The 121,896-nt window shown below is 45.7% G+C and overlaps 2 protein-coding genes across 4 annotated transcripts in view; both read left to right on the top strand.

Annotated features, from left to right (window-relative positions):
- Window positions 1-1,942: 1,942 nt before the first annotated feature.
- LOC311244433 (differentially expressed in FDCP 6 homolog) lies at window positions 1,943-47,208 on the top strand. Of its 2 annotated transcripts, none has more exons than XM_084333933.1 (11): window positions 1,943-2,106; window positions 6,572-6,712; window positions 7,278-7,463; window positions 9,760-9,990; window positions 10,085-10,231; window positions 11,074-11,182; window positions 12,228-12,526; window positions 12,861-13,027; window positions 22,788-22,986; window positions 32,529-32,619; window positions 44,752-47,208. In XM_084333933.1, exons 1-11 carry the CDS (start codon window positions 2,011-2,013, stop codon window positions 44,940-44,942), a joined length of 1,857 nt encoding a protein of 618 aa, XP_084190059.1. In that variant the 5' UTR covers window positions 1,943-2,010; the 3' UTR covers window positions 44,943-47,208. The 2 variants fall into 2 exon arrangements, with proteins under 2 accessions (XP_084190059.1, XP_084190058.1); XM_084333932.1 differs by having other exon boundaries at window positions 11,059-11,182.
- Window positions 47,209-100,974: 53,766 nt separating this feature from the next.
- Window positions 100,975-121,896, top strand: part of fam113 (family with sequence similarity 113) — a 51,411-nt gene continuing 30,489 nt past the window's right edge. For both annotated transcript variants that reach the window (XM_084332639.1, XM_084332638.1), the window contains exons 1-7: window positions 100,975-101,513; window positions 101,730-101,811; window positions 103,894-103,973; window positions 104,824-105,056; window positions 105,543-105,693; window positions 109,927-110,173; window positions 110,608-110,658. In XM_084332639.1, coding sequence (XP_084188765.1) covers window positions 101,511-101,513; window positions 101,730-101,811; window positions 103,894-103,973; window positions 104,824-105,056; window positions 105,543-105,693; window positions 109,927-110,173; window positions 110,608-110,658 — 847 coding nt within the window. In that variant the 5' untranslated portion in view covers window positions 100,975-101,510. The remainder of the gene's footprint in view (window positions 101,514-101,729; window positions 101,812-103,893; window positions 103,974-104,823; window positions 105,057-105,542; window positions 105,694-109,926; window positions 110,174-110,607; window positions 110,659-121,896) is intronic.

Below are 121,896 nucleotides of genomic sequence, written 5' to 3'. Positions count from 1 at the left end.
GGGAAGAAGCTGAGCCGAAGTCTCTCTGTCCTAGTTGCTGGTGTTCGCAGGTGTTTGCCTGACCACAGCAGCTTGAACAGGCTGTTGTTGGGGTGGTGAGGATCTTTCATTATTCTGCAGGCTCTGGATTTGCACCTCTTGTTATATAACACCTGCAGGGGTGGTAGTGCAATACCCGTAGTACGCTCAGCTGAGCGCACCACTCTCTGTATAGGCCTTCTTGTCCTGTGCCGTGCTGTTTCCATACCAGGCAGTGATGTTTCCAGTCAAGATGCTCTCTACAGCTCCGGAGTAGAAGGACTGGAGTATCTTCCCTGATACTCGGAACTTCCTTAACTGTCTCAGGTGGTAGAGGCGCTGCTTCGCCTTCTTTACGACTGAGTCTATGTGTGTTGTCCATGTCAGGTCCTCTGACAACACAACACTATAAGGTTTCTTATTTTAATCACCCCACAAGGAAGCATCTCCTTTGTGCCAAAGGCCTGAGATGGCCACAGACAAACCGAACACAGTGGGTTCCTTGACCAGTGGTACTGCCTGACCATGTTTTCACAATAGAGGATCGTGTTAGCTTATTTTGTGCAGAATTAGTAACACCCCATTCACACAAGGGAAGACAAATGTATTGAATCCATGTTGAAAGCGATTGGAAATTGGAAATGTTGAGAGGCAGAAATGTTATACAATTCTGGGCTAAAATGTTTACCAGAGCCCGACTCTGGTTGCTACCTACTGTACAAGTGCATTGGTTTAGTGCACTTCCTACTTCCGGTTGCTGCTGAACAAGTATACAAGTGCATTGGTTTAGTGCACTTCCTACTTCCGGTTGCTACTGAACGGACGTGTTTGTGCGGACCTGTTCTCCTTAACTGATCACTGTGACTTTATTGCTTTTATCGTTATATATGCCTATGTTTGTGTACAGCACTTTGAGCTACATGACATGTATGAAAGGTGCTTTATAAATACTTACTTACTTACTTACTTACTTACTTACTTACTTACTTACTTACTTACTTACTTACTTACTTACTTACTTACTTACTTACTTACTTACTTACTTACTTACAATGGGAGAAAAACACATTTTTAAATTGTTTTATTTATTCTGTAATGTATTTAGTATTTTCACGTTTTTAGGTGACTGCATATTTTATTTTATTTTTAAATACATTTTAAGCTCTAATGATGAAGTTTCTTTCCTTCTGATCACTTCTTCTGTGATAGTTTTACTAATGTTACAGGCTCATCTCAGTCATGCTTTCTTCAGCTCAGAACCACTCCTGTCCTGGGTCTGTTTGCTGAGTGGTTCTACTGTAGGCCCATGCTTCATCATGTGTAAAGCACTTTTGAAAGGTGCTATACACATAACGTTTATTATTATCACAGAACAGCTATGTGATCTGATAGGTCTATATCTCTTGGTCAGGAAGATTACCCAAGCTGACTGGTTTGGTTAGACCCAGACAGGGCTAAAAATCTGTTCTGTTATTGGTGAACGACAATATCATAACAAGCAGGGTATGTCGATATAAACAGAAGCAGTAATAGAATATGATAGTGGGTGTCAGCGTTTTTCAAATCAAGGTCCCCCACAAGGCTAAATATAGTACACAATTGTCTTTATATAAATTGTATTGGTATATTGCTGTCGACAAGTAAAGTGATAATAGTGGAGAATAGTCTTGCCCATCTACTAAATATTCCAAATTTTGCTGGGGTCTTTGTCTGGCCTTTTCAATGACCCCTGGCCTGGGGGTCCCAGAACCTCAGTCTGAGAACTTCTCATGTTTTCTGCTGTCATTCTGTCACCTTAAACCTGCATTGCCCTACCAGTAGATGGCGCTGAAACTAGGCAAACCAAACACAGGGTCCCTTTCTGACAGCAGCATACAGGGTGTGGGTGGTGGCAGCTGCCTGTCACACAAGAGACACGTATCAAGAGGAGAGAGGGGACAAAGAAAAACACACGTTGAAGGGAGAGAAGCAGAAAGGTATGCTGCTGTAGACATGGACCTGCGAGCAGAACTACTCAAGTCCATTTGGTACGGGTTCACAGCCTTGGACCTGGAGAAGAGTGGGAAGGTGTCCAAGTCTCAGCTCAAGGTGAGTGGAGGATATTCTGACTGGAGGAGGAGACCTGTGGAACTAATTTGGATTTCTTTATCCCATTAACCAAACACTACTACCACACTGACACAGCCTCATTTCCAAACCCAGTGGCGTGATGTGGAGGTCAAACTGTACAAAGTGCACAACAAGGAAATGTTACTGAGGAAAAGAGTTGGTTAGTTTGCATCCATTACATTTTATATTATCTTTCAGGAAATTGTAGATGTCCTGAGTGTGATATAATTTATTATCTTATCTAATATGTATTTCTTCTGTGACAGGAAATTCTTTTTTTATAACGCATTCTCTTTAAGGAGGAATTTGCTGACGGCCACAGTATTTCAGGTTTTGTCGTAGTGTATTTCCTATGTGGACTAATGCTCTCGATACTGACAGAGGGCACACACAATAAGCACCTCTGTCTGGCAGCAAGAGTAACAGTTTGCCCTCAGTCTGTATTATGAATGGAAGCCCTCGCCTCCCAGCTGTGCCTAGACTGGGCCGTGATGTAACAACTTGCAGTGCAATGGGTACTCAGGCACTGGACCCTGACCGAAGAAGAGGAGTATGTCCACCACATGAGGTCATGTAGATCTCAACAGCATTGTGACAGAAAAGGCCTGTACAAAAGAAACATGTTGTTGATTGTTGGACGTCTATGGTCCTCGCATACGCTCTTGTCAGTACTGGCATGAATAAAACCACTATACCCGTACAAAAAACAAAACATGGTAACGTTAGTTTGAATCTGATTTCAGTTTTACCATTGAAGCGCCTATTTTATAAACAATTTGCCATGGTACTGCCATGGGTAAAAGTCATGTATCGCCATGATACCAGTTTTGTTCTGTACTTGAATAATACAATGGTATAATCCAATTTAAACTGTGATACCGATGGTATTTCCATATTTTCATTGGTCACTACAATGATGGTTGGGACCAAAAAATCATAGAAATACCATCATACTGTTGGGGAAAATGTGTATACGAGGGTGGAGGTAGGAAAGGGGTTAGTCTTGACTAGTTTAATATAGGTCAACTAGCAGGGCTCAAAGACACTAGGGCGACAGTCTGGCTGATCTTAAATCTTCAATCTTCAATCTTAAAACAGCCTCAAGATAGCAGATGGACATTTCAGTACATCATATCGTGTGTTCTAATCTTGTGTCTTTTCTCTCTTACAGACATACACAGCACACACACAGACACAGCACACACACACAGACACACACAGTCGCACAGACATACACACCGACACACACACACATTCCCTGTGTCACAATACACACATACAATACACACACGTCTGTACACAGACGCACACACACACAGACACACACACACATACACACACACACACACAAACACACATATCTCACTCTCTCTTCATGTTCTTAATGTTTTACATCATATCGTGTGTGGATATCATATCTTGCTTATCTCTCCTCATGTTCTCTCTCTCTCCAATGTTAAATCTACGTATCATCTTAATGTACGTCATGTCAGATCTGACATGACGTACATTAAGATGATACGTAGATTTAACATTGGAGAGAGAGAGAACATGAGGAGAGATAAGCAAGATATGATATCCACACACGATATGATGTAAAACATTAAGAACATGAAGAGAGAGTGAGATATGTGTGTTTGTGTGTGTGTGTGTGTATGTGTGTGTGTGTCTGTGTGTGTGTGCGTCTGTGTACAGACGTGTGTGTATTGTATGTGTGTATTGTGACACAGGGAATGTGTGTGTGTGTCGGTGTGTATGTCTGTGCGACTGTGTGTGTCTGTGTGTGTGTGCTGTGTCTGTGTGTGTGCTGTGTATGTCTGTAAGAGAGAAAAGACACAAGATTAGAACACACGATATGATGTACTGAAATGTCCATCTGCTATCTTGAGGCTGTTTTAAGATTGAAGATTGAAGATTTAAGATCAGCCAGACTGTCGCCCTAGTGTCTTTGAGCCCTGCTAGTTGACCTATATTAAACTAGTCAAGACTAACCCCTTTCCTACCTCCACCCTCGTATACACATTTTCCCCAACAATACCTTTTTGGAAACACCATAATACTTTTTCATATTTTTGTTGTTGATTTCACCATTACGTCACCTTATATGGGTCTGGTTCAGATGCCATGCCAGCCTCTTCCAAATCCCAGCCATGCAGTGCCGCTGGCTGACAACAGAACCTCATGACTGGGCTGATAACCCCCTCACACAGGCAGGCTGTGGAACACTGGCTAGCCCAGACACCATGCTGTCTTCTCACACACAATCCAAAGTGGCACGCACGTTTCATGCAGTAGCATTGAGGTTGTAAGACGTTGCAGAGTACAGGAGACACATGACAGGATGTGGTCATGTTTCAAAACATGGAGGGTGACTGACGGATATAATGTGTTAGATAACGGTAGGGTGTCTGTTTTCGGTAAAAAAAAAAGAAATTGGTAGTAGTGGAAGTAAAGAGGGCAAAGCAGGTTATTATTGAATAAAATCTTTGATGGATACAGTATATTAGTCTATATACAGTCAGTATCTTGCTGGATATATTATTCAATCTTTATACTCGATAAATACACTGAGTAGTTAAACTCATTTACAGTGTCGTCGAGATGTTACATTCACAAGTCATAGTGTGTTCATAAATATAAAGACATCAGACAATCAGAATAATTAAGAGCACATTTTAAAATACATTAAAAAAATTATAAATAAATGTAAATGGTAAAAAATAAAAACAGAGGTAATAATTTAAAAACAATTACATATTGTGATGACCTGATTGGTCATTAAGGTTCTAAACCAACCCATAGACAATAGAGTATCTACTTTTAGAGTTTACTGCAGGGTATTCCATGAGCAGAGAAGCCAAAAGCAGATCTACCAAGTTCAGTACAAACTCTAGGCACTCTAAGTGTAAGCCAAAAACTGGATCATGTATGACAGGGTCCACTGGTCCATTCCAATAAAGAAGTAATATAATTTGGACAGTCTCTAATTATGGTTTTATAAAGAAAAACATTCCAATGCAACTTACATCTCTCTGTCCGAGAGGCCCACCCAACCTTATTATATAGAATACAATGGTGAGTACCATAACCGTTGATACATCTAATGGCTGAATGGTAAACAGAGTCTAAGGGCTTAAGAGTGGAAGCTGCTGCATGTCTATAAATCACATCTCCGTAATCCAAAACAGATATGAACACTGGTTCAACAAATTTACTGGCGAGAACGCCCACATTATATTTAAATCAATCCGAATATACCAAGGTATTTATATTATGAAACTCTCTATATCAGAACCGTTCAGAGTAGATATATGTAAGTCACTATAAACAATATTCTTGGCTTTGGAAAACAACATGAATTTAGTTTTACTGGCATTAAGCACCAATTTTAGACTAATAAGTGCAGGAGAGTTGTAAATATTTAGAGGCCAGTTGCACAGAATCAGCATTATAGAGAACCATGTCATTCATCCGTGTAAAGGTGGCTTTGACAGCTGCTCAGAGATGAGACAATATTATTCATGTAAATGGTAAATAAGACAGGGCCCAGGATTGATCCCTGTGTGGAACACCTTTTGTGATGGGTAGAAGCTCTGATTGGGCATTTCCCATTTTCACACACTGAAATCTTTCAGATAAATAGTTTTGAAACCAACTGCAAGCACCTGTATCAAAGCCAACACTCTGTAATCTTTGTATTAGTATAAAACGCCTTCGACAAATCTACAAACAGGGCCTCAATGCTTTCCTATGTGTTTTTCTCTAAAACCAGATTGGTGTGGGCTTAATATAGAGTGCTTTGTGATCAATTATTTAAATTGGTTGTTTACTAATGACTCCAGGAATTTTGGAGGACAGGATAGCTTGGAGATTGATCTATAATTATTTAGGTTACTTTTATCCCCTATTATTACATTTTTAGTTATTACATTATTAGTTTATGTACAGTTTATGTACAGTCAGTATCTTGCTGGATATATTCGTTTATGTACAGTCAGGATCTTGCTGGATATATTAGTTTATGTACAGTCAGTATCTCACTGGATATATTAGTTTATGTACAGTCAGTATGTCGCTGGATGTATTAGTTTATGTACATAGTTAGTATCTCGCTGGATGTATTAGTTTAAGTACAATCAGTATTTCGCTTGATGTATTAATTTATATACAGTCTAATAAGAACAGTTGGTTCTATATTTTACTCCTATATTTTCATTTTAGTATACTGACAGAATTCTCAAAATAACTATTCTTCCTAGGAAAATAAAACATTAGTTATTCAGCCTTTCAGTTCCCTAATGACGTAGATTAATTAAAAGTATTTCTCAATTTTATTTTTTATTTTTTCAGTTCTTTATATATTCACTTAACACTGTGCCACACTGCCACCACCTTCAATGCTTTACACTTTCCTGTTTCAGACATGCGGTTTGTATTTTTACAGGTGCTGTCCCATAACCTGTGCACAGTCCTGTGTATCCCTCATGACCCTGTGGCTTTAGAAGAGCACTTCAGGGACGATGATGACGGGCCAGTCTCCAGCCAAGGCTACATGCCTTACCTCAACAAATATATCCTGGATAAGGTAATATAGCTTCAAACATATTTTCACTTGTTAGCCTTTAAAGGGAAACACCCGATGACTTCACAATTTAACTTAATACTTAGCTCTCTAGTTTTTGGGAGAGAGTTCTTCATGTGCACCAATATAACGTCTTTAGACCGTAAACATGTATGAATTCTTTGTTAAGTTTGCCTTTAACAGTGTCTGACCTAGTTTTTGCTTCCACGTGTGTGTGTGTGTGTGTGTGTGTGTGTGTGTGTGTGTGTGTCTGTCTGTGTGTGTGTGTGTGTGTGTGTGTGTGTGTGTGTGTGTGTGTGAGAGTGAGTGAGTGAGTGAGTGAGTGAGTGAGTGAGTGAGTGAGTGAGTGAGTGAGTGAGTGAGTGAGTGAGTGAGTGAGTGAGTGAGTGAGTGAGTGAGTGAGTGAGAGAGAGTTTTGTAAAGCACTTTGGAACAAACCTGTCTTGTATTTAAAGTGCTATATACTGTAAATAAAGTCCATTTGAGTTGACACACATTACGTATCCATCAACATTTTGTTCCAACTGCAAAAAATATAAAATCAACACCGTCAGTGTTGTATTCACAGGTTAAAGAGGGCTGTTTTCAGAAAGAAGACGTAGATGAGCTGTGCTGGACTCTTACGACAAAGAAAAACTACCGTCCAGACAGGAGCAGCCTGACGGTACTGCCGGGGAAGGATGCTTTCCGTCTCTGGTGTCTCTTCAACTTTCTGTCTGAGGACAAGTACCCCTTGATTATGGACCCTGATGAGGTAGGCTCCTAGGATACTGGCCCTCACCTATAGTACCTTACAGTGGTTTATAAACAGGGTTGCGTATCAGGTATATAGCCTGAGGCAGTGTTTCCCCTTTATGGAGCACCATGATGTTTTCGTGCTGCAGCACAGTGGGTTTGTTTCATAGCTTGCAATGTCTTCTGGTTTCCTGTAGTGTGTTTTTCACAACCGCGCAGAGGTGCCAGGTGTTCTGACACGTGGCATAGTGAAGTGGATTCCCAAGCTGTTTCGGTTCTGCTCTGATCAGAACCTGTTTGCTGCTTCTTTCTGCGTTGTGATTTAAACCTTAAAGCTGGGATCACTTCTCTTCAACTGACTGAGCAGGCCGAAAGGCAGAAGGAATTAGGAGGAAAATAGTATAACAGTTGTTTAATCAAAGTTTAAGAGTGTATACAAATTACATTAAGAAGATGCTATGGTTGTTAATCAAAGACACTATGCCGTCTTGATAACAACCAGACTAATATTACAGTATAAAGAATGATAATTGATAAATTGTTGCTGGTCTTTGTGTTGTCTTGGCTGACAAAACAAAGCAGTCTGTTTTCCCTCCAAAAAGTCCTTTGTCTTCTGCTGCCTGCTTCCTTGGTGTTGATGGTGGGTGAGATGGTAGGTGAGGTCCTGTCCTGTGTGGGTTTGGTTTGGTTCCGAGTCCTTTGGTTGTTCCTGAGTTCCTCTCCCACCATCACACACCCATTCTTATAGCCCAAGGCCGTGTCTCGGAGTTGATGACATCATCACATTAATTGCTCCAATCACAAGCCAGCTAAGCTTGTATTTGAAAAATAGGGGTTTGGCTTATAGGCCAAACCCTCTTCACAGTTACTGCAAAAAGACTTTGTCCTTACAGTCAACAATATAAACATTGCATCATTTTCATTTCCTTATATCTTTTACTTAAACACATTACTTGACTTGTTAGTACTTTGATGTACCTCAAGATATATTGATTACCTAAACACAGATATATTTCTCAGAACATATATCTAACAAATCTAATCATTTAGCTTAATAGAATACATTTCAATACATAGAACAATCAATTAATCATCTTGAACATAAATGAAAATAGCACAGACACATTAACTAATTGTAGACATTTATGACCAAACCTAATTATATTTTAACTTACTTTAATGACTTAATTCAAGATTCAAATTACTATTTTAACAATATACCAGGAAATAGTTAGCTTGTTTGGAGATCTTCTGGGTGTGTGTGTGTGTGTGTGTGTGTGTGTGTGTGTGAATGTGTGTGAGTGTGTGTGTGTGTGTCTCTGTGTGTGTGAGTGTGTGTGTGTGGATGTGTATTCGAAAATGTGTGTGTGTGAGTATGTGTGTGTGTCTGTCTGTATGTGTGTGTGTGTGTGTGACAGGAAACTCCAGCTAGATAACATGTCTACGTGACCTTTTGTCTTTGGTTTTGATCTACCCCCTAAAGGGAAGTAGTCTTACCCCAGCTGCCACTATGCCATTGTCACCCCAGGAGGGCATTTGCACAATCAGTCTATGTAACCACACACACACAACTCTATGAATTATTGTTTTGAGGCCCAAATATTTCTACACATTAGTTAATCATGATATATATGTTTTGGATTTTACAACAATAGGCGACAGCTACCACATACGGCAGCGATTGAGAAAATCAATGGAGAATGTGCATCAAAAGTGAAATCTCCATATCTAAATTACATTTGTGATTGACAATCTTTGTTGTGATACTTTTATGAGCATAAACATTTATGTCATCAACATTTGGTTGAAAACAAAATAGGCCACCACAAATGTGACCAAAATATGTAATTGTATATTGATTTGCCATGAAGGTAAACATTGTGTATTATTTCAGTTAACAAACGTTGCCATCTTATTTATATTGAAACATATTTTTAAATAAATTGTATCGTACATTTTGCTCTGGTAATCCACTGGAAATCCACCCCTCTGGTGGGATCAAGATAATCCATTTTTTTTGGGATCAAACTCATCCCAATCCTGTGGTGTTGGTTTGAACTACCAGTTTTGAAGATTTGATCCAGATTAAAGCTTGGATTTCATTTCCTGATCTGATCGGATATAAAAGTGATCCTAATCCTGTTTTTTGGTTTTCAACTACCCAAAATACAAATCTGATCCAATCAGCTAGGGATTAAACGTTTTGAACGTCTGGGCCCAAGAGATTTCAAAGTCAAAGGCAATGGGTTCCCCTTGTTCTTAGCTGTATGTCTTCATTCCTGTGCTCAAGACCGTTGGTTATTCTTTGTGTTAAGGTGGAGTACTTGCTGAAGAAGATGTGCATGGTCATGAGTATTGAACTCAACTGTGTCGAATTAGAGGACTTCATCTCACAAAATGCTACAGTCCAGCAGAATGGCTTCACTGTCTGGGCTTTTCTGGAGATGATGAACTCTGGGAGGATGACGAGAGGCACCGATAAGGATATAATCAGCATGGCCGTAGAGGAAGTATACAGGGAGATAGTTGGTGACGTCCTCAAAGAGGTAAGAATCCTTACAAAGTGGTGCCAATCGATTAGCTTTTCTCATAGACTCGTTTCATGTTGAGGATTGTATGTGTTGACTGGGGTCTCTCCAGGGATATCTGTGGAAAAAAGGCCAGCTGAGGAGAAACTGGAAGGAACGTTGGTTCACCCTGCGGCCCAGCAACCTGTCCTTCTACACCGGAGAAGACCGCAAAGACTGCCAGGGCAACATAGCTCTCGACGGGAACTGCTGTGTGGAGGTACAGTCACGAAAGCTACTGAGAGAGAGGCCACTAGCTCATCCTGTACAGAACACAGTGTACAGAACAGTGTACAGTGACAAGAACTGCTCCCCCAAGCTGTTGAAATCAGAACGTCATCCCAGTTGCTTAGTTAAAAAACAGAGAAAGAAAAAATAGCGAGTGAAATGCAAATCAGTTGAAATCACTAATGGGAGGGGGGGGGGGGGGGGTCATTATATATCTTGAGTATGGTTTAGAATAGTACAGTATATGGGACAAAAGGTTGCCATGATTTCTACTAAAAGAAAAGGTTTGTCAGAGCGGATTTTCTTTACTTATGTTTTTAATAACCCATTGAAACCGGGAAACACATTTGTGTGTATATGCAGGCTATAATGCATTTTTAGCGGGCGTTTTAGAACTTAATGGGATAATTAATAATCAAATTAGTACTAATGAATAAACCCTTGTGAAAATTAAGCACTCAGTAGGATGTTGATTACTTGGCCACTTTTGTTTAATAATCATGATTTCACACTGGACCAGGGCACTGAGAAGAAACATCTGGTCTGAATACGTTTTTACCAATAAGGTTTTTTTTTGTCCGAAAGATTAGAGTTTTGAAAAGTGCCATTCGTGAAAGGGGCATTCATTTCTATCATAACAAATAGCATTTGCTTGTTACTGTGTATATTACATCTTGATATATACAAGGCATTCAATAATGATAGAGGAATGTTACATATTTATAGTGAAAATAAGTAAGACGTGTCCGGCCCATGGGGACATTAACGTGTGTTGTCGGGCCTTACAAATTAATTTGATTTGATTTGATTTGATTTAAGTCCTGTCTTGGACAGGTGGTGCCAGACCGAGATGGGAAGAGATGCATGTTCTGTCTGAAAACCCTCTCGAAGACTTATGAGATGAGTGCCTCTGACACCAAACAGAGACAGGAATGGACTGCAGGTCAGTGGGGTCACTTTTCACTCTCTGGTGATCAATCACAAGTTGAACATTCACATTGATTTTGATTATCCTGTATGTCAGATGTGTATCTCATATTATCTCATAAGAATCTATCTTTGTTGTTGTTGTTGTTGTTGTTGTTGTTGTTGTTGTTGTTGTTGTTGTTGTTGTTGTTGTTGTTGTTGCTGTTGTTAAATATTTAAACTAAGCCATGGACCATATTCAAACAGCGGCCATTTTGCTCTTATAATAATAATAATAATAATAATAATTTCTTAAATTTATATAGCATCTTTCAGGAAACCCAAGACGCTTAACAGAGTTAGGGGGGGGGACTAAGGGGGAGGAGATCAGAGGAACAATTAGGTAAAAAGAGGGAAGTCAGGCAGAGTCATCGATACATTTGGTGAAGAGGTGAGATTTGAGTTGAGATTTGAATGAGTCCAGGGATGTAGCATTGCGGATGTTTGGAGGGAGGGAGTTTCAGAGGGTGGGTGCGGCAACAGAGAAGGCTCTGGGACCGACAGTACACAGGTTGGTGGTAGGGATGGAGAGGAGACCGGAATCAGAGGACCGCAGCCTCCGGGGTGGGATGTAGGGATGGAGGAGGTCAGGGAGTGAAGGCATTTGTAGGTGATGAGGAGGATCTTAAAGTTGATGCAGGACTTGACTGGAAGCCATATGTCACAATGTGTTAGATATCATTAACACACCCTTCCTGCTCTATTATATTTGCACATATAAAACTGTAAGCATATTTTTTGCACAATTGCACAGCTCTGTTATATATTCTACTGATATCGTCTGTTAATGTTGATGCACCAAATTACCAAGAAAAATTCCTTGTATGTGCAAGCTTACTTGGCAATAAAGACTTTTCTGATTCTGATTCCGATTGTGATGTCATGCTCAGGTTGGGAGTTCCCAGGTGGGAACAGGGTAGAAAGAAATCCCAGCCTGAGCATGACACAAGAGCAAAATTGCCACCCTGTGAATACGGTCAATGGGACATTACTCAACCATCCCCTCCCTCGCCCATCCACAGCCATTCAGACGGCCATCAGGCTCCATGTGGAAGGGAAGATGTCGCTTCACAAGGACCTGAAGGTGAAGCGACGCGAGCAGCGGGAGCAGCGGGACAAGAGGCAGAAGGCCAAGGAGGAGGAGCTACAGAGGCTGCGCGCCTTGCAGGAGGAGCGGGAGCGTAAGCTGGCAGAGCTGGAGCTTCTGAGGGAGGCGCAGAAACAGGCCCAGGCCCTGCTGGAGCAGGACGAGCAGAGGAGACGCCAGCAGCACGAGCAGCTCCAGCGGGTCCTGGAGATCCAGCTCCATGAGGCTGAGGAGGTGAGGGATGATGGGGGAGGGTGGGTGGGTGGGTTGTGGTTTCCTGTTGGAAGAGAGGAGGTGCTCTGGCTGGTGAGAGGGGTGAAGGATGGTGAGAGAAGTGGGTGGGTGTAAATGAGGAGAGGAAGTGAGGAGGCAAAGGAGAGGGGGGGGGGCAGAGGGGAGGAGGTGAGAGGATTGTGGTTAGTAAAATGTTAAAGTAGGCATAATTCCATTGTAGTATTTACAGAGAATAAAGGTGCAAATTATAGCAAGATGAGCTCACGTTTTGTAGACGAGAGGTGGGTGAGATGGTGTTCTGATACATTCTACCGTTTCCACTGTGTGTTTCAAGGCACGGGTCAACATGCAGGCAGAGATGGTTCTGAAGGTGGAGGAGACTGAGAGGCAGAGGAAGAGGATCCAAGAGCTGGAGGAGATGCAGAAGAGTCTGGAGGAGGCTCTACAACAGGAGATCAAAGCCAGGCTGGATGAGGAGACCTTCCGCTACACTCAGGCTGGGTAGGGCGTGTTCCAACACATGTCCCATAATAGACTAGGCAGAATTTCAGAAAATGTGCTTGTATAAAGTGCTGAAGGCATTTCGTGTTTATTTTTGGTACACAACATTTCTAGGGATATTAAGGGGTGCTGAATCCAAATTTGCTGTATACCAAGCTCAAAAATGTCAAATAAGGCCTCAAAATTGAGAAATCCAACATAGCCGCCAGCACCAGGCCCTCTCTCCACAAAAACAGGTGCTAAACCCAAATCTTTTATTCTACTGACATGAAACTTTGCACAGAACATCTGCACCTATGGAGGAAGAAAGTAGGAATATAGCTGGGGTGCAACCATGAGTAACAGGGTGTTTTTGACTGTCCAACTGTAATCTTTGTATAGGCGAGGATAAAAAAAAAAACATTTCTTCAGTGTTTGCAGGAATACTACAGCAATTTGGTAATAACTGTACAATGTTGGACACCAACATTAGAATCCCCCAAGTCTTAGCTTTCTTCAGGTACCAAGTTTATGCAAGTAGCTCTTATAAATCTGGATATATAAGCATTTTAATGTAAGCATGCTCTTTTAGGCGAATTTTCAAAAAATAAATGGTGGGGCTTAATGAGTTAAGTGTGACTACACAAGGTACAAACCTGAATTAAATGTGCTTTTGTAAGTTTTCTTACATACATCAACAAGGACGTAGTCACACCGGAGATTCAAGAATCCATACTTGGCGCAGAACACCTTGGATAGGCACAACTGAACATGTTTGTGGGCAGGTAATTATAAGATTTATTCTTCTTCCTGCTCCTTTTGTCCATGGAATGGCTATTTATGATTTTTTAATGAAGAAACTATGATTGTATTATTCCATGTGGCAAATAAAAACTCTGAACTGAACTGAACTGAACGTATGTGTGAACCTCCAGATAGTGACCAGCACCTGAACCTGAAATCACCAATTCGAAAGAACAAAGCCAAGACATTTGCCTCTTTATATGAAGTTGTGCAACTTAAGAACAAGCAAAACACCATCAAAGTGGACAGGCAGATTCTACAAAGGCTCATCACAGCTTACAGAGCAGGTCGTAAGGTAGACCTTGACAATATCCTCCAGCATGAGCTCATGCCCATCCCGCCATCTCTGGCCACAACTAACGGGAGTCTACATTCCACCAACAAGTCTGTGTTCGCAAATATACTGACGAAACAAGTTAAAACCCCTGCAGATCTTACCCTTCAGGGACCCAGCTGCCTGGTCATTGATGGCCAAGCTCTGGTAATGGCACTCGGAAAGCCACCTGACACTACAACATATGGTGACTATGCCAACAAGTTCACTGACACTGTGTTGAAGATGGGAGCAAAATACCAGAGGGTAGATGTCGTCTTTGACAGATACCATGACCAATCCATCAAAACAGGCACAAGGGTGAAACGCAAACAGCGCCACAGACCAGTACGTTGTGAAATCAAAAACAAGTCTGTTCCACTTCCTGCCGATTGGTCGAGCTTCATGGCCCTTGAAGACAACAAATCAGATATCGCTCAACTACTCTCAAACCACCTGATAGAACACAGCCCGGATGATGAACCTGTGGTTGTAGTATCAGGGAGGTTTACTGAAGCGACAACTGTCAAGTCAACAGATCCAGATCTTGAAGTCTCCTCTCTGAGTGCTGACCATGAGGAAGCTGATACACATCTGATTCTCTCATCCAGGCTCCAGTGGAAACAATCGTTGTGTCAGCGTGTGACACAGATGTGCTGCTTCTACTCTTGGCTCACTATGACAGAATCCGATGTACGCATCTCTACATGAATGCTGGGACATCGAAGGATCCAAAATATTTTCCAGTACATGACATTAGAAAGCTACTATCTGATGATCAACTGGACACAATCCTTGCCTTCCATGCCCTCACCGGATGTGACAGTGTGTCCCAGTTCAGTGGTCACGGAAAGAAAACAGCCTGGCAGGTGTTCGAGCACCATCACACTGATCTTGCTGGCCTAGGGAAGGGCCCTTTCACAGAAGATCTTGTGACATCAACAGAGAGATTCATCTGCAAGATCTATGGTGCGCCTGAGGTGGATACGTGCAACAAAGCAAGAGTCAAGTTATTCTGCAAAGGCCGTCCACAAGAGACTCTGCCACCAACCTCAGATGCAGTGAAGTTCCACATCATGCGCTCACACTATCAAGCAAGCATCTGGAACCAAGCTCACCTGCCACACCCTGATCTTCCTCCTGTTGATGAAATGGGGTGTATACACAAGGAAGGACAGCTAGTGCCATGGCTACTCTCTCTGCCACCCATGCCTAAAGCATGCAGGCAGTTCACTTCATGTGGGTGTACCAGGGCATGTGAGCGGCACGGGGAGCGGAGCGGGCGGTTTTGAAGGCGCGCACCTCAGCATACAACGCCAGGCTTGTGACAGGCAACATGAATGACCACAAGGTGGCGAGATACAATGTTAGGAGGATAGTAATAGAAGCAAAAAGGCGCTACAGGGATAAAATTGAACTTCAATATGAACAGGCTGACTCTAGAGCTATGTGGCAGGGCCTCAGAACGATGACAGATTACAAAGGCACCTCCCTCAAACTGAACAGTGACATCCAACTGGCAAATGATCTCAATACCTTCTATGCGAGGTTTGAGGCTGGGAATAACAGCACCAGCCTACAAACCACTGCAATGGAGGGGGGGGGGAGGGGCACTGCTGATGGAGACTCAGTGTTCAGGATAACAGAACATGAGGTGAGGAGGACGTTTAAGAAAGTGAATATCAGGAAGGCAGCAGGACCGGACGGTATCCCCGGGCGCGTCCTAAAAGTCTGTGCCGATCAACTGGCCCCGGTATTCACTGACATATTTAACCTGTCCTTAGAACAGGCTGTCATCCCCACCTGTCTGAAGAAGTCCACCACTATCCCTGTACCCAAAAAATCCAAGCCTGCTTGCCTCAACGACTACCGCCCTGTAGCTCTCACCTCCATAGCCATGAAGTGCTTTGAGAAGCTAGTGAAGGGCTACATCTGTTCCTCCCTCCCCATCAACCTGGATCCCCTGCAATTTGCATACCGCCCCAACAGGTCCACGGAGGACGCCATAGCCCATGTGCTGCACACAGCAGCATCACACCTGGACAAGAGGCAGGGGAACTATGTGAGAATGCTATTCATCGACTACAGCTCAGCATTCAATACCATAGTCCCCTCCAAACTCATAGCCAAGCTCAGGGACCTGGGCTTGAACTATGACCTCTGCCAGTGGGTCTTGGACTTCCTGATGGGCAGACCCCAGGTGGTGAGAGCAGGCAACTGCACCTCCTCATCCATCACTCTCAACATAGGGCCCCCCCAGGGCTGTGTCCTGAGTCCCCTCCTCCACTCCCTGTACACACATGACTGTGTGGCACAGCGGAACAACAACACAATCATCAAATTTGCTGACCACACAGTAGTGGTGGGCCTGAACTCTGCAAACGACGAGAGGGCCTACCTGGAAGAGGTTAAGGTTATAGCGGGATGGTGTCAAGAGAACAGCCTCTCCCTGAACGTCAGCAAAACAAAGGAGATGATTGTGGACTTTAGGAGGTCGGGGTCAGGGACTACAGCCCCCTCAGCATCGACGGGGCACCGGTTGAGAGAGTGAACAGTTTTAAGTACCTCGGAGTCCACATATCCGAGGACTTGACATGGACCACACACATTGACAGTGTTATCAAGAAGGCACGACAACGCCTCTACTTCCTTAGGCGCTTAAGGAAGTTCAAGGTGAGTCAGAAGATTCTCAAGAACTTCTACTCATGCACAATAGAGAACATTCTGACTGGCAATATCACCTCCTGGTTTTGGAATAGCACTGCACAAGACCGTAGCAGACTACAGAGAGTGGCCCGTTCAGCCGAATGCACAATTGAAGGTGGGCTTCCCACTCTCCAAGACATTTACAACAAGCGGTGCATGGGCAAGGCTAAGAGAATAATCAAAGACTCCAGCCACTCAAACAACTGCCTCTTTGAACTGCTGCGGTCTGGCAAGCGATACCGGAGTCTCATGGCAAGCACAGAGAGACTCAGAAGGAGCTTCTATCCCCAGGCCATCAGGATTCTCAATGAATGAACAATGAACAATAAGCAAACCATCAACACACCCACAGCGCACACCGCACATACACTCACTTAAATAAACAACACACTGTACCACCCACTTTACCACTTTAGACACACTTTACACTTTAGACACACTTTACAAACAGGAAATTGCACATCATTCTCATTCCTTATTGCACCTCACCACTACAAGGTGGCACCACAAGCTAAGCTATACCTCACCATTTTTGTACCAGCTGTACATACTGTATATATAGATACACTGAACAATTTTGTTGTTTACACTTGTTTACGTACTTGACTTCTTGACTTTCTATTTTATACTTATTTTATACTATCTTGTTATTATCTAGCACACTCTCAGGAGCAACACAGAAAGAAACATTTCATGCAAAGTATTCTGTATTCTGTATGACAACTAATAAAGAAACTTGAACATTCACTTATATTGATATGGTAAAATAATCTTTTTATTTTATTATATTATAATCTATTCTATTCTATTCAGGAAAAGTGGCATTGGATGAATCATGCAACTGCAAGACACCTGCGACACCTGCCTGAATACGATTGATGACTGACAATAAATTACTGTACCTAAGCTACTGTACGCATATTAAGGACTATCTAATTTGCATAAATGGCATGTTGATTAATCTGGGATCATCCTGCTTTTCTTTCTTAGTTGGTTGATGAGTTATGCATCAATAACGACCACCGTTTCTGCTATAAATATGAGTTTCAAGCAACATTTTCACAACTGATCTAAAATCAGGATATGATTTTAAATTCCTCATGTATGCAAACATATAAAAACACATTTCATTGATGTTTCTACCTTGTTTATAGTAAAAAAGATATGCACTTAAATAGATTTCAGCCTGGCGCTGGCGGCCATGTTGGATTTTTCAATTTTGAGGCCTTATTTGACATTTTTGAGCTTGGTATACAGCAGATTTGGATTCAGCACCCCTTAATACCCCTAGAAATGTTGTGTACCAAAAATAAACACGAAATGCCTTCAGGGTTATGATTTTCTGAAAATTGACCCTGTCTATAAATAGACTACTCCGCCCACTGACACACGCTCACAAGCGTAAGCTAATCAAGGACGCTAAATGGAAGAGAGGTCACGACCGTCAAATTCTGTTATGAAATTTGGTTATGAAATTTGGTTATGACATATAAGCAGTAAAACACTATATTACCTATTCAATTTGGCACCACAATACCTGTTAAGGTTTCTTTGTGCATGTGTTATACCCCCAATGGGTGCCTCAGCTTCAAATCTATTGGCATAGCAGGTTATAAATTATAGGTTAGCACTATATTTGGAGGAATAGCTTGAGTATCATGTTTGTCAATCAATATATGTTTCATGCTTGAGCGCAAAGGTTGTGTTGCGTTATGTTCCTGAGGAAGTTGAGTTGTTAACAGAGGAAGTAGTAGAGAGCTGCAACCAGTCAGATCAGTTGTCTGTGTGTCTCAGTCTTGCCAGTAGAATAATCTCTGAAATGATAACACACAAAATCTGCAAACAACTTTCAAGGTTTTTTCAAGATTTTCTTCTAACCTCTTAAGCCCTAGCCACCTTTTCAGAAAATGTGCCTAAAAGTACATACCCAAGTAAATGGAAGATTGCTCCACTTCTACAAGTCCATTTGCATGTTCTATGGACCTCAGGGAATGTATTCACAGTGGCAGAAATATTGTGTCTGTTACTAGGCTTGAGTAAATTGTAATAAACCAAAAGGAGAATATCAATTATTATCTATTTTCTTTAAAAAAGAATTACATTGAATAACACCATGCTAACATTGACCAGACGTGAGAAATTGCCACTGAGCTCATTCAGCACCTTCTTGAGGTCAGGTGTACAAGAAATCTAAGCAAATTAATAAAGGGCAGATGATTTACAGGTTTTTTTGTAGATACAGTATTGAATTTTTCCGGATCCGGACACATGCAATTTTAAATATGAATATAGAATATAGAATATAGAATATCAGGCCTATAAATTACCTTCTTTCGTGTATCATCAGATGGCCAACTCCGTGTCCTGCAGCCACGCCCTCGTCTCTGGTCCTACGTCGAAAAGACCAGCTTCTGAGGGCGGGCTGTAGAGGGGGCAGCTGGTGATTATATGCTCGGCAGTCTGTTCAGGCTTGCCACACTCACATGCCGCACTGTCCGTGAGGCCCCACTTCTTCATGGAAGACTTTAAGCGCCCGACTCCAGTGCGTAGACGGTTCAGCGAGGTCCATAGATGGCATGGCAAATCGTCTCCTTTTACACCACCTCCTCGGTCCTGGATGTATCGCTGGATACGGGAGGGCCCAGCCGACTCCCATGATCGTTTCCAGGATGCTGCCAGCCAGGCGTCTCTGGACAAGTCCTCAGCTATAGACTGTAGCATTTCTTGTGCTGCCTTGTTGTAGGGATGGCAAGAGTTTAGCCTGCCTGGTGGTGCCGGTGTTGTTGTGGCTTTGTGCAGGATGTGCCAGTCGTACTTCTGGGATTTTCTTGCCAGGGTGAGGGTAGCCGCATCACGTCGGAGACTGGCTGGGGCGATTCCAGCTAGGACTGGCAGGTAGGACACAGGGGTGGGTTTCAGGCAACCAGTTACTGTCCGGAGGGCGCTGTTGATGACAGTATCTACCTTGTTGACGTGGGGACTTATGCTCCAGACAGGGGCGCAGTATTCTGCTACGGGCAGGACCAGGGCTTGCGTGGATATGTGCAGGGTCTGGGGGGAAGCTCCCCAAGTAGAACCCGCTAGGCGGCGTATGACCGAGACCCTTGTTGTGGTTTTGGCCTTCACTTCATCTAGGTGTTGCTTGTAGGAGAGTGTCCGATCCAAGTGTACGCCGAGGTACTTGGGGACTTGCTGGAACTCCAGGCGGTGGTTGCCCACATGCACATCCAGTTGCCTCCTTGCTTCCCGATTAAAGAGGTGGTAAGCTGCAGACACTGTTTTGCCCATGCTGAGCTGAAGATGCCACTTCTGGAGGTAGTTTGCCAGAATGTCCATATCTTGATTGAGGCCATCTTCCATCGCCTTCCATGTTGGGCATCGAAGCATGATGGCCAAGTCGTCCGCATAGCCATACTTAGTAGATGTTGTTAATGGCAGGTCATGAATGTAGATGTTAAACAACATTGGAGAAAGGACGGAGCCTTGCGGGACACCGTTCTTCAGCCTTCTGGCCAAGTCATACATCTATGGATCGGGCCATCCTCCTTCCAATGGCAGAGTTCAATCTGGATTTAGTACCACCAGGCACTGTACTATAAGTACAGTTACTCCCCCATTTCTCATCAGTATGAGACGCAGTTTTTTTCTAGACGTTCACAGAAAGGTAAAGAAACAAAGATTGATTGATTGAACATTTTATTAACAGATTGCAGAATGGGTACAATGCAGTAGAGCTCAATACACACAATTGTTAACACTTTCCGTGCCAGCAGGGGGTGCCAGAAATAGGCGCTTGAGTGCCAACGCTGTAGTCAATGGAGGGCGATCATATTTTGCGAACGCATAAACTATATCTTAAATTATGGCTATGTGTCTAATACGCCCGTCGCTTATCAATGACTTGTTTGCAGTCAACATTGTCGAAAACGGATTGTTTTTTAATCGGTTCATTTCCGTTTTATACTATTTTGAAAAACGCTAGTTTTTTTTTAACTTTCAGAAAAATACATATTTTGCAGGAATCACGCTTTACTGGAATACACAAAACACGTTGTAATTTTTCTGCCTATTTATGAATCATTTTCAAATAAATGCTAGATTATTGATAGTATATGTGTACTTATGCACGCTATAGAAGCGGGCTGAAAAATCTATTATCTTATTTCCTGATCAGCACACACACACTCACAGCCACACACACACATATGGGGCATGCTGATATATAGGTGAAAATAGCTCTGATTATCCCAAGACTGGTAAAATAGATTCCTTACCTCAGATCAGATGTTCTCCAAAAAGATTATTCCAATTCCTGATCACCATTCCAAATATCGATCGCGCTTATTGATCCAACGCTGGGTGGTCGAAAGACATATTCCACGCTGTTCTGATGGTGGGCAATGAATGGGATCGGCTCGGATTACATGCCTGACAAGTAAAATGTGGAATCCGGACTCTTTTTTTCCCATCCATTTCATTCAGTCCAATCCAATGGGGTGCAATACCATCCGGAGAGACGATAGGGGGCGGTATTTTCCCTGTTCGAGCTCAGACAGATCCCCACTGGTAACGTGAGGCTAGATTGATGAAAAATGTATGGAAATCAATAAGAAAAAAAATAACGATTAAAAACGAGATTTCTCGTCGGTTGGCACTCAACGCATGGCATAGACTAACGAGATTTCTCGTGGCTGGTACTCAAAGTGTTAAGGGGATGCAGACCAGAGAAAGACTTTTGTCTTGTTTACATCAGGGTCCCCCATTTTCAATTCATCATAACAGGTAAACATCATTACATCATTAAATCATTGGTAAACAAATGTAGTGCTGAAAATATACACTTTGACTGCTGTTTTGATAGGGTTAGGATCTTTACTCTTGGCTACATTTGAAAAAACCCTGCAACATTAATACGGAGGGTTTTGATCTATTTATGACGTGAAATTGATCTCGGCCCGGTAGCCTACAGGGCCCGTCGGGCTTAAGGGTAGTACTACACTGCACCTCTCTCTATCATTCCAACATACTCTTTTGGAATGGGTTCCGCCCATAGAGCTGTTGGTGCAGGACATGGATACATGCCAGTGTATTGTTAATGTTAGCGTAACATTAACAGCTAGCATCCACCACCAGGAACATGAAGCTATCCTAAAGCTAGAGGCGCGTAAACAACCATACTTCTACAAGGCAGGGCCTGCAGGTGGTAGCATCCACCACCAAACACACACAAGGAGGGGAGGGCTGAGCTTTACTTCTTGTTAATCCGTTATCCGGCGAGAGAGAGTGGAAGCTGATTGAGAGAGACAAATGGATCAGGATACTCCATTGTTGTAGTTCTTCAAAATTGAGTGTCAAAAACGTGTCATCATGACATATAGCTCTACCAAATTAGCACCTTCCACTGCTGATATTTCTGAGCAGATATTAATTGGTAGTTGAGAGAATGAATCAGTTATTCCTCAATCTAGTAAATTAGTTTAATGTTGCTTTGTCATTCAAAAAAGTTCAATATTGAATACAATATAAAATTTTTTTCCACCAAATTGTTCAATAAACGACTGAAAATCTCTACAGCTTTACTCTCATTGAGATGCAAGGTTATATGAATATGCTAATTGGCAACAAGCATCCATTGATATTTACCAGGAACTCCAAGTCGGCAGGTTAATATTATATCAAGACATGTCAATACCTACTCAGTGTTCTACGCTGAAGCTAAAGGTGTCAAGTTACCACATATTGGACCATGACAGGTTTGACCTATTAGTGACATCACAAATGCAACTCTGGGAAGTACAGAGAAACTCTCCCTCTCAAGAGGAAGAAGGTGAAAAAGACACTAATAACATTCTGTATAGTCAAAGTTAACCATGCCTTGATGATAAACACATTGTAATTGGTAACTAAAAACAATAGACTTTCACTTGACACCCTTTTCCACCTTCCCTGTATGACCAGGTTGCTGGGGGAGGAGGAGGAGAAGATGAGGACCCTGATGGCCCTCCAGGAGGAACAGGAGGAGTACATCCTGAAGACCCAGCGGGAGAAGCAGGAGCTGAGGCAGGAGATGGAGAACAAGTCGCGGGACCTGGAGGAGGCTCAGAAGCAGCTGGAGGAGGTCCGTGCCAACCGGCACCGGGTGGACCAGGACGTAGTGGTGGGAGACTACACAACACACTGCCGTTCCACCAGGACCCTTTTCTATTCACATTTATTCTATTCATTAAATTTATATTCAGATTCAGATTATTTTATTGTCACAGCTTTTTTAAATGTACATACATTCAGAAAAACATGAGATGCTTGTTTTTCCCAGCTCCTCAACTGTAGTAGATTTGTAAACATAAAACACAACGTCTATCTATACAAACTATACAATATACGATTATGTTACAAGGTAAAAAAAAAAGAAAAAAGAAAGTGCTTAAAACATGCTTTTGTGTGTTCTCAGGTCTATGCTCATGCTCATATACAGTTCAAACTGGGTCACAAGGGGAGCGCTGGGTGGAGCACTGGGGGAGCGCTGGGTCACAAGGGGAGTGCTGAGTTGCAAGGGGAGTGCTGGGTCACAAGGGGAACGCTGGGTCACAAGGGGAGCGCTGGGTGGAGCACTGGGGGAGCGCTGGGTCACAAGGGGAGTGCTGAGTCGCAAGGGGAGCACTGGGTCACAAGGGGAGCACTGGGGGGAGTGCTGGGTCACAAGGGGAGTGCTGAGTCGCAAGGGGAGCACTGGGTCACAAGGGGAGCGCTGGGTGGAGCACTGGGGGAGCGCTGGGTCACAAGGGGAGTGCTGAGTCGCAAGGGGAGCACTGGGTCACAAGGGGAGCACTGGGGGGAGTGCTGGGTCACAAGGGGAGTGCTGAGTTGCAAGGGGAGTGCTGGGTCGCAAGGGGAGCGCTGGGTGGAGCGCTGGGTCACAAGGGGAGTGCTGGGTCACAAGGGGAGTGCTGGGTCACAAGGGGAGCGCTGGGTCACAAGGGGAGCGCTGGGTCACAAGGGGAGCGCTGGGTGGAGTGCTGGGGGGAGCACTGGGTCGCAAGGGGAGCGCTGGGTGGAGCACTGGGGGGAGCGCTGGGTCACAAGGGGAGTGCTGAGTCGCAAGGGGAGCGCTGGGTCACAAGGGGAGCGCTGGGGGGAGTGCTGGGTCACAAGGGGAGTGCTGGGTCACAAGGGGAGCGCTGGGTGGAGCGCTGGGGGGAGTGCTGGGTCACAAGGGGAGCGCTGGGGGGAGCTCTGGGTCACAAGGGGAGTGCTGAGTTGCAAGGGGAGTGCTGGGTCACAAGGGGAGCGCTGGGTGGAGCGCTGGGGGGAGTGCTGGGTCACAAGGGGAGCGCTGGGGGAGCTCTGGGTCACAAGGGGAGTGCTGAGTTGCAAGGGGAGTGCTGGGTCGCAAGGGGAGCGCTGGGTGGAGCGCTGGGGGGAGCGCTGGGTCACAAGGGGAGTGCTGAGTTGCAAGGGGAGTGCTGGGTCACAAGGGGAGCGCTGGGTCACAAGGGGAACGCTGGGTCACAAGGGGAGCGCTGGGTGGAGTGCTGGGGGGAGCACTGGGTCGCAAGGGGAGCGCTGGGTGGAGCGCTGGGGGGAGCGCTGGGTCACAAGGGGAGTGCTGAGTCGCAAGGGGAGCGCTGGGTCACAAGGGGAGCGCTGGGTGGAGCGCTGGGGGGAGTGCTGGGTCACAAGGGGAGCGCTGGGTGGAGTGCTGGGTCACAAGGGGAGTACTGGGTCACAAGGGGAGTGCTGGGTCACAAGGGGAGCGCTGGGGGGAGCGCTGGATCACAAGGGGAGCGCTGGGGGGAGCACTGGATCACAAGGGGAGCACTGGGTCACAAGGGGAGTGCTGGGTCGCAAGGGGAGCGCTGGGTCACAAGGGGAGCGCTGGGTCACAAGGGGAGTGCTGGGTCGCAAGGGGAGCGCTGGGTCGCAAGGGGAGTGCTGGGTCGCAAGGGGAGCACTGGGTCACAAGGGGAGCACTGGGGGGAGCGCTGGGTCACAAGGGGAGTGCTGGGTCGCAAGGGGAGTGCTGGGTCACAAGGGGAGTGCTGGGTCACAAGGGGAGTGCTGGGTCGCAAGGGGAGTGCTGGGGGGAGTGCTGGGTCACAAGATTGTAACATGTTCCTGAAATTACGAGGGGGATCCAAAATGGCCCCAGTATAGGATTCCACAACAACACAGCACTAAACACACATGTATGAGAGGTGGACATGTCTCCACACAATGCCACATATCTCTACTTGTATACCTACTGTATGACAGCTACATTGATTAACAGTAGATTTAAACAGCACCGTCCTCGACTAAAGAAACTAATAGTCACAGGATTTAGCTGACTAATGGAATAGTTGATTTAATTGACTAATTTGTAAAGCTATGTTTCCAACCTTATTGGACATATTCACATTCATATTGCTGTTCCTGGAACAGGGTGGAGAGGAATCCCAACCTGAGCATAAGAGCAAAATGGCCACCGTGTGAATACGGTCCATTGTCCCTCTGCTGATGGATGCTGTCATGCAAAAGGATCTCTCTAGTGCTTATTAATAACTATACAGCCTACTTGTGAATAGAGTTGTGCTTATCAGTGGCAATGGCTCAGGAAATAGAGTGGTAGAGAGTTATATAAATGCTGTTAATTTTCCAGTAATGAGTAGTGATGATCAATAACTAATTTTGAGATTTTGAGACGGTACCCATACTTTAAGTATAATTTCTGGGTAATTTTTACACCCCTACTTATAAACAATATCCATTCACTGGCAGTCACAGTGTGGATACACATGGTGGTTGATGTATCTGTGGAGGTACAAGCACGCACATGCCACCACTGACCATATTCACATGGTGGCATTTTGCTCTTATGTCAAGCTCAGGTTGGGATTTCTTGGTGGAAAGGAATCCCAACCTGAGCATGACATAAGAGCAAAATTCCCGCCATGTGAATATGGTCTATATCAATGAGGACCCATAGAAAGCATTGAACCAGATCCATAGGATCGACTTTTATTACGCTCAGCAGAATTTGCTTTTGTGATAAATAGTTCAGAAACTACATTTGATTATTAGCATCATGATACCGGTATATGTTTGACGCTTTTGGGCCCTGTCATATTTTTATATTCACATTTTATAAAAGTTTAGTTTCAGTATATTTTCAGACAGTGTTTTAGTTTAGTTAATATGTTTCATAAATATTCAGTTGATGCAGTTAAAAATTTTCATTGGCTATGCCTGTAAAGTGTCTTGTAGTCATACCATAGTTATATGAGTATAGCGAGCGCTCTGCACTCTAGTGGAACTATCCCTTCATCAATCTAATACTGAATAATTTTTCTCAACATGTACACACCCATCCGCCTGGCCACGCCCACATCCGCTCCTCTACATAAGCGGGGTTGTGGCCATACTAACAGCTCCTTCCCAAGTCTTTCACCACAGAAGGCGAAGACCACGGGGTCCTCAGTGAGTCAGTGCAGAGAGCTCGCTATACTCATATAACTATGGTTATAGGATAACCGTATGTTATATTATCGTATAGCTTACGCTCTGCACTCTAGTGGAACACAGGAGCTGAGCAGAGCGGAAGCTCGACAAATGTACCCGCTGAGGCCCCCCACAACCATCAGAACCGGGGAGGACCCGAGCCCCCGGACCCCCCTAGAGGGGGACGGGAGGGAATCGGATCTGACTGTGCGAAGAGGGTTTAGCACCTCAACGCACAGGGTGAGCAGATCCTGGGACTTACCTTCACACAGAAGGACCCGCGACCACTCAGGCGCGCATCCCACATGCCACTAGGGAACGAACGAGAAGAAGAAAAAAAACTGTTACAGCCCCTAACATCACAGGGTCAAAGGTCAAGAACCCAACCCTGTGGCAAGGCCATAGCAGCGGAGCGCGGAGGAGGACCCAGCCCCAGGAACAGCCTGAGGGCCAGGACCCCCCGGAAAGGGGGCCTGGTGAGGCCAACGATGCCGTAGCATCGAGACCCCACCAGACGGTCACTAGTGACACCACCCCCCACATCGTCAGCGTATCGGACAGGGCCCAATCCAAGAGCAGGCCCTTCCCCCCTACAGCACGCCGCCCTGAAGCACTCCACAGAGGCTACACCCCCACAACACTGTGGGGCCAGTCGGCGCACCGGGGAGACAACCCCCAAGAGGTTGATCCCTCAATCCCGGCAACAGGCCAAGAGCATAACTTGACCTGTGCCCGGAGCACTGCGGACTAGACAGGCGCCTAAGGGGTCTACTGTGAAACAGCACCCCGGGGGAAGGGGCGTTCGGTATGCTGTGCACCATGTCGCAGCCTCCACAAAACCGACCCCCTAGAGAGGTCGAGGTCCAAGAGAAGGCTGACACAATTAACAGACGTCATGAAAAGTGCGGGGGCAGGAAGACGGGGTCAAGCCCGGCCTAAACCCGAGAGTCGACTCTGCTACCAACACACCGGGGAATCAACCACCCCCCTATGTTTAGTTTAACAGGAGGCGGTTGTTCCTTTAACCCCCCCAAGAAAAAAACTCCGAAACACAACTGCGCGTATACACCGGCTATACAGGCAGTACAAGTATTTCAGTTTTCAAGAAGGGGTTAACCCAGGCCAACAGGTAGACGAGAACGAGTCCGGACCTGGGCCCGGCCGACCGGGACTTACACAGGGATGCCAGAGGGGTACAATAGAACCTCCTCGACAGCCCCCTCCCAGCCCTGCCGAGCAGGGGAAGGGAGGTGCGAAAAAGAATGGAGAAGGACCAGGCCCCTTAGCACAGCGCAAGGTACAACACAATATGGACCAAGCAACTGCGAAGGATAAATCGTAGTGACATACCCACGACACACACCTCCATAACATCAATCCCCGCGACGCCCGGGCCAACCCGGCATTTTCCCCCCGAAAAAGCACAAAGTCCTTCAGGGCACCAGAATAACAGATCTGCGCCCCGGCGGACAACGGGTTAACTGACCTGGTCCGGCACGACCAGGACCAGTCCTGTGTCCTAGTCACGCTGCCATCCCCAGTCCTAAGAGGGGGGTAGGTACGCGTGTTGATCTAAAACATTACAGAGGGCGCCACCAAGACGGTCAGAACACGAACGCACCGTGCCCGGTGGCCCACCCCATGGGCGTGAGACCCCTCTGCCAATGCTTTGATCTACGCCGTCATCTCCCCCCAGAGATGAGCGAGAGTTCGTCGAGACTAACCTAGTACACTGACGCTCGGAAGAGATAAAATCTCCATCTCAGTCGCTCGTACAACATTGAGCCACGTGACCAAAAGCTCAACACATATGCAATAGAGAGCAGAGCAGAAAACAAGTTTCCAACGCACCGCATAACTCAATCTTGACAATGACAGTGGTCCACAACATGGAGCCTGAAAAAAAACTCACGGAAGTCTCATGACCAATAGAAACGCGCCCAGTGACGTATTCTATGGCCGGGGAAATTCCGTGACCCACCTGCCCAAATATGGCGTGGGACCAGGGAACTCCCCCCCCCCTCTCCCCACCCTGTGACGCGCTGACCCGACAGCGTGACAGGAAGACCGAAGAACAGGAGGTCCAACCCCCTGGCCAATCAGTAAAAAGGGGGGAGGGGTTTATCAGTTCACCCCCTCATGACCCCATACCCCGGATACGATGAAAATAACAAGCAGCGCATGATACCAGTTATCTAGCATGCTACATGAAAAAGCGTATATCCTCTAGGATAAGCTCAACCATTGCACGCCAGCCACAGACGATAAACTCGTTTGTGAAAAAAACAGGTTTTTATACAAGGCTTTAGGCTCATGTGAGAACACATCACCCGTGTTTTCATACTTCACCAAGTAAAGAGAAAACACAGACGTTTTAAAGAGAGGGTCAAAAGACCTCGGTACAAGCTACATATGTGATTTACTTATGCAGGCTAACACTCTAACCTAGTTGTGGACTCGATGCCATGTTTCCCAAATGTAACAGAATACACACAACCCCCTCAGATAAAAAAGGTAAAGTTCACTCTTACTACTGCAAGAAGAACACCGTCTTTTTCATGATGAGGGAAGACAAGTATTTCGACCGAGTGCTAGCCAGAGGCCTTGCTAAGCACACATGATAGCGACCAGAACACAATTTTCAAGAAAACTGTCATACTCCCTAAGCAAACACACAACCCCACAGCTAGGTGAGGGTTATACATCGTATCCCCAATGTATAGTGCATAAACACACATTTTGTAACAAAAACCAGTCCCTCACCAGGAGGGACTTTTTTATTTAATAACAAAATCATATGTTGGGGGGGGGGGGGGGGGGGGGATAAACAGGGGAGTCACTAGCGGTGCCTGCCACATGCAGAGCGCTGCTTTCCCCCACGGGGAGCCGGCCCGGAGGAACGGTTCTGGGGAGCCTGGTCACGACGATCCCTACCGTTACCTCTGGGCGTGGGGCGGCTGGCTGCAGCGGACGAGGCACTCCCTCCACTCCTGGCCTTCTTCGCCGAAGGTTCAGCAGCGGCGGCGGTGGTGGCGAAGGCAATGGTCGCGGTCCTCTGCCGGCGTTGCTTCTTCCGGACATCACCGGTGGCATAAGGTCGGGGGAAATGGGGTTGGAGCACGGAGCGCTCCTCCTCCATCTCCCTGCAGGCTGCCGTCATCTGTTGCATGGCCGACCCGAATAGCCCAGCATCGGAGAGGGGGGCCGTGAGCAGCGAAATCCTCCTCTGTTCCGGCACCCGCGCCTGCTCCAGCCAAAGATGGCGCTGGGAGAGAGTGGCCAGGGCGCGCTCCTTCCCGGCGGCTATCGCCTGCAGCTGGGTTAGGTGCAGGATGGCTCCAGCTGCCTGGGCGTGAAGGTATCGTTGATGGTCATCCAATACCGACCCACCCGCCATCAGCCCCGACATGTAGCGCGCTAGCTGCACGATGTTGGAGGTCGCAGCTAGGCTCTGAGTCGCGGCGATGTACACCTGGTCACTCCAATTAGCCAACTGCCTAGCCGATTTCACTTGGGGAACCGGCTTTCTTAACGGCTCCCACACCATTTCGGGACAAAGTATGGATGCCATTGGGCTATCAAGTCGAGGCACCCCGTCCTTTAGCCCCTGGACCAAACCCACCACCCGCGTGACTGGCACGTAGGCGGGGGTAAGGCCAACAATGCGGGAGATTACCTGTCCCTGCGTCACGTAGGCCTCCATTGCTGGGAAGAATGGGCAGACAACGCCCGTCTCTCTCACAGGACGACGTTGCCAGAGATGACCTATCATGTCATCAGGAACAGGTGCTGGCAGTGGCTGCGGCAATGCCACGCCATTAGCGGCTGCGGCGGCCGCCATGAGCTCGGGGAACAAGGCAAGCAACTCCCCTTGCGTACTTCCCTCCACGTCACTCGCGTCCCTCACGTACGGGAGGCTGCCTCGGGCGCCAACATCCAACACGGCAGATAGCTGGGCGCAACACTCCCTGCCACTCCCCGAGGGGGAGAGTGATATGTCTCTACTGGGGCTTCGAACAAGAGAGCTCTCGCCCCCTCCATGTAATCCTCAGTCTCCATCGGAAATGGAGACGAAGCAAGAGAACTCTCGTCCGGCTCCAGTGCAACACCAAAGCCAGGTTGTTCGCCCCTGCTGCTTGCCGCCTTACGACGAGAGCGAGCCGAGGCGAAGAGTTTGCGACGCAAATCCCCTGCCACCAGAGGAGCTGTCGGCCTATCGGCCGACTGTCCACTGGCGGGGGAACCAAGGCCGGAACCAGGCCATCTCACAGGAGATGGAGGCTCAACGGCCCCTCGGCGAGACAAACTCACCACCAGGCGCCGCCCAGGCGTATCCGGCTGCTACGACCGCGGAGCCAGAGACAGCCCACGACGCACGGAAGACGCGGCGATGGTGAAGCGCTGGTGAACGGTAACGTTGCGAGCGTCTAAACCCTCCGAAGGTGCAAACATTATCTCTTAGTTTCTCGTAAAATTGCGAGAGAGAGAAAAACAAAGATACAATGTCAACGTAGCTCCTTTCCAACAACTATTTCGGCACTAAACTCGTGTATACAGTCACTTTTACGGTGGTGAAAATAGGGAAGGAGCTGTTAGTATGGCCACGACCCCGCTTATGTAGAGGAGCGGATGTGGGTGTGGCCAGGCGGATGGGTGTGTACATGTGGAGAAAAATTATTCAGTATTAGATTGATAAAGGGATAGTTCCACTAGAGTGCAGAGCGTAAGCTATACGATAATATACAGGGCTGTACACTGCGACGAGATGATCGCGAATTGCCCCTTTAATTGGCCGTTGCGATTGGTAAATATTATCTGGGGGCGGGCTTGCGAGTAGTGCTTTCAAGCCTTGCATTCGCATTTCACTCCTAAATTATCCAAGGCGTGTGATGACGCGATGACGTCACTCACGCGAGCTGAGCAGTGAGCACTCAGCAGGTATGATCAGCGGGAACAATCGACTGAGCACTCACTCTGATAGACTGGCTGACTGTCTGATTTAGCTATGAAGAAAAGTAAAGTTAGTATTGCTTCATATTTTCGACGCGTTCGACCTCCTATAGTGAGCCGAACTGAACTGAACTGAACTCAGACACACGGAGAGAGCTGCGGCGTCTGCTGCTCCTCCTCCCTCCCGCACCCGTGGCTGTTGTAAACACTAGTCTCTAGTGGGACACTGGGACCTCGTGAGCCTGCCAGCCGGCTAGCAAATGCTCCAGCAAGTCTAGTAGTGCATGATAGCTCGCGTTAGCTCACTGTTCAAAACGAAACGTCCCATTAAACTAAATAGCTACAGATAGCTCCTGATATCAATGTCTTATAACACTGAGTCGATGCGTAGTCGAGCTGAGGGCACGCTGAATATAGTCAATAGGGTCCAGCTGCAGCGCCGGAGAATCCTGGCCGTAGCTGGAGGCTACAGTATAGGGTCCAGCTGCAGCTCCGGAGAATCCTGGCCGTAGCTGGAGGCTACTCGAGTACACACAGACAGTGGAGCTGGTTGCATATAGCGAGCATTTTGACTTGTTGCGTGGTGGCGATGTCTCGCAGATAATACAACTACAAGTATGATTATATAATATATATATTTTATTAAAAAATAATTATATAAAATAAAACTTTTTTAAATCAAAAACAATCGATATAAATAATGGTAAAATTGTTATTAAAAAATTTGCCCCTAAAAATATTTTTTGCCCCTAAATTTCTCATTTATGGGCAAGTGTGCCCCTAGTGAAAAAGCTTAGCGTACAGCCCTGAATATAACTGTGTCTTGATGTAGTGATAGTTGATCTGGGCCCGTTTGTTACTAGAGGAGTCTTTCTCCACTTCACTCACACTATGGCAATGGTCACGTTACTGTGGTAAAATTACGATTTTAAGCACATTTTATGTAGTTTTGGGAAGAAAAGAAAGTGATAATAATTAGTTACAGATGCTTGAAATTGGTTTATAATCTCCTTCTAATATCCCAAAAACCTAATGCTTTCCTTCCTTCTTTCTTTCTTTCTTTCTTTCTTTTTTCTTTCATTTTCAATTTAAGGTTACTGAAAAAAAAAAGTATTATCTAGTTTAGTATAGTAAACTAATAATTATAATCATGTATCGAGTAATTAGTCTTGCAAGGCAGCATGAGATACAATGGAGTGGCTACTGAGGTTGACAGCGTTGCTTGTGGATTGCTGGTGAGTTTTGTTTGACATCTCTTTTGCTCGTTGATAGGCAGCTCAGAGGAAGCTTCGCACAGCCAGCACCAATGTCAAGCACTGGAATGTTCAGATGAACAGATTGATGCGCCCGATTGGACCAGGGGGTAAGTGACATCACACACCTACACCCGACAGGATTGTGCATCGTGTGATGACAATATAACGATAGGTTATGTAGATAACCTAGTTATATTAGTATTGGCTGAGCGTCCCGCTCTGCGCCTTATGAGATACCCCTTATCTCCTATGATACCTATTGTATCTCCAACGAAACAACTACATGCACCCCACCTGTATGGGGCCCCGCCCCTATGGTGGCATAGCCCATATAACCATGACTCTGGTCACCAAACGCCCTTCCTCGCCAATCCCGTCCCAGGAAAAGATCCCTCAAGAGGGAACTCAGGGCCGCGCAGAGCGGGACGCTCAGCCAATACTAATATAACTAGGTTATCTACATAACCTATCGTTATATATCGTATTTGCTTTCGCGTCCCGCTCTGAGCCTTATGAGATATGGGGAAGAGCGGACGCGAGACCCGACAAATGTACCCCCTGAGGACCCGTAAGCCCACATCAAGGGGTGCGGGGAGCCCTGTCACCCCATCCTTCCTAATGAAGGGGGGGCGCAGTCAACTCCACCTGAATGCGAACAAGAGGGAACCAGAACCCCTTGAACACACCGTACAGGCGGAACCACGTGTGACTCAACACACTGTGGCCCATACCCATACACTCCTGCTACCCGACCAAGGACGGGAAGCAGGAAAGGCCACAGACCCCAGAACCGCCTGGGAGACAGAACCCCCGGTCATGTCCATGAGGTAAAACCTTACAAAGGGACCCGGGGAGGACCATGAAGCTGCAGCACAGATGTCCTCCACCGAGGCCCCACCCAGGAGAGCGGCAGAAGCAGCCACCCCACGAGTGGAGTGCGCCCTGACGCCCCCAGGGGGATCCTGCCCAGCCAACGTGTAGCAGAGGGTAATGCCCTCGCACAACCAATGGGACAGGCGCTGCTCCGACAGTGCCATACCAGCACGAGCCCCACCGTAACAGACAAAAAGCTGGTCGGTAACCCTGAAGTCCTGAGTACGGCTGAGGTAAATCCCCAAGCACGGACTGGACATGACAGGTGAAGGCCCGCATCTAACTCACCAGTGTGAGGAGGAGGACGAAACGCCTGAACCACAATATCCCGGGAGCGGAAGGAACTCCGGATATTCTTAGGCACGAAAGCAGGATTAGGTCGCAGAGTGGCACCGCAATCGGTCCGAAAAGACAGGCACTCTGGACGTACCGAGAGAGCACAGAGCTCACCTACGCGTTTAGCGGAAGTGACAGCCAGTAGGAACGCGGTCTTGAAGGACAGCTGTCCCAACGGCGCCTGCTCGAGCGGCTCAAACGGGGCCAAGGACAACCGACCGAGGACCAATTGAAGATCCCAAGTCGGAGCCAAGGAGCGTTGCACCGGCTTAACGCGTCGAGCGCCAAGCAGGAAACGCTTCACAAGAGGGTGGCTGAACAAGACATCCCCTCAAACCCCTCATGATAGGAGGATATAGCTGCTGCATATACCCTCACCGTCGAAGCCGACAGTCTATCAAGGAGAGACTGGAGGTAACTAAGGACAGCATCCAGGGGGCAGGAGACTGAGTCCCGGCCCCCCGCCTTACACCACACTTGGAACATACGTCATCTGCCCGCGTAAGCGCGACAGTGGAGGGAGCATGCGCATTCCAGATGGTAACACCATCAGGATCAAGAACCTGCGCCCCTCAACGTACCCGTCCCAACAACTGACCTAACAGATGTATGGGGAAGAATCCCTGGCGGCACGGCATCGGTCCCAGACCCGCCTGGCCATGTCCAGACGTAATCCTCACCCGTCAGGATGAGGACCGCCCCGCGACAGTACACCTGCACCCACATTCTCCCTGCCGGGGATGTGGGGAGCCCTCAGGCCGCGCAGATGGAGGACGCCCATAGCCAGCCGCCTGCCGCCTGGTGCAGACAGGGGAAGCGTACTCCTCCCTGTCTGTCGATACACGACACTGACGTTGTATCGTCCGTCCTGATCAACACCATTTGTGGACCAGAAGGACCGCTTTCAACACCAACACATTGAACGTAGCGCAGACCGGGCAGCATGGTTTGCCAGCTGCCCCCTACTGCGTTGGCCCGACGCGTCACCAGCGAGGGAGGCGTCGGTGAAAACGCGACGTGAGACAGCGCCGTAACCGTCCTAGGACGGAACCTCCCGAGCGTGTTGACAACACGCTCTGAGATGGATGCCCATAGCCCTCCAACCGTTGACTGGGAAGAGGAGTACTCTACATCCAGTCTACAGCAACCCCAGGCTGGTAGAGACCTGCCTGGTACGAGACCTGACGATCCACCTTGACCGCGAAGGACCAGAACGTCATCAGGGCAGAACACTCCGTAACCCCTGACGACGCAGAGGCCCCAGTGCGGCCTCCACGCACTTGGTGAAGATGCGGGGAGCCAGAGAAAACCGAACGGCAGCCTCTGGTACTCATACGCTAACCCTGCAAAGGAAGCGTAGGTAAGCCCTAGGATGGAAGATCGGAGATGCGCATACGCATCCTACAGGTCTATGGAGGAGAACCAGACCCTCACCTGACAGTGTTCAACAGGTAGGAGACGATCCAAAAAATGCTGAACCTTCCCATGGGACAGGTCCAGCCTGGGTCTTACACCCCTCCCTCCCGACTTCTCAGGCAGAGAACACCGGGAGGAGAACACCACGACGATGGCTTGCTTCGTCCACAGAGATTGGATCTCGTTGACCAGAGCTGTCACTGCTGGAGACCCTGACAATAGGGTCTGTACCAAACCTGAAAACGGGTGGGGTTGTGTAAACACAAGTCCCCGCCTCAGCGTTCTCTCCATCCACCTCGACATATGGTACTGCCGTAGTCATATGTGACGACACTCCCAACGCACCCGCCGTCACGTGGCGCAGGTCCGCCAGGAACTGTAGATAGTTGGCCCGGTCCCCCCGCTGTGCGTAGCCAACCCTGGAACCGTGCGAGCAGCGCGTTCCGTGTCGGAACATCTGACCCTGACACCACCCACGAGGCAATCGCACCCAAGGGGGAACCCCGACAGAAAGGGCCGGTCTGATACGGGGGGCTTCCGATGAAAAAAGCCCCCCCACTGAACACCCCTCCAGAACATGCTGAGGAGTTGTTCTGCAGCCGGACATGCAAGGTGTAAGGCCCCCATGGGTTCCTATACACCGTAGCCCTGCAGTGATATTACCACCACCCCAAATCATGTGAGCTGCGACCACTTGCCAATATTTCAGGAGTGGGAGGCACCAACATGATACCTGGCCTGGCGAAGGCGAGGCCGGGGAAGCCTGCACTGTGTGCCTCAAAAGGTTTCGAGCCCCCCTGCTGACAACACTTAAGTTGACAGACGTAACACCAGGCTCAACCAACACAGCTCAAGGTGTGGGAGCCGCTTGACAGCACAACATTCTCACGGACAGACCCAGGCTCAGCCATCAACTGTGTGTCAGCCCCTGTCCCCATGAGAAGCGAAAGGGGGGCCGCCCGCGCATCAACGAAGGCACGCGGCCCGCAGCCAAAGGAAACAATCAGAGCCCACTTTTTCCGCTGGTGTTGGGGAAGGGAGTGATCGGAGAGCGGACTGCTCGCGGCAGGACGGTGACGGCTTGTTTGTTCAAACCGAACCCATCCTACATGGCCGATCCCTCGGCCGCCAAGGCTGTCGGCCTTGTGGACACCTGTCGAATCAACGCCCAGGATACCTCCGGCGGGGGAAAACATGGCCGCCTGTCGAGGGCCTCGTCATCGCCGCTGACGAGGCCGTGCTCTCTCTTCTTCTGGCTGCGCGGTGTGAGGCGGTGTAGGGCCTAGGACAATACCGCCCGCGCTCCAGCAGAAGACCAAAATCCCCTGCGGAGAGGGGAACCCTGAGCGGTTATAGCTTGCGGCTGGGTCAAAGCTAATAACGTCAACAACCTCGCGCGATGTGTCGACGTCAGCTGGCCCTCAAGGCCCCGCCACCAGACACCATTTTTTTAATAGAAAAAAACAGCAATTCGAACACAGTTCTAATCGTTGCCAATTCCATACCGTGGCGGTACAAGCTTTAACAGCCCACCAGCCACTCGCCAGGCCGACCCACCCATGGCGTCGGCCGGGCGGGGCACTGTTTCAATATGTCAAAAACAAAGGACTGATGTTAACACGGAGCACCAGTGGTGGTTGCAAACAGCAACCTCCACTGTGGTGTGCACCATGAAAGGGTTAAAAGAACTAAACCACAAAATACTGTAGAATGAGCAAACCCATACACACAATGTTAAGGGGAGGCGGACCAGAGCGAACTAGTCCTGCCTTCATTCAAAATATTCACAACAGCACACCAGCCCTAGCTTAGCCCATTTACCAAAAAAGGTAAACAAAGTCCCCCCCGCACTACTCCCCCAGTATACCGATTGACCGTCAGTATGAATGGTTGAGAGGAGAGAAAACTGTAGCAAGACAGACCTTCTCATAGCAGAGTGACAGAACGAAACAATAGCCCACTACACAGGGCCGCCTCAGGGGGTGGGGGGCCTCGCGTTTAAATTCGCCCAGGGCCTCACATTTCTCCCAGGCGGCCCTGCCCCTATACTACTACAGCCTAGCGTGAGGCGATGTGGGACCCAGATCAACAACGCCTGCGCACAGACACGCAACATGTTTACCAAGTCGGCTGGACCCATAGCCCCACTACCCGACGCCAATGTGGATAGGAACTAGCCAGCTGAGCCATAACCCGCCGTTAAGTCCCATCCTGCAGTAATATAGCTCTACTGCTACACCGCCGAGCTCACGCATCGCCCCAGATGGGGACACCGTTCCATAGACCCCGCCGGAACACAAGGTAACATACCTGGCTAGGATACCTAGCCACGGCCTACCCTGTTGTCAACCCATTTACCCGAAAAAAGGTAAATAGGACTCAGCAAAAAAAACCACAACAGCTACCGACTGACCTTCATTGATGAACCGGGCAAGAGGGAGAAGTGACAACATCTCACGGCGGAGACATTAGAACAGCGTAGCAGTTAGCAGTAGTGATAGCATGTGGCATTAGCGATAGCATGTAGCATAGCATTAGATGTTTAGTAGCACGCCCAAGACAGCTTGGAAAACCGTTCCCTGCAGTGAACGTTCACCAAACCATCCTGCCCCCGGCGCCAACACACAACATGGTTGTGTAACAAAACAAACCAGCATTACTAACACTATACCCATGCCTGAAGACACAGGGCCTACCTGGGTACAAACCGGCCCGACAGCCAATCTTGTACAGCTGAACCTCGATCTGCTGTCATCAGACGAGGAACATCAACATAGGCCCGTCGTGTCGCCGAAAACATGCGTCGAAGATGCCAGGGGCCAGCAACCTCCGGTAAGCTTTCAACATTATGACTCTGATCTTTTTCATCCTGCTAGTTAACGTATGGTGCACGCAGCCAGTACGCTGGGACGAAAATAGAGGAAGGGCGTTTGGTGACCAGAGTCATGGTTATATGGGCTATGCCACCATAGGGGCGGGGCCCCATACAGGTGGGGTGCATGTAGTTGTTTCATTGGAGATACAATAGGTATCATAGGAGATAAGGGGTATCTCATAAGGCTCAGAGCGGGACGCGAAAGCAAATACGATATATAACAGATTTAGATTGTTCTCTATGTATCAGAACGGAACATCTGTGTACTTTGGGCATTTTTCGCAGCCGCGTCTACTTTTGGGGAAAACACTGACAATGTTCCTATTGACTGCCATTGTATTTGACCCCCATATAAAAACCTCTGGCAGAACAGCTTACATTGTTTGAAAAGTTTGTTTAGTTAAAGCAATTACTTTCCAACACTGGCCGCCATTGAGCGTTCAGTTCACACCATTGTGGGAAATTAGGTTTGATCCATTTTCAGGACTATTTCCCCGTCAGCTGCAGGATATTTCCTCAGTTCCCTACCTGGACATTTAAAGGGGCACTTCACCAAAGAACAATGCTAACAATGCTTTAACCCTTTCACAACCACTACAGAAGGTTAACCCTTTCACTACCACACTACAGAAGGTTAACCTTTCACTACCACACTACAGATGGTTAACCGTCTGTAGTGTGGTAGTGAAAGGGTTAACCTTCTGTAGTGGTTGTGAAAGGGTTAACCCTTTGTCGTGTGGCAGTGAAAGGGTTAATATTATACTTATTATACGGGCGACAGTGGCTCGGGAGGTAGAGCAGTTGTCTCGTTCCCACTCCTCCCGGGCAGCGTGTCGAAGTGTCCTTGAGCAAGACACTTAACCCCTAATTGCTCCTGATGAGCAGGTTGGCACCTTGCATGGTTGCCTCCGCCGTCGGTGTGTGAATGTGTGAGTGAATGGGTCAAATGTGAGGAACAAATTGTAAAGCGCTTTGGATAAAAGCGCTATATAAATGCAGCCATTTACCATTTAGTTTCTAAAACTAAGAGGTAATGACTATTTCTGGGCAATGATGGTCTTCAGTGTGAATTATATCTGTGTGTTTTGTCCTAACATTGTAGTTTATAAACAAACACCATCTAATCCCTGTTTATTCCCCGAGTTGTTTTCCCCCCAAAAGAGACATGACGATCAAAATTCAGTATGATTGATGCATCGCCGGTCCATTTTGCCGTGTGATACTATTAGAGGAAATGCCAGCACTTCCTTTCACAGATATAATGTGAAAACGACAATACACAATATGTCCATGGCATTACAAGGCCATCCTGTATCTTATGTGATAAAAAGGTTCACACGATATAGGCCTAATGATCATTTCAGTCAACACTTTGCATTACTACTGCCTCAAAACCCCATGACATGTCAACAGATCGCGGTGGTGAAAGGACATCTCTAGTTGTTATTTTGTAAAATGACTTCCATGGCCATGGCCTACTTACATGTGTGTAATCTAGGTCACTAAAACACACTACATGTTCTTGTGCTTTGGTTGTCACCAACTGTGCAACAAGCAAGCACCATGTTGCAACAAGCACTTTTTTTTTTTTTTACTAAATATCTTTTTTCTTTCTAATTGTGATTTGCTACTTGGTCTGTTTCATTCCATTTTAGGAGACTTACTACCTATGTCATCAGTATCTTTGAACTCCTGAATGAACAGTCTCAGTGACATGTGGGGGCGACAGTGGCTCAGGAGGTAGAGCAGTCGCCTGGTAGCCGGAAGGTTCCCGGTTCGATTCCCGCTCCTCTTGGGCAGTGTGTCGAAGTGTCCTTGAGCAAGACACTTAACTAATTGCTCCTGATGTGCAGGTTGGCGCCTTGCATGGTTGCCTCTGCCATCGGTGTGTGAAAGTGTGAGTGAATGGGTGAATGTGAGGAACAAATTTGTAAAGCGTTTTGGATAAAAGCGCTATGTAAAATGCACCATTTACTTTTTTTTTTTAAACTTACATTTTTATTGAACACTTATAGACATACAGGTTACAACACAACATATACAATAACATCAATAACACAACAGTACAATGATGTGGGCCCCTTGAACTCGGCTGCGCTCATCCTCACAGACCCCCGCAAGAGGAACCCCCCCCCTCCCACCCTAGAAACCGGGCTCCCCCGCATCCCAGGTCCGTCCCACACGGGGTCCAGCACTCAGCGACACGGGTATCTTGAATCTGATTGGGCCCGACCCAGTAAAGGGGCGAGGGGCAATACCCCCCCCACCGAGCCAAGCCCGCTACCTCCCATGCCACCAAGCCCCCCACCCCACGCACAACCAACCCACAACCCACGGGATCCCACTCTCCCGGGTCAAACCGCATAAACCCCCCCCCCCCGAATTGAGCCCATTGGCGCCCCCCATATCTTAGGCCGCTGCGCCCGTGGCCGGGCCCCCATCGACACGGGTCCCTTGAATCAATTGGGCCAGGCCCAGTAGAGGAAATGATAGGGGACTCCCCCCCACCGAGCCAAGCCCGCTATTCCCCATGCCCCCGAGAGCCCCACCCCACGCCCATCGGCCACCCAACACACAGGACCCCGCCGGGCAAAGCCCATCCTCTCTGATCCCCCTGTGAGAGACCCCTCCCTCCCGCCCTCCTCCCCGAGAGATAGAACACCCCCATATCCTGGTCCACCATGCACAGAGCCGAGCCCCCAGAGCCCCCACCCACCCCCGCCCGACCGCCAGGCCCCTGGCCCACTAGAGCCCCAAGCCCAGGTCCGCAGAAGGTCTAAGCACCACGCCTCAATGGCCCCCCGACCCCCCGCGACGCCAAGCCCGGTGCCCCCCCGGCCCCGACACCTGACCGCCCAGGCACGACGGCCGAGGACCCCAGGAAACCCACTGTACCTCCCATGTCACCGACATCACCGCACACGTTTGTGAAAATAAAACTAACAATACAATAAGCGCACTCTTTCCCCGGTTGGCGGTTTGGAGGGGGATCAGCCCTCCTACTGGAGAAGCCCCCCCAGAGACGAAGATACCCCCTCCAAGCCTCTCTTCATGTCCAACATTTTGAATTTTTGTCCTTCATATTTGTCCATGTGCACATTTAAAACATATATACTTTACATAAATCGCTCCCATGGTGTACGGGGGATCCATAAGTCACCCCCTCTCCCCTGCTGGTAGGTGCAGAGTATTGGCTCTCTTGTTGAGAGGGCTCTGCCTAGTGGCGAGGGGTGCCTGATGTCTTGGCCTCCCTTCATCTCACTATAATTGTCCAACATTCGTGTTGTCTATTGTGCTAGAACTCCTGGTCAAAGTTCTCTGTCTGCTTTTCCTCCTGTTCCGAGACCCCCACCCTCCAGTCCTCCTGTGATTCGAGTCCCATGTTCCATTGACTCTCCTTCATCCCAGTCCAATGTGTGTAAACCTCTGTGTGATTATAGTTCTCCATTCTGTGTGTAGCATGTTTACTCCTCCAATTATTCTATGTGTTGTATATTTACCCTCCTAATTATTTCCATCTGCAGTGATTATAGTGCGCATTTGTGTATGTGTTCCATTGGGCATTATTGTCTATAGCTGGGGTGGTTAATCCGTTCTTTATGTACTCCTCTCGTTTGCCTTCCCGTGTCTCACCTCGTCTCTTCCTTCACGTCTCCTTATCATTTCCTTCACCTCGAAGCTCAAAAAGTTAATAGTAACCACTCTCGGGGGGCCTGCCAGCGGGCTGCTTCGGCGCATCCGCCCCGTGGCCTCTTTGAATCTCCCTCACCACATCCACTCCGTCCTCCAATCCCCATAACCGGGTATTATTTCTCCGCGGTCTCCCTTCCATGTCCGACAGCTCTTCCTTCATTTTTTCTTGTTGTAGAATTGCAATTGTCAGTACTTCGTGTATCTTCGTTTCCCATTCCTCCGCCGTTCTCCCTTCCAACGCCGCCACGCTCTCACCCTGTTCCACCATCTTTTCATTGACCGCTTCGAGTCCCGCATCCATTTCTCCCCCGATATCCTCCTGCTCCGTCTTCAATTCCTCCCCCAGCCTCCCGACATCGGTCCTTATCGTGTCCGTAGTTGTCTGCATATCCGCCAATATTGCGTCCGTCATTGTTTTCATATATGCCAATATCTCGGCCTGCATGCAGACCGCCCATCCTGGCACTTCCCTGTCGAGCGCGGCCGGCCCACCTCCTCCTTCCACCTGGTCCCTCTCTCCCTCGCGACAGGGATTTTGTATCTTCAAATTCTCCCTTCTCAGAGATCCCTCATTTTCTCTCTTCTTCTCATTCCTTGTTTCCTCCTTGTTCCTTGATTGCATCTCCATTTTTTATTTCTTTTCGGGTCTTTATTCATCAGTTTTTTTACTTATTTGACCAGGAGCTCCAGCACACGCGTGCTACCTGTTTCCTCTCGTACCCGCTTCCCTCGCACCATTTACCTTTTACGTGCATTAGTGGAGCACTTAAATAATTAGCACTTTGGGATCCCAGCGAACAAAAAGTGCATTACAAATTCAATCTATTATTATTTATTATTAATAGGCCAGTGGGAGTATTTGCAAATGTCTGAAGGTCTCAGGCTGAAACATTGCATTATAAAATATTTAGCAAGGGAAGACAGTATGCATCCTTACTCCTTATTGTAGACTTAGCATACTTCCAGAAATATGGTGCCATTGGCACCAGTGAGTCTATGGTTTATTTCAGTGTCCTCGTGTCCAATGCACCATATTGCAGACATAAAGCTGACTGCGTTGGATAATGTCAAATGCATTTCTTTGGTTGGTCACCATGGTGTTAAATGAAATCCAATTTATGCATCAAATCAAAGTTTATTTGTCTAATAATAATAGTAATAATACACTTTTTTTGCATAGCACCTTTCATGCAAGAATTCTAGCTCAAAGTGCTTCACAGCAGTAATAAAGACAGGCATAAAATGAGCACAACATTTGCAGATCAAGAGCAATGCATAAAGTGCAGACATAGAATTAGGCATAAAATGACCATAAAATAGACAGCAGCTAAATAGACTGTCAAAATAAGCCATAGAACTTATTTGAATAGGCCTCTTTGTTTATGGTTTGATCGTCACTGATACACATAGAATAGACATATAAAATCACGAAATGCAAAGTATCATCATGGTGCATCGACATTAATGTGGTAATCCAACCGACATGAGTCAAAATGAATGTGTGTTTATCTATTTAAAAGGTGCACTCTGAGATTTTTGATAGTTTAGATCAGTGGTTCTCAACTGGGGTAGCCTCAGGACCCACATTTTTTAACCACTTTGATTTATTTCACAATTATTTTTTGCAATAATACACAATCCTTCATGCATAGTTAAAAACATGAAATAAACTAAAAAAGTGCAACTATGGCTAAAAACCCGATGGGGGAAAAAAAATATATATACAGTATATGTTTCTTAGCAGACGCTTTTATCCATAGCAATGTACAGTACATGAGTGCATAGATTTTCAGTATATGTAGTCCCATGGGATCGAACCCACAACCTCAGCATTGTTAGTGCCATGCTTTACCAAGTGAGCTACAGAAGGCAGATGTATCTTGAATTACAGGCATATATGCTTTTTAAACAAGTTTAAACTGGTGATGCTCATCATGATTCAAGAATCTAAATTGAACTGTATGAAATAAAAAGGCAGACTTTTATTGTATTAAATAAAAAGGCACTTATCTTGAATTACAGGCATGTATGCCTTTTAAACAAGTTTAAACTGGTTATGCTCATCAAGTTTTAAAAATCTAAATTGAACTGTAGCAAAGATTACCCTATCAGGGGACACTGAACAGCATTTTATTGTGAAGAATATTCATTTTTGATGGCTTCATGCTTTCATGTGCTAGCACTTCACTGCACACAACACACTGAGGTTTTGGTCCCTCTATTTTGTCCTCAATGTAAGAAAACCCATATTTAATGTCTGTGTTGTATTTACATTTTGCCATGTTTACAAATGCTCGAATCAATGACCGCTAACTGATGTGACGATGTTAGTGTTACTGTCATGACAACGCTGGCAGCAAATGGCTACTGCGTCATGGGAAACGTATGTCCTTCAAATGATTATTATTATTATACTATTTTTTTACACATTGATAGTAGATCAAACAGCACTTGTTCAAAACCATTTTCTTTATTATTACATCACTACAATTTACAGGACATAAATGTTGCCTCTTTTCAAAGAAATCATTGGACCAGAGAGGCACTACAGAAAGCGGCAACTTTATAAACGTAAAACAAGGATGGTAGAATGGAGGAGATATCACCAGAGATGTCTCTCATCATATCGCGTCAAAGAGAGAGAGAGAGAGAGAGAGAGAGAGAGAGAGAGAGAGAGAGAGAGAGATCTATACAATTCTGTGGTTTATCACTCACTACTCCGATGAGAGGAGTAGTCTACTGTGAGAGATGAGGGAATAACTATACTAAACGGTTTCACTGGAATTCAGTTGCTAGAGAACAGTTTGGACCCAAATGCATTTCCTGTCAACTATTGCATTAGCTAACATTGCAACAAGAAATAAACGTTAACCTACAAGGAATCACTGCAATTCTGTGGTTTATCACCATAACATTTGCGTTTTTAGTTTTTTAACAATGCAAAAAAAATAAAATAAAAGCTATGCTCAGGAAAATGGCCGGGCTTAATGTAAAACATGTGTGTTGATTAGTAATCTGTAAGTGTTCTTGCTCTGTGTTCCTATAGAGAAGAGACCTTCAGGAGGGAGCTCCTTCTCTGGGTTCCACATCCCTGCACAGCGAGACCCTGGCCTACATGTCAGACAGCGCTCCGAGGAGCAGGGCGAGGAGAGCAAGGAGAACGTCGACAACAGTGCCGAGTGCGAGGGAGAGAAGCGGCTCTCGCATGCCTCCAACGGAGACATGGACATCCCCTAAGAACATGACTCGAGAGAGACTTTTAAACGTCACTCATGGTCACAGAATGACATAATCCGATGAGAGGAGTAGTCTACTCTGAGAGATGGGGGAATCTACCTGTATGACAAGAATCAACTATCAACTAAACTGTTCACTGGAATTATGTTGCTAGGAAACAGTTTGGACCCAAATGCATTTCCTGTCAACTATTGCATTAGCTAACATTGCAACAACGGAGAGTCAGCATTGCCTTGGCTTAGGCTGATCGCTATACTAACTCGTTTGGCTGAGTTAGGGGGAGGGAAGCCGTGGGTGGGTCCTGGGCGTTGTGGACAGCGACCCCTACAGTTCGGTCGGGGCGCCTGCTCAGCGAGGGTAGGATCTGGAGAGAGGTAGTGCGACCGTCCACACGTTACACTCTCCCGGTGAGAATCTGCGCTGCCAGGCTGGCTGCCGGCTGGCTGCACATGCGTCGGAGGAAAGCATGCGACAGTCTCCGGCCTCTCGGACCAACAGTAGGGGCGGGTGCGCAACAACCAGGAAGGGGGTTGGGAATTGGCATAATGACTAACAGTGGGATGGGAGAAAAAAAAAAATAAAAAAAAATAATAACATTGCAACAAGAAATAAATGTTAACCTACAAGGGATCACTGCAATCCAGATAAAATAAGGGATGGCCTACAGTAGATCTGTGTACTACTACTCCTTATATTAAATGTTGCATATCTCAATATGTTACTGAACCCATCTCACAAAAAGTTATTTATAACAGTTTTCATTGTGTTTTTGTTTGCTGAGGAACAGTGTTAGCGGTTATAGCTGACAAACTCTAATACTTTCATTGCAACCTACATAAGGACTGCTTCAGTTACAAACGATACCTCAGTGAGGAAACCATGATTCTATCATGTGAATTCTGTCATTTGATGTTTGAAGTACAGATGAAGGTAGCTTTTTTTTGTTCTGTATTATAAATAGGCTAAAAAAATCTTTTTAATTTTTTTTCTCCTGGTCTTGCTAACAGCTTGACGTTAAATCAAAAGATAATTTAATCTTTAAAGATAACTCACTTTCCTGACTGACGAATGTCTACTCAACCAAAAAACAGAGAGAAAGAAAGTTGTGGGGGGAAATTAAAGCTCACATCTTCTGTGGTCTTTGTACTTCCTGTTTAGATGTACTTGTCAGTTAAAGGAACACGCCAACATTTTGGGACATTAGCTTATCGTCTTCTCCAGAGAGAGACAAGATATACCTCCTCTCTGTGCGTTCAGTAGAAAGCTATCTGGCTGCATGTTAGCCTAGCTTAGCACAAGCTAGGCTAACTAGCTAGCTTTCTACTGAACGCACAGAGAGGAAACTGGTATCTTCTTGTCTCTCTCTGGAGAAGACGATAAGCTAATTTCCCAAAATGTTAGCGTGTTCCTTTAACATGTATGATTTAATCAGAAGAAGCCTGCACATTGAGGCTCTTTGGATGCAAAAATAAATGCTTTATTTACATAGCGAAAAAGGTTTAACATTTCAGTCCAGACTATCATCAGCACTACTTTCCTGTTTTTCATGTAGGCTCTAAATAGGCAATCAGCGGTAGCCAATGGGAATGAGAATGATGAGAGGCAAGGAGTGCCACCAATCAATCAGCCACATTGTGGCCAAGAGGCCTACAAGGAAATAATACATAACCCACAGGATTATAGAATATACTTCATTAATCATAGATTTGGAATAGATCCAACATTGTTACACTATCTACTAAGAAGGAATATTAGAATGTCAGACACAATTCAATTGTTCATTCCCGTTGGCTACCACTAATAGATCGGTTGGCTATTTAGAGCCTGCCAACATGAAAAACAAGGACTGAAACATGAAACATTTTGTTACTTACAACAGTCACTTTTTTCACTATGTAAATAAATTGTTTATTTTTGCATCAAAAGAGTCTGAATAGTTTTAGTCAGTGTGCTACAGTATCTTTTAAAGATTACAATGGACTATTATGCTGGCCTCTTGCACCTGGCCCACTCCTTGGTAATAATTTTCTAAATTATAAATTCATTAATCAATATTCTTTTTAGGGGAAAAGCAATACTTGTATTCCAACCGTTCTAAACGCTCTGTGGATGCATTATTTAAAAAGGGGAAAAAAAGATTACTTTACATAACATTTTTATCTAGCACCATGTAAATACTATAAGCTCTCTCTATGACTGTCAGATCTAACTGTGCAACATGGAAGTACATTTTAGCTTTGGCTCTGTAATAAAATATCAATTGACACATTACTCTGGGTGCTTACCTCTATGGTGTATGTGTTGATAATGATATGAAACAGTTTTTTTTTTATCCACTTTTTCTCCTATTTTCTATATTTTCTCCCATCCCAATTTCGTATCATCCAATTCAACCCTCCCCTGTCACGAACGCTGTTTCTTGCCTCCCACAAGCCGGCTGCAATGTGGACTAAGTCATACATAGCACAAGTCCCCTCCGGTACTTGAGGTAACAGCAGTCGCATCTTTTCACCTGCGCAGCTCGATCTCTCAGTGGCGAGGAGTAACGCGTGGGAGGCTCACGCTGCCCCCGACACTTCCTGATTCTACTGCGCAGGCGCACCAACCGACCTGTAGGAGTCACTGTCCACAACGCCCGATCCCCACCCATCAGTTTCCCACCCCCTAATACGGCCAATGTGTATTAGTACGGACGACCAGCTAAACTGAAAGCAATGTGGAGCGCTGGGCTCGAACAGGCGAGCCCAGCGTCTCCACATTCGTGGCGAGCGCCTTGCCCACTACGCCACGTAGCCGCCCTAATGATATGAAACAGTTAAGGTAATGACAATGTGATGGGAATTCCCATAGATAATCCTTATCAAGCAAAGAAACGTATACAATTAAACATACATATTTATGTAGTGTGTAGTGTTTAGATCTACATAGAAGTTTTTTTTATGATGCATTTAATCACTAGCCTATTATAGAATATACACACATATATATATAAGCACATTTTTCATCAAGGTATTTGTAAGAGGCCACTCTTTCAATTTAGACAAGTAGCTTCTAATGTCAAGATAGTGGGATCAGCTGCTTCAGAGCAAGAACAAGGGAAGGTCATATATTTGTAATCATATGCACTGCTAGATAATAAGTGGGCTAGATCATCTATTAATGTATTATATTCTACTATACCACACCTATTACCTACAATTATACCTAACTATTAGGATGATAGCTGGGTATACACAAAGTGGCCAGAGATGTGGCTATACTCTGCATGCCTGTGTATAATGTACCTTAGACTACATTACTGACTGATCTATTAATACATTAATAGATGAGTTATGAAGGTGTAATAACACTGTTATGTATCATTGATAGATGAGTAATGAATGCATAATAAGCCATTAAGTGTCCAGTTAATGTAAATTGTTACTGGACAGACTTTTGTGGAAAATTTCCTTTTTGTGAGTGTGGCAGCTGGTTTTTTTCTTTAGCATTTTTCTAACTCATCACAGCTCATTCAATTTCCACTTTCTGCAATTCTTCAAATAACTTTAAACTATTTGTCTACTTTCTCACTAAAAAGGATTTTTTTTAAATCACATGTTTCAATCTCTCAGGATTGGCATTTGTTTGACAGTCACGCTCCACATACACAATGCGTTAGGGACCAATTTTAAACATTGCTTCTGCTGGTACAATATACAATGTTATAGAACAGACTCTAAGAAGCACAACGCACTTTGTTTCGTGAAGATAGGCCCTACCATTGCAGAGATACAACACTTTTTGTGAACCAAGACGGGGTCAAAAAGGTTGCGCACCTCACTGCATATGTTAATGAGACACCTGTGTTCAGGAATGGCACCAAATGCACCTTTTTTACCACTACTTTTGACATACTTTCCTTAATAGCTTAATATAGGTTGGTCACATTGTAATGACATTTTCAGGGATGATAGAGACTATAATGCTTGACATAAAAAATTATAAAAAATCTGAAAAGATTATGCTAATCCAATGAATAATATGCAAATGTAGGTGTAATTTATGCGAAAATCATGATTAAAAACTATTTTAACCGCTCCATTTACCCCAATCACTTAAAATTGTTATAAGTAATATTGCTCCCTTTGTGCTGAACATGATTTGTAGTAATATGTGATGAATTCATAAATAATTGTGATTTTAATCCATACATATTATGAAAATGATTTATATGGTGGAAGGAACTACCCACCCCAGTTAGGACAGCCGAATCACGTCCAATCTTTCGCCGTCGACTAAAGACGCACTTCTTCAACCATTATCTGAATAAAAAAAAAAAAACAATAAAAAAAAAAAATCTAACCCTAACTAACCGTACTGTCATGCACTTGTCCTAATAAACTAACCTCAACACTTTGATGAACATTGTTGCTCAGCTGATAGAGTTGTGCCCTTCCTGATGGCTTGTCGTACAGAACTTGTAAGTCGCTTTGGATAAAAGCGTCAGCTAAATGACTAAATGTAAATGTAAATGTCTATAATAGGCGAAACATAGTATTGTGAACTATGTGAACTGAGTTATGATAAGCCCATTTATTTTCATGTAACTATTTTATATAAATCTATATATATAATATACATATATAAATATACATATAAATTGGGGATGTCCGATATTATCGGCCGATATTGGCCGATAATAAAAAATTATAAAAAAAAAGAAATAATAATAATAAAAAATAAAAATCTTTACATTTATTTAACCTTTATTTACCCAGGTAAGCAAGTAAGAACAAATTCTTATTTTATTTATTGTGAAAAGTATGCATAATGTTGTGTTTTGGGGGGGGGGGGGGGACCCTGCATGTATCGGTTGATATCGGTATCGGAAATTAAGAGTTGGACAATATCGGTATATCGGTAAAAAAGCCAATATCGAACATCCCTAATATATATATAAATAATATACATATTACGTTACCATTAACAATTAGCAGGCTCGATGTCGGGTCAATGTAACATAATAAGGAGACGGTAGCCAAAGTAATCAACAAAGAATATTTAATTAATAATTACCATGGTTTTGAACAGCCCTTTGTTTGAAATGTTATGACTAAACCAGTCAAATGACAAATTAGATTCCAGACATTGTCAAAATAAAATAGTCAAAGCAGTTTACTGTTGAGTAAATAATAATAATAATATGATTACAAATTCATAACACATAGAATGCATTTCATATTAATAATAAAACCAAGTTACTTAGAAATAATGAGCTCCAAACTTAATTCATCATCTCATCTCTCATTTTTCAATTGTAAGGTCTCCAATTTGCAAGTCTTGTAGCAGTGGGAATTCCCATTCATCACCAACATCGTATTTTATTTTGTATAGTGTGTTCAGGGGGTTTGCTCTTTTTTTGCTCATCTGGAGCACAGTGCCAGCGTACCACACTGGGGCTGAATAGTTTTCTTTGCAGCAGTTGTGTTGCACCCTCTGTCCCACCAACTTCTCAGGTTGCTTTAGGTAGTCAGTGATATTATATTTCCGAGTTTCCTTCTGTCTTTTCTTCCTTGCTGCACTCAGTTTCTCTGCCAACTTCCTTTTCTCTTCAACAAGTCTTGCCATGGCTTCTTCGTGTGTTCTATAAGTTAGAGCCGGCTGCAGATCATTTTCTTCCTCTGCTTCCTCAGTTTCCAACTGGTTGATATGCAAAACTTCAGCCAGATTTGATGTCAACTCCTCCACAGAGAAGACGTGAACTTTCCCATGTCTGGTCACTGTCTGTTGGAAGAGTTCCCTTCTCCCATCTGCTTTAAGGACCGTCTTGTGAAACTGTAACTGAGTGACTAAGGCTTGTTTTCTCCTTATCACCTCCAAGACCTGCAAGATTGACATCCATGTCTGTGGCGGATCGCCAGACACCCCCCAATTTGGCTATCTTATTGGTGAGCTCAACCTTCTTTGTCTTGTCCCGCCTCTCCCTCTCTCTTTTTTGTTCCTGTTTTTTTAGGAGATTTTCTTGATGTTGTCTTTTTATATCTTCCTTTCTTGCATTGTATCTCTTCAAAACTTCAGCAGAGGATTTTCGGGCCATGTCTATCTTCTCTTCCTTCTCCTTACTATAGAGGACGCGACCCCGGTCAGACACCTCTGGTTTTAGCTCCGCAACGATGTACACACTTTTAGCTATTATGTTTGTTTTTTCTACTTTTTTATTTAAAGCAACACTGGCGGGTACGTCATACGACCGTCAGACACTTATGGACCTGAACCCTGGGCTCAAAGAGGAGTTTGGAGACACTTTTGACCTAGAATGGCCAGCAGAAATCAGACGGGAGAATGGCGGCAAGGAAAAGAACAAAGGCTACGGCAGGAGGAGACACAGAGGGAGACGTGGAGGTATTAGACTGAGACTAAAAAGAGCTGCTTACCGCCCAGCAATTCCATCCATCTTTCTGGCGAATGCCCGTTCGTTGGAGGGTAGGATGGATGACCTAAGGGCGAGGGTCCGGTTCCAACGGGAGATGAGAGACATCACGGAGACATGGCTCACGTCGGCGACTCCGGACAAAAGCGTTTCTCCCTCGGACGCCTTCACAGTATTACGTGCAGATCGAACCGCTGCCTCAGGAAAGAGCATCGGCGGCGGGGTCTGCCTCCTCACAAACAATTCCTGGGTTAATCCCGAAGGGGTGCAAGTTCTCTCGAACTCGTGTTCCCCGGACATGGAGCACCTTTCTATCCTGTGTCGTCCGTTTCACCTCCCGAGGGAGTTCACCGCGGTCATCATGACCGCCGTATATATTCCCCCACACGCGAATACGGGCAAAGCGCTGGGAGAACTTCACGATCACCTCAACAGACACCAGATCAAACATCCAGACGCAGCGATGGTAGTGGCCGGCGATTTCAACCAGGCAAACCTGAAGAAAGTGATGCCGTCCTTTTTTCAGCACATCGCTTGCTCCACCAGAGGGAAAAACACACTCGACCACTGTTATTCCCCGTTCAGAGCCGGCTACAAGGCAGTAGCCGCTCCGCCATTAACGGGGTCCGCAAGCTCGAGCGATCACGACTCCATCTTGCTATTTCCGGCATATCAGCAAAGATCACGTGACGCCGTCGTGTCACGTGAGACAAAGAAGTGGACCGACGAATCAGAGGCCACGCTCCAGGACGTGTTTACAGATACGGATTGGGATATGTTCAAAGGAAGCGCCAGTGACGTCAGCGAGCTCGCAGACACAGTGGTGAGCTACATAATAACAATAGCTGATGGTATTGTCCCCAGGAAAACGGTGCGGGTTTTCCCAAACCAGAAACCGTGGGTGGACAGCACTATTAGAGCAGCTCTGAACTCTCGCACCACCGCCTACAACCTGGGTAGAGAGTCAGGAAACATGGAGGAGTATAAGGCTTCAGTCTATACTCTACGCAAGGCTGTTAAACTTGCTAAGAGGACATATGCTGACAAACTGGAGACACAAATGGCACAAAACGACACAAGAGGATTATGGCAGGGACTGAAGACAATAACTGACTATAAAGTCAGCGCCCCCTCAATGGGGAATGATGACGCCTCCCTCGCGGACAAGCTCAACACCTTCTACGCTCGGTTTGGTGTAGACAGTGGCGCTGCTGGCTCTCCGGCTAGTGACGTCACTGGCGCGCCGGCTGTTGTGGAGGGGGGGGGGCAACCGCGGGGGGGCGGGGACGCTCTCTCGTTGTCGGAACACAGTGTGAGAAGAGCATTTATGCAGGTGAACACCAGGAAGGCTGCTGGCCCAGATGGCATAACAGGACGCATACTCAAGTCCTGTGCCAACCAGCTGGCCCCAGTGTTCACCGCCATATTTAATCAATCCCTGGCGGAGTCAGTGGTGCCTGCCTGCTTCAAGATGTCTACCATCATCCCTGTACCGAAGAAACCCTCCCCAACATGTCCAAATGACTACAGACCGGTGGCACTCACCTCTGTGGTCATGAAATGTTTCGAGAGGCTGGTCAAGGACCACATTTGTGCCTCCCTCCCAAGTGATATGGACCCTATGCAATTTGCATACAGGACAAACAGGTCCACCGACGACGCGGTCTCCCAGATACTGCACAGCACCCTCTCGCACCTTGACCGTCAGAAGGGGGGCTATGTGAGACTGTTGTTCATTGACTACAGCTCAGCGTTCAACACCATAGTCCCACCAGACTGGTGGAGAAGCTATGCTTATTTTTACCCTCTTGAATGACGACACCTTCAAAAGTCCTCAATGCCTTCTTTGCTTCCTCTTCTAGGTTGGCAATGAGGTGCATCTTACAATACAAATTTGACATTGAACTCAGCTCTGACTTGGTAGCATCATTCAGACTCTCCCAGTTCTCTATTGCCACTGGTAGGAGATCCTCTCTTACAGCTTGCAACTCCCTGTTGAACGAGGGGTTAACTGGGCCCTGGTCTGACATGGTTGTCTTAAGTGAGACGATCAGTCGTGCCATGTTCTCCTCTGTGGTCCCCTCTTTAATAACACCAGCCAGCTCCTTAATCCTGTGCATGAAGGATTCCATTATGCTCTCTGTGTCCTGTCCTCCCTGCTCCAGCAAACCCATAGTCATTGTCTTCCCACAGCCTAAAGTCACCTCAAAATCTTGGTAGTGCTTGTGGAATTTAGATGTTCCATCCCCATGCAAGCAGTTCCCGCTGTTGGTGAGAAGGGCTTCTCCAAGCTGGATGTCGGCAAGACCTCTGGCTTCAAGCAGAAGCTGTGATTTCAGCCAGTTGCTTGGAATCTTTTGGATATCCTGTCCAGCCAATTTGTTGAGCACCGTCTTGATCACAGCATCAACCTTTCTCATTGAGACGTTCATTGATAAGAGAGCCATTACAACCTCCCGGATTTCATTTGTGTATCTCCCGTCTTCAAAGGTGGTTATCGTCTCTGTGCATTTAAGTTGCTCCAGCTCTCTCTTTTCTTTTTCAATTTGTTTTTGCCTTTGTTCCAGCTCCAATAAGGCACTATTCAGGTCTTCTTGTTCCTCCCTTTCCTTGGCCTGTTTGTCTGTCATTTTTTTTTATTTTCTTTCGGCAATTGTCAACAGTAGATTTCGTTTTGCGTTTGAGTTCAACAAGCTTTCTGTCGGTTTCTCTTTGTCTTTCCTCAAATGTTGTTTGTTCCTTCTCTGCTCCTTCTTTTTCTTTCTCTGCTATTTCCTTTTCTTTCTGTGCAGATTTTATCTTTTGATGTAATCCTTTAATGGTTTCTTTTTGTGTTTTTAACTGCTATTCTCTTGTCTTAAATTTTTTGTTGAGGTTGCGCACCTTGCTTGTTGCAACCTTTCTACTCTCTCTACTTTATCCGTCATGTCCAATGTTGCTGTTAGTGTGCTGCACACTGCCTGGGTTTTCTCCACTTCTGATTTGCTTTTTTCCTCTGTGACTTCCAGCAAAACCTTCAGATGTTCTTTCTCCTCTTTTAGTTTAGAGTTCTCCCTTTCCATTCCTGTGATTCTTTTCTTCATTAGTTCCACTTCTTTGTTTAACTGTGAGCTTGTTTTATCTTTATCTTGGCATTTATCTTCATCTTGCCTAGTCACTGGGAATTTAAATGGCTGATTGAGATATTTTGTCACCTCTTTATTCTTCCCTTTTTTTAGCTGAGTGACAGTTTTGTGCATCCTGCTCACACACATATATATGGCAGGATCATTAACCTCAGTCTGTGGAGTCAGCTGTCTCAGTTCGTTATGTAGCAGTCTGGAAAATATGGTATATTATTCAGAACTGCTGACTGGTGTTTTATATCCCTTTTGTACACAAAGACATTCTAACTAGTTTCATTGATATTCACACGAACAATGACACAAGCGTCCCCTTCCGAAGAGCACTGGAATATGGATTATAAACGACATTATGGGATCATATTCTACAATGCTTTTCCCTTGTGACTGGCAGGCGGGACCAGCAGGGGGCAGTAGCAGGCAGAGAGTGTCGGAGGGAGATGGAAGGAGATATATGGAGGAGAGAAACGGAAGACGCTCTCTTCGGCTTTGGACTTGGCCGTGAACGTGTGCTTTGGAATAGCCCCGTTGAAGAAGTGAAGCTGGAGAGCCCCGTGAGATAGCAATGGGTGATAGGAGGTACTTGCTAGTGGACACGATATCCTAGCAGTACCAGCGATAGTGTGTGAACAATTAGTGCAGAGCCAGGCACTAACAATCGGGTTATAATAGTTACAGTGAGCGGTATAGGTAGCGTGCGGCTAATAATATATCTGAGTTCACAGTAGTCGGGTTATAGCAGTTACTGTGCCGGTATAGTGTGCGAGCCAGATACGGGCGTGGATCTACAAACAGTCTGCCCCGGCCGTCAGCAGCTGTCTTCACCGGCGTTCTGCATCAGCTCTGCACCGCTGTGAGCAGCCAGCACGGGAGTCGTCCCGTCCAGCAGAAGTCATCATCACCCAGCACACACTCTCAGCCAGCACTGCCTCTCTGCCCAGCTCCGCCTGCTAGCACCTGCGACGAGAGCGTTCGACGCCATCTTGCCACCAGGACGGTGGTGGAGCGGCGCGGCCGCCATTTTGGTAGAGTAACATTAGGGCTTCGGTGCCCAGGATCTATTGCACGTTACACAGTGTGGTGCGGCCTGCGGGCGAAGTTAACGTTGCTAACTACAGACCCCAAACATTACATGCCGGCATTAGCATAGGGCTTTTGTTTTGGTAATTGTGGGCCCACACTTTTGGTTTCTTTCCTTTCCTTTGAGCGTGATAACATGTGTGTGTAATAATATTTTCCCATCTAAGTAACCCTTCCCTGTGGGGAAGTTACAGACCTGGTGCATTATAATTAAAGCCTTTTGAGGTATTATTCTGGCCGTATAATTAAAGCCTTTTGAGGTATTATACAGGGTGAAGACCCAGACGTGGGTGATGAGTCAAACACAGTGAAGTATATTATCCCTGATATTAACCCAGAGGTGGGTGTATAATATACGTGGTTATGAGGTATTGAGTTGAACAGCAGGAGCTATAGTAGGACTTCAGCCCAATTGGCCACTAGTATTAAATAATTGTAACTGAACCGTACAATTAATATAAAGACTTAAATGGGGTTTGGTGTGCGTGTCCATTCCTGTGCCCAGCATTGACTCTTTTGGTGTGGGTAACGTTAATATAATTAACCCTTTCCTATTCCACCTTTCCCTCTTTATTGTAAGGTTTCTAGGGTCATTGAGGCAGGGTACTGCTTGCGGGGGGAACTCAGAGTATTTGATTACAATTCAGTCACAAGGTGTGGGAGGGTCTAAGGAGCAACTGGGAGGAGTGGGAGCGTGTTGGGGAGTACTGCTGACCGCCCTGCGGCAGGGAAGGAAGACCAGAGTACCAGACCAGGTTGGTAAACCCCGGGCCCCATCCACTCACACTACCAGCCTCCAGTCGACGCCCCAGGCCCAAAGACGAGGGTGCAGTCAGACAGAGTTCTACTGTGTCCAGCTACCTCCTGACTGCCAGCAACCGTTCCCACGAAGCAGGGATAATCCACCCTGCTACATTTGGCGTCACGAACAGGATCAACATCCTAACTTACTCCCTTGACCGAGACCCGTAGAGAGACCCACGATGTCAAAGAAGGAGACCCACGCCGCGCAAGAGATGGCGGTGGTGTTGGAGACGCTGCAGAAGCAGTGTCAGACCCAGGCGGCACTGCTAAAGCAGCAAGCCGCAGCGTTGAAGGAGTTGACTGACCAGGCTCTCCACAATCAGGCGACCCTACAGGAGCTACGAGAGGGCCGGGACGCCGCCACCGAGATACTACAGGAGGAGTGTCGGGCGAAGACGACACTACTGGCGCAGCAAGCCGAAGCGATGAAGGAGATGACCGAACAGGCACTCCAAGAGAAGCGCTACACTCAGGCGGCCCTAAAGGAGCAACGAGACGGCCAGGACGCCGCCGCCGAGGTAAAGGAGGAGGAGGCCGAAACCATGGAGGAATTGACCGCGCAGGTGAAGGCCCTGACGAACAGAACCCACACACACGCCGGCCTCCTGGACCGACAGGCGCTGGCCCTGGAAAGGACCCAAGCCGCTCTCGACCGGGACGGCCGCGAACCCTGCACCGGCCCCTCCACCGTGTACGTCCAACAGGACTGAAAGTGCAGCGAGTTCGGAGGGGGAAAAGAGAGAGGAGAGCCGCTGGTGGGGGACTGGATCCGGGACGTGAAAGCGCATTTCCGGATCAGCAGAGTGCCCGGCGACGAACAGGCGGAGTTCGTACAACAGCATCTAAAAGGCGAGGCTAAACGGACGGTGCGCTTCGTGATGGAAGGGACCGCCCCAGAGCCGGACGACATGTTCCGATTGCTACAGGAGACGTATGGGGACAAGACCCCAGTCAGTGTTCGCCTGGGAGAGTTCCTCGACCGCCGACAAGCTGATGGGGAGAGCATACGGGAGTTTGCATATGACCTGCAAGAACGGATGCGACGCCTTCGGGACAGAGACCCCGGGCAGGTCCCCGGTCCTGCCGGCCAGCTGCAGGAGCAGTTCGTGCTCGGCCTAAGGGACCAGATGTTGAGACGGGAGATGCGGAGGTATGTGAGGGAGGACGGGACGCGGACGTTCCTCCAAGTGATGCTGGCGGCGATCGACTGGTCAGAAGAGGAGGTGGTCCTGCTCCCCGCGAGGGGTGCCGCCCGGGGCAGGATACACGGCATCACCGTGGAGAGACGCGAGTTACCTTTGGACATAGCCGCACTCCAGGAGTCCATCCTACGGCTCTTCGCCGGCCAGGAGCGGCTGGGCGCGCGCATGGAACAGCTCTTCCAGGCGTTTCAACAGGAGCGAGACACGGCCCCGAGGGACTTCGCCGGAAGCCGACGGAGGGGAGACGGGCCCTCTACCCCGCGCAGACTACCCCGCCGGAGCGAGGATGGGAGACTGATCTGCTACACCTGTCAACAGCCCGGCCATATCGGCCGCGAGTGCCCCCGCGCGATGGAAGAATCACGCCTGGCGGAGACACCGGGCGGTGAGGTCCCTCTCCCACCAGTACAGGACGCCACCCACACAGCAGCAGGTGGGTCGCCCGACCTGGCGACCGCCAGACCATGGTCTGGAGGGGGAGGTGTGGTAGTGTGCCGTAGAATTCGATACCACTGCGGCCGGCCAGACGAGAGCGCTGGCGCCCGGCTGCGCATCCCGATGTGGTCAGGACCGGAGGCTGTACCCAAGAGACAGAACAGGTCGGAAGGAGGTCAAGGGGGCAAGGACGGCCCGGACCAGGGGCCTCGTCGGCGACGCTACCGCCGCAACTTCAACTACCGCCGCAGACGCTCGCCGGCCGGCGACAAGCCGGGCCCAGAGGGCGGCGATGGAAACGTCAAGAGGACGTCAGTGTTCACGGTTCGTCCCGAAAGACGGGGCCCCGAAAGGACCGTGCAGAGAGATCAGAGCAAGATCTGCTCCTTCCCGGCCTCCGACCCGGAAGAGCGGACGAGAGCTCCCCGAAGGACCCCGAGGAGAGCGCGGAGCTCATCCGAAGCAGGCGTGGGGGGTGCCTTCGTTTACCCTCGAAAACCGCACCCTAGGGCGTGTAACCCACCCAGGGTCCCGCGGGTCGTCGCTGAAGCAGCGCCGAACGAGGGAGGAGAGGTAGAGTTGGTCCCCTCAGGGGAGCGCGGCAGAGACAGGGGCGAGGAGGGCGCCGCGAGCGGCCCCTCAGAGGCCTCGGAGGGCGAAGCCGTGGCCGAGGACCCGCCAACAGAGACGGAGGAATCTGACACGGAAGTCAACAGCGAAGGTTATGTAATGATCTCGGCGGAAGAAGTTCGGGCTTGCTTGCTCCGGGCTGCGCGGGGTCGGCCGGCCCCCATCCGTGCTTGCCGGAGCCCCGAGAAGCGGACCAATCCGTCGGAGGAGCACCAGAGGTCGGCTACCCGTTCGGTATTGCCAGGACTACGTGCTCAAGAGTGTGTTTGTTGAACAGTGTGTCCAACTCATGAAAGAGTGTGTGAAACTGTTAGCATAATGTGTGCTTGTTGATCTATGTGTGAAACTGTTGGTCTCAGGACCGTTTTCATGCATGCGTTGGTTGATGTTTTGTTGTTAACTTGCAGAGGACTTAGCAAGTTCAAAGTGGGGGGAAATGTAGCAGTCTGGAAAATATGGTATATTATTCAGAACTGCTGACTGGTGTTTTATATCCCTTTTGTACACAAAGACATTCTAACTAGTTTCATTGATATTCACACGAATGACACAAGCGTCCCCTTCCGAAGAGCACTGGAATATGGATTATAAACGACATTATGGGATCATATTCTACAATGCTTTTCCCTTGTGACTGGCAGGCGGGACCAGCAGGGGGCAGTAGCAGGCAGAGAGTGTCGGAGGGAGATGGAAGGAGATATATGGAGGAGAGAAACGGAAGACGCTCACTTCGGCTTTGGACTTGGCCGTGAACGGTCGCAGCCACGGCGGGCGTGTGCTTTGGAATAGCCCCGTTGAAGAAGTGAAGCTGGAGAGCCCCGTGAGATAGCAACGGGTGATAGGAGGTACTTGCTAGTGGACACAATATCCTAGCAGTACCAGCGATAGTGTGTGAACAATTAGTGCAGAGCCAGGCACTAACAATCGGGTTATAATAGTTACAGTGAGCGGTATACGTAGCGTGCGGCTAATAATATATCTGAGTTCACAGTAGTCGGGTTATAGCAGTTACTGTGCCGGTATAGTGTGCAAGCCAGATACGGGCGTGGATCTACAAACAGTCTGCCCCGGCCGTCAGCAGCTGTCTTCACCGGCGTTCTGCATCAGCTCTGCACCGGCTGTGAGCAGCCAGCACGGGAGTCGTCCCGTCCAGCAGAAGTCGTCATCGCCCAGCACACACTCTCAGCCAGCACTGCCTCTCTGCCCAGCTCCGCCTGCTAGCACCTGCGACGAGAGCGTTCTACGCCATCTTGCCACCAGGACGGTGGTGGAGCGGCGCGGCCGCCATTTTGGTAGAGTAACATTAGGGCTTCGGTGCCCAGGATCTATTGCACGTTACACAGTGTGGTGCGGCCTGCGGGCGAAGTTAACGTTGCTAACTACAGCGGCACGGTGGTGTAGTGGTTAACACTGTCGCCTCACAGCAAGAAGGTCCAGGGTTCGATTCCCGCTTGGGGACCATGTTTCCATGATGCCAGGTACCCAGGTGGGGGATCTCCCAGATGAGTCAAACACAGTGAAGTACCGGTATATTATCCCTGATATTAACCCAGAGGTGGGTGTATAATATACGTGGTTATGAGGTATTGAGTTGAACAGCAGGAGCTATAGTAGGACTTCAGTCCAATTGGCCACTAGTATTAAATAATTGTAACTGAACCGTACAATTAATATAAAGACTTAAATGGGGTTTGGTGTGCGTGTCCATTCCTGTGCCCAGCATTGACTCTTTTGGTGTGGGTAACGTTAATATAATTAACCCTTTCCTATTCCACCTTTCCCTCTTCATTGTAAGGTTTCTAGGGTCATTGAGGGAGGGTACTGCTTGCGGGGGGAACTCAGAGTATTTGATTACAATTCAGTCACGAGGTGTGGGAGGGTCTAAGGAGCAACTGGGAGGAGTGGGAGCGTGTTGGGGAGTACTGCTGACCGCCCTGCGGCAGGGAAGGAAGACCAGAGTACCAGACCAGGTTGGTAAACCCCGGGCCCCATCCACTCACACTACCAGCCTCCAGTCGACGCCCCAGGCCCAAAGACGAGGGTGCAGTCAGACAGAGTTCTACTGTGTCCAGCTACCTCCTGACTGCCAGCAACCGTTCCCACGAAGCAGGGATAATCCACCCTGCTACAGTTATAAAATTCTTTTGTTATCCCACCATGTTTAATTCGCAGACTGAGCACTGTACCATTGGTAAGGCTGCCTGGCTCCTCGGTGGCACTGGATGCACAATCCATTGTAATACAGGACCACCAAATCTGGAAAAAGGACATATGAAAATTCCATTAACTTTCATGATCTCATGCTGTTTTTTTTGTTTTGTTTTTTAGTAATAATATTTTTTTAAGGTCAATATTATAATCAAACATCATTGGTATGCATTGCATAGTCAGGGATAAATAGTAGTAGATCATGATGTTAACAAAACATGACACACACACACACCACCCACACACACACACACAAGGGATGTAACTGTACACCGGTTTTGAGGTATACCACGATAGAAAGCAAAAATGGTTATCAGCCTTTCCTTATTATAACACCTTAAAAATAAACCTGGCTGGGAGCAATGTTGTAGTTGATGTATGGAAGACAGAAAGCATCATGAACAACAGTACTTAGCAAGAAATTGAAATTAATACCGATCAGGCATGTCAATGTTCTTTTTTTTTTTACCAGTGCAGTGGTTTGGCCCAAATTAGAACAGTCTAAAAATGCATTAAACAGCTTTATTATGACGTCATCAGGTTATTGGATGATCTGTCAGATATCTCACATCATCCCCCTCCTTCTCTACCCATTCCCATTGTGCAATCTGTTAATAAAGTTTTCAATCTCTCCTCTCTTCCCCTCCCCCACACACACACACACACACACGGAGCAGAAGCAGAAGTGCTCATTACTTATTATTAGCACTAGCAGCTTTGTTTGACAGTGATTAGTTTAGAACTTTAGGTAAAAGTCCGACTGAAGCAAGCTAACGTTACACACTCCACCGCAAGCTGCTGCCTGCTGCAATAGGGTCCAGCTGCAGCCTCGGAGCCTCGGTCCAGATTGGGCAACTTCCGCCCAGCCACAAGATTATTACTCCCGTGACAGGGCAATGCGCTGATTGGCGGAAAGTACGGAAGTATCTCGAAGTACGTCTGACGTATCTCTAATTACGTCTGACGTTTCTCTACGTTAGCGAACGTTAAACGTTGTATTCATAAAACAAGATAAATTCAGCAGCATGGGGAGGGCCGGGGGGAGGGGAAGTACAGGTAGTAGAAGACATAGAGGTACAGGTCACATAATTATAGTACAGTGGAGAAGTAAAAATAGAATAAAAAGGCAGTGTAAACAATATACAATATTATTAACTCTAATAATAACACGCCTCGCGGGCTCATTATAATATGAGAGCCGTGGGTCTGCATTGTATAGAGCGGATCCCCCGGCCGTATTCAAGCGCTGGAGCGCTTTGCGATGGATCAAACTGTATTAATATAGTAGTAATAATAGTAGTTGGCTAGTTGCGCGCTTCTGGCCACCTCCCGCAGTGCGCGCATACACACATACTGTAGCCTATGTGGTAAATATTGAGTTGAATTTCATAAATAACCTTGTATACTGTTTAGCAGAAGTGGCTGCAGGGCTAAATGAGGAATGTACAGTACTAATCTAATGTGACCAGATTAGTACTGTATGGTAAAGGCCCAAAAGGTCAAAGAGTATTCACACCCCCCCACCAGAGGACATCATGCCAGCCCCCCCTCGTGAGACAAGACCCAACACAGCGACCACACGGACGGGGGCCACCAGCAGAACCCCTCTGTGCTCAGCGGGGGACCACACCGACGGGGGCCACCGACGGGCCCCCTCTGTCTCTGTCCCATCACGTCGCTACAACCCAGGGGGGGGGCAGCCAGCCCCCACAGGAGATCGCCCACTGGAGACCGCTCACAGAAGACGCCCACGGACCAACTGTATTCTAGTATTGGCTAGAAATTATAGTATATAGGAGGAGACAAATTGGTAATTCGGGAGCCCTCAGACCAGACCGACCCCAGGGGTCTGTTGGGCTCCACCGCTCCTTCCACCAGAGAGACTGTGCTGCTTTTTATGTGAGTAAATCATGGACCCTTGATTGGTTAAAATAGAATGTAAAGATACTTATCTTAGAAACCAGGCTTACTCATATAAAAAGGGGCCTACAGTAAACTATGTATGTTCAAATTATGTTAACGAGTGACTGTTTTATGTACATGTTGGGGTTTGAGATGCAAACCTGATTGTAATTTCTGTACACAGATAGCCCTGTTAATGTTTTCTGATAATCTTTTGTCCTATTCACCTTGGCCTCCTGGCTCTGATCAAATAAATGTTGAATTGGACTATAGTTCATGGTTTGTCTGGCCTACACGCTTATTCTTCATCTGCTTAAGTCAGATGAGGAGACCAACAATTCTATCACGTATGATCCCTTTCTCCTCCTTCCAGATAATCAATCTCATTGTATTGTACTACAATAACCTCAAATTATTGTAGAAGTTCTGTGGGAATTTACCACAGAAATGGTGCCGTGACCCGGATCCTATTGTGTCTCCCCCTGAAAAGGGGCGGTAGGGTCTTGTCATAACAAATCTGGACCTTGCTGTGTGTTGGGGACACGGGGCAAAGAGCTGGGGGTTGCTGCGTTTGAAGTTATAGACGAGGGGCTTGTTGTCTGAATGAAGGAGAGAGGGACAGGATGAAGGTTGGTTGTGTACGCCACTTGTTGGGACCCACGGTGAATATGGCTTTTGCATGCAGGGATGGGGGTGCGGTGACTTAGGTTAGGATGTCCGGAGGTATGAAGATCGCGCTTGTTGTGCAGTGAACATGCAAACGTGGGCTTTTTATGTTTGTGTGTTTGTTCAGACACAGGAGGCCGGTCCCGGCCTATGCGGGCCACGGGGGTTGAGTTGGGACTCGTATGGAATATACTTTATGAACTATACGGGGGGGTTGCACCAAGAAGAGACGGCATGTAATGGGATTGCGTATTGGTGGCGCACAGACTATCTGATCATGATGTAATGGTGGCGTCGCATGACGGCAGATAAAAGGCTTTTCTGGCTAGGAAGCACGGTTATCTGGTGTGTACAACAGGGGCGCGTTCTGAGTATATAATTGCCCTAAAATTATTCTCAGGAAGGGGGCGCGGGTAAGTTGGGGAGATTTGGTTGTTCTGAAATGGAAAGAGAGCTGTGTCCGATGAGCATTATGACCCTGCTTATAGTCACGGATAGCGGGACGGGGACCGTGAGTGAGGACAGTATGGGCATAAATGCGTCGGGCTCGATGTAAAGGAGAGCTCTGTTAGCTATTCAGAACATGCAAGTCAGGTATGGTAAAGATGAGTGGAACCTGGCATGATCAGCGCAGGGGGTCTGTGCGATTGCAGGATTAAAACGTAGTAATTAATAGAAGATAAGGGTGCCGGCGTGTTCAAGAAGGCTCGGATGGACGAACTGAAGTCAGGGACCAATCGGCCTAATTTAAATGAAGGTATATATGTCGTCCTTAGGCATAGTATCGAACGGATCGGGGGGTCCTTTTTAATCTTGAGCGAAACCGGCCTGTTGATTCGATTACGTTCGCTGTGATACGAAAACAATGTACTTAATAAAACAATTCGGTCGAGATGACTGATAAGTACTTAGTGGGAATTCAACGGAGCTATGGTAAGCTTAAACATTCAGTAATGGTTGTATGGGGGACTATGGCTATGGTTAGGAATTGTATGGGGGACTATGGCTGTGGTTAGGAATGATTGGCGAAACGTAGGAGCTTATTGTTGTTTTGTTATGATATTTTAATGACCAACGAACATAGGTCGGAGGCGAGTCCTACTGGTGTTTGGGGCTAGCTAGCTTAGCTCTGTGGAAAAGTCCGCGGTGAAACTGGGGACGTTACGATGGCGTTATGGGAGAATTGATTAAACACTGTGGCAGCGATTGCAGGTAAGAAGCGAATCGAGACGTAGGGTGGCGAGATTGTGGACGTTTTGAGGGTTATTATTGATGCGGTAGCGATAGTGTATGATATTAAGAAGTCGCTGCTTGATGACGTCATGGTGTTGTGGAGAGTGTGTAACGTTCGCGGTGCTATGAAGTGAGGCGGAGTAGGTAGGAGAAAGGATTCGTGTTGGACTATGTGTGCGGCGTTGGTTTGTGTGAATGTTTTAAAAATTATTTTCTGTTAGAGTGGTTGGTTATTTTAAGCTTGTGTGAATTGTTTATGCTTTGGGTGGTACTGAGCGAATTGCGTGGATGAACGGATCTTGAAAGGCACGGCTCCCGTGAGGGCCTTGAACGTCGCATTAGAGCTGGCTAAGCTAGTTAGCTTGCGTGCCGTTGTTGTGTGGCGTTTGCGGGCGACATATGTTACGTTTCGAGTTTTGAGAATGATGTTTGGGGAGGGTTAGAGAACGTGATGAATGTCGTGGCAGTGTGTTATGTTGGAACAAGGCGTTTATGATATTAGTTATGCTTTGCCGTAATACATCGTCCGGGGAGCAACGTTGGCCACTGCGCATGCGCGGTACAGCGTGGTTGGGTCTATTTCATTTGGGGTAGTTCGCTCGGGGGCCAGGGAAAACGGGTGAGTTTATATTTAGCTTTGTGTTATATGGTTATATTTGTATATTGTACATTGTATTTTTGTGTAAACAGGGGAAGAGATGTAACATGTATGGTGGTTAGATTAGGGGAGATAGTCAATAAGGGTTTACTTAGGCTGCAAACAATACAGTGAGCCTATTGAGGAGAAATGAAATAATGGATACATTGCCTATGATAAATCTGGAGTTCACAAACTAGCTACTCTGGGTGATTGTATTATTAATATTAGGAACATACATATACACATTGGACACAGGTGTATATTCTTGACCAAAGGGGGGAGCTTGAGAGTAGCTATAGGCTGAATTTGGAAAGATGCTCTACACTAGAATTACATGTTGCTTGCAGTAAAATCAATTTATCACATGTGTATGAAGAAAGGAGCATTTGGAACTAACCACTAATAATGTTTTTCTAGATGAGTGATGCTTATATTTGTAATATGCATGAATATTGTTGTGTAAAACCGTGATGTTGGAATCTGTTGATGCTTGCTTTAATGACACTGTTGATTTAAATAGGATAATGTTTAGATTAATGTTTGCTGCAAGTCTTTAGATCATGGGGATGATAATTTAATGATGTAGGCTTGTTGGGGTATATTTTGTTGCATTGCTATGTTGGAATCTGTTGATGCTTGTGTAATTGGTTAAATCTTTGTAACACTGTTGATTTGCATAAGCTAAATGTTTTATAGTGGAATTTGATACATAAATTTGAAGCAGGATAATTTACTAACGAGGGACTTGTTTATATGCTGTTTAGTCTGTAATTTTTCTGTGTTTGGCTGTTAGGGACAGGCGAATGTATTACTTTTAGACTCTAGGGGACAGCTGCCTCTGGGGGATGAAATGTGTGAATTTAACCCTTTTTTGGTGTTTACAGGAGTGACCCAGGCTATCTTTACTAAGCAGTAAACGGCCCAAGGGGGGTCGAGATGTACAGCTGCTACAATGGCTGTTCTTTTTATGACAGGATGGCGTGAGATTAGATGCAACAGGAAAGAGGCCACAGGTGGAGATAGGAGAGAACAGTCAAAGTGAGATAACAGATGGCGTTATTTTTAGAGCAGAGGACAGGAAGTGGGGGTAATGGGCCAGGGGGCCAGGAAGTGACAGGAAGGTGAGACAGGGGAAGGTTTGTCAGGGAACAGCTGGGTGAGTGAGTGAGACAATCAAGGGAGTAGGCATTCATTTGGGGTTATGACTTATGAATGTTAAACTATTTTGATAAGGGAATATTTGGATCTGTCTGTGCACTGGAGGGCATGGGTAGGTCTGGATTAAGGATGGACTCCAGTCCGTCTTTGAAGTGAGAGTAGAGGAGCTGTTGTGAGGAGAGGCTGTAGTAGCCTGAGATCAGAGCAGGGAAATTGAGAGCAGAAAAGTTGAGCGCAGACAAACTAACCTTTGTTTGTCAAAAGATGTGAAGTGATTAACGAGTGTGGTGAGAGTATATGTTTATAATATGAATGATGGGTGGATGATGTTGAATTGTGATGTTCGATTGGTTTTTGCTTTGATTTATTTTCTAAAAAACTCTAAGGTTCAGGATTGAATGTGTTGTGACACTGTGAAATTGGATGAGTGCGTTTACTTTAGGTCATATTTTTTGGTTGAGTTGGTACAGATCATATTTTTTATTTAAATTTAATTTTTGTATGTATGTGTGAGATTGAGATGTTGTCTGTTTATGTCCTTTTGATTTCAGTGAATGATTGAGCTGGGGGTGGGGGCCAGGAAGCCTTAATTACCCATTCACACACAGACACACACACACAGACACACACACACAGACACACACACACACACACACACACACACACACACACAGACACACACAGACACACATTCACACAATCTGATCACACATACATACACACACACAACTTAGCTTTCACTTAAGGTGAAACTAGTCTTAAAAATAACAAAATGTGTTTAAGTAGGATATATCTGTGTTTATGTAATCAATTGGGTGAGGGATTGAATTTAGATCTTTTCTATTTTTAATCTTTGAATTTAGAGTTTTGGATTTCTTTTCTTTTCTTTCTAAATAACCATTGAGGTGGTCTGCGGTTGGAGCTGGTTAATTTCATTGATCTGCTTTCACATCTGTTGGAATGTTTTTTTGATTATTTGCCTTTTGTTGTTTCTCTGTTATGATCTGGTGAGAGGACGGTTGAAGGCTGGGATGCATTGGGACAGATCGAGGCTGGGATGCATTGGATCAGATCGATGGCAGTTAAGTGGTCCCATCACGTTTGCATAATGATTGAACATTTGGCTTCTCTTGAGAATATTTGACATATTGTGTGAAGAAAATTTGTTTTGTGTTTTGTTCCCTCGCAGTTCAGTCGAGGGGGAGGACGGACCGTCACAGGTGGAGGGATCATGGAAGATGTGTAGGAATACATTTCATTAGATTATGACACAATGGTGTGAACCCGTTCAGTCAGTTCCTGTGGGAGATTGTTGGATTGTGAAGAGAGGTCGCTTGTAGACGCTGGCCCCTCCTTCAATATAGCCCCGAGTACAGAGGCCGGAGGTTTGGGACAAACCTCCAGACTGACAGAGTCGTCTGTAGATCCATGGAAATACAGTCATGGGACAAAATATGACGAGGTCACAGGCCTACAAACATTGGCTTCAGCTGAGGCTGGCCGACATGGGGTGGAGGGGGGGGGCGAAAACGGTCAGAGACTGTGCAACCAAAGCGTTGAACAAGGGCCTCTGTGTGATTGATTGGTATGTTGAACGGGAGGTGACTGAACGGTAACAACTGATATAGATTATGACACAACGCAGGAGTACTAAACACATGCACATAGGTAGAATATTAGGTGTGGATTATGGCCGTAAAGAATGTGGGAGAAAAAATTTTTCCTTGAAGTGATGCTCCGCCCTCCCTGTCCGACTGTGCGCTGAGGTGGTAGGTATTATGTCCATGGTATGTTCATAAGGGGGGAGAGGTGAGAAGACCAACTGAGTTGATTATGCAGATGTGATTGTACTATCTTAAGGAAAATTAGCAGAAAGGAGAGATTATTGAATGAATGTAAAAATGAAAATATTGTGATACTAATGTATGTTTTCTCTCAACCAGATCATCTAAAAGAGTGTGGGAACAAACTTTCCTGTAGATTAAGATAATTGGGTTTTAAATTTGTGATTTTTAGATTCAATTTGTGATGTGTAGATTAAAATTATTTTTAATTGTTGTGAGAAATTTTGAAAAAATGAATTTTAATTTTAGAAAAAATTAATCCTTTGAATGGTTAGTATGTATAGAAAATCAAGTCAATATATCATATGTGACGATAAGAATCGTCAAAACGGGGAAATGTGGTAAATATTGAGTTGAATTTCATAAATAACTGTGGTAATATTGAGTTGAATTTCATAAATAACCTTGTATACTGGTTAGCAGAAGTGGTTGCAGGGCTAAATAGATAAAGGTCACACCTAATGTGACCAAATTAGTACTGTATGGTAAATAGCCCAAAAGGTCAAAGGGTATTCACACCCCCCCTCGTGAGACAAGACCCAACACCGCGACCACACGGACGGGGGCCACCAGCAGAACCCCTCTGTGCTCAGCGGGGGACCACACGGACGTGGGCCACCGACGGGCCCCCTCTGTCTCTGTCCCATCACGTCGCCACAACCCAGGGGGGGGGGGGCTGCCAGCCCCCACTGGAGACCGCCCACAGGAGACGCCTGATTGGATCAACTGTAATAGTGAACTGAATTCTATTATTGGCTAGAAATTATAGTATATAGGAGGGCCCTAAATGATAATTCGGGAGCTCTCAGACCAGACACCGACAAGGGGGGTCTGGGGGCTCCACCGACTCCTCCCGACCAGAGAAACTACTGCTTTTTGATGTAAGTAAGCCGGATGGAACCCGCATTGTTTGGTTAGACTAGAATGTAACTTAGCTTAGAAACCAGGCTTACTTATATGCAAAAAAGGGCTTACATTATTTTCAATGTATGTTCAGATTATGTTACCGACTGTTTTATGTACATTATTGAGGTTGGAGATGCAAACCTGATTGTGATATTTCTGTACAACAGACAGCTGTTAATGTTTTCTGATAATCTTTTGTATGTAAAAGTCAACCTTTTATTCACTCTTGGCCCTGGTTCAAATAAATCAGCTGAGTTGAAATACAGTTCTGGTTTGTCTGGCCTACACGTTTTATTCCTCATCTGCTAAAGTCTGATGAGGAGACCAACAATTCTATCAAGTATGAATCTTTCCTCCTCCTTCCAGATAGTCAATCTCATTGTGTTGTGCTACAATAACCTCAAATTATTGTAGAAAGTCTGTGGGAATTTACCACAGAAATGGTGCCGTGACCCGGATCCTTTGTGTCTCCCCCTGAAAAGGTGCGGTAGGGTCTTGTCATATGTATCATATCTGGACCTTGCTGTGTGTTGGGGACACGGGGCAAAGAGCTGGGGTGTTGCTGCGTTTGAAGTGATAAACGATGGGCTTGTTGTCTGGATGGAGGAGAGAGGGGGACGGATGAAGGTTGGTTGTGTACGCCACTGTTGGGGCCCACGGTGAATATGGCTTTTGCATGCGGGATTGGGGGTTGCGGTGTCTTAGGTTAGGATGTCCGGAGGTATGACGATCGCGCTTGTTGTGCAGTGAACATGCAAACGTGGGCTTTTTATGTTGGTATGTTTATTCAGACACAGGAGGCCGGTCTCGGCCTATGCGGGCCACGGGGGTTGGGTTGGTTAACTCGTATGGAATATACTTTATGAACTGTACGGGGAAGTTGGAGTAATTACAAGGCCTCATGTTATAGTAATGTGATTGCGTATTGGTGCCGCACAGGATATCTGGTCATGTTATAACGGGGGTGGCGTCGCATGACGGCAGGTAAAAGGCTTTTCTTGCTAGGAAGCACGGTTATTCTGTTGTGTACGACAGGGGCGCGTTCTGAGTATGTAATTGCCCTAAAATTATTCTCAGGAAGAGGGCGCGGGTAAGTTGGGGAGATTTGGTTGTTCTGAAATGGAAAGAGAGCTGTGTCCGATGTGCATTATGACCCTGCTTGTAGCCACAGAATAGGCGGGACGGGGACCGTGAGTGGGTCAGTATGGGCATAAATGCGTCGGGCTAAGGGCTCTGTTACTATTTCAGAACATGCAAGTCAAGTATGGTGAAAGATTGTTAGACCCTGGCATGATCAGCGCAGGGATCTGTGCGATTGCAGGATTAAAACGTAGTAATTAATGGAAGTGTAGGGTGCCGGCGGGTTCAAAGTGCGTTGTATGTTCTATGGTAGAATTATAGCACAATAATTAAATGTAGATATATTTGCCGTCCTTAGGCATAGTATCCTTTTTAATCTTGAGCGAAACCGGCCTGTTAATTGATTACGTTCGCTGTGATACAAAAACAATTCGGTCGAACTGACTGATAAGTACTTAATTATTTTGTTATGATATTTTGATGACCAACGGACATATGTTTGAGGCGAGTCCCTACTGTTGGTTGGGGCTAGCTGGCTTAGCTCTGTGGAAAAGTCCGCGGTGAAACTGGGGACGTTACGATGGCGTTATGAGAGGATTGATTAAACGCTGTGGCGGCGAGTACAGGTGAGAGGCGAATCTAGACGTGGACGGGAGAAATTGTGGCCGTTTTGAGGGTTATTATTGATGCAGTAACGATGGTATAATATGATATTAGGGATTCGCTGCTTGGTGACGTCATAGTGTTGTGGAGAGTATGTAACGTTCGCGGTGCTATGAAGTGAGGCGGAGTAGGTAGGAGAAAGGATTCGTGTTGAACTATATGTGCGGCGTTGGTTGGTGTGAGTGTGTTAAAAATTATTTTCTGTTAGAGTGGTTGGTTATTTTAAGCTTGTGTGAGTTGTTTATGCTTTGGATGGTACTGAGCGAATTGCGTGGATGAACGGATCTTGAAAGGCACGGCTCCCGTGAGGGCCTTGAACGTCGCATTAGAGCTGGTTAAAGCTAGTTAGCTTGCATGCCGTTGTTTTGTGGCGTTTGCGGGCGGCAGATATTACGTTTCGAGTTTTGAGGATGATGTTGGGGAAGGGGTAGATAACGTGATGGATAACGTGATGAATGTCGTGGCAGATTATGAATATCGGGGCATGTTATGGATGTCGTGGCAGATTTTGGTTGTCGTAAACGACGTTATAACAGCCGCTTCGGTTGCAACTGCGCATGCGCGGTACAACGTGGATTGGGTCTGGTGCATTCGTGATAGTTCGCTCAGGGGACAGGAATAGCGGGTAAGGGAATATTCTGCATTTTGTAAAATGGTTGTGTTTGTGTATTGTGCATTGTACATTCTGTGGGTTGTAAACAATGTTCTGGGGGTGGGTTTTGGTGGTATTACTACAAATTATATAGGTGTAGCATGTGGTGGGATGATTTAAAATACATGCCCTTAACTTACACTGGGATTCATATACCAGACACACATTGTACTTGTAATAAATGGGCAATGAATATGTTACACAGGGGGAGTCTTATCCAAGGCATATCGCTTGCGTCATATTTTGATTAAAGCGTCTACATTATAGTCACATGTCACCTGTATACAGTGGTAGGCGTTCCCAGAATATCCTGTTTACAGATATGAGACTTGACTGATAAATAATGTGCTTTTTTAGGATGTACAAATGTGATTTGATTATTTTAAGATGTTTGTATGAGGTAAATCTTTGGTACACTGTTATTATGTGGACACAGGTCTCAGATTTATGGGAGATTATAATTTGTTGGTGGGGCCTTGTTGTCTGTGTAAGAAAGCAGTTTTGTTAGTACATTGGCGATTTAATACAAGTGCACGGGCTAAGACACATAACATTGTTAGTGGTTGGTTTACGTACGCACATTTTGACACAGGAATATTTTTATCCAAGGGGGGAGGAGTAGTTGATTTGATTAAAAATAGTCACGTTTGTATATAGGAACATTCCTAAACCTGTTTACAACAATTGAGGCTTGGTGCACATTTAGGACTAACCACTATAATGTTATGTTGAAATGAAACATGCTTACATGTATAATAATTAGAGTTGATAGCGTATTTCCAGTTTTTTAAATTTGTGTGACATGTACACTTGTAAGCTTGGAATAATGATGTTGTGTTTTATGTAGCTTGAATTAAGATGCTTGTATAGAATGCATTGATGTTGAAATATCAGATGTTGATACTTGTTATAGCTTTAATAACACTGTTGATTTAAATAGGATAATGTTTATATTATTTGCTAAATGTTTTATAGTGGAATTTGATACAAGCCCAGTTGTGAAGCAGGATAATTTGCTGATGCTTGTTTTAGATTATTAAATCTTTAATACACTGTTAAAATGTTGACACAAGCCTCCGACTTGTAGGATAATTTATTGATGGAGGCTTGCTGAAGATGACAAATTTTGATATGGTTGTGTTTACAGTGATCGACATGATTGTTTTTATTGATCCTTAATAATTTTATACGCTGGGGAGGGGGTTGGCCTTCTCCCTGGGAATGTGTGATTAATTCAAAAACCTGGGGGCGGCTTGCCTCTGGGAAGATGAGAAGTGTGATTAACCATTTAATGATTTACAGATGAAGGTTATTTCATGAAGTGAGGAGATAGGGTCTTTGTGTCAAAAGCCTTTGTGCTCAGGGGAGACTGTATGCATGGGTCATGAAAGAGGCAAAAGTTGAGAAGGTTATATTACCCAGGGGGGTAGGAATCCTTTTGAGGCGGGTCAATATGCCCAAGGGGGGTCAGGATGTACAGCTGCTTACAATAGCTGTTCTTTTATGACAGGATGAGAGAGATTAGATGCAACAGGATGAGAGAGGTCAGAGGTGAAGATGCAGGAGACAGTTGCTAATACAGAACACAGCTGGGTTAAGTGAGTGAGACAATCAAGAAAGTGGCATTCATTTGGGGTTATGACTTATGAAAGTTAACTGGTTGATAAGGGAATAATTTGAAACTGTCTGTGCACTGGACGGCAGGGATGGTTCTAAATTTAAGATGGGTCCAGTCCATCTTTGAAGTGAGGGTAGGAGTGTAGAAATTAAGTGTGGATTGTATTAGCCAGGGATGAGTGTAGCCTGATGAGAGAGTAGAAGAGTTGAGTGCAGAAGAACTAACGTTTGTTTGTCAGAACTGTGAAATGATTAACGAGTGTGGTGAAAGGTATATGTTTATAATATGAATGAGGCGTGGATGATGTTGAATTGTGATGTTTGGTGGGTACAGATCAAAGCGGTTATTTTTTATTTAAATTTGATTTTTGTATATATGTGTGAGATTGGGATGTCCTTTTGATTTCAGTGAATGATTGAGCGGGGGATGGTCAGGAAGCCTTGACTACCCATTCACACACAGGCACACACACACACACCCATTCACATTTACACACACACACACACACACACAGACACACACACACGGACACGCACACACACACACAGACACACATTCACACAATTTGGTCACACATACATACACACACACAACTTAGCTTTCACTCAAGGTGAGACTAGTCTTAAAAATAACAAAATGTGTTTAAGTAAGGAGTGTATCGAACCACTTGGGTTATACCATTATCATTTGTTTCATATCATTTGTTTTACTAAGGGAGTTTGTTTTTGTTACTTTCATTTCGGTTTGATTTCTTTTGAATGTCTTGTATGGATGAGGGAATGAATTTAGATTTTTAGGTTTCTTTTCTATTTTTAATCTTTAAATTTAGATTTTTAGATTTCTTTTCTATTTTTTCTATGATTGTGTGGCCTGAGCCTGTAGAGCAGGGGTGTCAAACTCATTTTCACCAAGGGCCACATCAGCATTATGGTTGCCCTCAAAGGGCCGACAAATTTATTAATGTAATGTAATGTAACTACTCCTATTGTTAAACATATTGTTTCTGTGTTTTGTATTGAAATGTGGTGCACCTCTTGTTGTGTACCGATGTCCCACACTGTTACGTGGTATATGTTTCTCTGTTATTTTAACATAAATCATTTTAATGTCAGGTTAAGAACCCCATATTACTCCATCAATCAATAGTCAAACTATTCAAATAAATAAAATATAATCAAATACAAGCTATGACATTAACTTTTTTGTCACAGTCAAGAGGGGTAGTAGTGCAACCAACAATTGTGAGCTGCTAAGAACATTTTACAAAAACAAATGTCTGCACAATGGTTTGATTATAGAACTTTATATAGAAGAAGTTATACATACCACATCAAAGCAGGCATAACATGTTTAAATAAAGTTTGGTATCGGTTATAAAATGTACATATTATTACCACATCAAATCAGGCATAACATGTTTAAAGGGGAACACCACCAAAATGAAAGAGTTTTAAGGTGTTATTCTCACACCCTGGATATCTGTCCAAACCAGACCAATTTTCCGTTGTCAACTAAAGACAAATTTAAATAAAATAGCAAAAAAAAAAGTTCCAAATAAGCTGGCCCCAAACTTTCACTGCTAAAATAAAAATAAATACTATTCTTTTTTTAAACACATGGTGGCACTGTGTCCCAAATTATACCATTGTGCCAAAAACACTGAAAAGGAGGTTGCTTGTGTGTGTGTGTGTGTGTGTGTGTTGATGAGATGATGCTGCTTGTTCTTGAACATCAAGTAGATCCCTCATATCATACCATCCTCATCCACAGATCATGTTCTGAGAATAACAAACACAAAACAAAATGCAAGCACAATCATTCAATTGTTCTGTTATTAATTGTTCTTATTCTTGGTTAATTTATTTTTTTATTCAGGTTTAAAATAAATAAATAAAATGCTTACCTATGTTTTCTGGCCGGATGTCTGACACCGTTTTCCCGTGACCAGTGTGTCAATGTCTGGTATTAGGTCTTGTGCTGTGGCAATCCTTAACACAGCGTGGAGGTTGTCATCGGTGATGCGTGATCTGTGCTTGGTCTTGTTTACGTTCATTATCGAAAACATCTGTTCGCACAGATAGGTGCTCCCAAACATGGACAGAATACGGGCAGCATGAAGTCGGAGCTGTGGCATCAAACCAGGGGGCAGTAGACGGTAAAAGTCCTCGATTGCAGCACCCTGGAACTTTGATCTCAGATCACTGTCGCTTTGCAGCTCTATTAACTCCATCTGAAGGTGATGGGGCGCACTGCCGACGTCTGTGGTGAAAGGATTGGCAAAGATGGCAAAGCCTGTGTGCTGTGCTTTAAAGTCAGAGAAGCGCCGATCAAACTCATGTATTAACCGGCTCAGTTTGGTAGCCAACCGAGCACATGAAAAAGCACCAGGGAGTGAGGCTGAGATGCTCTCACAAACAGGAAAGTGGGCAAGATTGTCCTGTTTCACTTGGGACATCCATAGCTCAAGTTTACGCTGGAAAGCTGTGATCATGTCGGACATCTGCGTGATGACTTGTTTCCGTCCCTGCAGCTTCTGGTTCAATTGCGCGAGGTGCGCGGTTATGTCGCATAATATGGCAAAGTTGCACAGCCAGTTTGGATCTGACAGTTCAGGCAAGGGTTTTCCTTTACTTTCCACAAAAAGAGCAATTTCTTCCCTAAGCTCAAAAAATCGTTTGAGGACTTTGCTCCTACTCAGCCACCTTACTTCTGTATGGTACGGCACGTCTCCATGACCCGAGCCCATCTCCTCCAAGAACAGCTGGAACTGGCGGTGATTCAGACCACGTGCGCGGATGAAGTTCACCGTTTTCATGACTGTGGTCATTATATCATCCAGCTCAAGAACCTTTCCACACAGAGCTTCTTGGTGGATAATGCAGTGATATGTTATCAAAGGAGTGTTACAGTTACTTTTTTGCATTTTTTCTTTCATTAGTCCAACCAAGCCTGTTTTTCCTCCACACATTGCAGGTGCACCATCGGTAGTTAGTCCCACCAACTTTTCCCAGGGTAATTTATTTTTACTTACAGACTTCTCCACCTCAGTAAAAATGTCCCGCCCCGTTGTGGTCCCACGCATGGCAGCTATATCCAAGAGCTCCTCTGTGACAGAGAGGTCCGACTTAACGCCTCTGATGAAGATGGATAGCTGTGCTGTATCCGTGTTGTCTGTGCTTTCATCAACAGCTAATGAAAAAGCCTCATAACTGCGTGACTCTTCGGACAGTTGTGTTGACAGATTTCCTGCTAGTTCCTTAACCCTGTCCACGATGGTGTTTCTTGACAAACTGACGTTTTTAAAACTTTGTATCTGGTCGGGACACACCTGCTCACACACCTTCAGCATGCACTGCTTCAAAAACGCACCATCTGAAAATGATTTTGAAGCCTTGGCTATTGCTTCAGCCACAATAAAGCTTGCTTTCACTGCCGCATTGTTTTTAGCTGTAGCTTTTGTAAACAAGTTTTGCTGCCGTTTCAGTCCGCCTTTTAATTCTGGGACAAGACGTTCCTTTTCTTTGAGGCTAAATCTGGCGTGTGTTTGGTGTTTTGTTTCAAAATGCCGACGTAAATTATATTCCTTTACGACGGACACTGCTTCATGACACAACAGACATACCGGTCTTTCTCCTTGAAGCACAAACAGGTATTCATTTTGCCATTTGTCTTGAAACAGCCTTCCTTCGACATCAACCTTTCTTTTCCTGGACATTTTGCGATCTGGCTGTCCCGCCTGTGTGTTCGCAGGTCACCTCACTCAACTTTGCTTTGAGTTTCGAGTTACAAGCCGTTGTGGACGAGTGACCACGCCCACATTTGTGAACAGACTGACTGGCGCGACTGAATGGCAGCTTCCCGCCACTAGATTCTGAATTTATGAATGGTAAATGGCTGCTTTTTATTTTTTTTCCAGCAAGCTCTCGCGGGCCGGATGAAATGACGTGGCGGGCCGGATTTGGCCCGCGGGCCGTGAGTTTGACACGTATGCTGTAGAGGGTGTCTGTGCTGGCTTGTGAGTTGTCAAAGTCACTGACATGTGTGAAATGGAACGGTTGGATGATGAGATGTTGAATGTGTGGTGTTGGAAAACCTGTTTTTTAGTTTGTTTTCGTTGATTTACTGTTTTAGGTATGAATGGTAATTTTTTGTGTGAAGATTGCAAGGCAGGTGATCGGGGGAGGTGTTGTATTTGAATATTAATTGGTGGTTTTTGTTTTTTCCCAATCTGTGTTACATGATGTGGCGGGGGAGGACTGTTGAAAGAAGAGATGCATTGGATCCGATCGATGACAAGTTAAGTAGTGCCACCACGATTTGCATATGGAATTGATGGCTTCCCTTATTGAGTATGTTGACATATTGTGTAAAATGATTTGCTTTGTGCTTGTGTCTTCAACAGCTCAGAAAAGGGAGGGGAAAGGCAGAGCAACGCTGGGAGAGACATGAATACATTTCATTAGATTATGGCACGATGGTGTGAACCCGTTCAGTCAGTTCCTGTGGGAGATTGTTGGACTGTGGAAAGAGGTCGCTTGTAGACGCGGCCCCTCCTTCAATATAGCCCCGGATACAAAGGCCGGAGGTTGAGACAAACCTCCAGACTGACGGAGTCGTTCGTCTGTAGATCCATGGAAATACAGTCATGGGACAGAATATGACGAGGTCCAGGCCTACAAACATTGGCTTCAGCTGAGGCTGGCCGACATGGGGTGGAGGGAGGGGGGGGCGAAAACGGTCGGAGACTGTGCAACCAAAGCGTTGAACAAGGGCCTCTGTGTGATTGATTGGTATGTTGAACGGGAGGTGACTGAACGGTAACAACTGATATAGATTACATACACATAGGTTGTATATTAGGAGGTTATGGCCGACATGGGGAATGAAAGAAAATTTTCGTTGAAATTCTGCTTTTCTCGGCCAAAACTGAGCTGTGGAAACAAGAAGTGACAAGTTTATGACCGTTATGTGTCATAAAAGGGGGGAGGATAGGTGGGAAGCAATTAATTGATTATGCAGACGTGATTGTACTATCTTGAAGAAAAAATTAGCAGAAAGAAGAGATTATTTCAGAGAATGAATGTAAAATGAAAAATTGTGATACTAATTTCTGTGTCTCCCCAGATCATGTAAACGGATACCATAATTTTAAAAAATTGTGTTTTATTTGAAATGTGTAATGTTTAGATTAAATTGTTTTAATTGTTTTCAACAAATAGGCCTCTGGCTGTGAGCCCAGAGGAACAAAGCCCAATGATAGTAGGTGGTAAACACTGGATCATGAGGGCAGAGTAGGTTAATTGGGGATCTGGATGAATGGGTCATTTGGATTCCCCGGGAGGGGGCCATAGTCAGGGGAAATGTGGGAAAGAAAAGAAGAAGACAAGAAAGCTAATTGATGATATGTACCAAAGAAAAATGGAAAAAGAAAAAATGCAGAAATTTTGAAAAAATTAATTTTAATTTTAGAAAAAATGAATCCTTTGTATGGTTTGTATGTATAGAAAATCAAGTCAATATATCATATGTGACGATAAGAATCGTCAAAACGGGGAAATGTGGTAATATTGAGTTGAATTTCATAAATAACCTTGTATACTGGTTAGCAGAAGTGGTTGCAGGGCTAAATAGATAAAGGTCACACCTAATGTGACCAAATTAGTACTGTATGGTAAATAGCCCAAAAGGTCAAAGGGTATTCACACCCCCCCTTGTGAGACAAGACCCAACACCGCGACCACACGGACGGGGGCCACCAGCAGAACCCCTCTGTGCTCAGCGGGGGACCACACGGACGTGGGCCACCGACGGGCCCCCTCTGTCTCTGTCCCATCACGTCGCCACAACCCAGGGGGGGGGGGGGCTGCCAGCCCCCACTGGAGACCGCCCACAGGAGACGCCTGATTGGATCAACTGTAATAGTGAACTGAATTCTATTATTGGCTAGAAATTATAGTATATAGGAGGGCCCTAAATGATAATTCGGGAGCTCTCAGACCAGACACCGACAAGGGGGGTCTGGGGGCTCCACCGACTCCTCCCGACCAGAGAAACTACTGCTTTTTGATGTAAGTAAGCCGGATGGAACCCGCATTGTTTGGTTAGACTAGAATGTAACTTAGCTTAGAAACCAGGCTTACTTATATGCAAAAAAGGGCTTACAGTATTTTCAATGTATGTTCAGATTATGTTACCGACTGTTTTATGTACATTATTGAGGTTGGAGATGCAAACCTGATTGTGATATTTCTGTACAACAGACAGCTGTTAATGTTTTCTGATAATCTTTTGTATGTAAAAGTCAACCTTTTATTCACTATTGGCCCTGGTTCAAATAAATCAGCTGAGTTGAAATACAGTTCTGGTTTGTCTGGCCTACACGTTTTATTCCTCATCTGCTAAAGTCTGATGAGGAGACCAACAATTCTATCAAGTATGAATCTTTCCTCCTCCTTCCAGATAGTCAATCTCATTGTGTTGTGCTACAATAACCTCAAATTATTGTAGAAAGTCTGTGGGAATTTACCACATAACCTTGTATACTGTTTAGCAGAAGTGGCTGCAGGGCTAAATGAGGAATGAGACGCAGGGACAGTTGGATAGATAAAGGTCACACCTAATGTGACCAGATTAGTACTGTATGGTAAAGGCCCAAAAGGTCAAAGAGTATTCACACCCCCCCACCAGAGGACATCATGCCAGCCCCCCCTCGTGAGACAAGACCCAACACAGCGACCACACGGACGGGGGCCACCAGCAGAACCCCTCTGTGCTCAGCGGGGGACCACACCGACGGGGGCCACCGACGGGCCCCCTCTGTCTCTGTCCCATCACGTCGCTACAACCCAGGGGGGGGGCAGCCAGCCCCCACAGGAGATCGCCCACAGGAGACCGCTCACAGAAGACGCCCACGGACCAACTGTATTCCAGTATTGGCTAGAAATTATAGTATATAGGAGGAGACAAATTGGTAATTCGGGAGCCCTCAGACCAGACCGACCCCAGGGGTCTGTTGGGCTCCACCGCTCCTTCCACCAGAGAGACTGTGCTGCTTTTTATGTGAGTAAATCATGGACCCTTGGTTGGTTAAAATAGAATGTAAAGATACTTATCTTAGAAACCAGGCTTACTCATATAAAAAGGGGCCTACAGTAAACTATGTATGTTCAAATTATGTTAACGAGTGACTGTTTTATGTACATGTTGGGGTTTGAGATGCAAACCTGATTGTAATTTCTGTACACAGATAGCCCTGTTAATGTTTTCTGATAATCTTTTGTCCTATTCACCTTGGCCTCCTGGCTCTGATCAAATAAATGTTGAATTGGACTATAGTTCATGGTTTGTCTGGCCTACACGCTTATTCTTCATCTGCTTAAGTCAGATGAGGAGACCAACAATTCTATCACGTATGATCCCTTTCTCCTCCTTCCAGATAATCAATCTCATTGTATTGTACTACAATAACCTCAAATTATTGTAGAAGTTCTGTGGGAATTTACCACACCTATACAGTAAGTGCAAAATTAGTTGTCAAGAGCCAATCGCACAGGTTGCCTCATCTCATCTGGCTCTGCAAATAGATCTAGAGTCTGAATATCATATATAGCCTGCTGATGATCTCTCTCGAGTCAAATCTATTCTGAGAACGGAATGCAGTGCCCGCGACGCGGGTCTTGATTGATTGATTGAAAATTGTATTAACAGATCATGCTGGACCGTTAGCGAACGTGTTAATTGAACGTCAAAATCAAAAGCAAGTACGTCTGCGCTGACGAGAGGGGGGGGGGGGGGGGGGGGGCTTGTATTGATCAGGTTAGTAGATATTGTACCGATCAGGTATTACAGATCATATCCGCATGAAATAAACTAAAATGTTAAAACCCATTTAGACTGTTTCTCATTCCTGTACTGTTGTTTATACTCTGCTCCTGTGTTGTAACCCAACCCCCTCCAATGTACAGTAAATGACCAAGTATGGTTTTGTCAATATTCCAATGTACAGTTTTGCTTGTACAGTTGTACAGTGTCCCCCACCCACCCACCCCTCCTACCCGACCCCCCCCCCCAACCACCTCCAATGTACAGTCCCCCCCCCATGTGGACAGCGACTCCTACAGGTCGGTTGGTGCGCCTGCGCAGTAGAATCAGGAAGTGTCGGGGGCAGCGTGAGCCTCCCATGCGTTACTCCTCGCCACTGAGAGATCGAGCTGCGCAGGTGAAAAGATGCGACTGCTGTTACCTCAAGTACCGGAGGGGACTTGTGCTATGTATGACTTAGTCCACATTGCAGCCGGCTTGTGGGAGGCAAGAAACAGCGTTCGTGACAGGGGAGGGTTGAATTGGATGATACGAAATTGGGATGGGAGAAAATATAGAAAAATGGGAGAAAAGGTGGATACAAAAAAAAAGTAAGCTACCCCCCCCCTGGTGGTCCTGCACTCGCCTGCTGTAGCTGTCTTCTGCACAAAATCACCATCCTCCCAAGACGGCTCTCCACTCTCCCACCGGGACTTCCTGAACTCCGTCTAGACAAGAAAGCAGGGACAGCATGGTGCAGTACAGTGACGGTGATTCGAATACCCATCATAGGCCGATATACACTTGCCTGTTATATCAGCCAGGTAAGCCTTTAGGTCCTCTTCCAGACCATCCCGGGACACGTCCTCCTCTTGGGATCCCGCAGGTACATCCACACCCCCATACAGACACCCATATACCCCCACCCGCGACATCCCCCCCCCTATTTCGATGGTCGTCCCGGCCATCACAGCTGGACCAAGCGGATGGGGGGCTTGCCCAGGTTGCTGCGCCGGGATCGTCGATCGCCTCCAGGGGGACCACTGCAGGCCCAGCTTTGGCCCTTCCATTCCCTTGGCTGCTCCCTCCTTCCTCAGGATCGACAGGTACCTCAACCTCTCCAGGACCTCCTTCCATTCCACTCGACTCCAGGCGCCGGGATCGTCGAGGCGGTACCACCTCCAGGGGGACCACTGCAGGCTCTGCTGCCTCTAGCTGTACAGGTTGTGGTATCCTGACGTAATGGTTTCACCCATAAGTTGGTTTTAGCCCAGACTCTTGATAATGACGTCAGATACGGTACCTGTCAGTTCATGTATGCAACCCCCAAATGGAAGTAAACAAACCTTCAGCTATAATGTCATTGTGTGGACATTCAGTTCTTTCTGCAAGACACTAAGAGTGACAGGCAGAATAGAAACATTACATGGTGTCAGAATTTTAAGCTTATTTTGGAAATGTTTGGAATGGACAGTTCGGGCGTTCCAATGCCGAGAATGGACTGGGACTCGTCCAATCTACCCGATGCATGGAGGAAGTTTCGCCAGCATGTGGAGTTAATGTTTTCGGGACCTTTGTCTGCAAGAACAGAGGAGGCGAAATGCAGCTACCTACTCCTGTGGATAGGAGAGAAGGGCAGAGATGTCTTCAATACGTGGACTCTGATGGTAGACGAAAGGAAGGTACTGAATACGTACTATGCAGGTTTTGAAGCCTATGTTATACCCAAAGCTAACCCCATTTTTGCACGTTATACGTTCCACGAGCGGATACAAGGCGACAGTGAGAACTTTGATCAGTTTGTAACAGAGCTTAAGCTGCTAGTGAAGGACTGTAATTACGACAAAAGTGACGAAATGGTCCGAGACAGAATCGTGGTTGCCACTAACTCAGCAAGAGTGAGGGAGAAGCTGCTCTGCTACGGTCCAGATTTAACGCTGGAGAAGACGATTGACATCGCAAGATCACATGACATTTCCCAGCAACAACTAAAAACAATGGGATGTGCGACTGTGAGTGGAGCTACTCAGTCTGTGCACGCAGTTAGCAGCAGGAGACCATTCAAACCGGACCAAGCACGTTATGGTCGCAAAACAGTGAGCAAGGCTGACGTCATGCAGGAGGAATGTGGAGCATGCGGGAGAGAGCACAGCCGTGCTCAGGAATGTCCAGCTAAGGGACGTCAATGTAACAACTGCAACAAATTCAACCACTTTGCCAGGATGTGCAGGTCCGCACCACAGCGACGTCAGATCAAGCCACAGGCAAAGAGGATGCATGCTATATCTGACACTGGTGAGCAGCAAAGTGATGATGATGAACTGTACATTGACACTATAACAAAACAGCATGCAAACACAGACAAAGAACAAGCCTTTGCAGAATTACAAATTGGAAAACAGAGGCACAAGCTCAAATTTAAAATTGACACAGGTGCTCAGGCTAATGTGATACCAGCCAACACATTCCATGAGCTATTTGGAAATGTAGTATTAAGCCTGCAGGCCAGCAAGCTCTCAGGCTATGGTGGGCATGTGCTTACTGTAAAAGGGGCCTGCAGGCTAACATGCAGATATAAAGAGAAGACAGTCATGCTTGACTTTGATATAATTGATGCCAATGCTCCACCTGTGTTGGGCATGAGAGCATGTATAGACCTGAATTTGGTCAAAATAATCCATACAGTCAATGCACAGCCCAAACCACACATGAACATCATGGATGAATATGCAGATGTGTTTGAAGGCATTGGACTGTTTCCCGGTGAGTGTACCATTCACCTCAGACCTGACGTAACACCAGTGGTGTGCCCACCTCGCCGCATACCATACGCCCTACGTAGTCGGCTAAAAAGTGAGCTGGATGAAATGGAGAAAATGGACATAATCCAGAAGGTCACTGAGCCAACAGACTGGGTCAATGCACTGGTGGTTGTAGAAAAACCCAAAAGGAAAAAGCTTAGGATTTGTCTAGATCCCGCCCCCTGAACAAAGCCATCCTGAGACCCTACTACCCGCTCCCTGTTCTAGATGACATTACCCCAAAATTAGCGGGTGCACAGTATTTCAGTGTGCTAGACGCCAGGTCTGGGTACTGGAATATAAAACTCAGCCATGAGTCATCCGTTCTCACCACGTTCAACACCATCTATGGCAGATATAGGTTCAATAGACTCCCATTCGGAATCATATCTGCACAGGATGAGTTTCAGAGACGAGTGGATGAGGCCTACGAGGGACTCCCGGGCGTCGCCGCCATTGTCGATGACATCATTGTGTATGGCCGCACGAAAGAGGAGCACGATGCCAACCTGCGTGGCATGCTGGAGAGAACCAGACAGATAGGAATAAAACTGAACAAAGACAAGAACACCATCTGTGTGACAGACACACACTGACACGAGAAGGTGTCAGACCTGACCCCAACAAGGTTTCGGCGATCAAGGACATGGCCGCGCCACAGAGTAAAGCAGAGCAGGAGACAATATTGGGCATGATCACGTACTTGTCAAAATTTGCCCCCAGACTCTCAGAGGCAACGGCCCCGCTCCGTCAACTGTTGAAAGAGAGCAGTGAATTTGTATGGGACTCGAACCATGATGTTGCTTTCCAGCAAGTGAAAAGCATTTTAACATAAGAGCCAGGTCCAGTACTTGCCTACTTTGACCACACAAAGGATGTGAAACTGCAGGTTGATGTCTCCAAATATGGATTGGGAGCAGTCCTACTGCAGCAAGAGAAACCAGTCGCATACGCGTCCAGAGCACTGAATGAGACTGAAGTCAATTATGCTCAGATCGAAAAGGAGCTGTACGCCGTGCTCTTTGGATGTAAGCGATTCCACCAATACCTGTACGGACGCCAGGTGATCGTCGAGTCAGACCACAAGCCACTGGAGACAATAATGCGCAAACCCCTTGCAGCTGCACCGCCGAGGCTCCAACTCATGATACTTCAGTTGCAAAGATATAGCATTAACATTGTTCATAAGCCTGGAAAGCAGATTCCAGTGGCAGACACACTATCTAGGAAGCCGCTAGCGTGCTGTGATGACTCACTGAGTGAGGGCATGGACTCGCAAATACACTCAGTTGTAAGCAGTGCGCCTGTGAGCGACCGGAAAATGGAAGACATCAGAACTGCTACAGCCAAAGACGAGCAGCTCTCAGCCTTGAAGAAGATCATCCAATCAGGGTGGCCAGACACTGCAAGACAATGCCCCTCTGCCATCACTGAATATTGGAACCACCGGGATGAAATAACAGAATCGAATGGCATTCTGCTTAAAGGTGAGAAAATCATTGTGCCACACTCACTCAGAGGTGACATGCTGTCACGCATACACACAGGCCACTTCGGCATGGAGAAGTGTAAGCAGCGTGCAAGAGATGTTCTATTCTGGCCAGGGATGTGCAAACAAATAGAGACACTAGTTGGATCTTGTAGCATTTGCCTCGAACGACGCAACTCCATCCCCAAAGAACCAATGCTGTCACACCCCATTCCAGAGCGACCTTGGCAGGTGATAGCCACTGATCTGTTCAAATGGAACAACACTGACTATATAGTTGCAGTTGACTATTATAGTAGGTATTTCGAGGTAGAAAAAATCACTAGCCTCACATCCACCGCTGTGATTCAGAAACTCAAGGCCATGTTTTCCAGGTTCGGGATTTGTGAGAAATTGCTCAGCGACAATGGACCGTGCTATAGCTCGCAAGAGTTCAAGAACTTTGCGAATACATGGGATTTTGAGCACATCACAAGCAGCGCCCTGTACCCGCAGAGCAACGGGCTGGCTGAGAAAACTGTGCAAACAGCTAAAGCCATCATGGACAAAGCACATGAACAGAGGTCAGATCCATATCTCAGCCTGTTGGAATACCGAAACACACGAGTGGACAGATTCAAGTCACCAGCACAGCTGCTGATGAGCCGATGTTTGCGCTCAATCCTTCCAACCACTGAGAAACAGCTGCGACCAGAACTTGCCTGTCGCAGTGCAGTTCTAGGCAGACGAGAACTGTGCCAAAAACGACAAAGGCAATACTACGACAGAAATGCCAAACCACAGCCTGCACTGCCAGTAGGAGCCACGATCCGCTTCCAGCAACCAACAGGGTCGTGGAAACCCACCACAGTCGTCGGACCAGCAGGGACCCAGCGATCCTACAACATCATCACGGATGAGGGCCACACGCTCCGGCGCAATCGGCGTCACCTCCTACAGACCACCGAGGGAGATACACACGTCACGGAGTGGCAACGGATGGTCAACAGGTCAAGCCTCAGGCCCCTGAGACTGTACAGCAGACTGTTGAAAATTCCCCAACTGTGCCACCACAAGGCATTACTACCAGGTCAGGCCGCTTAGTTAAGCCGAGAGACATTCTAGACCTGTGACTATTATTACATTGATGTTGTTAAAAAAATTTAAAAAAAACACTTATGGTGTTATATGGTGGTATAATTATATGGTGTTATAATTAAATGCACTTATTTTGAAAGAAGGGAAATGTGGTATCCTGACGTAATGGTTTCACCCATAAGTTGGTTTTAGCCCAGACTCTTGATAATGACGTCAGATACGGTACCTGTCAGTTCATGTATGCAACCCCCAAATGGAAGTAAACAAACCTTCAGCTATAATGTCATTGTGTGGACATTCAGTTCTTTCTGCTAGACACTAAGAGTGACAGGCAGAATAGAAACATTACACAGGTAACCTGGGTTCCTCCGCAGGTCTTGGTACAGCGGGGCCAAAGTGAAGCTCTGGGACCGGGAGGATGTAACCGCCCTGGGCGGTCGCCGGGGGCGGCAGGAAGGGGAAGCGGAGACCCTGGGTTTCTAGGGGGGCCCTACCTTCTGCCTTCTACCTCCAGCACTTCATCAGGGTGTTAGGGCACACCTGCTGGACAGGGGCGGAGATTGTTTCTATGCAGGGTGCGACCAGGCCCTTCCTGGCCCTCCGGCCGAACCAGATACACGGGTTGGTTGGGTCGGGGCTGTCCGATAACCACATGGGGTCTTGGTACCCACCGGGGTGCCAACTTCCCCTGGGCCCGCCAACGAAAGTTCCTTATCAAGACCCGCTCTCCCGGCAGCAAGGGTACTGCTCGCGCCCCTCGGTCATAACGAGCTTGATCCCACCGCTGTCTCTTGGTCACATTCGCCTGTACACGCTCGTAGGCCTCTGTCAGCGTCTGGTGATGGCCGTGAACCCATCCCTCCAGGGTGGCTCTCCGTTGCGGGGGTGAGACATCGTGTATCAAGTCCACTGGTAACCTGGCATGGTGACCAAACACTACAAAATGAGGAGTCATACCGGTACTTGCATGTATGGCATTATTGTAGGCTTGGACTAGGTATGGAAGCTGATGGTGCCAGTTTGGTTGGATGTCTGGGTCAAGGGAGCCCAGCAGAGAGAGCAGCCTCTGATTAAAGGCCCCATTGCCCTGAGGGTGGTATGGAGTCGTGCGGCTCTTCACGCACCCATACATGTCACACAACTGCTGCATCAGCCGGGACTCAAATGCAGCCCCCTGATCCGTCAAAAAACGTTCTGGACACCCAAAGGGTTGGATCAGTGTTGTCCATAGCGCCTTGACCGTACTGGACGCCGTCTGATCTTTGGTGGGAACGGCAAAGGCATAGCGAGAGAACAGGTCAGTCATCACCAGGATGTAGGGATATCGGCCGGCCGCCCCAAGGATAAGTAGTCCAAACCCACCACCTCAAACGGGTAACTACTCCGGATGGAGCTCAGAGGCGCCCGTTGTTCTGGTCCGGCCTTGCTTACTGCACATGTGGGGCACTCCTTGGTCCAGAGCTGCACTGCCTTGCCCATGCCTGTCCAGAAGAACCGCCGCCGCAGCAAGGAGAGCACCTTCTCGGCACTAGAATGGCCAGCGGCCTGATGATAGTCTTTCCAGAGATCCTTGGCCCGGCTGAGGGGTACAACCAGTTGGTCAGCGGTCAGGTGGCCCCCGTCTTATTTTCCATCTTTATAAATGAACTAGGAAATGGGATAAACCCAGCACGTTTTCATTTATACGCTGATGATACAGTTGTTTACACAGTGGCTTCCTCTTTAACTCAGGCCATAGAGCTTCTACAGGATGCTTTTAATACACTACAACACTCCTTGCTAAGGCTAAGACTGGTCCTTAATGCAAAAAAGATCAAGTACATGACCTTCTCTCGCTCTCGAGCTAATACAGCTGTCCCCCCGATTCTGACACTGGAAGGGACATGCCTTGACAAAGTAGCATCCTATAAATATCTGGGCATATGGATTGATGAAAAGATGGCCTTTGATGTTCATATTGGGAACCTACTGAGAAAACTTAGACCTAAACTGGGCTTTTTCTTCCGGTTAAAGAAATGTTTCCCATCTGAAGCCAGGAAGAGAATTGTGCAGAGTTCCTTTCTGCCTGTATTAGACTATGGCGATGTAATCTATATGCATGCTCCTTCCTCCCTGCTTAAAAAGCTGGATTCTGCGTACCATACTGCCATACGTTTTGTAACGGGTGCAGGCTCTCGCACCCACCACTGCACTTTGTATCAGTCATTAGGATGGTCCTCTCTGTACCAAAGAAGACAATCACACATGTTGATTTTTATCCTTAAGTCATTGCTAGGTAAGCTGCCCTTATATATCTCCAGACTTCTGTCCTTTTATACTTGCTTTTTTAATACCAGACGAGCAGCAAATGGTATGCTGTTAAATGTTCCTTTGATGCAGTCAGAGCTTGGTAAAGCTGCATTCTCCCACTATGCTCCCTTTTTATGGAATACGCTGCAAGTGAAACTTTGTCTACAGGCACTTCCTACTGTGAATGCTTTTAAAGGTATGCTACGATTAGCCCTTTATGAAACATGTAACTGTTTTACCTGATGCTATTGTTGATGTGATTATGCTCCTTGCCACTGCACAAATGACCCTCTGTATTTATATTTGAATTGTATGTTTTTTGTTTAATGCCCTGTTTTATGTTGAAACTTGTTGTGTGCTGTGTTGGTTAGGACTCCCTGGAAGAAGAGATCTTGTATCTCAATGGGACATTCCTGGATAAATAAAGGATAAATAAATAAAAAAATTAAATCCGGGGCAGCGGGTATGCATCCTTGTGGGTCACGGCGTTCAGCTTCCGGTAGTCTACGCAGAAGCGCCAGGATCCATCCTTCTTGCGGACCAACACCACTGGGGCCGCCCATGGACTGGAGCTCTCGCATACCACCTTGCTGTCGACCATCCCCTGCAGCAGCACTCTCAGCTCTGCGTATAGCTTGGGTGGAATCGGACGGTACCTCTCCCGAATCGGTGGTGCGGTTCCAGTGGGGATATTATGTTGAATCACCTTGGTACGTCCGAAGTCCTCCTTGTGTGCAGCGAATACATGGGTCCATCGGCGCAGCAGGGCCGCGAGCTTAGCCTCTTGGTCTCCGGTCAGTCCCTCTCCTCTCAGATCTAGGGCCGGGTGGTCGGCAAGGGGGGGTTCAGCTACTCGACGCACGTCCACTTCTACCACCCCAGGGCCGGTGTCTCTCAGAATCAGCTGGTTGGTCCCATGGATATCCTGCAGGGGGACCAGTGACACTGTGGCCAGGGAGCACCGCTGGGGATTAGCACAGAGGAGAGGTGGGGGTTACAAATACGCAGTGGCACCTTACCCCCCCATACCCAGCTGATGGACCGAGCTACTCGCCAGCCACGCTCTCCTACCACCAGGTCAGTGTGGTCTTCCACCAACACCGGGCAGTCCAGGCGACTCATCCGTGGACTAACCTCTAACCACGATCTCCGACTCGGGGGGCACCAGGACAGGGGCCTGCCGCCGCAGTCTAGCTGTGCCACTGGCCACATCGGCTGGGGGGGTGCTTTGTACCTGCTGACAAAGGTTAAACGCCTTTTCCCACACCCTCCGGGCAGTGGATGTGAAAGCTTCCCGCCCCGGGTGTCCCCCCTGAAATATGCCCTCCCAACATTCTGAGATAACGTTCATGCCCAACAACCCATATTCCGTACTAATACAGTCATCGTTTACAATCACCACTCCCCGACCCAGTACCTCAATACCACCGATGGTAAAGTCCAGAACCACGTAGCCCACAAACGGAATCTGTAGTCCATTGGCAGCTTGCAGGGTCAGCCAGGGTAGTCCTCCGGACCCCTGGAACCCTTCGCCCCCGAAATGGCGCTGAAAGAATGATTTGCCAAACATAGTCACCTGTGAACCCGTGTCCAGCACACAGGGTATCTTCTTGCCCCGAATCAGGACCTCTACCTCTGGACAGCGACCCACCATGGTTGGTCTCTGTAGGGCCTCCATCATACCTCCTGAACCGGTCACTTGTGCAGGGCCATCAAGGGAGCTTGTGACAGAGCGGCTTTAACCTGCCAGGTAAAAGTGCGCCTGTCCCTTTATGTCTGTCAATTACGGATGCGCTCATCTGGGATCTGATAGCGGATAAGAGGTGAGACGTCAGACGGTGGGGGGTTGGCCTGGTGAGACGTGAGACAGGAGACGTGCGAAGTCATGACGCGGAAGTGAGAGCGGCGAGTTTGAATGTTGTTTACCTGAAAGAAGACGTGCAGCCGATGTGAGGAGCAGGAGAACGTGAACCGGAGTTAGAGAAGTTGAAAACGCGCCAGTAAACATTACCTAACACGGGATGGATGAGAAACGGGGATAGTCCGGACGTCTACGACCTGGTCATCTTCACCCAACGCGGACTTCGGTGCGGTAAAGTACACGCTGCACTGTTGGTCGCGCTCCTGTTCTGAGGCTGTGACGCAAGCGTCTCCGACTCAAACATTCCCCTCTCCAAGCTTCCTAACGACGGCGACACATAGCCGAGGCCAAACGCGCCTCTATCGCTCTCTCTCTCCCTTCAGCCCAAGCCAAACATCTCTCTCTACCCCTCCAGCCCAAGTCCAACGCCCCTCTTTTCCCCTATACTCTCGCATCACACACCCACACACACACACACACGCACACACACACACACACACACATATTTTCGTTAGAGACTTTCTATTTTTTCGTTCATTCACACAGTTGCATGGTGGTCATCACGAACTCTTTGACATTTGGAACTATTGGCAAATGCCTATACCTGTTCACCCAATGCACTGAACTGCGTGAACGAACTGGTCTGTAAATGAATTGTTTTGTGTTCTAAGAGTTTTCTTATGATTTTGACTAATATCCAATACATGGACATTTTGACTGAATTGGGCATGACTCCTGAGTGTTTCTTTGTTATCAAACTCACCTAGTAATTATCTTGGCCATTAGTCCAGACCTATAAATCAAATTATTATATTATTTGTCTAATGAAAATTATTATATTATTTGTCTAATGAAAATTATTATTATTATTTGTCTTATGTGGTACAGTCTTATGCCGGAGCTATAGGCCTAATTAACCAAATCAAAAAGGTATTTTTATCTTCATTGGCAGGGGTTAGACCTGTCTGGCGCCCAACGGTAAAGGTTATAGGCACTATAAGTGGACACCGCTACAAGCTAAACAGGAATTCTATTCCCTGTGGGGGGGGGGGGGGGGGGGTAAAGTCTGTGCTCGCAAAAAGGCCTCCACCTGGGTTAGCCATTGACTATATTTAGTGGTCCCCTGTTCTCCACTAAACTTAGGAACCCAATGCGACCCCAAGTACCAGGGCATCATGACTGCTTGCATCCCAGTTTCTCTAACATTCTCATCGACCATGTTTGCTGTGGACTATGGGGAAATCCTACCGACTACGCCAAAATATGTCACCAGACCCCCACGGGAAGTATCCAGGTCTAAGGCTAAGGTGTACACTTCTAAATGCACGGATACACTTCCCAAAGGGGTCAGCCGACCTACTGTACCACCACGAATTCCCCCAAGACCACAAACAGACACGGGAGAATGCTCCGAGAATCAGTAAGAAAGCTTTTATTGTAGGAAAAATAGATATCTAATACAATGGTTATACTTTACATAAATAATTAGTAGTTAGCCTATTTAAAAGACCCACGCCTCCTAGGCCTAGGGTAGTTAAAAGGAGGAAGCGCTCAATGCCCTGTCAACCCACCCCCAGGCTGTTGCTCCCACCCACGCTACCTATCCCCGCCCCTGAGGCACTACACACGTGAATAAAAGGGTTTGCCCTGCACATGGGTCTATGACTATCACACACTAGTCTAGAATCACACCACACCTCAAAACACGGTTCACTGCAAATAGCCTAAAATAGGTATCAATATCACACCATCTCTCGGGGAGCCACGGCAAATGATTATATGGAACATATTATGCAAATACACACTAAGTGTCACACAGCAACTAAGGGGGCTGGGATAAAATAGTGGGGGCTGCTCACCGCTAGGGGTGGTGACTAGGCCTAGAATACTCCTCTCATATCCTAACCTAGGTTTGGGCAGTGGAAGCGCTGAGTTTACAAACACTACAAAAAAGGGTTTAGTTATGACTGGGGCCCGAAGGTGAGGGCCGGAAGGACGCCACCCCCGTCCGCTCCCGTAGTCCCTCACGCCTTCGGGCTAAAACCGCTCTGTCCGTACTGGGGTGTTTTAGTATACTCCAAGCACCAGGCGTATAATAATGTCCTCCCGCCTGTAATGGAAGGCAAAGTCAGTAATAGCAAGGTCCCCCCGTTCCCGGGTTCGTCACAATGCACAAATTAGATATTCTCCATATGATACGACAAAGAGAGAGAGGTAGTTCACAGAGGATGGAGTGTCCAAAATACTGGGTTCAAATCTTCTACAGTTTTACTGGCTTACTGCATGCCGTTCTGATAATCTTCAGCTCCACGCTACTAATAATATTCCTAATTCCAATGCAGTCACTGTTCTTCTATTTCTTCATTTACCACTCGGGAAACAGTTCGCTTGTCAGGCGCGTATTCTGATATCTTGTATCCATTTACTCACGGCGTGCAGTGCTGCGACAATGTCTCTCCTGTCTGAGGCTCCACCCGTTCCACAGCGGGGGGGAACACTGCAGTCGACAATAGGAAAATGTTCCACTGGAGAAAAGCACAAGACAAAAAGAGTCGCGTGTCCTCGTACTCTTGCAGCTCCGCGTCCTCTGGCGTCGTCCTCTCGACTCCCGTTTCGTTCTGCTACTGTCCACCATTGATCCTCCTTTCAACAGCACCAGTACTTCCGGGCACCGCCCCGCCACGCCAGCCAGCCAATCCACTTCTTGCTCCCTCCAACGACGCTCCCCAGCTGCGTAAGAAAGAGGGCACACATGTGTAGACTGCATGACGTTAAGTAAGCTACCCCCCCCTGGTGGTCCTGCACTCGCCTGCTGTAGCTGTCTTGCACAAAATCTCCATCCTCCCAAAACGGCTCTCCACTCTCCCACCGGGACTTCCTGAACTCCGTCTAGACAAGAAAGCAGGGACAGCATGGTGCAGTACAGTGACGGTGATTCGAATACCCATCATAGGCCGATATACACTTGCCTGTTATATCAGCCAGGTAAGCCTTTAGGTCCTCTTCCAGACCATCCCGGGACACGTCCTCCTCTTGGGATCCCGCAGGTACATCCACACCCCCATACAGACACCCATATAACCCCACCCGCGACAAATACACCACTGCATTTGTGTTTGTCTATGTTTATTAATTTGTTATTTGTTATGCTCACGTATCTGTTGTCTGTGTATCTATTGTCTGTGTTGTGCCCCATTGTCTAGTCTAGTGTATTCTCCCTCTGTGTCGGTATCTATGTGTTATTTAGTCTCATCATGTTTCAGTATGTTACCCCAGGTTGTTCAGTCTTTCCCACACAGCTGTGTCTTGTTCCCAATCACCCTCATGTGTCAATTAGTCTGTGTATATTAGTGTTGTCTGCCCTGCCCTCCTGTGCTGGATCATTGTTCATGTTACCCTCGTCCTGTGTGCTGTCAACCTTTTATGTTCTCCGTATTCCCTGTGAGTCCGTTTTGTATTGTTTTCCACGTTCAATAAAGAACTTATTACTTTCATCCACGACTCGTGCTTCATCTATTTCATCCGCCACTACCTCAAGTCTGCATTCTGGGTTCTACTCCTCTCTACCACCGACATGCCAGCGAAACGTTCCAGGAATCGTAACATTAGACTACACTACTGACTGATCTATTGATACATTAATAGAGGAGTTATGAAGGTGTAATGATAATGTTATTTCACATGAATACATCAATAGATGCATAATAAGCAATTAAGTGTCCAGTTAATGTAAATCGTTACTGGACAGACCTTTGTGGTTTCTCGTATATAAAAATGAATATTCAAATTGATTGATTGATTGATTGAAAACTTTATTAACAGATACAGATTGCAGAATGGGTACAGTACATTACAGCTCAATTGTTAAGGGGATGCAGACCAGAGAAAGACTTTCGTCTTGTTTACATCAGGGTCCCCCATTTTCAATTCATCATAACATATATGACACACACGACATACAGATAGACAGTACTGCTACATCTATACATTTATGATATACCAGATTTGCAAATACAGTACTGTTTGTGATACAAAAAGAGTCCAGAAAAGAGAGTATATACATTTGATGTAGAAACTGTACATTGGAGGAGGTTGGGTAGGTGGGGTGGGGTTGGGTGGGGGGGGGGGGGGGGCTGTACATTGGAGGTGGTTGGGGGGGGGGGGGGGGGGTTGGGTAGGAGGGGTTGGTGGGGGACACTGTACAAGCAAAACTGTACATTGGAATATTGACAAAACCATACTTGGTAATTTACTGTACATTGGATGGGGTTGGGTTAGGACATTTACAGGGGCCAGTTTCGAATTGCAGTCTCCCGTAGGTGTTCTTTGAGAGTGGTTTTGAAAGTGGGTAGTGATTCACATTCCTTTACAGCTTTGGGTAGGGCGTTCCACATTGATGTGGCATAATTGCTAAACATGTTTAGTCCCTTGTTTGAGCCGAATCTGGGTTTAACATGATTTGTGGAGCTCCCTCTGGTGTTGTGATCGTGGTATTCACTGACCTTTGGGAAGTATTTTGACATGTACATGGGTACCTTGGTCATGTAGTGTATCTTGTAGACCAGGCCCATTGCAAGTTGCTGTACTCTGTCGTCTACTCTAAGCCATCCTAGGTTGTCAAAGTGGGCAGGGGTGAGGTGGGTTCTAGGAGTAAGGTCAAGCAGTAGTCTGACCAGTTTGTTTTGAGATGTTTGTAATTTTGTTTTTAGCGCCTTTGAGGTGCTTTGGTATACCATGAGGTGCAAGCATAGTCGTAGTACCCTTGAATGAGTGCTCCTGCCAGAGTCTTCAGGGTATTCTTGTTTACCAGAGAGGAGATCCGGTACAAGAATCGAGTTCGTTGGTTGACTTTTTTTTATTACATTGGATGCCATTTTGTCACAGGAAAGATTCGCCTCTAGGATGGAACCCAGGTAGGTAATTTCATCTTTCCTTGTGACAATATTGTCACCCACTGTAACTGAGAAGCCGTCGGTCTTGCTGAGTTTGTTATTTGAACCGAAGATAATGGACTCTGTTTTGCCCATGTGTAATGATAGTTTGTTATCAGCGAGCCATATGCAGATTTTGCCTAGTTCCGAGCTGAGGGTTTTTTCAACCTGTAACTTGTTCTTGTCAGAGACCAGCAGGGCTGAGTCGTCCGCAAACAGGAACAAGTTGCAGTCACAAGCTGACGACATGTCACTTGCATAAATTAGGAACAGTAGCAGTCCTAGTATGCTTCCTTGTGGAACACCACAGCTCACTGGGAGAGGGGGGAATAGGGTACCGTTTACCTCCACCATCTGTTCTCTCCCCTCCAGGTAGGATTGCATCCAGCTCACTGATAGACTATCAAAACCCATTGCTTTTAGCTTGTCAATCAGAATGGTGTGATTGACAGTGTCGAAGGCCTTTTGTAGGTCCAGCATGACCATGCTGCAGTATTTTCCCGCGTCCACCTCTTGTTTGATGTGGTCGTTTAAATAGAGAAGGCATGTGTCAGTGGAGTGGGATGTTCTGAAGCCAGATTGGATACGATTGTCTAATAGAATTGTAGTTTGTAAGCTTACAAAACGACTGCCATTTAAAGAGTATGTATGTATTGAAGGATATTTATTTTTTTTAAATAATAATAATAATAATAATAATTTTTTTTTGAATGGGTACAGATGGGGGGGAAGACACTCTGGGAAAGGCACGGCTGCAGTCCGGGATTCGAACTCGCTAAACCCCAGATCCGTGACGAGCACGGTTGTCCCCGGCGCCGAAATAGCGCTTGAGGTACGCGGTGAGCTACTGGAGCTCCCCTTTGTATTGAAGGATATTAAAGATGTATTGAGTAAAATGTTGAAATATAAGGAAAGATGAAATAACCTACCTGGGTTCCATCCTAGAGGCAAATCTTTCCTGTGACAAAATGGCAACCAATGTAATCAAAAAAGTCAACCAACGAACAAGATTCTTGTACAGGATATCCTTTCTGGTAAACAAGAATACCCTGAAGACTCTAACAGGAGCACTCATTCAAGGGTTCTACAACTATGCTTGCACCTCATGGTAGCAAAGCACCTCAAAGGCCCTAAAACAAGGCTACAAACATCACAAAACAAACTGGTCAGACTACAGCTTGGCCTTACTCCTAAAACCCACCTTACCCCTGCTCATTTTGACAACCTAGGATGGCTTAGAGTAGATGACAGAGTACAGCAACTTGCAATGGGCCTGGTCTACAAGATACACTACACCACTAAGGTACCCATGTACATGTCAAATTACTTCCCAAAGGTCAGTGAAGTCCACGACCACAACACCAGAGGGAGTTCTACAAATCATGTGCAACCCAGATTCGGCTCAAACAAGGGACTAAACACTTTTCGCAATTATGCCACAATAATGTGGAACGCCCTACCCACAGCCGTAAAGGAATGTGAATCCCTACCATCCTTCAAAACAGCTCTCAAAGAGCACCTACGGGTGGCTGCAATTAGAAACTGGCCCCGGTAAATGTCAAAATCCCCCCCTCCCACACAACCCCCTCCAATGTACAGTTTCTTCCCCTTCGGGTGTATATATTTTTATGATCTCTTTTTCTTACACAGTACTGTATATTTGTATGTCATGTATGTCATAAATGTCTTGATGAATTGAAAATGGAGGACCCTTATGTAAACAAGACGAAAGTCTTTTTCTGGTCTACATCCTCTTAGCAGTTGTTTGTATTGAGTCGTACTGTATTGTACCATTTCTGCAATCTGTTAATAACGTTTTCAATCAATCAACCTTTTTAGGTGTAAATATTTGTGATTCTATATCACACCAGAAGAGTGCAATGTGCACCAAAAGATTGTTCTATAAGTAGAATGTCTACAGAAAATCTAATTTTGTCAGTCTTTTATTTTATTTTTTTATGATCAGAATGCTGTGGGAAATGTGTGTTTGTGAGTCTTCTTCTAAAATAAACATAATAAGAGTATAGATGCACAGTTGTAGCTCCTATGCAGTAATTTATCAAGACATTAATAAACAGCGTTTAGGGTTAATCTACCAGGACATACATTTGACAATCAGCATAACCTGACCAATCATAGTGGAGGTACAAAGGAACCAATAGGTTCAATTTGGCTCCAATTCCTTGGGAAATATTGTGTATTTTACAAGAATGTCTGACTAAATAGTGAACACGGCAGGTCTCAACTTTCAAAGCTAGTGTGACGGATCATACTGGTCTGCGTTGTGTTTGATGTTAAATGAGAATGTACCGAGGGGGAGTCGAACAGGGGGCTCCCGCGTCCGCGGGCGACGACACAGACCGCTGCACTAAGAAGTGAATTCACTCCTAACTACCGTACCTATGCGTCTGTTAACCCTGTTATGGGGAAGTGAGTTTAATTTACCAGCTCGCACTGCCACAGTCACTCGTCAACACACCTGTTTCCGTGACTGTGGACATACCCACGGGCTTCCCCGTTACACTAGCAGGCTCAAAAAAACGAGAATACATCTAGCAAGTCAGCCACAAGCGATTAACCATGGTATGTAGGCCTACTTAATCATCTTTTACTGTGTAATGCAACCTATTTATACAGTTATCTGCAAGTTCATGGTCAGTGCATGGTAATTATTTTTCTGTCTTTGATTAATTGATTGATGCCCCTAGCATGTACAATTTACTTTTAATACACCTGCGCCACCCATGAACTGATACTGTATGACATCTATCAAAATACTACATGTTTCAGTCAATGACTAACCTTTTTGATGCAGAAGGAGACAATGAGACGAGTGAGCCACAAGCAGGCGAGCCAGCTGCTCTATAACAAGTTTGTTGTAGTTCTTGGAGGCTCAAGTGAGTAGGCTTAAGACACTTTTTATATTGTTTATTATTTTCCTCTTTGAAGAAGATCCCTTCATTGTACTGTATGTAACCTTAATGGTTGAATATATAAACTGCGTGCGCCACTCTGTTAAGGGGAGAGACTGAGACCCTCATTCATTGTTACACATTTATGTTCTACTGAGTTCCTAGCCCACACAGCACAGGGATTCTAATAAAATAAAAGAACAGGCGTACAACAGAGGTTTTTGTATTCAAGATTTGACACTTTATTAAATAAAAACACTAAAAAGGAATCATACACAACTGGACCAATCTAGACCACCACTACTAGTAATTAAAAAGAATATTGTACACCCAATCAGCACTGCACCTCTAGAGCACACACACACAGCACTTGTAATAAATACAAAACATCACTGCACTGCTGGATAGAATAACCAATAAAATAAAGCGGCCAGATGGCACAGAGGTACAAAATGGAAACTAATTAAAACTCTAAAAAGGAAATTACTTGAGGACGTACAGAGAAATTAAAAAGAGGAAAAACAGTGGCTGCCCTACACGCCGTGTCGGTACAGCCTGAAAATACAAACAATTGTTAATTTATAGCATCATAATATATCATCTCATAGCATACACATCGTCACACAAACACATAAATTAAAGTGTCACGCCCACCTCAAGCTCCTGATTGCCATGAGCCAACAACTGTGCTCCCAGACACAAGGCCGGGTGGTTGGCCACATGCCACACGTCTACACAAAAGATAGAGACATTAAATGGAAGTCGGCAAGGGTGAACATATCTATCAAATTATAGTGTTTAGCCTGCTCATACCTTAAAAACCAGTGGGGCAGCACGCCAATCAGAGCAACGCGGAAGGGCATGTTGGCTGCCGAAAGTATTCACGCGACCTCCTCTGCTGCTGTAATCAGCACCTGAAGTGTCAATTGCCAGCTGACGAGAACAAACGTGAGCTTGGTCAAAGTCTCACAGGACTTTCCATTTCAAGGCTAGCAGTACCCAGAGCCTATAAACATCTCAAAACAAACTGGTCAGACTACTGCTTGACCTTACTCCTAGAACCCACCTCACCCCTGCCCACGTTGACCTCCTAGGATGGCTTAGAGTAGACGACAGAGTACAGCAACTTGCAATGGGCCTGGTCTACAAGATACACTACACGACCAAGGTACCCATGTACATGTCAAAATACTTCCCAAAGGTCAGTGAATACCACGATCACAACACCAGAGGGAACTCCACAAATCATGTTAAACCCAGATTCGGCTCAAACAAGGGACTAAACACATTTCGCAATTATGCTGCATCAATGTGGAACGCCCTACCCACAGCTGTAAAGGAATGTGAATCACTACCCACTTTCAAAACCACTCTCAAAGAACACCTACGGGAGACTGCAATTCGAAACTGGCCCCTGTAAATGTCCTAACCCCAATGTACATTAAATGACCAAGTATGGTTTCGTCAATATTCCAATGTACAGTTTTGCTTGTACAGTGTCCCCCACCTACCCAACCTCCTCCAATGTACAGTTTCTACGTCAAATGTATATACTCTCTTTTCTAGACTCTTTTTGTATCACAAACAGTACTGTATTTGTAAATCTGGTATGTCATAAATGTATAGATGTAGCAGTACTGTCTATCTGTATGTCGTGTATGTCATATATGTTATGATGAATTGAAAATGGGGGACCCTGATGTAAACAAGACGAAAGTCTTTCTCTGGTCTGCATCCCCTTAACAATTGTATGTATTGAGCTGTACTGTACTGTACCCATTCTGCAATCTGTTAATAAAGTTTTCAATCAATCAATCAATCAATCAATATATTACATTTATTGTCACTGTACAGTATAAGTACAACAAAATGCAGTTGGCATCCAACCAGAGTGCAAGTAGCAGTAAAGTGCACAGACATACAACTAGTGTACAGTGTACATACATGTGTATAAGTGCACAGATAAATGTATGAATACAGCATGAGTACAGCACGAATATACATACACAGGCATAGATATAGATATAAATAGATGAATATGCAATGTGTACAGTGTCAGTGTTGTTGGACAATGCTATCATAAAGTGCTACATGGTTTTATATGGTGGTACAATGAAGATAGTCGTTCATGCAATGTAAGAAGGTTGTAGGCAGCAGATAAGCATGGGTTGAGTAAAGGCAAGTTCAGGGTTCATGCAGTATGGGTTGTTGAGTGTCGGCAGCAGAGTATATATTATGTGTCCTCTAGTGTGAAAGAGACACTAAGTCAATCAATCTCAGGAAAGGGACTGAGTCCCTTTTGATTGGCATTCAAATAGCTTTTTGTAATTGCTCAGTCTAAGTTTAATAAAAGTGCTATCTACACAATTAGATTATTTTGCCTCAGCAGTACTGACCTCTGAATGATGGACAGTTATACTAGCAGTTAAATCAGCAGCAGACACCGCAAAGCGACCGCAGTAATGGGGGCGTCGCTAGATGGCAGATTCCTGTATTGCTTCAAGGCACGCCAAACCGGTGAGCAGCGCAAGACAAGTGCAGTGAACCGGTGACCTCGTCCGATCTGGCGTCAACTCTGGTCTGGTGAATTCCTGCATGGATGTTGTTCGTTGAACTGAGTTTTTAGCAAATGTTTTTAGCCAAATATTGTCTTAACACATTTTTTAAACAAATTTAACGAACGCTGATGGAATTCCAGTTAACCTTTTGCAAATAGTATGTTAAAGTGTTTATTTTTTTATTTGTCTTCATTGCCCAAGGTGGGATTAGTTAACGTTAGCCACAATTTGAAATGTATTGCTAATCAATGAGCCATTGGATTTCCGAAATAAGAACTCTTGGCTGCAAAGTAAGTCGCAATTTCCATGTTTATAAAGTTACGAACAAACGCTGTCGATATTGGCCCATTTTTAACATTCCCTCCAAATTTCAAAAAAAATTCACTGAATTTGTCACAACAAATTGATTGGTAATTTACTACCGTTATCTAATTAACGTTAGGCGAGTTAAATTGACCAACGTTAGTGACTGTTTAGCTAAGGTTTTAAAAGCTTTTTAGCTGGCAAGTTTGCAAATTGGGCCCCAGTTCAACGGGCGGCAACCAAGCAGGGACGGACGGGCAGAACAAGTCAGCAAGTCGGCCACAAGCGATTAAGCATGGTAAGTACTTAATACTTTTTTTTTTTTTTTCTTTTTTACTGTGTAATGACTAATGCTTACTGTGTAATGCAACCTATCTGTACAGTTATCTGCACGTTTATGATAAGTGCATGGTAATTATTTTCCGATGTCTTTGATTAATTAATTCATTGATTGATGCCCCTAGCATGTACAATTCACTTTAATACACTTGCGCCACCCATTTTTTTGATGCAGAAGGAGACAATGAGACGAGTGAGCCACAAGCAGGCGAGCCAGCTGCTCTATAACAAGTTTGTTGTAGTTCTTGGAGACTCAAGTGAGTAGGCTTAAGACACTCACATTTATATTTTTAAATTTCCTCTTTGAAGAAGATCCCTTCATTGTACTCTATATGGTTGTACACTCTGAGAAAGATCCGTTTGATACAATTTTAAGATTTATTGTGGGGTATGGCTGAGGAAATATCTGGGCACCCATATGTCAAGTTTCTTGGTTGCAATTTAGCTGTTCCAGACAGAAGGTTTAAGAACTACACTTTTCACCATTGGTGGTGTTTAGATTCCCAGTGGGACCTCGGAAGAGGTTGGTAACTTTTTGGCCTGCCTGCAAAATCATTCATTCATTCAGCCACTCTTAATTTTAATCTAAAATGTGATTGGAAACATATCCCTCCCTCTAAACTAACCTTAACCCACTGGTGCCAGCCAAGGTCCTTCTGGGTGATGGCGTTGACTACTATCGCCCTTTAATGAAATAATTTATTCATTGCTCACTAGGGATGGTCTTGAGTAATCAATTACTTGAGTACTTGCCATTTCAACTGATCTCGAGTGATTTTTGTGGGTCCTCAATTTATTGTTATTAATTCTTCATTTGGTTAACATTATTATTACGTAATGTAATACGTCCACCAAAAATGCCTGTTTGTGCCAATGAAACAACTTGCTTTGAAATATCGCTCTGAAATCCAGCCAGGCGTGAGTTTGTTGCAGGAAGCTGTGGAGCATGGATGGTGCACTAAATGTTGATTGATTGAAAACTTTATTAACAGATTGCAGAATGGGTACAATACAGTACGGCTCAATACAAACAACTGCTAAGAGGATGCAGACCAGAAAAATTATTTCGTCAAGACATTTATGACATACAAATATACAGTACTGTGTAAGGAAAGAGATCATAAAAAATATATACATCCGAAGGTGAAGAAACTACATTGGAGGGGGTTGTGTGGGTGGGTGGACTGAGGGGGGGATTTGGATATTTACCGGGGCCCTTTTCTAATTGCAGCCACCCGTAGGTGCTCTTTGAGAGCGGTTTTGAAGGAGGGTAGGGCTTCCACATTATTGGGGCATAATTGCGAAACGTGTTTAGTCCCTTGTTTTACCGCGAAAAGTTTGTTAACTTAGCGTTATCTAAAAGATGGAAACAGCTGTTCGTGTTTGCATTTCCAAATTGTGCCAACAACATGTCACCCACTTTGTGTAGCGCTAATAGACTATTGATAGGGATACATCCATGCCGTTCCATGAGTGGAGAGACCTGCTGCCGACAGTGGAGGTAATTATTACAAATGGTAACTGAATGTTTTGACTGACAACACGTATTAAGCATTGGGTATACTGCTGTGCATTGTTATGTGCAGAGTGAGACGTAATAAAACCGGTTGTGTGTGTGTTTCCACGCAATATCTCATTATTGCTGCTGCCATGCGTTCTAAAAATAGATTTCCCTAACCAATTGCTTGAGCACTCGAGTACTTCATGCGATTACGGGATCTGGGGAAACATTACTCGTGCTCATCCCTATTGCTCACTTGGGTCGGTTGTCTTGGTTGACAAATACTTTTAGTTGATAGTAATTTTTCATGTTTGAATGAGTTATTTTGTGGAAAACGATAAACACATTTCTGCCATTGAATACTATTCACAAATAAGCTTCGGTCTTGAGTTCTAGATTTAAAGAGGTCATTCTGTTCTGATTACATTAATTTACAGAAGGACAAACATTACACCACATTAACAGGATTAAATATTACACCATATTTAATAAATTTGCTCTACCTCATTTTTGCATTTAGGTTTTTTGCATTTTGTACATTTTAGTTTTGTATATTTTGTATAGTGTTTGGTTACTTTTAAAAAAAACGTTATTTTACTGTATGAAGCACAATCCCAGGCGGGTCATACACAACCATAATGTACATGCACCTTATATGTGACAAATAAAACAAAACTTGAACTTTATTTGTGAAATGTAATTTTACAGTTAGTATCACTATCAGTATTTGTCGTTTCTATGGGAACAGGATATTGGTATCTGCCTCTAAAAACAAACGCATTGCCCCGTCTCTTAATTATTGTTGTGTATATTCACCATTTTACCGGCTCCTCTCCAGTTCAGCGGGGGGTATACAAGGACATCGTTCTCCTGCTACAGAAAGACAAATACTTGTCCTCGTCTGACCTCAAGACCAAGGTAAAGAATCTTGTATGAGAGCAAGCTCTCATACTGTCTAGCAGAGAGGACTTCGAGAGGGAAGTGAGCCCAAAAAACCTCCTAATGAAAGTTCAGTTCAATGGACTTACTGTTTGTAACTTGACCTGTCATAGCAAATCTCACAGCAATACATTACAACATACAATAGGGGGAAAAGGGGGGGGGGGGGTGAGGGCAGGTAAGGGATAATGAACCTAAACTAACTAATGGGGAAAACGCCTTGGTGAAAAGGTGTGTTTTGAGAGCAGTTTTGAAGGTGTCCAGGGTTGGGGCGTTGCGGATTTCAGGGGGGGAGAGTTCCAGAGGGTAGAGGACGCCACGCTGAAGGCTCTGTCACCGAAAGCCCGCAACCTGGTGCGAGGGATGTTGATGAGACCCAGATCAGAGGATCGTAGGTTCCGGGAGGGAGTGTGCTGGTGGAGGAGATCAGACGGGTATCGGGGGCAAGGGCATGGAGGGACTTTTTAGGTGAGGAGCAGGAGTTTGAAGGATATCCGGAACTTGACTGGGAGCCAGTGGAGGTGGATGAGGGTGGGGGTGATGTCCTGCCAGGGCTTGGTGTGAGTGAGAACCCTGGCAGCTGAGTTCTGTACATACTGGAGCCTGTCCAGGGCTTTGCTGGGTACCCCGAACAGGACTCCGTTGCAGTAGTCCAACCGGGAGGTGATGAATGAGTGGATCAGGCTCTCAGCCACAGAATCTGAGAGTGAGGGTTAAACTTTAGGGTGACATCGTTTAGGCAGGAATAAACTTAATTCCATTTCTCCCTTTTTAAAATTTTGGACAACGACCTTTCTCTCTCTCTCCTCTTCGCCCATCTATCCTTCAGGGCGAGAGGAGCTTCGAGCAGGACTGCCTGGTGGAGGGTGGTAATTTGGGACAAATGCACAACGGTGTCAACTACCGGGAGGTCCGCCAGTTCAAGTCCAATAACCACCTCGTGCGATTCTATTTTCTGACCCGCATCTACTCGGACTACATGCAGAGCATCTTGGATGACTTTCGCCGTGATCTTAAACCGGACGTGGTCATCATCAACTCTTGTGTCTGGGACATCTCCAGGTGATGGCATTGAGTTGACCAATATTCAAGATTCATTGAAATCTACCCTCCTTTGCCATAATTATGTACATTCTGCGTTATCAGTCGCCAGGCATGAGCCCCAGGACATGAAACATATGAGGGGGACAAAGTCAGTTGCAGTAAAAAATTCAAATGCATGTAGGTATGCAACATTACTGATGTATAGATAACTGGCCGATAACAGGCTAACGGGAGTGTATTGGATAACTGGCCGATAACAGGCTAACAGAGCCTATTGGATAACTGGCCGATAACAGTATAACGGAGGGTATTGGGGAAATCCCCATTACTTAAACCTGATGCCAAGAGCCACATGTAATATGAATCAAAGCAATATGGATATTCTACTTAAATTTTTTTAATTTTTAATTTTTTTTAAATCTCTTGGAAAGCTTGTTGGAAGTCTCTAAAGAAAATGTATTTCATCATACCGGTAATCTTTTTTCCAATTATCCATATGTCCAGGTACAACCGTAAGTGGGTGGAGGAATACAAGGAAAACCTGCACCAGTTATTTGATGCGCTGACCCAGATCCTGCCCAAAGACACGTTGATCATGTGGAACCTCACCATGCCCCTGGGTGAAAAGATTAGAGGAGGCTTCCTTTTACCTCAGGTCAGCTAGCAATGCAGCTCAATGCAGGGTTTTTGTCTGTTAAATGGGAAGAGAAATAATTTAAGTCAGTGGTTGCACAGAATGTCCTTGATTGACTTATTTGGCTCTGAAGGAGTAATTGTGAGAGTTAAACTGAAGGCCGCTTCTAGACTCAAAAACAATTCAGGTAAAATAAAGGTAATTATCTCCACCAGGTGGAGTTGCTGCAAATCTCGCAAACTACAGGGGTAATTAGTGGTGGGGGAAAAGATTTGATTCTTAGATTGCGATGCGGACGATTCTGAATCGATTCAGTCTCATGTCACAAATGGATTTTATTTTAATATGTAACCATAATAGTGGGCTATATCGCATGATATTTTCCTGCATCGTTTAAGTCTGCTGTTCGCTCAGAATGCAAACGTAAATTATTTAACGTTAAATAAATCTGGATAAGTCTGTTACTAGCAGATCCAGGAACGCAAAAGTTCTGCAATGTATTTAGTGGTACACAAAGCAACCTCTGCATGTCGATATTGACAGGGCAAAATCCACAATCGAAGCCTTAATGCTGTTATTTATAGCGAACGCAAACTATGCAGTTGCGGGGAAATTTGTAATATCTGTAACGTCAAGCCACAACATTAATATTTCCTTTCATAGTCACTTCAGCTACAAGGTAATTTTCCAAACATGAATAGATGCGAAGCAGAGTTATCCAACAACACGGTCCACTATAGGCTACACAGAGGGATGGACCTCCAGGGCCAAGTTACCAGACTGACTACAACTCTTTCATTACACTGGAGGGAGAAGAAAAGTTACAGATATGCCCCCTTATGAGAGCCACCTACATTTACATTTTACATTTGGTCATTTAGCTGACTCTTTTATCAAAGTGACTTACAAGTTCAACAGGTCAGCAGGAAGGGTACAACTCTGGCAGCTAAGGGATCAGTAACATTGTTTGTCAATGTCAAACGGTGTCGAACTTGAGTGCTACAGTGCACATTTATAGCCCCATGCATTTTGAACGCACTTATTTTTATAGTCTATATGGATCTCTATATATCTCTCTCTCTATATATCTCTCTCTCTATATATATATATATATATATATATATATATATATGCACTCTACTGGGTACAAAATACAACTCTGAATCTGAAATCATTCTATGGCAGAATCGTAACGGACTGGGTCCACCTCTTGATATTCACTGATCATCTCGATTCAAACTGGAATTAAATTCAAATGATTAAATTTGATTGGTACAAATCTGCTTGAGAGGTCATAAGATAAGATATTCCATTATTGATCCCCTTGGGGAAATTCAGGCATCATAGCAGCATGGGGGGGGGGGTACAGGTAGTAGAAGACATGCTACAGGTTATAGAATTATAGTACAGTGTATAGTACATAGTATCGAGGCCTCTGCCAAGAATCTTCGGAAACTGCATGCTACCATGTCCTTCCTCCTCACCCACCCCCTCCTCCCTCATCTTTCTCTGCCGAAGACTTCGCGATCTTCTTTGAGGAAAAAGTGGAGAACATCCGCAGCTCCTTCTCCCAACCCCCACCCATTCCAAATACTGAATCGAGAACCTCATCCTTCACTCTGTCATCTTTCTCTCCCATTACAGAAGCCGAGACCCTGAAACTGGTAATGTCGAACCGTCCGACTACATGCCAGCTGGACCGGCTACCCTCCCCACTCCTCCAGACCATAGCACCAGACATCCTCCCATTCCTAACTGAAACCATCAACTCCTCACTCAACTCGGGGGTGGTCCCCACCTCCCTAAAACAAGCCAGAGTCACGCCCCTCATAAAAAAACCAACCCTGAACCCCACCGTCATAGGCAACTATCGTCCTGTCTCTCTTCTCTCATTCCTTTCTAAAACACTTGAACGTGCTGTATCCAACCAACTTACTGCTTATCTTTTACAGAATGACCTCCTAGAACCTAATCAGTCTGGCTTCCGGACTGGCCACTCCACAGAAATGGCCCTCATTGCGGTCACAGAGGCACTTCACTTAGCAAAAGCGAAAGGCCTCTCCTCTGTTCTGATTCTCCTAGATCTATCTGCAGCCTTCGACACAGTCAACCATCAGATCCTCCTCACGGCCCTCGCAGGAATTGGAGTGGCTGGCTCTGCGCTGACATGGCTGACATACCTCAATGATCGCTCCTACTGTACCAAGTGTCATGGAGAGGGACCCTGTCGGCCACCCGCCCCCTGCGGACAGGTGTCCCCCAGGGCTCGGTCCTAGGACCCCTTCTCTTCTCCCTCTACACTAAATCACTGGGTAACATTATCACGTCTCATGGCTTCTCGTATCATTGTTACAGTATGCCGATGATACTCAACTCTTCCTCTCCTTCCCTCCCTCAGATATCCACGTCTCTGAGCGGATCTCAGCCTGTCTGTCCGACATCTCCGCCTGGATGACGACCAACCACCTCAAACTGAACCTAAGCAAAACTGAATTGCTCCACCTGCCTGCCAAATCCTCCCCCCTGACCGACCTTTCCATCACAGTCGAGAATGCAGCTGTGACCGCGTCCCCGACCGCCAAGAACCTTGGTGTTGTCCTCGACGACCAGTTGAACTTCTCTGCTCACATCGCAGTGACAACCAGGCCCTGCAGATTCCTTCTGAGCAACGTCAGAAGGATTCCGCCCCTTCCTGACAAAAGAAGCCACCCAACTCTTTGTCCAATCAACAGTCATCTCCCGCCTCGACTACTGCAACGCACTGCTCGTTGGCCTCCCGGCCACTGCCACCAAGCCTCTTCAACTCATTCAGAACGCAGCGGCCCGCCTGATCTCAAACCTACCGAAGTCGGCCCATGTCACCCCACTTCTTAGAGACCTGCACTGGCTCCCCATTGCTGCACGTATCCGCTTCAAGGCCCTCAACCTAGCATACCGTGCGGCAAAGGGAACCGCTCCCGCCTACCTCCGGTCAATGGTCTCTAACTACACACCCTCAAGACTCCTACGCTCTGCATCTTCTGGTCGTCTCAGACCTACTCCTATCCAAGCTCCGGGAGGGTCATCAAAGAGAAGTCAGTCCTTTCTCAGTCCTTGCCCCACAATGGTGGAATGAACTATCCACCCCAGTTAGGACAGCCGAAACCCGTCCAATCTTTCACCGTCGACTAAAGACGCACTTCTTCAACCATTATCTGAAAAAAAATAAAAAAAAATAAAAAAAAAAATCTAACCCTAACTAACCTTACTTTCATGCACTTGTCCTAATAAACTAACCTACACTGTAACATGCAACACTTTGATGAACATTGTTACTCAGCTGATAGATTTGTACCCTTCCTGATGACTTGTCGTACAGAACTTGTAAGTCGCTTTGGATAAAAGCGTCCGCTAAATGTAAGTAAAAATAGAATAAAGATAAGGCAATGTAGTTCATATTGACATCTCTAATACCTTTTTGGAAGCTGGCAGAGTGTAGATCTTGACAATTTATATCTGGGCTAAAGGCCATAATTTGAGAACCTGCAAAGATTCTTCAAGTAGCACATAAAACATGCATGGATCTCCACCAGTAAAACAAATCCAGTTAAAATGGGGCTTTATTATAATAATTATAATAATAATACACTTTATTTGTATAGCACCTTTCATACAAGAATTTCAGCCCAAAGTGCTTCACAGCTGTAAAATGGACATAAAATTGACAGGCATAGAATTTACATAATAAAAGCAGTGCATAAAGTGCAGACATAATTAAATAGACGTAAAATGAGCCTAAAATAGACGGAATAAAAGCGGTACAATAAAATGGCTCTCATTTACAGTGAAATAATCAGTGTTGGTGTAAGGAGTCTAAGTGATGGTGTATTAAAATGCTATGGTGAAGAGGTATGTTTTTAGATTACTTTTGAAAATATTTAGTGAGCTAGCTCCCCTAATGTCCATAGGTTTGGTTTTCCATAGCATTATTTTGTGCATAATTAGCAAACGCTACATTCCCGGGTCTTCTTTTGGCTGTTGCTGGGAACCTTCAATAAACCAGTAGTAGATGGTCGTAATGTTCTTGGGGGCACATAGTTGACAAGAGAATTGGCAATGTAGCTTGGTCCTGTTCCCATTAGTTTATACACTGGGTTTTGTAGGGGGAAATGAACCAGAAGCCTGATCCAGATCAGTCGTCTTATGGCCAGGCCGACTTGACCTTACTCTGTCCTGGTCTGTTACCTCTCATTGCCCGTCCGTCACATCCTTCAGATGGAGGTCATGGCTTCTGACCTGCGCCACGATGTGATCGAAGCCAACTTCTACAGTCGTTCCCTGGCAGACGCCTATGGGCTTGACATCCTGGACCTGCACTTCGAATTCCGCTTCTCCCTCCAGCACCGCAAAAACGACGGGGTGCACTGGAACGCCCTGGCACACCGCAGGATCACCTCCCTGTTGCTGGAGCAAGCCGCGGCAGCCTGGGGTGTCGTACTGCCGTGTCCACTCACTACTGTTGGTGAGTGGGATTATTCTACAGATTTTACAGTGGGATTATTTTACAGGTGATCATTACGTGTGCACCAGTGAGTGGGATTATTTTACAGATGATCATTACGTGTGCACCAGTGAGTTGGATTATTTTACAGATGATCATTACATGTGCACCAGTGAGTGGGATTATTTTACAGATGATCATTACGTGTGCACCAGTGAGTGGGATTATTTTACAGATCATTACGTGTGCACCAGTGAGTGGGATTATTTTACAGATGATCATTACGTGTGCACCAGTGAGTGGGATTATTTTACACAGATGATGATATTTAAATGATAGTCCAAGTAATGTAGGCTATTGCATTACAAAATCATACAACCATATGAAATGTATGGTAACGGTATCGAAGCGATACTCAGCCTGTTTGAAACAAGTTTCGTCTTACTCTTCTGTAGAACACATTGATGCTATGGAGCAGCAGCAACTAGACTATGCTAAACGAGCGGGTAAGAAATAATTCATGCCATCATGTTAACTGTCTCTAATCATTATGACTTTTCCCTTTGCAGCTCATTCACTCACCTATCAACTATTTGTACAGATTCATGGTTCCACATTGATGCTTGTACGATTTGTTGCGGGGCAAGTAAAACAAGGGTATTGGAGCAAACGGGTGTGCATTGATGTTGCATCTGTCGTGTTATTTCTCAAGTTGAGCACAACACAGGACACACATTTGAAGCTAGCAAGTATAGTTTATTTACAGTACAAACATTTCACTTTTCAGTAAAATTTTACTTTCAACTAAAATTAAAAAGAAATTAATATTTATTTTTCTATAATTTCCCCTACCATATGAATATTTTATTTTGTTGGGTCCTATATTTCTATGAAATTGCCTGAACATGTTAAGGGACAGTTCACCCCCCCCCCCCAAAAAGAAATTCCCCTTACCCGGAGTGCTATCTATCAATCCAGATGGTTTTTATGTGATGCCTAGTTTTGGAGACATCTGCTGTGGAGAAGGGGCTGCCTTCACTTCAATGGCGCTGAATGGCACTCTGTTTGTGGTGCACATATTATTATTATTATTATTATTATTATTATTATTATTATTATTAAATATATTAATTTTTTTCTTAACTCATAATCAAATATGTCCTTCCAGAAATCATGACCCAGTTACTCAAGATAAGCCACATACAGTTTCAGGAACTATTTTCTATCGAACTACAACCCCATTCATTATTATGGGGGTGTAGTTTGGTAGAAAATAGTTCCTACATTAAACTGCTCACAACAAGGTCTGTGGATTATCATGATTTCTGGAGACATTGCTTTGAGTTCTTCACAAACCTGATTGTACTGTATTGGAGTGAAGGCAGATATGTCCAAAACTAAGCACAAACTATCTGTATGAATAAAAGGGCACTCCGGATAAGGGTGGACACACATATATATATATAATTTCTTCTTCTTTTTTTTGGTTGAACTGCCCCTTTACTGTAAATTACACTAATGATGAAAATTGATCTCCTTTTTTTGGGGGGGGGGGGGGGGGGGTAATTTTCCCTTTTGGACCAGTAACAAGGACACGTGCTGTTGTAGATCGATGTGAAGCTTTACACAAAGCACATAAAGCACATTTCCTATGAGCCATCGCTAGGGGGCACATAGCGGTGAAAAACAATTGACTGTTTGTAGGCCATAAGGTGAAGCCTGAAAAGTGGCTAGAAAATTCACACCAACAGGGAACAAACTAAAGAGGCTAAAGAGTGGCCAGTTTAAAAAAATATATAAAAAAATCCATGCTAATTTTCTAGAAAGCGAGATATTGCGTGTTTTGTGCGCAGCATGCGCAGTTCGTGCTTGTTGCTCATCTGACATATATTTCCAGGTCAAAGGTCTCATGATCTTACATACAATTGTTCTATTCACAACCACCATGGGGGGGCGCTACATAACAATAACAAATTTATACTGCTGTAGAATGAGAGAATTCAATTCAAATGAACATTTATTACAAGACAACATAAAATACAAAAGAAATCATACCACATAAGGACAGTATACATCACGAAGGCATCAATAAACAAAAGAAAAAATATAATTAAAACAATTATAATAAATAAATAACTTGGCCATGTTCCCTGGATATTAGGGTATCGTGCAATTTGTCGTTCAACAAGAAACCATTTACAGGTGTAACATGTAATGTGCAATTATAACCTTGATCGTGCAATATGTCCAATGTTTACAATACAGTGTACATTATAGTATATGTATACATATACTATGATGTCTACACTGCTATTGACTATGTACTATAAAACTATACTGGCTCAGGTTAAATCAAATTAAACCTGGAGCTACATCAGGTACAAACAATGGAGCGCCACTTAGTGACCAAACATGGCACTGCAACTAAATAACGCATACTGTAACTGAGGGGTACAATTCCCTGACTGTATTGAATAAGTATGGTATCATTAAACCACTACTGAGTTATGTACATTACTACTGGCCATACAGTACACAGGTATATGAGATGAACACACCCACAATAACACGGCTTCACAAGAAATACTGTTTAGAAGAATATTTATTAGCAGCACGAAGATTATCTTACATTACTTATCAAGATTGAGAGTTGCGCTTGTAAGGCGAAGAATGTGCATGAATAGGTCAAGAGCGTAAGTCCATGAGCATATTACGCAGGAGATAATTAATACCACCTGTATCATAAGAATTATATATGGTACACTAGTAGATCAGCTGGAGATACTAAAGGGGTCCCTCCGGTTGTAAGCCAGCAGGGGAGAGGATTTGTCGGTAGCAGAAAGTCTGGGTCAACGAGGAATAAGGAGACTCCAGGTACAGGAGACAGTGCAATAATCCCTTGATCCGTAGACGAACAACAGCTATTTTCCGGTATGCAGTGCCGCATGGAGGAAAGCTAGCCAGCCTCAGAGTACTAGAGGCGGGCTCGACGGTGCTCATAGGGTAAATCCCACACAACAGTGGGTGTAGACGATTCTCCGCTCCAACAGCTACAGGACCAAAGCAAATATAATCCAGCCGAAAAGGGCTCTGTAGTCGTCGGGTAGGTTATCCAGTGTACATATCCACACAGTTCTCGTCTAGGGCTCCTCGGATGACGGCACCAGGTTAAGCCGCCCAGCCTGGATAAGCACACTAGCTCGGTACGATGAAACGTTGGTAATGCTGGTCACTGTAGAACGGTAGCCGCACGATACACTATACATAATAGACTATTACTTAATAATAGAATAGGTCGAACTCGACGATACAGCGTTAAACTCTGACACTTCAGCTATCAATTCGCACGCGGTCTCAAGGCTCTATTTCGGGGCAAAACGGGCCCACTTCACAGCACGTTGTATCGTAGTGTGAGTAGAGCTGCTGCGATTACCGCATTACCGCGGTATCGCTGTTACATCACGGCCACAGCAGAGTAGGCTGAATACCGCGTCACCGCTGTTTTTTATAATAATAATAATAATAAATTACCCTCCTCTCGTTGGGCTTGCGGCTCTGCAGATATACCCTACTCCTCTATCGAGGTTCCAAGCGACCCTATTGGGTACCAGAAAAGTCACGTGAAACATTGCAGACCACTGATTGGTTAGAAGAGAGACGCGTCACACGTTTTTTACGTCCTGAATGTCGGCTCATCACAACACGGCTAATAACGTTAGCTTTAACTCTCCGCCGGAGTGGACTACCATCGCTCTTCAGGAGTACTAAACGAGACATAATGATTTTACTGTCTGCAACGAATGTTATAATAAAAGCCCTTCGTTCTATACACTTGTCTGATTGAAAACTTTATTAACAGACCGCAGAATGGGACAACTCAGCACGCTCTGAGCAAAGAAAGGAACTGAGATATGAATAGAGTATTGCTTGCCTTGCTATGGTTCGGTAAATACGCTGATGTTATTGAACGTATAACTATATAATGTTAATGCCACAAAACGAATGCCTTTATTATAAAGTAGTAACTTTATAGTAATAATAATAAGAGGGTCGGGGGGGTTAGGGGTAACCACCCCTGCCCGCGACACCGAGTGAACTGCGCACGACCAGAGGGGAAACTTCGAATCTGTGTTTCACTTTCAATAACTAATGCGTGCTTGCCGAATCCCAAACAATATTCATGCTGCAAAGTCATCCTCTAAAGATAGACATTTAGACTAGAGGCAGGCTATATGCTATAAAGAGTAGACTACTACTAAAAAAAAAAAATGCATTCAAACTTTTTTTTTTTTTTTTTTTTGTGTGGGTAATAACCGCGGCGGTAGGAAATATTTTGCAAATGTGTGCGGTAAGGAAAACATCAATACCGCGGCAGCTCTAGGTGTGAGGCTTCAACTTATTGGGTAACTAACTGCTGTATCCACCTGCGACGTATTTATACGTAAGGTGAACAATCTAGTACCAGCCTTATTTCTGTCTCGTATTCTTGCGCAGAACCGGGCATGTCCAGACATGTCTCAGCGGTGACTTTGAACTAGACATTGGGGGGTATGGCCGTGGCGCCTAGGGGATCGCTGTCCAATAGGAGAACGAATATTATGGTCTGGTCTGTACTAGGTAAAGGGATATTCCGTGTATATGTACAAAGAATATACAAGGGATATCAGACGATATACAAATACTATACAATATATCTCAAGTAATAAATATATATATTCGGTTTAATCTGACCCTTTGTAACACATACAATAAGCACATTTGTGACTGTTAGAAATATAACATGTTTTATACTCGTGCTACAACATTTTGGCCTGTGATACAAAACTATCAACCTCTGTAGCACCAGTGCTATGTGCAGCCCTGTACACAATTGGTGCAAAACTGCCATGTCTATGTAACGGAGGTCCGTGAGTATATCCACAGTCACGATGGACTTCAAGTGTTGTGAAGTGACTGGCACGTAGCGGTACTGCAAGTAAACCAGCATAATCTCTTTGTGTGGTAGAGAATGAAACACTCCCAACATGCAAAGGGACAAGGCATGATGTGCAATAATACCTCGTTTCACTTCTGTACCCACCCTTCTTGCACACCCTACATACTCTAGTAGGATTCTTTTTCTTGTGGGTGGACTTGTACTTTGCCGTCCCATGTGCTCCAATGCTGCCACTCGACCTACTCTGAGGGTCTCTGCTTGGGGCCCTAGGCTCCTTGTGCTGCCTGCCAACGTCCTCCACTTCCTCCGTTCCCATGGCCTCACCCCCCACTTCCTCACCTCCCAGTGGTGTGAGAAAGGCGAGGAACTTCCTGTGCTCTCCTCGAGAGTTCCAGGCTCTGTACACAGCAGAGAGTTTCAGCCTCTGTACACAGCAGAGAGTTCCAGGCTCTGTACACGGCAGAGAGTTCCAGCCTCTGTACACGGCAGAGAGTTCCAGCCTCTGTACACGGCAGAGAGTTCCAGCCTCTGTACACGGCAGAGAGTTCCAGCCTCTGTACACGGCAGAGAGTTCCAGCCTCTGTACACGGCAGAGAGTTCCAGCCTCTGTACACGGCAGAGAGTTCCAGCCTCTGTACACGGCAGAGAGTTCCAGCCTCTGTACACGGCAGAGAGTTCCAGCCTCTGTACACGGCAGAGAGTTCCAGGCTCTGTACACGGCAGAGAGTTCCAGCCCCTGTACACGGCAGAGAGTTCCAGGCTCTGTACACGGAAGAGTTCCAGCCTCTGTACACGGCAGAGTTCCAGGCTCTGTACATGGCAGAGAGTTCCAGGCTCTGTACACAGCAGAGAGTTCCAGGCTCTGTACATGGCAGAGAGTTCCAGGCTCTGTACACAGCAGAGAGTTCCAGGCTCTGTACACAGCAGGGAGTTCCAGCCTCTGTACACAGCAGAGAGTTCCAGCCTCTGTACACAGCAGAGAGTTCCAGCCTCTGTACACGGCAGAGAGTTCCAGCCTCTGTACACGGCAGAGAGTTCCAGCCTCTGTACACGGCAGAGTTCCAGGCTCTGTACACGGCAGAGAGTTCCAGCCTCTGTACACGGCAGAGTTCCAGCCTTTGTACACAGCAGAGAGTTCCAGCCTCTGTACACGGCAGAGAGTTCCAGCCTCTGTACACGGCAGAGAGTTCCAGCCTCTGTACACGGCAGAGAGTTCCAGGCTCTGTACACGGCAGAGAGTTCCAGGCTCTGTACACAGCAAGGAGTTCCAGCCTCTGTACACGGCAGAGTTCCAGCCTCTGTACACGGCAGAGTTCCAGGCTCTGTACATGGCAGAGTTCCAGGCTCTGTACACGGCAGAGAGTTCAAGCCTCTGTACACGGCAGAGAGTTCCAGGCTCTGTACACGGCAGGTGCCCACAGTATGGTTTCATCCAAATACTGCACGTTCACTGGTTTCCAAGCATGCACTCTGCTCCTCGGCATGTTGGCATTCTCCGCTGTAAGGGTTTGCACAGCATACAGGTTTGCCAAGCTATGGTCTGCAGTAACTCATCTGTCAAAAACAGTCCAACAAAGTCAACAGGCTGGTCGGACAACACCGTGGCAGCACCTTGGCATAGTCCTGGGCTGGCAGTGAAGTCTTTGGGCACCCAGTCCTTGTCATGCCAGGTATCCTGGCTGCCACCACGCCCTGACCTGCTTCTAGCATGCCTCCTGGCACCAGCACCTCTTCCCCTTTGCATTTGTCGACCTGTAAATTATACAATTATTACCATAACTAGTCCATACCCGTACACCCTACTGTAGACACACATTCCTAGAATACATAGTTAGAAAATACAACTGAGTGAGGCTGGGCCTGGTCAACTCACCCCTCTCTAGACTGTACATGTGCAACACAACCCCATCCCCACACACATTCAAGTAGGGTAACCAAATCCATATGATCCAAATGCAGGACAGTGTCGATTTTGCGGGACATTTGGTGAAATTGCGGGACAGTAATGAATATGTATACAATAATCATGTTTACATAATGTATTCATTTTGATCAAAATATAAGCATTTAATGTATTAAAAACACAATAGTGTTGTGTATTAATTGCTTATTATACTCATAATCATACTCAGCTGATAGAGTTGTGCCCTTCCTGATGACTTGTCGTACAGAACTTGTAAGTCGCTTTGGATAAAAGCGTCAGCTAAATGACTAAATGTAAATGATAATCACTGTATAGAAGAATACCACAATCCAACATGCTGTTAAATTACCTACCAACTCCTAGAGGTTATATGGCTATATAGAGTTAAGATACATGAACCCTGTGATCTCTCTTGTAATGTGATACTGAAGTGCATACATGTATTCAGGGCTTGACATTAACTTTTTGGCTCACTAGCCACTGTGGCTAGTGGTTTTCCAAAGTCACTAGCCACTCAGCATTTTCACTAGCCAAAAATCCCCGCACTCGCGCCCCCACCCAAAAAGTTATAAATATAGGTCTTGATATATGGACAATGTAACTGCAAGCATTTGTTTGGACATATGATTTTATTTGAACAGAAACATCTAAAATAACATCTAATCCAAAATGTCAGTGTGGTCTCTGCTAAAATAATATCTAATCCAAAGTGTCAGTAGTGTGGTGTGTGATAAAATAACATCTAATCCAATAACATCTGTCCCCACCCGAACATCCCACCCGCCCAGACAAGTACAAACTTAATTAATTAAATTGTAGAGCACTGTGATATAAAGTGTTACCAATATTTGCTTTGATGTCTAGTCCTCTGTTCAGTGTGTGTGTGTGAGAGAGAGATGTCCATGGTGCTGAATATTTGCGACGGGGCTGTGTTAGTCTGTAGCCTGTATGCTTCTTAATGTTAAATTAATGTGGCTAGCTAACAAACACAGTAATATTAGTTTAATAATACATGTTAGTGTCACCAGACCCCAATGAAAAGCACCCCAGTCTACAGCTAGGAAGTGCAAGCGCACAGGTGTACTTTCCAAAGAGCTCTGCTGAACTACCACAACAGATTCCCCAGGACCACAGACAGACAAGGAGAGAATGTTTAGCAAAAACAAGCAATACTTTATTACATAATGGTATTTAAGAAAAACAGGCAATACTTTAATACATAAGATACAAATTCATAAACCTACCTAAACACTATTAGACTAGATTAAAATACCCACGCCTCTTAAGCTTAAGGTAGTTTAAAAGGAGGAAGTGCTCCATGCCCCGTAAACCCACCCCCAGACTGTTACTCCCACCCACGCCACCTATCCCCGCCCCTGAGACACTACACACGTGAAGGAAAAAGAGTCTGCCCTGCACACGGGTCTATGACTATCAAACGTCAACTTAGAATCACACTATACCACACGGTTCACTGCAAACAGCCTGAAATAAGTATCGATATCACACTATCCCTCGGGGAGCCACGGCAAAATCATTTAGGGAGAATATAGGTAGATAAATACACACTAAGTGTTCACACGGTAAATTAAGGGGGTTTGGATAGGATAGTGGGTGTTGTTCACCGCTAGGGGTTGTGACCAGGCCTAGAATACTCCTCCCATATCCTAACCTAGGTCTGGGGCAGTGGAAGCGCTGAGTTACAAACGATACAAAAAAAGGTTAATGATAACCGGGGCCCGAAGCTGAGGGCCGGAAGGACGCCACCTCCTTCCGCTCCGTAGCCCCTCTCGGCTTCGGGCTAAAAACTGTTCGGTCTGTACTGGGGTGTTTTAGGCCCTCCAAGCACCAGGCGTGCAATAATGTCCTTCCGCCTGTAATGAAAGGCACAGTCAGTAAGAGCAAGGTTCCCCCCGTTCACGGGTTCGTCACAATGCACAATGGATTAGATATCCTCCATATGATTTAGAAAAGAGAGAAAAGGTAGTTCACAGAGGATGGAGAATCCACAATACTAGGTTCCAGTCTTCGACAGTATTACTGGCTTTACTGTATGCCGTTCCGATAATCTTCAGCTTCACGCCACTAATAATATTCCTAATTCAAATGCAGTCACCGTTCGTCTATGTCTTCATTTACCACTCTGGAAAATAGTTCGTTTGTTTAGGCACGTATTCTACTGTCTTGCGTTCTTTACTCACGGCGCCCGGTGTGGCGATAATGTCCCTCCGGTCTGAAGCTCCACTCGTTTCCACTGGAGGAAACACCGCAGTCGCCGCTATGAACTGGTTCCACTGGAGGAAAGGTAAAAACACAAAAAGAGCCGTGTGTCCTTGCAGCCCTGCGTCCTCTGCTACCGTCCTCTCGACTCCCGTTTTCGTTCTGGAAGCAGCAATAGCGCCGTGTGTACCAGCAATATCACCAGTCGACGTCCTCTGGTTTCTCTTTCCTCCTCTGCTCCGGGTCTCGTCCTTCTGTGTCTCGCCCCCAGCTGACAATACTCGCCTCCCTTTTGAGCGAGTTTGCGGGGTTCCAGGGCACCGCCCCTATGCGCCAGCCAGCCAATCAGCTTCCTCCAACGGCACAGCCTGTAACGCAAGAGAGGGAACTCCCATGGGTAAATCCCACCGCTCCATGAATACACACACATACCCCCACCCGCGACATTAGTTTGTCTAATACTTACTCGCACATCCACAAATAGTGAAGGGTCTTCCTTTCTTCCCGATTGTGTGAACGATGCGGAACAGCAGCTTCAACTTGTCCATCTGAGCTGATTTCATTGAGACCAGGAATCTGACCGCAACACTCTCCTCTAACAGACCAGTCTTCGCCCGCTTGGTAGCTAGAGTATGTATGTGGCCGTTTGATATTTCATGATCCTTTACCATTTCTAATTTTAAATTGCTTGTGCCAATAACAAACGACAAGCTTTTGGACTTGTCAGTGCCAGACGCAGGGTATGGGGTAGACCTCGCATACAGTCACGTCATCCCCCAATAACCAATAGCCAATAACAGCTTGCATATATATATAGACAGTACCTGGCGCGAGCTGTTTATTGCAGCGCAACTTGAGCGACCGGAAATAAACAGCTCGCGCCAGGTATATATAATGCGCTTGTGCTGGTTAGACTATAGGCTGTTACATAACGTTACGTATGTAGTACTTGCGGTGCGTGCATTAGTGCATGTTTTGGGGATTAATGAGAGGACAAAAACAATAATTATTAATAATAATAATAATAATAATTGTTTATTGAATTGCGGGACACTTATTGAAATGCGGGACAATGTTCTTCTCTTGCGGCATGCGGGACAGAGGGCTGAAATGCGGGACTGTCCCGCACAAATCGGGATGTTTGGCCACCCTACATTCAAGTCCACATTTTTACACACCAGATCTACACATACCCATACAGTAAACACATACACATGAATACAGTATTTACATGCACATACATTTGTGTAGAATTGGTAATGGATATATGGCATTATGTGGCCTGAGTTCTCACCTAAGTTAGAAGGGGTGACGTGCCTAGTACTACAGGTTCCCTCGCCATACTCGTCGGACTCATTGTCTGAGGCTGGGATCACAAAGGCATGTTTTAGGATGGGGTTCGGTAAAATAGAACATTGTGCCTGAATTCTCGCCATGCCTTGGCTTGTGACAAAATCATCTAATTTGCGTGTCATTTGTGACGCGCGCTGGTATTTTGGTCCGTCCGCAATGTTGATCTGTCATTTTAGTACACCCCACCACCCAGCCTAATAGATGGCGCTGCCGCGTTGTAGTTGAACGCCAGACAGAGGTGGCTGCTCTTTATCTCGGAATAAACAACCAAGCCGCCAAGTACCCACCTGGCTACCTGTCTTTGCATAACAATAGCTCAGGCCAATGTATCGTCGCAGCCAATGTAAATCAATCGAGCAAATAAATTTGGCCTATCAGGGTCTTCCTCTACTATACGTAGCACCGGCCGCAACAGCCACCCTCCCTCCTTGCCATACCTTGGCTTTTACTGAAATGACGCCACTGGGAAGAGGTGAGGGTAACACCAAGCATTGGTTCTGAAAGCTAACCTACTTAAAACATCACTATGAACGAGCTACATAAACATCACTGTAAAACAATACAACTAGATGGCATACAGTATCTGAAAACTAGAATGCTAGTTATGTAAACTATAAAAACATCTTGTGGCCCATTTTTCAGCTATATCCAAGCGCTTGTTGTCTATAAACGCCTATAGCTAGTAGCGTGAGAACCAGCATCTCCAGGAACATTGGCAAACTCGATCTCTAAACAATGTTTGTATGTCTCCGCAATGGTATGATTCTCGCCTGGCAAGTTAAGCCACCGTTCGACACAGTTTCTATATATCCCAACGTGTCTGTGTAAAATCTTGTACACTTTCTTTCTGAACGGACGTGAGATGCATATAAATAACATTGTTTAGAAACCTTTTTGCAAACTTTAGAAGGTGTTTCTTTTCCGTCCTCTTCTGTACTTACTTGTCGATATGGATTCCATGCTACTGCTAGACTGTTTACACAAATTTGTTGTCGTCCCTCATCCATAACCTGGCAACAAAGCGGCTGCTATTGGTCGAGCGCAATACACGTGACAGAACTCTCACCACTTACATCAAATATATATATACGCAAAGCCGATGAGCAAAATATCTGTTTGCGAGGAAAGATCTAGTCCCGACTTTAAAAGTATAATTGAGCAAAACCGGCAGGATTGTAGATTGAGAACTTTTTCTTCATAAATCTACACAAATGGATCTTTCACCCAGAGTGAACATTTCATAGTTCCCCAAGGTGGGAACGGGATGAAACGTTAACGGGGTTCACCTTATGGCCTATTGATCATTATGTT

Source organism: Notolepis coatsorum, assembly GCF_963971535.1.
Source record: "Notolepis coatsorum genome assembly, chromosome: 17".
Taxonomy (NCBI): Eukaryota; Metazoa; Chordata; class Actinopteri; order Aulopiformes; family Paralepididae; genus Notolepis; species Notolepis coatsorum.
Note: the sequence above shows the minus strand (reverse complement) of the source record. Positions and strands in the feature narration are given on the sequence as shown.

What these genes read in the sequence shown, in the direction of transcription:
- LOC311244433 (XM_084333932.1), top strand. Translation starts at nt 2,011, where the DNA reads ATGGACCTGCGAGCAGAACTACTCAAGTCCATTTGGTACGGGTTCACA. An exon ending in ACGGGAACTGCTGTGTGGAG is followed by an intron (nt 10,232 to 11,058) that starts GTACAGTCACGA and finishes ATTTGATTTAAG; the next exon opens with TCCTGTCTTGGACAGGTGGT. An exon ending in TTCCGCTACACTCAGGCTGG is followed by an intron (nt 13,028 to 22,787) that starts GTAGGGCGTGTT and finishes CTGTATGACCAG; the next exon opens with GTTGCTGGGGGAGGAGGAGG.